Source organism: Hesperophylax consimilis, chromosome 13 (assembly GCF_061612785.1).
Source record: "Hesperophylax consimilis isolate HC1 chromosome 13, BYU_Hcon_1.0, whole genome shotgun sequence".
In the NCBI taxonomy this organism is placed as follows: Eukaryota; Metazoa; Arthropoda; class Insecta; order Trichoptera; family Limnephilidae; genus Hesperophylax; species Hesperophylax consimilis.
The window spans coordinates 18,346,086-18,490,264 of NC_142848.1; positions in this window are offsets into that span (position 1 = coordinate 18,346,086).

The window sequence follows — 144,179 nt, forward strand, 5'->3', positions numbered from 1 at the left end:
CACCAGTTCACGAACGTTTATTAAATGGCGGTTATTACGGAAAACACGTGGCCTTTAAACACAGGGGTACCTAGATGTAGGAAAAACAATTATTTACACACATATATGCACATCACGACAACAATAAAAAGTTACAACAGGAAAGCGATTCTCTCAAATAAAGCCTCACGTTTCTGGGTTCCAGTGTTAGATAATGCGTTTCCACGGAATCGAACCGCGTGTTAGATAAAGAGTTTCTACGGAATCGAACCGCGTATAGAAATGTATTATATCTTCAAGAATACCTGGCTAGCTCGAGCAGGTACCGTGTTTTCAGTTCGTTGGTATTAAGAGAGAACATACGCCTTCTAGAAGTGGGTAGAACAAAGGGTATCTTGGAAATAAAACACTATTATTGTGGTGCCTTTAAATGCCTTCAAAAAGACTATATAATTACAGCACAGGAATCTACGCGTAGGAAAAGCTTAAATCTCTTTGTGGACGGTTAAAAGAATGATGTTAAATTAGTGGGAAGAAAGCAGAGACAGAAATTAATAAAAAAATAAAGGAACGATACCGCAGTTTTTGTAGTTTGGTAGACGTCCAGGGAGCAGGCAGTAGAAAAAATGAATCGAAATATACTAGTAATGAATTGACAAACACTGTAGAAAGAATGAATCGAAATGTACTAGTAATTAATTGACAAACACTGTTTTAGCAAAGCAAGTCTCGAATTCAAAGTGGAGCACGTAACAACCTCTCGCAAACAGCGCGGGAATCCAAAGAGACCGGTGTCCCTTCCAACCGAGCTGAGGACCGCTCGTTGTCCCCGCCTCTCCCGATAATGGTCAACGCCCCCAAGGGGTTACCATATGAAAGAATTTAAAAATACAAAGTACTTGATTTTAAGAAAATATTACGGGGTTGAATGTTTTAATTTTAAGAAAGTTCGTTTCATAACACACTGCTACCGTTTTATCTTTTCAGTGGAACAGAAGAGATACTATTAGTATCGGCCTAATAATAGACCACTATTCAGAATTGAAATATTGCTTGAAATACCTTTAACGGTGTGTGTTAACCTGTTCTGGATAGCCAGATACATCCCTACCTTCCTCTCCCTTATCTGCTTCCATTATTGGGTATCCCATAGTCTCACTGACTACAGACGGTCGGGAGCAGTTAGAACTCTTCTGCGGTATTCTCCTTTAGGACTCCTGGGCTAGTTAAGATAAGTCTGAAACGATTTCAGCAGAATAGAAGTAAAACTGAGCTTACTTTGGGATACACTGACACGCCCATAACACACCTCTATAGATTTAACTCTCCAGAGACTAAAACAGCTAGCGAGGGAAACTGCAGGCATAGAACAGTGAAAACAGTTTAAAATTGTGACTACATTTTTGGCAAAGCGATAACGAAGTTTATTCAAAAAGTCTCCCAATAGGGATGAGAACGATTAATTATTTGTGTTAAGCGTGAGAACTGAGAGCACAGAATTATTAAATCACGTTCTTTGGTTTTTTGTAGCGTTTTTTCCTTATATAATAACAGAGAACAAAACGGGGGTTTAGCATCACAAAGATCTATGTACAAAATCATTTTTGAGATTTTCGAGATAAACGCAAATAAAGATTTATATGCTTATATATGCCATACTGTATGCTTAACTGTATCTCTAAAACAGATGTACGTACGAGATATAGCTTTGTATCACTAATAAATATGATTATGGCATTACCGAAACTAGGCTTAACTAAAAACACCAGTTTTTGTAGTTAAGGTTAAACGCGACGCTCGTTATAATCTACATGTTCATAGATGGCGTTAATTTAATTTTTTATTAAAATACGCTATTTCCAAGTTATGCTTTACAATATTAAAACGAATTATTTGTGTGCGCCTATACATACGCAAAATGAATATCGTATCGATGATTCAATCACATAATGTATTTCAATGCCTTTCTTCAAAGATTTGAGTTTTTATACAGACAAAACTATTTATTCATATTCATAATACGCGAACGAATGATTCGTCTCAAAAATTTAAAGCATACAATGAAAAAGTATATTTCAATATATTTTTTTTAAATTTGCGTCATCTACGAAAGAGCAGTTTATGAATTCTTTTATGTTTATCCTTAAGCCCCTGTGATCCTAAGACCCTGAAAATAAGTTGCGAATACTCCACAATAAAGCAATGGAAATAATACTCCAGCGAAATAAATTTTGAAAGGTAACTGAAATGTCAAAAGGACTTAATTGTCTAACAGTGAAACAAATGCTGACATCAGACGTGGTGATATTTATGCATAAAATAATAAAAAACCTGTTACAAAAATACTTTTCAAACAAATTGTGTACAACAAGGATATTCACAGACATAACACGAGAGCGCGGGATGAAATTCGGCTACTAAAAAAGAACAAAGCCAATACACAAATTGTTTACTATAAAAAGGAATGCATTATTATGATGCGCTGCCGGAAACAATAAAGTATGCACCAATTGATAGATTCAAGCTGGATTGAAGGAACCATAGTAATCAAAAAAATGTGTAATAATTATTCAAATGTATTAGTGTATGTACTCGTAAGTTATAATAAATAAAATATTTGTAAACTTGTAATTTTTTTTCGGTATGTTTTCGTAGGGATTTACCGAATTTGATGGGTTCCCAAGATTAACGCTTTTTAATTCGAAGGGTTATGGACACGGAGGATGAAATGGAGTCCTTCATAGTTATGGACTAATAGAGGTGTTTTCGGTAGGACCGTTGATTTGTGATCGGTTGTTTGCAATGATCGTCGTTTGCATGATGTGGTTGATCATTGACTTAAGAAATAACACTCGGTTCGACATCCTTTGCGCAGACTGATTATCCTGAAAGCGTTTTTTATAAATTGCATCCTCTAGCTTGAAAGGCAGCAAAACATCCTTTCAAAATGATTTAAAAAAATAAAAAGACAAAATGATTTAAAAAAAGACTCGGTGGAGTCATTGACAAAAGTAACATTAATTTTGATAATCTAAATTTACATGTATGTATCTCCAAATTTTATCAGTTACTAAATGCCACTGTTTTTTTACAGATATGATTTTATTTTTCATTGAAGAAGTAGAAGATAATACTAAAAAAACCTAAACAAAACAAGTCTCAGAAAAATTTAAAAAGATAACAGTCTCAACTGGGAATCGAACCCAGGATCTCTGTCTTCCCGGGATAACATCTTTAACCACTCAACCATTAGATCATATGTCATTTTTGTCAATCTCATATTTCAAATTCACAATTAAAAATATAATCTTGCAACTAATTTTTCCATATATTTGGCAGCTAGCATTGGTTTTAACCTAGACAGTGTATCGGATAAACATTTCCGTTTTTTCTTATTTATCCAGGATACCTATTGAACTTTTCTACAACAACAAAAAACAAAAAATTTCTTGATCGTCAAATTAGGGTTCAATTCTCAATTGGGTGTTCATGTTTTGAACTAGATGCAAGATTAAGGACGGGTTGTTTCGGAAAATTTGAACAATTCATCGAATTTCAACGTTCATTTTCGGGTTCTGTGAAAGTCCTATTCAAGTTCTGTTATTATATCATTGTAGGCTAGTTGCTTGACAAAACTGAAATAAAAACAGAACTTGAAAAAATCATTCACAGAACTTGAAAATGAACGTTGATATTTGATGAATTGTTCAAATTCTCCGAAACAACTGAAACTTAAAATTGAAACCGTTTTTGAATCATCAAAATATACGTATTTTTAAATTCTCTAAATGACCTAACCTAACCACCACAAAAAGAATTTTTATTTCACAAAAAAGAATAATAAATTAATAATAATTATGAAGAAATCGTTAGCGCGGCGTAATTAAAACGTAATCACACCCCAACGAATAAATTCATATTAATTTTTCACTGAATGGAATTTATATAAATGAATTGACAAAATTTCCCCCAAACGAACATTCAATGATCTGTAAGCCGCAAAAGCCTAGAATAAATCATTAAGCCGATATAGAATGCATCAGGTTGGCGACAGCAGTACAAAACAAGACACATAATTCATATGCAAGATAATAGTGACATTAGTCCATCACATCGTGAACAAATTCAAGTCAAAGTATTAAAAATCTTAAAGTCAATTGATCAATTGATTATCTGTTATAAAGTCTGAGCAATAAATTTTACAGTCAATCGATTATCTGCTATAGAGTCTGAGCTACAAATCTTACAGTCAATCGATTATCTGCTATAGAGTCTGAGCTATAATCTTACAGTCAATCGATTATCTGTCATAGAGTCTGAGTTATAAATCTTACAGTACCTTACATTGATATTATCTGATATAGATTCTGATATTAAACCTTACAGTCAATCGATTATCTTCTATATAGTCTGAGCTTTGATATTACAGTCAATAGATTGTCTGCTATAGAGTCTGAGCTATAATCTTACAGTCAATCGATTATCTTTTATATAGTCTGAGCTTTGATCTTACAGTAAATCGATTATCTGCTATAGAGTCTGAGCTATAATCTTACAGTCAATCGATTATCTGCTATAGAGTCAGAGCTATAAATCGTAAAAAAATCATTGATGCAATTCTGCTACTCTAAAATACGATATGCTTACAATTGACCATAACCTCAGATGGACAGTTCATTTCAATCAAATCACAAATAAACTTTTTAAAAACAATATCAATCAAATCACAAATAAACTCTTTAAAAACAATATAAATTTCCTTAAACATAAGAAACATATATAAGATTAAATATAATTCAAATGCAAAATCATTATATTTACCAAGCCATAAAAAACTAAAATAATCTCCCTTCTGAACTGCGCTGTATTGTCAACCAATCAGAACAAATAAACTAATTTTTTTTTTTTTAACTTAAATTTAATATTGAAAAATCTATTTTCTATATAAAAATATTATTACAACATAAAACCTATGTAAGAATCGTGGCTCCCTTATCAGGCACAAGAACTCCTCTTTTCTGATAAGGTATACATAACCAATGATTTAAATGTAATATTGTCAAATACTTATGTATCTATATTCCTTATATTACAATGTAAAAAAATATATAGATTTTTAAAATAAAATAAATGAAAACAATAAACTTCGCACTTCATAAATCCATAATATAACATGAAATCATTGTTTGGGGAGGAACAACAAACTCAGCTATCGTTCATACTGAAATCAAATATGTTTGTTATAAAGATATGCATAAAAATACATTTTTGACCAAAAAAACTCATTTCAACCAACACAAACTATCATTAATAGACCAGCAAGATAAGCTTACCAACAAACATAAAAACTCCGAAGGTAAACACAAGCTTTGGACAAAGTGACCACGAACACTAGACAATAAAAGCATTCAACTGAGTCAAACAGAAAACATTTCACTTACAAAATTAAAAGATAGATTCATTACCGCCTTTATTATTGTATTTTATTTCATTTTAATTTATTACTTGACATTATTATTTTATTGAATATTATTAAATTGTAAAATTAGGGCCTCAGCACTTGTACAGCACCCAGTAAGTTCCACGTATCAAATAATTTTTCAAAATACGTAAAGTTATTCTACTATCGTTATTACACGTGAATAAAAACAATTTAATTTTCAAATTTAAATTTTTTATTAATATTCGTTAAAAACAAAATATTATTAGGCAAAATGCTATTCTTATGCAACATTAAAAAAATGTGCATTACAAGGTTCATTAATTTCATAATATTTTTACTTAGTAAATTAAAACACATAAAATTTGATCATATTTTTTGGAAATAAAGTAATCTAGATTTACTATATAACTTTAAAAATAATTGATAGGTACATTAGTTATTTCAATTTATATTGAAAAAAATAATCTATGTTTTTTAAAACCACAACCGCGGTAAGGGGAAAATGTTGCTTGCCCTTAAAAATGGAGGACAGAGCCAGCCGAGGAATTGAAGACGCCTGAGTGGGATCCAGATTTGAAGCCGACTCAGCCACCGACTGTTGATGTTTGATCTATGAAAAATCTCAGCTTCTATGACTTATGGGCGAATATAAATATATCTACCGCAAATATTGGATACCCAACACCTTTGCAATAGGTCACTCCAAGTGGCTAAGTTTGGTGATTTAGCAGGGGTTCATTCGTGTATGTTCAGGATACCCCTGCCCACCAGCTAAGTGGCGTGCCAAATCGGGAGAGGCTCGTTTGGGGTACCCTTTGACCTCTTCAACTGGTCTATTGCCTTGCACCTCAGTGGATGGGATATATTCATATGTCCGTCACTCCTAGACACATTGATCCCTAGAGTCCTAGTAGACTTTAAAGTGTTTTAGTTGAGGAAACAAAGTCCAGCTTCTTCTCTGTGCCCTCCGGTGTACCTCAAGGTTCTCATTTAGGCCCATTATTATTTAATGTGTATGTATACGATATTCACAAATGTTTTTTACATGCTAATTACCTAGCATATGCAGATGATAAAAAAATAAACTTAGTTTTTAAATCAATCAACGACTGCATTAAACTTCAAGAGGACCTCAATCGTCTCTATTGCAAATTAAACAAACTGGTTATTAACATCGCAAAATACAATAAATTAACATTTGCACGCAATAAAAATAAAATATCCTTTGTATTCACACCAAACGGCACACACATCAATGAAGTAAAATACATCAGGGACCGTGGGGTAAAACTTGATGTTAAATTAAACTTTATCCAACACACTGATGACATAAAAAAATAAAATGCTGGGATTTATAATTCGCATAGCAAAACCCTTTCACAATATAAACACTCTATATTCCCTTAACACCTCATATATTCGCCCGCACCTGGAACACTGTACACCGATCTGGACGCCTTTATACCAATATCGAAAGAATAGAAAGAATTCAATTATAAACTAAACTTACACTTATCAAATTATACCGAATCCATTAAATTTCATAATTTTAACTCCCTCCAAACACGACGTCTAATTTTTGATCAAATCTTATTATTTAAAATCCTAAATAATGGTCTGGACTCACCAGAACTTGCCAATTTAATAAATCTTCATATTCCGTCTAGATCAACCCGACAATCTGATTTATTTTATCTACCCTCGTGTAGGACAAACATTCGAAAAAATTCCCCAATTCCTCGTATTTGTGCACAATATAATACAAAATTTTACAGCATTGACATTTTTGGTAATAACCTAAAGAAATATCGATATGAAGTAATGCGTACGATAGATTATTAATATGAGAGTATGGAATATAGCGGGAGCATCTCCTATCCTCCTATTCCGATTTTCCTCTTTCTCTCCCCTTTTTTTAACACCAAATTAATTTTAAGATATTAAAACTTCATTTCTAATGAACTTTAACATAAGAAACTTCTTTGGCTTGACTTCAGTTAACTTGTATATTTATATCTATCATTGTATATTATATAAAAGCTGTTTGTTTCTTACAAAATAAATAAAAAAAAATCCTACCAAACCCTCATACCTTTTACCTTCCAGCTTTTACACAGCATCCCAAAATATAACATAGGCCCTGAGGGAAATAATTTTACTCGAGGCCTCTTGTGTGGGGTTAATGCAAAAAAAAGTATTTCATATCCACAATTTGAGGACCTACCTAGTTTGTGTTGCACCAATGTTAGTTCCCATCGCTCTGATGTCCGCATACATTATTTATGACATTTTTGGTGCCTAGAGAAAATGAGTCCGAAAGCCAAGATGAATATTTATGGTCGATCTCCCATTCAAACATATTGTCACTCCCGCGTCAGGGGGAAACTTGGTGTAATAAAGCAAAATGATATAACTAAGCGAAACTTTTGATTTGCTGCGTTACAACAAAATGATTTATTTATCTGATTTTAGGGTGCAAAATATAAATACACATTTTTTTGTTCATACGTCATCATTGAACAAGAAATATTTTCCCAATCTATATTTTTTTTAATTTATTTTATTTATTTTTCGGAATGACTTTATTGAGTAAAACCTCAAATTGTAATATTTAATTATTGAAGGCAATATTAGCGATTTCTAAACGAAAATCTGAAACAGAAAAATCAGAAAAGGATAGGTCACATCTAGGACACGAACCCAGGACCCTTGTCTTGCGTCCCGTGTCCCCGTCCTTGTGTCCCGGCAAGACAAGGGTCCTGGGTTCGTGCTAATATTGCCTTCAATAATTAAAGTTATTTTATACACATAACATTTATTTTACATTCATTACATCAGTATACAAATAGGTATGTAAGTACTTACATGAAATTACGAATACCTACCTACTCAATCAAAGAATAGAAAATAGCTACATAAAATTACAACATTATGAAACTATGTACGCCGTGGTCCACGCTCATACTGCAAAACCGTTGCGGTTCCAATTTAAAAAAAATCCTAATAAAGCGATTCTTATTTGGTACCAAAAAAATTCTGTTCAAAATAATCCAGTGTTATCGTAGCTTTACTTTTGCAAGTAATGCATGACATAACATAACATGACAAAATGGCAAAAAAATTAATAAAATCATATTTGTGAAAAGTTTGTAGTATTTTTGAGTAAAAATAATATACCTCCTTCTGAGAGATTGGTGGGCTGGAACGTAAAATGAAGAATTTTATATGTCCTCTCAGAAATATATAACCTTCTCAAGGTTTTCACAAAATGTACCACCAAATCATTTAAGAAATCATATTGTCTGATAATAATAATGAATAATCTCCTCTAATACATACCTCGCAATATGAGCGTGGAAGGCGGTATATATGGGAGGAGAACAAATTCTAAATATATCCTGTAATTCGTAAAACTGGATTGTTTGTCTTTCTTTAAAAAAAGTATTTATACAAATAGGCAGTAATAGTATTGATACAATGAAAATATGAATCAGAAAAGACACGCATAAAATGATGCCACGATAGTTCTAAGTTCGAATACCTAATCCTTTATTTAATACGTCTATTTAAGTCTCGAGTTGGTTTTCTTGATTGAATAAATGAAATGAAATCTTGGATGTAGATTCTTACCCACTTCCCGACATCCGATCGAGCTGAAACTCGGCAGATAAACTCATTTTTAAAGATAAAGCATTTTTTTTTAATTGGATGACTTTATATTTAATCACGAAAAACTTACAGCAGTTAATGTACGATACAAATTTCAGTACTATCCAATTAGAATTTGGTTTAGGTGTTAGCGTTGTTGACTCCAGTCTCTGAGGAGGAAGGTTCAATCCTCAGTGAAATAAATTTTTAATTTATTTTTTTTACTTTTAAAAGACAGTTTTGAAGTTCACAGCAATTAATAGCCTGACCTTGGGGAGGAAGATTCAATCCTCAGTCAAAGCGAACTTTTTTTTAAAATTCTTTTTTATTTTATTTTTTAAGCATTAGGTGAGTATGTTAATATACCTACATTTGCGACAATAATTACTATTTACTACACCAAATAAACTGAATTCTTAATAATTAATTTCTGTTGAAGTACACAAGAAATATTTAAATATTCATCCTTTTTGTGAAAAATATTTATGAAAGTGGTTAACTGTGTCATATGTACATGTACATAAAATGAAGTCAATCGCTGAGCAAGTACACTAAGGCCCGGTGTTTTCGCATAAATTCACGAGTGACAAAGTTATCAAATGGCCATTCATCCATTTTTTTTTACTGTACCTGTAAAATGCCGATTCTGAGTCCAATAAGCTTTTAAAGAAATTGTGATTGGCAGAAGAGGACAGCTGTTGTTAAGCTTGTCAGCTTATTACCATCTTATAGAAAGCTGTAACGCACATGTAACGATTCTATAATCGGCAGCAATGCGCAGAGTTGTCACTTAATGACAATGTTACATTTGAATTTTTGCGAAACAACTGTGCCTTCTAGCTAATAATTACATAGTAATGTAAAGTCGTGTGTCTTTGGTTTGAAAATTTGATCACTTAGAAATATGTTGATGATTTAATAAAATACTGCCAGTAGTACACCTTGACTTTTGAAATAATCGAAAGCCCAGAAAAAAATAAAGTGACCGGTCTATTAAAATTGCTTTAGTTCAATATGTCTTACTTATAAAAACCTTTTCAGTTATGGTTAGTAACAGTTCTTTAGAAAATGATCGTAAAATGTTTAAATATTTGTGCCTGAATTTCGTAAATCAAAACAGGCGGTTGATGTTAAGCGGGAATTTAAACCTTATTGTCATATTTATAAGAAGTGTTATCATTAGCGGCCCGATTCTAAATATTACACGACGTGATGGATCGCCTTAATTCGCCTTAGATCGCCGACTTTTTGACGATTAAAACACATTTACAAATTTCTTCCACTTAGCTGGCATTTAATAAGTGGAAGAAAATTTTTTTTCTTAAAAAATTATATTCATCTAGTTTTAGTAATAACATTTACTCATAAATATTTTTTTCTACATCACTAACCAACAATTTCACCTCATTATGTGATTATTTCATTTCTGTCGGCAATAAAAGCCCAGAATCGATGGTATTAAATTTCTAACTAACTAACTAACCATCACGCCGTTTCTCCTCAGGGGTAGGCAGAGAGGACGGACCGCCAAACAACTCGGTCTTGGCACACACTTCTTGCCTCATTCACATTCATACATCGTCTCATACATACTGTTCTATTATTCTGACTCTTGACATGGCCCGACTCGAGTATCTGATTCACTTGATCGTGCCATGTCTTCCTCGAGCGTCCCCGACTTCTGCTATTAAATTTCAGTTGTAGAATTTATGATATACCCAACATGGGCTCTGCAAAATCACATGCAGTTTTGTTGCGGTTTCAGTTGGATGTAACTACATATTTCAAAAAGTTTAGCTGATAAATTAATTAAAGAAGAATTAATAAATTTAGGACGGGTTGTTTTGCTGGATTTGAACAATTCATCAACTGTGAAGGTTCTATTCAAGTTCTGTTCTTATATAATTACTGGCCAGTTGTTTCACAAAACTGATGATTTTTGCGTTTAAAAAGAGTAATTAATTTTAGATAGTAACTTTTGTACTGCTACAATGATAAGCACAAGAGCCTAGTATGACCATTAGTCGAGGAAATATAAATAAATTATATTATGCATAAATAATATCAAATAAAAAAAATGAAATAACATAAAGCTGAAATTATCGATTTAAGCATGAATTAGCAATGTTTTGAATTTGGTCACTGATATCTTGTTATGTGAGGTATAAGCACATTTTGGGTTTTTTAACCACTCGAGTGTTCGCGTCAACAACAGGAATATGAGTTGAGTGATTGACGTTCGGTTGGAAATTTCTGGCATCATTTAAAAAAATTATACCTCTGAATTTCAATACGGAGACATAAACTGAATATATTGTGCTATATAGCCAATGAATTCACCTATATTTTATCGCTTATCCTATATTTTTTGGATTTATTAAATATATATAAATAAAAACATAAATGAGCGAATTATACGAGTCAAATTTTTTTATTTATTTTTTTTTTTTTTTTTATTATTGTACAACAGAACATTCGTTCCAGTTACAGTACAATTTTACAAACAGTATAATTTAAAACAAATTCAATACAATTTTACAAACAATTCAATACAATTTTACAAACAGTATAATTTTACATCATATCAGCATTTGGGTAAGTGACTCTTCAAAAATTGTTTTAGGTCGTTTAAAGAACAGTCATTTACATCCAAATTCTTTGCTAATTCGTTCAACAGCACCACTCCCCTCGTCATGCTATGCTTTGCCAAGACGTCGGTTTTGCCATTTGGTACTCTAAATAAGTCATGGTATCGACTTCGGCTGTAGTGGTCTGGTACATATAAATCATAGCATCCCAAGAGGAATGGGCTATCAATAAAATTGTTCCAAATTTTGAAAGATATAGTGGCTAGGCTTGCTTTCCGCCTAGTTTCCAGACTCACAGAATTGGTTTCCTCAAGTAAGTCGATATGGTGCATGAACCTGGGATAGGTTCCATGCGTCCGCATATAGACATACCTGAGGAATTTCTTCTGGATTTGCTCTATCATTTCAATGTACTTCTGGTGGTACGGTGCCCAAACATCGCTCGCATACTCCAGCTTGCTTCTCAGTATGCCATCGAACAATGCTAACATAGCATCTTGGTTATTGAACTGCTTGCATGTCCTAATGACGAATCCAAGAAGTTTGTAGCAAGACTGAGTGAGCTGCGATATATGGCCAGAGAATTTCAGTTCGGGATCAAAGACGACACCGAGATCCTTTACAGAATTTACACGTGATAGTGTTTCGCCCTTTATCTTATAATCGTAAAGTAAAGTGTTTAAAGAGCGAGTGTAAGACATAGTGACACATTTTTTTGTATTGAAATCTAATTTGTTTATCAACGACCATTCAGATAGTGCATCCAGATCAGCTTGCATTTTAAGACAGTCTTGTTGGGAGCTTATTTCCATTAGAATTTTAAGGTCATCTGCAAACAGTAGACATTTACTATTTTTAACATAGTTTTGGATGTCATTTATTAGTATTAGAAACAACAGCGGTCCGAGGTTAGACCCTTGAGGAATTCCAGATTTCGCTGAGAATTTTTTTGAATTATGTCCATTTACCGAAACAAATTGTTTTCTGGATTTTAAATATGATGAGAAAAAGTTTAGTGTTGGTAGGTCGAAACCTAGTTTAAACATTTTCCTCAGTAAGATATCATGGTTAACACGGTCAAATGCTTTGGCAAAGTCGGTGTAAACTACATCTGTTTGGTGCCTTGAGTCTAAACCGGTGGCTACCAATCTCGAGAAAGTAAGCAGATTTGTGACTGTTGATTTCTTTGGAAGGAAACCGTGTTGATTTTCTCCAATGAATGGCATAATCTGGAGACTTAATTTGTCACAAATCATTTTTTCAAATAGTTTTGGTAGCACTGATAATACGGCTACCGGTCTGTAGTTTTTGACGTCTGTCTTGTCACCAGCCTTGAAAATGGGACTGACTCGGGTCAGTTTCCATATCTGGGGGAAAGTAGAAGTCAAAATACTGGTATTAAATATATGACAAAGAGCTTCACTTATCATTGGCGCTATGATAATGATAGTACTGGAAGGGATTCCATCCGGCCCTGTAGCCTTGTCAGTCTTCAGTTTACGGATTTAAGCTTCTACCTCTGTCGGGCTCGTTAATCTTAGGGAAATGTTACCTACGTTCCATGGGACCTCTGTTCGCGTAAAATCTGTACTAAGATTAGGGGTTTCACTATCATACACAGATTGAAAGTAGTCTGCAAATTTCTGACAGATAGATTCTGAGTCCGTTATAAATTTGTCTCCACTATTCAGGCCGTTATGTGACCTGGAGTTAGCTTTCTGTGATTTTATAAAATCCCAGAAGCATTTGACATTGTCTTTAATCCCGTCCTGAATTCTGTTTAAATATTGTCGTTTAGTTATGACAATATCTTTTTTGAGCTCGGATCGCATCGCAGAAAACAATAAGTAGTCTGATTGCTTTTTGTGTACTCTATATTTTCTGCGATGCGCTTCCTTGATTTTTATTTTGTCAATAATTGATTTTGTGAACCATACCGGGTAGGTTGCACTCACATTTATTGACTTCTTAATTGGAACACATAAATCAAAAACACTTGTTAAAACATTATAAAAATACTCTACCGCAACATCAACAGAATGTATACTTTTAAGAAATTTCCAGTCAAAATGTGACAGAATGTTTTGACACAGTTCTATATTAGCACGTTTAAAGTTATATTGCGAGTAGCAGTTGATATTGTGTGTAGACGAGGCGGGGCGGGCGCGGGCGCGGTGATGTTTGTGGCCGTTGCTATGTGATGGTGCGGCTCGCGTTAGACGCGCCGCGACGGCCAGTGTTGGATGATGATGGTCTTCCTTGACTAGCGGCTCTTCGCTTCTAGTCACTTCACACAGGGACAAGTTACTTAGGACGAGGTCCAGGATATTGTCATAACTGTTTAATACTTCACTGTGCTGAGTTAATCCATTTGAACCACAAAAATATTTAAAGTCGTTTAACACGTCCTCAGGTTTATTATGTAGGTTAAAATCACCCAGTATAATAATATTTTTATTCAATAATAAATTGGATTTAGTATCTAGATGCTCATAGAAGTTGCGTCTAATTTCAGTATCGTCTGAGCAATAAAAATACGTAACACATATGACTACGGTAAAGTTAGATTTAACTACCTTTACCCATAGATGCTCGCCGTCTGTTTTACTGACCACTTTAACACCGTAGGAATGGGCTAATAGCGTGCACGTGAAACATATGGCTCGCACATATGTTTGTCTCCTTCTAACACGGATTCGGGCATTTCGGCTGGCGGTGCCCGCATAAAATAATTACTATTGTTAATTTAATTACTTGGTTATTATAAGTGATAGAACAGTGAAATTTTCGTTCGCGATAAACTCATTACGAGTATTATTTTTCGGTACTAAAATAAATAAAATATTATCTGTAGTTTTCAAATGTGGCTGAAAAATAGATTGTATGGGAATTGTCACATCTGTTTCACCTTAAGCGCATCGATTCAATTGGTTTGCGGACATCAAGAAGTACCCCTCCCCCTCGCTGCCCGTCTCGATCCCGCCGATGTACTGTATACTGATCGGTAAACAGTTCCTTGTCAAAAACAGAGGTTTGCAACCATGTTTCTGTCAAAGCAATTACTTCTGAATTTTGTGAGATAACGTTTCTTGAAAATTCATCTATTTTCGTGTTTAGGCCACGAACATTTTGATATTTTAATTCTAGTATCGCCATTAAGTCGGCACGCTTTTTCCTAGGAATTTATATTTTGAAATTGAAATTCCTGTCGGCCAATTTGCTGCGTTTAAGAATGTGTCTTCTTTGTTATGTTATGGCGTGCGATCACTCAAGACGTTTTGCAAAACCACTCCAGTGGTTAATTACAATTTATGATATATTATAAAACCGGTATAATATAACTTTAAATTTAAAAATATAAACATCTTCGCATCAAATAAACCCATGTTTAACTTAACCTATTATCATTTATTTATATTTAAAGTAATTTGTGTTTTGTCTCCACAAGTTTAAAAAAAATATCAACGTTAGATTTGTGCAAACATGTTATAACTACACATTGATGTAATAAGACTGGTCGTATGTACGTAATGAAAAATATTGTACAATTCAGTAGAACGATAATCAAAAGTAAAATTTGCATTAAAAATACGTCGAAACCACGCAAAAGAATACTATTATGCCAATCTTAATTTTTATTACTATGAGGCATGTTATTAAAGTCTTCTTGTAATTATATTACATCTAGTAGAAAACATCTACGATTTCTGCGAAAGTATTGCCAACTGTATGCAATTTAGGTAGAAGCGAGTATCTAAATGACTCATTTGTGATATTATTGTTACAATTAAAAATAATTTTAGATCGAGTTCTTCTAGTTGGTATGTTGAAGATAATTAGGCTCAATAGTAAATCAGGGCTATCTATAATTCCATTCATAATTTTTAAAATAAAAGTCACGTCGGAAACAAGTCTTCATCTGAGAGTTTAAATAATTTTAATTCTTTCGTCAAGTTGTAATTTATGGTTTCTACGGGTAGATCGAGTTTGTATTTAATTTATCTTAGAAACTTATTTTGATTTTTTTCATTGGAATCGAGTGGATTTAAAAGTGGGGAGACCAGATGGAAGTATTATATTCGAATTCAAGATAACAAGAGTTTCAATGTTGATATGTTTTTAAATTCTCTGCTATTGCGGAGAACGAAGCCAAGCATTAAAATTCAATTATAGTTTTAAAAGTATATCATTTATTATATCTACAAAATGTCATTTTTTTGTAGATCTTAATTTTTTTATTGTAAAACAAACTACCGTTTTAGTTGCAACAGTGAAAAGACTTTTGTTGGTTTTTGATTTTGCGTAATATCTATGAATTTTTTTAAAGGTTTTTAAAAACATATATTAAAAAATTAAATTTAAAAAAAAAACATTTATTACCCCAAACTGTTACTTAAAATCATTTTGAAAAAGTTTTGTTCACAAAGCCACGTAAGGATTAAGGCATTACTCTAAGATTCTGGGCCAGCAATGGACGGGCCACTGAAGAAGTCCTGAACTGGGGATGCCTGGAAGCTTCGACCTAAATAGGAAAATGAATAGATAATGAGAAGAGGCTTATCACATAGACACGCCTATAATACAATCCAACTGTCCTATCTATCAGTCTGTTCAAACATAGAAAAGAAAACAACTTATTATAGAGAACAAATAATAATAACATGTTAGTTTAGTCTTTGAAGTGAAATTCTTCAAAGACGATAATATACCTAAGGAAATAACAGTTTTCATTTTTTGTCCTTGTCGAACGATATTTGAAGCTGATATTTGGAAATACATAGATTGATTCAAAGACTTATATCGTAACATGTTTTCTGTGAAATGTATTTTTTTGCCTTATTTTCCTTCACCCGACGAAACGTCAACCAATTTTATTTATTTAAATATAAACGGCACAACCTGTGCCATTAACCTAAATGTAAAGTTATTAAGTGTAAAAGTTATTCATTACAAAAAGTAAGAAAAAAATTAATAATAATGGTGTGTTGTTAGTACCCATAGACATATGAATATTAGTAGACCTGCCCTAAGTGATTAAAAGCGTATTATCCCCACTCCCCATACCGGTTCCATTGAGCCGGCTGGGCTCGCGTACGGCCTCAAGTGATATTTGAAAACGTGACGTCATCATTCTTGTGCGAACTATGGTCAAGGCATCATCGGTTCATTTTACGAAATAACACGGCAAAATGTTTACTTGTACTATGAAAACTGGTAAAAATAGATGCGAAAAAAGAGAATAAACCCAATTGTCGTATTACATTCCATATATAAGCATTATTTTATTTTATTTTAAGCATATTCACATCGTATAATATGAATCAGTTGTTACTATCACATCGAGAAACGTCTGGACGCGAAACACAAAGCTGGTTGGTTGCTGGGAAGTAAATTATGAACATTTATAAAAGTGTCTTAACTAAATACTCTGAAACTAACTACGATTCTGAATATAGAAGCTGCCTTACTTTGCCGAATTTGGACTTCGCAAATTTGTTCATAACGTGGCGAGTAATTTGCGCTCCCATGTAAAAATGTCTATTCATTCAAAGCAGATTTTACTTTTAAGAAGTAAATGGTGATATTATAATGCGAGATTCCTATTTACTGTCAGATTGATTTATTGACGAATCACAGTCATCTTCACTCCCTTCGTTCTTCAACAGTTGATTTTACCCCTCGCCTTTATCTTCTCGTCTATTAATTCCTATGTCTGTGTTAGTACCTAATATTATAAAAGAATAATAATATTTATTTATTAATTAATTTTATTTTACCCATTTGTATATCGAAGTTTACTATCAATTACATACAGACATTTTAAAATTTATTACAATTTCTACAATCCATCTTGAATGCATCAATTGTTGAGGTTTCCGGCAGCGTATTATATTATTGTGTTCCTTTGTAAATTTATCTATTATATAATTTCGTTGCACGTTCTTGTATTATCTTTGTGAATGTCTTTGTTGCATATAATCTTATTTGAAAAGTATTTTTGTAATAGGTTGTTTATTATTTTGTGTATAAATATCATCATAGTGTTCAAAATAAGCATCTGTTTTACTCTTAGCTAGTTTAGTCGAATCCTACTGATACCTGTATTTGAAATTACTGATTTTCGCATTTTTATGTATAAATTCTTTGACAGATCTAATACGCCTAAATTTTGAATAAGAGAGCTAGGTATAATGCCAGTAGCAGAAATAACAAATGTTAATTTTGTCTGAGAATGCCAAATTCCTTTCTCATTTCCTAAATCTGTGTATTTTCTTATTTTTTCAGAAACAGATTTTTGAATAGAAACAGGAATTTTGAATAGCGACTAATATTATTATTATTAAGTTTTAATGACATGAATTATAAAAATAAATAAATGTAAAAAATAATCTTCAAAAAAATATTTGAATACCATGCGTAGTATAAAATAAAACACTGTTAAAATGAGCAATCGGAAGTTTTGCATAATATGTCTTACTAGGCAAACCTGTATTGATGCGTTAATGTTTGTTTACTAACAAATAATTAATTATCTCTGTGGTGGCTACATGTTTCCGTGTGGGACAATAACATTATTATTGTATCCATATTTCATAGTGTTACTATGCACGAATTTGGATTACGATAGTGCACAGATAAGTATACGTTCTGTGGACAACCACAGAAGGTACATAATATTTAGTAGATATTAATAATGTTCACAATTATGGTTTGATATAAACTGTCGAATTCAATTCTGTTCATCAGAGGTATGGGGTCTTGTGCGCCAATTTAATTAATATTGAAAAGTTGTACCCAATCAGGTACAATTATGGTACAGATATAATTATGTGAAAAGTTGTTTTGTCAAGAATATTTGTGTGTCATAGATAAATTCAAAATGCATTGAAAAAGCAGCAGCTAGCTTTGTTTGTAAGAAACGACCACACTGGCAATCATCTATTTACCTAGTAATAATAAATCACTTCAGAGAGTTATTAACGCAATTAAGAATCACATTTCCATCTTTCTGAAATATGAAAGTCATTATAGTAGGGAAAAAACTATGAGGAAATATCTAAGGCTTGAACTGAATATTTAATTAATGTATAAATCATATTTAAGAAGTTGCCAGGAAAATAATGCTCAACCATCGAGCATTGAAAAAGGTTAGAAGTGCCGTGATAGTTTTACCATAATATTAATTTGGGCTGTAAACCACCAATTACAGACGCTTGTGACGACTGTGAGAAATTTTAAATTCGATTGAAAGATGAAATTCAGAAAAAGATAGACTTACATTAAATACTAAAAGACTTTTATTAGTCACATTTAAAAAGCACGTTAATGAGTCTTTCAGGCGATATAATTTGAAAAAACAGCCAAGTTAGCATAAAAAAATAAGAAATCAAAAGTAGTGGCAGATAATCTATAAAATTGTCTAGCTACACCACTTTTGACAAATTCAGTATTTTTGTCAACAGGGTAATTTGAGGTTAAATTTTAAGCTTTTTCTTTAATACTCGTATATTAAATGTGGTGAACGTTTGTCTGTCGGTATTAAAGGGACAGGCATATCTGAGTGAGACAGCATGACCGAGACGTATAAAGAGGCATGTCTCTTGTAACTCGTCATCTTTTTTTTAATATCAAGCTCTTATATTGTTCACTTGTACCAATATTTGTACTGCCTAAATAAAAAAAAACGCATTGTAACGGAGTACCCACATTCTTTCATTAAGAAGAAATCTGGATGATCGGCACCGCAAATCATCACATTAAATAACATTTTATTGTGAACAAGTTCTGCTGTATAGTTATTATTACGCGTGACAGTTATTTCACATTTATAAGAGAAAACTGTGGAGATTAAACTTTACAGTTCATGATGGTTCTAACAATAATGGCTATTACATGATGTGGGACGAATCAAAGGCTATTTCGAAATGAAATGGCTTCGAGCATTCTGAAATGGGTGAAACAGAATGCATCAATAGGGGAGTGTAAGAAATAACAATTTTGTTCGACAACTGCCCTTGTCAGAATAGAAATATGATCATTATTATATGTTACCTGTGGCTATTTGAAAAATATCCCTACATGTTATCAACCAAAAGTTTAGTAAAAAAATGAAATTCGGTCATACAGATCGTTTTTTGCTTCTCGTGACAAAACAACAAATGGCGCATAGGATTTTTCAAACATTGGAATGGATTGTACAAAATTCAACTTTGTGTAGATAATACATTACTCTTTTAGGGATTAAAGTTGTTGTGTAAATGTAATGAAAGATGGTCAGAGACCATGGATTAATTATTGTGAACATGTGTCTCTAATTCATTTTTAATAAAAAAAACATACATAAACTAGCAGTGACAGAGATCGCATTATAAAGGCAGCTTCATTGAAACTAAATATGTCGATAACCTAATTGATTCAGTTCAACTACATGGTAAACGTACGACACGAACGTATGGTTTAAAAGGTCTGTTTTTTACCGTTAGCAGTTGTATTTTAAATATAAAATCATTATTTGAACCATTATTTTACTGTATCTTCTATTTACAAAACAAATTCACTATAGATAATATTTTTTTTTAAATTGCCAATTTGTGCTGGGCTTTTATATAGATTATAAGAACATAATATAATGAGCCAAGGTAATTTAGGAGTAATGATAACCTTTCCCTTACTGTGCTAAAAAAATCCACGCGTTCCGGTGCTGTGTAGTCAATACCTACAAATTTCAAAATAAGCGATTTAATATCTGAAAAATATGAATACTCATAGTTAATCGAATATGTTTTTATTATATTTTATATCAAAAGTGATAATAATTGTAATTTAATTGCTGAAAACATGAAAAAAACCCTCGGCAGATGCTAAAGAAACGTGCGAGGGGTCCACATCTAACGACGGTTCGCGGCCAACTGGCTAGCGGCTGGCGGCTGGCACAAACACAGCTGTGCGGTTGTAGGTATTGATGGTCTAAATCAAAATACAACTGCAGACGTGTGGATGTCTCATGTTTCCGCATAGCGAATTAAAGCGGGACATCAATAGCGTTTCATTTCCGCGCACACTCTTCGCGTATTAGTATCACACGGTTGATTGTATTGGTGTATTTATTCCCGATTTTTGACAAAAATCTCTGATTTTTAATTGAATTTGAAAACGAGGTAAAATATTATTTTTTAATTCAGTGCATAAATGTATAACGGAGGAATACCTAAAATCTGAACCAAAAATTTATTATATTTATAGAGTTATAAAAGTTATTAGAAGCAATGTGTAGTAAATACACACCACAGATAAGGAAAGGTTAACAAAATAGGAATTTCAAACAATATTTAAATAATTAATATAACTAAATATAAACTAAAATAAATCACTTAAACTACATTAATCACGCTACAATAATAATCTGTAAGATTTGGCAAAGATTTATATTGTTTTATATTATATTCGCAATTTTCACAATAATTTTAGTCTTACCGGCCCCAGGCATGTAAAAATCGTGGGAAGAATGAAATGATTTGTTGTGCTAGTTTGGTATTTAGATAATGTAACTCATTGAAAATAAAATTAATATTATTTTTAATGAGTTTTCATGTTGAGATTTTCACATGTTTTTTTTAACCAATTAAACCAAAAAAATCAACTGGAATTTAAATGGCACGTCATAACGTTGATAAGAATATAAATTTGAACTGCTGAAAAATCCAAATCCGCAACATCTCAATTTAAAACGTAAGTTAATAACTACGCTACGAAGCACTCATCTTCTTCAATAATGCAAGTGGAAACTTTATTACTTTGGGTAGTTCTAGCATTTTCAATCGTGGAAGGATTTTTCCTGGAACAAACTTTTGACACTTCAACAAAGGTCATTAAAAAGTTCTTTCAGAATATTTTCAACAATGGAAAAACTCTGTTGGAAAAGTAGTTGCGCTTGATCTACTGGTATGAAAGACGAAACTACTCAAAAGAACTAGCGTCATCGATCCCCTCGTCTATGTTGCGCGTACTGTAGACTTTGAAACATTATTTCTACGCGGTTGACAATAATGCTGGATGAAAACAGGTTATTTCTACAATTATTTTAGTACTAAACAACTAGATTGTGAAATGACTTGTAAAATGATCGTCCATTTAGTAATTATCGTCATATGTAAAATAATGCAGAGTGGATACTGAATAAAAAGCCGACAGAATCGTGCTGTGGGGGTTACAGTGCACCCAAAGCATAGTGTAAATTCTTTTACTTCTATTGAAATTAATTCAGAATTCTAGGTTCTTCATTAGCAGAAAATCATTGGCGTGTAGAATCTTGGATAAATTGGTCATACCAGTTTTCTTTTAAACGCTAGTGACCACATACTTTTTAAATTTTTGTTTAATGTTTAAGAGGTAACTTTATAAGAAAAGAATATTAAAAATGCTACCAAAAATAAAGTAACGTATTCTTGTTTCAAAACAAAAACAAATTTGTGTATTTTATTTCGCACAGCTTTCTTAAAACACACAAAAATAAAAATTTCCCGAATCTATCAAAATAAAGAATGAAACAAAGCATTACGTTCTGATATTTTCTTTTCGATAGAAGGCGACATCTGTGAATTGTGAGAAAAGTGTAAACGGATCACATAAATAAAGCAGGGCACTGAAGAGCATTCGTTCCTTGTGATAAGGTCACATATGTCGTTATATTCAAGGCGGAACAATCATTTCGCGCCCTTTTATATACGAAGCGGGAAGCATTTTCACATCCCCGGCGCTTTTCCGAACAAGGACATAGGGAATCAACCCTCACGGAAAATTTTATAAGGAAATCAATATTTGATGGAACCCGTAGTAGTGTTCTGTCAATGTGATAACTCACGTTGGTATTGGTAACTACTTATGTCCATTCTTATCTTTTTATTCTTATGATATTTCTTTATCGAAATATTCCCTTTATATTGTTCCATATCGCCAAGTCTAGCAGAAATTTGATTTGTCTTACCAATAAAATGGGAGAAACGTAAAGGAGTTTAGATAAATTGCAAAAAACGATATTATTTTAATGAAAGATTTTAAGGCATGTTTCTTTTTTCATATCTGCATAATCCATTGGGATATGAATGACTATTATAGACACGAGTAAGTAGGTTCTACCGTTTTACAGTTTATTTAAAACAGTTTCTTGCTGTTTACTACAAATATACGCGATTTAAGCTTGCAACGTAATTTTTATAACGATAGTTCTCTGAAATATTCGATAACTCTTAAAACACAAGATATGAGAAGTTTTCTGGCAAAGTCGGAAAGATGAAAGTTTAGGCTGTTCAATTTACGTTTGTGAAAAAACGACCACTTCCACTAAGTAATAAGACAGACCTAATATTTTTATTCCCAATGATTATTCATGCTCTCATATATACTTGTACCTATAGTAATATCGTTAGATATCTACAAAATTTTGCATTCGATTTCCACCACGAATTTAAAGCTAAATTAAATATTTTTTTACGGTTTCTCGATCTTTTCCAAGCATATTACATACCTGTGAGGTAAATAATTAACTATGGCTACACAGCATTCTACCTTATTTTTTTAGAGTAATTTTTTTTTTTTAAATCTCAAAATTACGTAGCAAGCTGAACATATTTACGATGACCTACAGAATTGCTGATAGAAAAGCTATTGAATTTCGATTATGCGAAAGCTCATAGCTTGAAACTTGTTGCTGCTTCATACATTTTGTGAATGTTGTGCAACTTAATCAAGACTGTAATTATTTTTTAATGACATTAATAAAATCTTGTGTGCTTGCTTCATATGTTGACCTAAAATTCATAAATTTGGGATAATTCATATTTCGAAGTAATGTTTTTTTTTATAAATTGGCCGCATGCTCGAAATAGTTTAATATCCCTGAAATAGATCGGAATTCAAATGGTGCATCGGGAAACCTCACAGGATGCGCTGCGGTCACAGAGAGATTTGTTGAATTAAACAAGAACGGAGAGTTCTAAAGTGAGGGTTATAAATAAAGCAGGGGTGGCAAAACAGGGGAAGGAGAAGAATGCACGAAGGAGGAGGGGCGTGTTAGGAATGTAGGAAAGGAATTAAAGTCAGCAAGAAGGGTGATGCTATAGCTGAAAATTTATAAAAATATGTGACAATAAGTTGTATTTTATGCATATTTTTCCTTTAATAAAATGAAACGTTGCAGAGATCTAAAAAAAAGAAAAGTCCACATAAACGACTTTTTAGTAATAATACATTTTTGTCAATTATCAATTGATGTGAATTGAATATTTTAATAGTTGCTGGATACTATAGAATGAAAAAAAAAACCAACTCCATGCTTTCAAAACACAAATACTGTGGATCATTACTTCTGCGATACATTTCACTGGTAATATGCATACACTCTACAAATACAAATACTGTGGATCCTTACGTCTGCGATACATTTCACTTGTAATATTCATATACTCTACAAACAGAAATACTGTGGATCCTTATGTCTGCGATACATTTCACTCGTAATATTCATACACTCTACAAACAAAAATACAGTGGATCATTACGTCTGCAATACATTCACTCCGTAATATCCATACATTCTAAACTCTACAAATACCCTTCATCCATGTCCCAATTTAATTTACTTAATTAAATAAAGTAAAAATATTTTCACGCCCACAGTGTAAAAATCACACTGAATTATAATATAATATTTTTAATGATACGATGAATAAATTAAATATTTAAACATCACCCACCCTAACACCAGGACATCGATAACATGAAGGGTGAAATAATACTAAAAAAATTATTTACCGTTTATTTTTTTAATGCATGAAAAATTTTTTTTTTAATAGATTGTCATAGTTCAAATACAAAAATGATATATTTCAAACGGTTTTCTTGACGTTTTTATTTTATTTGCATAAAGATGTTTTACGCATATTATGCAATTGTTATAAGTACACATTAATCTTCTTCTTTCACCTACTAAACTTTGTTCACAAAATGATAATGAAGAGTTGGATGGAAATAAGCTCAAACTGGCATCAAATTAGAATTCAATATGAATGTTACGTCATTTTTAAAATAAACGTTAAAAGCCCGCCATACACTTTCAAGTAAACTTTAAGATGCATAGCGGACTTAACATCGTGTTTTGGGAGAATTTTCAATGGAAAGGAAAAATGTATTGCTCGTTTTGTGTCACTGTATAAATATATTTTTTGTCACTGTACACTATATATATAGTTTGTTTTGTGTCACTTTATGTTAGTTTTGTATTTATTTATTAATAAACGCCCTTTTTCGGGGCTTTTACATATGAATATTAAGAAATATACATTTTTTATTGTACATAACTGAATTGCTTCACTAACAAAATTTAACATTTGTTTAAAGATAAATTGAAGATGTCCACTGACTTGGTATAATTTTTTCCCTCCATTAGTATTCTGGGCAAAGAGGAATACAAATGGTAGTTAGTTCAAAAATGTTTGCACTGAAATAAATCCTGAATTCTAGTATTACGTTGTGGAATCCGGACGCTTATCAATTCTAGCAATACCGAACTATCGAATAAAACATTTTATATAGAAATACCAAGTCAGTGAAAATTCCTTTGTCTGACAATTTGAGCATATTCATATAATTTAACAGAGTGTTGTAGTTAAACATAATTGCTGGAATACCATTTTTTAATTTATAAAACGTAAGAATTTGTTTTGAATTCTTTCAACAGCTTGTACATGTATATTATAATGAGGGTTTCAGACAGGAGAATTGTCCTCAAGTTGACTTCTTACCTGGGCAAAATATTAAAATTTAATAAACTTTATATTTTTAAAATTTCTGGCTAAGCCCTTATTAGAAATTTCTGTTATGTGGTTAACAAATGAAAGATTTGATTGAAAAGTGATGCCTAAGTCTTTGATTTGTGTTAATGTCTCAAGAGCATTGTTATCAATTTTGTAATAAAAAAATACTGGATTTTTTATTTATAAAATAAAAATCTTATTATTTGACACTGTACATTAAATAAAATGTTGGTTTTAGTCACTGTGTACTAAATATAATGTTGGTTTTGTGTCACTGTACACTAAATATAATATTGTTTTTTTTGTCACTGTACACTGAATGTAATATTGGTTTAGTGTCACTGTACACTAAATGTAATATTGGATTTTTGTGTCACTGTACACTGAATGTAATATTGGTTTTGTGTCACTGTATACTGAATGTAATATTGGTTTTATGTCACGGTATACTAAATGACATTATTTATAATCAAAAAATTGATTATATTAGATCGCATATTTACTATTTTACTAAAAATTCTTCTCTCCCAATTACATCTTCTCTCTGTACATTATCGATTCAGAATTCGATTACATTTATTATGTTTAAATGCTTTTTTATTAAGGTTTTTCCAATGCTTTTTTTTAACAACTTTATGCTTTCCACTATCAAAAGGAAGGGGCTGCTTTGAGGCTGATTTGAGGCCAAAAATATCAGACCAACTGAGTAATTTTTTAAATAAAAATATACAGCAAATATGCAGTATAGATGTGTGCTACTTTATTTATATGTGTTCCAAATTATAAATTATAGAGCATTAAAGAATTAAATTTTAATAATTTTAAAGGCAACTTTCGCATTTGCTATACATTTTGATTTTTTTTGTTTTTATTCAGTTTGGTTGTGTAATCGGCCTCAAATTCATTTTTAATATTTGTTTGAAAATGGCCGCGCTACAGGCCTACAACGGCCTACATTAGTGCGAATCCGTCTCTCTCGCTTAGTGTCTACCTTCCCTGTTATACACAAACAATTAAATTACATTGTTGTAAAATATATTTATAAAATGTGATGTAAAATTACCAACCCTGTATAAAGATGTCGGAATAGAGAGAAGGTCATGGTTGTATCTTTCAGAGTTCATTAATTCAGCTCTTTTCCACTTTTAAAGTCAGCAATTTGTCAGAATCCTGTGCCAACAAGGTGTCCAATTATTTTTTAATGGAAATGGCACACCGTTGTTAAATGAGGTCATGTGGTTGTAAAATTACTTTGATAAGCATTAAAACATTTCATATTATAAAATATTTATAGATTAGTAGTCTTCCTCGTGTTTACTACAATGCTATTATTATAATTATCATTGAATAAAGATTACCCTCAAATATGCAAAAAATTAAAAATATGTATATCTACGTGTTATGATAAGGTGTTATGACCAATGTACCAGCGTGTCGCAACGAATGGACCACTTAGTTATTTCAGAAATTAATAATTTTTTGAAATCCAATGTCACGCCAAAAAGCAAGCAATACCCCGACCAACTTGCCCTCTTTTTCAAATACTTAATTATTATTATTATTGATATTTGAACCTCTGAACCTCTAAGTACATTATAAAAGAATACGTAGCTCAATTTTGTAACTCTCTCCACTCGTCGATAGCTGTTGCGCTGGTTTTACCTCCATATCTTACATTTGCTTATTGTTTAAGCTTGTAGTGTTATAGCTTATATTTTCAAATCTGGGGAGCTTTTTTCGAAAAAACTGGAGAGATATTATTTCGGCATAAAGCATCATCTGTCTATCAGTGTCTTAGCAACTTCTATCGGAGTGTGACACATATCAGTCTGTCACCGGAGCTCTAAATACAAAATTTACACTGTGGACTTTTACTAAATCTAATCTAAATTCAATCGAAAAAGCAGTTCTGCCACTCCAACAAAATATGTTTTTCTTTAGATTTTCATGTTTTATTATTAATATTCGCTAAATAACTTATTATGAACAACAAAGGGTTGAAGACACTCAGTATCGTTACGATGAAAGACCCCCATTGAAAATGGAAATCGTTGCTTGAAATGGCTTTAGCCAAGTTTGGTGATCTTAAGAGCCTTCCCAAACTTTCTCTTTCACTTATCCTTCCACAACTATCTTCAGTATCACAACATAAACCAATAATTGGGGATTCCATATTTTGGCTTGGAATAGCTGGGAGCGCTTGGGACTCTTGTGGTATTCACGTAACAGACAAAAAATGAACTGGTTTAGGTTATTGTTATGATGTTAATTTTATAATACGCTGATTGGTATATTTACAGAAAACGCGGCAACCGGATAAAACAGAACAGTATGAAAACCGAACATGTTTAAAGTATATGTTGGGTTAGGAGAGTTAGTTATTTTTCTTCACTATTTTGTTCTTACATGCATGATAGTTTTAACAGCTTAAGTACAATATAGAAATAAGAAAAAGATGAGGTAAAGATTATTTGATTATATGTTTGCCCAAAATAACAAAAGAAAAAAAAACAAGTTTGCCAAGTTAATGAAAACAATAAAGAAGAAATTTAAAAAAAAAACTATTATGCAGTGACCTCGTTAAAATATGCACTGCTAGAGTATTAAGTACCGTTTTGTACTTTAATAGAGGCATAATAAAACATCAGCACCGTTGGCGTGGGAGTTTTTTTCAATGTACGCCTCACAAGAGAGCCCTTGTGTGTACAGTGTATATTATAGGTCTTCAAGAGGCCGGATTACATGAAGGAGGAAAAAACAGAAGCCGGTAAATCGTTCAACACACAAGCCGTCTTACGCAACAACGAGTCAAAGAAGCAGTCCGTTCTCATGAAGCCAACGATAACTGAATCTATCAATTCAATTCAATCCAATATTGTGTGCCTTTTTCTACATAATCGTGTTTTTATACGGACTGATGACGCAACTATCAATCTTTCTTTAACATTGTCCTTTCAATTTTTCCCATCCTATTTTACCTACAAGTACCTGTCATTATCTGAATATACCCACGTGTGTGTTACATTTTACAACAATAAAAGCGACTGTCAAACCAGTTTTATTGATGGAGCCTGTTTGATGAATATATCGTTGAGATCAGTGCTGTTATTGATATCAACTCAGGGTAGAAGGCCTGTGCAGTGAACACATTCGGTTCCCTCATTGTCTTTCGTATCTAACCTGGATGTTATGGAAGCTTGTGCGTGAAATAAATCATATCTCCTGTAAGTGAAACCAACCATCAACATCTTTGAAGAACATCAAAGGGGTAAGTCGGATTCCTTCCTTACTCCATGTTCACCATCTCCAACCATAGTTGTATCAACTTCGAAGTTCACTATTAATATTTTACAGTCAACTCTTGATTCACCTATTGCGATCACACGGACAAAACTATTTATTCACATTCGACATTGTACGACCGAGGACAAATAATTCGTCTTAATATTTAAAAACACAACTTGGAAATGTTTATTTTTAATAAAATAATTAAATAAACGCCATCTATGAACGCTTAGACTATAACGATCGTCACGTTTACCCTTAATACATTTTTTCCCATCCCATTTAGCACATGTTGTCTTTACTGCCTGAAATCGTAAGCTACCATCTGATTTGAATTTTATGATGATGATAAACACAGTTTTGTATTGGATATGTATGGTACCCAATTTGAAAGACTTTTGGATCACGAAACACGCAACATCTCCTTTTTTATCGTATGATTGATATCAATAATCTAAAAGGCTAGCATTCCGCCTGACCAAGGGTGGTGTGCAAGCCTACCCCAACAGCACGACAAAGTATACCCCACTAGGTAAATAATATAATCGCTGAACAGTGCATTACGTATTCCCGGCGTGCCCACGTGAACGTGAATCCCAATAAATATTGACAGAGCTCTCTCGGCACGCTGACTGATTGAGCCCACAGATAATGCTACCTGTATTATACCCGTGCTAGGCCGGGAGCTACGGTCATAGCATTTCAATCGAATAGCCGATACATACTACATTAGGTGCTGTTACGTGGGCGGCTTAGCACGTGATCTGGATTTAATAATTTCGCATGACAAGTAGGTGCATACCTACCTCAGATTTGAATCATTATTAATATAAACAAAAAAATTTAAAAAGAGAATTAAAATAAGTTTCTTTTAAAAATGATATATTGTTGATAGATACTTTGTTATCTGTATGAATTCTTGACACATTTAGATCCGTTGTTGAAAACGACACTTAAATTCAAACCGAATTTCAGTTCATTGAGCCAGAGGTACACGGACAGACTTATAAACTGAAATTGTAATCAAACAAATCAATTAATTTTTTTCATCCTTTTCATATTCAACAGTGGTCATTTCGAATAAAAAAACAACATATTGGTGACCTTTTTTGTTGTTTGTTTTTGGGGTGTTATGCCGTGTTGCGCTAACTCCTTCTTTAGCCGACGTTTCGGACAGCGTTGCAGTGTCCATCATCAGGGCAGATGTCATGTATTGGTGACCTGTATTATTTTTTTTATGCTTTATTCTCTTAAATATTTGTTTTTTCTAATGTATTCCCATGTTCATTTTACCTATATAAGCAAATATCTTCATTATTAACCTGAACTATAAATTTGACTAATCATATACAAATGAATATTTGAATATTTATAAGAGCGCAAATACATATGTTCATATTTTTATTCAATATCATTAAATAAATATCATTTGATAAAAATAAAAACAAAGTTCAATAAAATAATAAAATTTCACATATTTTCTAATGAGATTTTTCGTTTAAATAAATTTTAGTTAAACCTTGATCACTGGTTATTCGTTATGATTAATTATAGATTTGAGTAATCATTCCATAAGAAAAAAAAACATTTTAAAATCGTATTAGATGATTTGAATAAAAAACTTCAATTAAAATAACCTTACACAAATTTTCCTTGTAATTAATCTTGATACCATATCAAAATTGCTCGTAAAAATAACACGAATAAGCACAAAACAGGGTAAGTTTAAGTAGTATAAGATTAGAAAAATATCACAGTCATTATGTATTAATTAGAAAATTTATGAATAATTCACTGATTTGATCCACAGAAACAATATTAGAATTAAATATTTTAAGAATTAATAAGTAGTTGGGGGTTATTCGTCGAAAAAGTATCAAATATTGTTTTACCGTTTCAATAAATTATAATAAAATGGTACGTCAAATTAAACAATGAAACAAAATGTAAATTACGTATTGACTGGCAGCGCCCATCTACACCATCATGTATCGACTGAAAGAGCCCATGCACACCGTCATGTATCGACTGGCAGCGCCCATGCACACCGTCATGTATCGACTGGCAGATTCCATGTACACCGTCATGTATTGACTGGCAGCGCACATCTACACCATCATGTATCGACTGAAAGAGCCCATGTACACCGTCATCTATCGACTGGCAGCGCCCATGCACGACGTCATGTATCGACTGGCAGATTCCATGTACACCGTCATGTATTGACTGGCAGCGCCCATCTACACCATCATGTATCGACTGGAAAATCCCATGCACACCGTCATGTATTGACTGGCAGCGCCCATCTACACCATCATGTATAGACTGGAAGAGCCCATGTAAACCGTCATGTATCGACTGGCAGCGCCCATGCACACCGTCATGTATCGACTGGCAGATTCCATGTACACCGTCATGTGTTGACTGGCAGCGCCCATCTACACCATCATGTATCGACTGGAAGAGCCCATGCACACCGTCATGTATTAACTGGCAGCGCCCATCTACACCATCATGTATCGACCGAAAGAGCCCATGCACACCGTCCTGTATCGACTGGCAGCGCCCATGCACACCGTCATGTATCGACTGGCAGATTCCATGTACACCGTCATGTATTGACTGGCAGCGCCCATCTACACCATCATGTATCGACTGGAAAAGCCCATGTAAACCGTCATGTGTTGACTGGCAGCGCCCATCTACACCATCATGTATCGACTGGAAGAGCCCATGTACACCGTCATGTATTGACTGGCAGCGCCCATCTACACCGTCATGTATCGACGGGCAGCGCCTTTGCACACCGTCATGTATCGACTGGCAGATTCCATGTACACCGTCATGTATTGACTGGCAGCGCCCATCTACACCATCATGTATCGACTGGAAGCGCCCATGTAAACTTTCATCTATCAACTGGCAGCGCCCATGCCCAATGTCATGTATCGACTGGCAGATTCCATGTACACCGTCATGTTTTGACTGGCAGCGCCCATCTACACCATCATGTATCGACTGGAAGAGCCCATGCACACCGTCATGTATTGACTGGCAGCGCCCATCTACACCATCATGTATCGACTGGAAGAGCCTATGTACACCGTCATCTATCGACTGGCAGCGCCCATGCCCTTCGTCATGTATCGACTGGCAGATTCCATCTACACCATCATGTATCGACTGAAAGAGCCCATGCACACCGTCATGTATCGACTGGCAGCGCCCATGCACACCGTCATATATCTACTGGCAGATTCCATGTACACCGTCATGTATTGACTGGCAGCGCCCATCTACACCATCATGTATCGACTGGAAAAGCTCATGTACACCGTCATGTATCGACTGGCAGATTCCATGTACACCGTCATGTATTGACTGGCAGCGCCCATCTTCACCATCATGTATCGACTGGAAGAGCCCATGCACACCGTCATGTATTGACTAGCATCGCCCATCTACACCATCGTGTATCGACTGGAAGAGCCCATGTAAACCGTCATGTACTGACTGGCAGCGCCCATGCACACCGTCATGTATCGACTGGCAGATTCCACGTACACCGTCATGTATTGACTGGCAGCGCCCATCTACACCATCATGTAAAGACTGGAAGAGCCCATGTACACCGTCATGTATCGACTGGCAGATTCCATGTACACCGTCATATAATTGACTGGCAGCGCCCATCCACACCATCATGTATCGACTGGAAGAGCCCATGTACACCGTCATGTATCGACTGGCAGCACCCACGTACACTATCATGTATAGACTGGCAGCGCCCATGCACACCGTCATGTATCGACTGGCAGATTCCATGTACACCGTCATGTATCGACTGGCAGCGCCCATCTACACCATCATGTATCGACTGGCAGCACCCATGTACACTATCATGTATCGACTGGCAGCGCCCATGCACACCGTCATGTATCGACTGGCAGAGGCTATGTACACCATCATCTATCGACTGGCAGAGCCCATGTTTACCGTTATGTATCGACTGGCAGTGCCCATGTACACCGTAAATGAATTTTAAAACAAAAATATTTCAAATAACATTATTTTGACCTTTTTTAAACCAAAATTTAAGTTTTTTTTAAATAACAAGTATCCATACGCACGTGTCATCGTCAGGGCAAAAAAGAAAACAAAAAACGTTAACACAACAGTTTCAAAGGAAGCACGAAGTTAGAAATCAGGTAATTATTGAATCTGGCATGCACTTAAATTATCTTAAAGAAATCACTAATGTCCTTCAGTATTTATAGTTAGTAAATTAAATGCTGTGTTCTGCACAAAGTCGTTCAATAAAGGCATTATCCTCTCTCTTTAAGGGATAATTCCTGTTGAAGATAATGAAAGCGTCTATTTATAAAGCTGTCGAGAATAATAGAAGCAGGTTTCTTGCACTCTCAAGGCGTGTATTGATTTTTTTCCTTCCCTTTGTACTCGAAATCCACTGAAGAAACCTGGAAAGCTGAACGCTGTTCCAGTTTGGAAAATGCATTGGCGTTTCCCACTATGGGTCATACAAAAAGTTTTAAAAAAAATGGTACATGCGCCCGAGCAAATTTATCTCTTTGATTTATTAAATTTACAGCTTTTTTGCAATAACTCCATAAAGGAGGCCTTGAGGAAAATATTCCCTCTGGGCCACGTCAAATTTTTGGGATGCTGTTAAAATGGTATTTTGTAGTTCTTGAAGAGACCCAGCTGGAAAGAGGGAGGAAAAAAGAGGACAAGCTTGACAAGTGCTCATAAGAGGAAGAAAAGACACCATGATTTTTATTCGGCTGTCAAAATATTCTCAATTGTTAAGTTTTTTCAACTTGAATTCTATTTTTTTAGTGATATGTGTCGATACAAAATAAAAAATCTCATGGAAAGTGATGCATGTAATATTATGTTAAAAAAAATGTGTTTAAAAACCTGTAAATAGTAATAATTTTACATGTTGCGTTCCGGTTGGCCGAATCGATAAATCCAGGAGATATTTATAAAAATCAATCCATACCTGGATTTATTCTCCTAACATGGCGCATGTTAAGAGAATAAATGACGGGAGCTCTTACAATAAGTGACGCCATTTATGTAAAAAAAATTGATGAACTTGAACAAAAATGACTCCAACATGTCGTTGAATCAAAACTCAAAATCGCCTAACCAAATCTTGAATACGGATACTATTTTTTAGAATCAGAACATTAAAAAATCTTCAATAATGCGCAGGATTATTTAATTCCATGTGCCGACTGGGAATACAAGACAAAATATAACATTCTTCTGCAATACATACATGACCAACTATCGGACACACTCACTGACCAATAGGATGCATGATCTGGGCAACAAGTATGGGGGTGCTATTGATTTATTTATTGACTCCATTTATGGAGTTAAGCATAATCTATACCAACACTTTGTCGAATCCTACAAATTAGAGTAGCGTTGGCAAATAAGTTTTAATGTTTTGTCTTATATGTAGTGTAGTTGTAATTTCTTTTTTTACTTTATGTTACTATAACGTTTTAATAATATTGATTCATATTTAGTTTTTTTAATTTTTTTTTTCTCAATATTTTCTCATTATACTTGTAATCACAATTTTACAATCGTGTATTTTGTACATACTTTACAATGGATTACATCTATTTAGTGTCAGAATCCCCTGTATAAAACAGATATTTTCCTATGTACACTGCATCTTGTATCACTTTTATGTAAAAGCCTTTTTAGGCGTATATATATATATAAATAAATAATATTACGTTGAATTTGAATGTTGAAAATATTTTCGTTTCTTTAGATTTTCCAAAAACTTTGAAAACGTTCAGAATGGTCAGAAAGGCTTTACTGGGTACTTCGTAAAGATGGTGGAATTAAAACCCCGCAAAATTTAAATGATAATTTGGGACCCAATGCATCCTTCTGACAAAATCCAGTAGTTCTACGACTCCCCTAAATATCTAATGATAATGAATAGGGGAAGGGATGAAAAAGGAAACAAAGGGTTGCCAGTTACCTACCTATGATTGATGCATTCTGCTAAATGACAAACTGGAAGATGACGGATGAGGTAATATATTGCACTCAGGAGTGATCGATCCGTACCTAGCTTTCACTGTCAGACCACGATATAATTCAACTTCTTCGACAATTTTAGAGGTTATTAGCGCAGTAGTGGTCTAACCCTAAATATGTATAAAGGATATAAATGGTTTTAAGAATTGGAAGTTTTTTTGTTTATGGCCCTTTTGTTAATAATTGATTATAGGCTTATTTTGTGGTCAATCTTGTTAGTTTTGTATATATATTCATAAAAATATGAAATTACTTGTAGGTGCGAGATAAACCTACTTGAAACTGTGGAAAGATGTGCGGTCAGACAGATTGCCATCTATAATGCAATAGTAGAAATGCTGAGTATGTTCTGCACGCATTTCAATGGAGCCTGCTTGGAGGAACTGGCAGCATTGCTCCCCTGGGCACATACGTGAAACTCGACGGACACGAATGGAACACCCGTTCAAAGTTGATGTTGGCTTCAGCGAATAGCTCGTTCCATATACAAGCCGATTTACACAGCAAAGAGTCGAAGGAAAGACCTGGGTAGCCAGCACGGTCGATCGATAATGTCTATAACTTGTGATCGTTCCCGAGCACGACTGCAGGTCGCCAATAAACAAACAACACTTCACAACGAAAATTTTGTATACCTAGCCATGGAGTTGGATTATTTAAAGTAAGAATTTAGGGATCTTTTATGTTCACAAGAGAACTCTTCCGATATTTTCATTTTCATTTGCTGTCCATTTAACGATTTTTGTGAGTTGGCTTTAAAAGTATCGCACAAGTGAAGTCATTATTAATTAAATTTATTCAAGACACCGCGACCTTCGCAAAAGTTGGGAATACCGCACATCTGTCAAATACCCTCAATAGAATATATCGTGAATACCACACATCTGCCTAATGCCCGGCGCCAGTGGGAATAGGATATGTTTTGAATTTCACACGTCTGCCAAATGCCCGGCGCCAGTGGGACTCAAATATTCTCAATAGGATATGTTGGGAGGTAAAAAAGAGTGGGAGGAAAAGGTGATGCGGTTGAGAAAGGTTGGGAATTTCCTGGCTTTTTATATCTAGTCACTAAACACAATAATTAAGTGTATTATTTTAAACATCAAGAAAATTTAAAGATTCTTTTATGACGGTCTATTAGTTAATCTACTTGATATAAGAATGGAATATTTGCTGACATAATCAGCACTCAAAAAAATATTTCTGTATGACTCACAAATAAAAAATTATTTCAATATAAAAATTTGTTGCACTTGAGGAAAATAAATTGTGCCTAGTCTGGTATTAGTGTGTAATATTTTCGTACAAAAAATATTCTATGTTTTTGAAAGTAGAAATTTAGAATATAGAAAATGTTCATAAGACTATATTGAATTTAAAAACAATTGCTTTTGATAATTCTATCATTTGCTACAGGTGTACTGTCCAGTAAATTACCATCGTAAGGTGAAATCACGTTTCCTGCTCTGCAGTGTATATTGAATAAGCGCCATGTGACAAAGTCAGATTTCGATAGATAATATTATAAATTATTTGAAGTTGAGTTGTATACTGATTGCATAAATTTGAAATCAATGAAAAAGTGAAAATCAAAACTATCGCAGGTAAAATACCTTTGTTATGATATAAAATAAAGATTTTATTTTGTCTTGTATCAAATAATATATTATAAAAAACAAAATGTAAGTTTACGAAGCAACTCCTTGCAGAAGACAAATCTTTAAAAAAAATTAAGTGTCTTTTTAAATGCATTCATTTTAATTTCGATTTTGTCTTCAGGAATAAATAAATAAATAAATACATGAATGACAGAAATTTAATCTTGGAAGTGGCAATTAACCCTTGTTCTCAATGTCGGATCGAGTTGAAAGTCGACGTACAGACTTGTTGTCGATGACGATGCTTTCTATCAACTATTGGTTGGCACTCGCGCACACTACGCATTTCTCTAAACTTGGATGACATTATAAAAATTTACAGCAGTTAATAAACTAAATAAATCTCAAATATGATTTAAGATTTTCACGGCCAAAAGTATTTTTGTTATTTGTTTTTGGGGTGTTATGCCGTGTTGCGCTAACTCCTTCTTTAGCCAATGTTTCGGACAGCATTGCAGTGTCCATTATCAGGGCAGATGTGTTATTTTAAATAACACTGCAATGCTGTCCGAAACGTTGGCTAAAGAAGGAGTTAGCGCAACACGGCATAACACGCCAAAAACAAATAACAAAAATAAATAAATCTCGGTACTATTCAATGAAGATTTCGCTTAAGTGATATCGAAGTTTACACATTAGTCTCTGGGAAGTATTACAAAACATTAAAATGAAAGCTTCATACCAAATAATATGTTGCGATAATTTACCTATCTACCAAAAGTTTTAATTAAAACAAATAATAAAAGTTAAAGCGACTGATGAGTTACCTACTTTCTAAATATGTTTATTAATTTATATCAAAGGTTGTGACTTGTGTAATGTTTGTAAATATTATTAATTCAATTACTCAACTCTCAACAATGTGTCTCGGATGAGTAAATGTAAAAACCTAACGTATACATGAAAACAATAATGAAAAACATTTTAATGTAACGTAAATGTGGCAAGATTCCGAATGTATTAGCGATAGCCCCAGAACTTCACAAAATTTCTGTAATCATCATCATCGTTGTTGTCGTCGTTGTAGTCGTCGTTGTAGTCGTTATTGTTGTTGTTATTGATGTTGTTGTTGTAGTTTTTTTTTTTTTTTTTAATTTTTTTTTTTTAATTTTTTTTTTTTATTATTTAAGTACATAAAACAGGCATGGTGCCCAGGAATTTACATACATGGATGTTTAAATACATAATAACAACAAAAATAGTAACAAAATGAATAAGCTAAATATGCAGAAGTAAATAACAAATAAGAATGGGTAAAAGGTAAATACAAATATGTTCATAAACGATTTGTTATTGTCACACCTGTACTGGTGAGACACTGATTAGGTAGGTACAATGTTGCTTCTCATTAAATAAAGGGTTTCATCACAATATCAGCTTAATATGATTAAAGGTAATACATTTTTTTTGAAGTGTTTAAATTGGTCATTAAAAATGTGTATTACATTATTAGAGCCATGTATATTGTATAATGTTATAATTTCTTAATGTTCGCGGTACAGGGGTTGTTGTTGATGATGATGATGATGATAATGTTGTTGTTATTGTCGTCGTCGTTATTGTTGTTGTTGTTATTGTATTAGTGGTTTTTGTTTTACAACACTAATTATTGTTTTATATTTTCGTATTGTTATTGTGGAAATTGGTATTTATTCTGCGCTATTTTTATTTTTGGATCCATTCTGAATGATTTGATTATCAAAAATATAAAGACTTGCTAACTTACATTTTCACATCCTTCAAAAAAATAATGTGGATGCCAGGCGTCCCGTGACGGCTATTTTTTATGCTAATCCTTTTTCTGTTGTGTATCTACGTATCTATATACATTAATAACTAAAATTAAATAAAAATATGTTCAAGTAACTAAAAATTCATTTTAACATGAACCGCCATAAATTAGATATAAACATGGAAATCGACCGAAATTTAATTTATGTTGGCACAGCAGCATTTTCGGTTTATGGATTAGATATTAAAAAACAACGAAATTTCGAAAAAAAATTATATTTTCTACTTCCATCATGTTGAATCACCTACCGAAATTTGTATACATTCCCCCGAACATCCTTTATATACCTTCAGCTTCGCAAATCGTACAATAAATAGTATTGGTTTATAGTAAAATTTCATTAATTTCAACTTTGAATTTCCTTGTTATGGTTATCACAGTACAATATTTGTAATTACCAAGCATATAATGTCTCTGTACGGACGACGAGACCAACTGGTTTGAAATATTAATTCCTAAGTTGTATTATTTTATAATGCAAACAGAGTAAGTCGCTAACAATTTATTCTTTCATCGATTTTTTTTTGCAATTTAATAACACTTTAAAGAAAATCATACTTTGACAAACATTTAGTTCTGTAGTTCGACGACCTCCGTGGCGGAGCGGTAAGGCTTTCGACTAGTTAAAACTCGTAATTTAAATCCTATTATCATAATTACATCCGCGAGTAAATTTGTATTATTTCCCAATGGTACCATAAAGACCACCATTCAGAATTGTAAAGTTGCTTGAAATGTCACCAGATCTGAGTAGCCAGGTACTTTCCCACCTTCTTCGTCCTCATCTCCTTCCCCTCTCCATTTCCTTCAGCATCACGACATGCCCCGATCGGAGTTTCCACTGGCACCAGATGCGGTAATCACATGAAAACTAAACAAAATAAACAGTTGTTAAGGCGATGCACTACGTCGTGTAATATTTTAAATTGAGCCGCTATCAATAATAACCCTTACGTAGATGGCGATAAGGTTTAAATTCCCGCTTAACACCATCCGCATGTTTTGATTTATGCAAGATAAAAACATGGCCAAAAAGTGACATTTATTTTATTTTGTGGATGTTCAGGCATAAATATTAAATTTTTTTTCGATCAGTTTATAAATAACTTAATTTTTCACATTATACAATAAAATCATAACCGAAAATGGGTTTGTAAGTAGGAGATTTTGAACATTAAAGCAGTTTTCATAGTCCTTATACATTATTTTTTTCTGGGCTTATAAAAAGACTAATCTAAAAAATAGTCGATGATTTCAAAGGCCAAGATGTATTCTACTCGCAGTATTTAATTAAAGCATCTGAAACATTTCTAGGCGACGAAATTTTCAAACCAAAAACACATGATTTTGCATTACTACGTATGGCATCGCCTTAATTGAAAACATATGCTTCTATTATTCACCCTAATTTTTCCTTCCTGTCATATTTTCCGTTCAATCACTTTTCTTCCTTTATCAAACAACGCAACGGTAGAAATAACGCAAAGCTCATCGGATGAACAAACGAGTGGTATTCTCTTAGGATTTCGGCAAACGAATGTAAGCTGGGATTTGGGTGCCGATTCATTATGAAATATTCAATATCGAATTCGAAAGCTCCGGATTGAATAGAATAAGCTCCTTAGAGACGTATCGGTTTTGATGAGAGCTCTTTTTCGATTCTTGCTTAGTATTTTAAATAAAATCAAATCTTTTAGTTGAACTGCGTCTTCACAAAAAGTATTATTATAAAGCTACTTGATTTTTTGTCAGCTTATTATTTAATTAATCCACTGAACAAAATCTCAAAATTTCATTTTATTACGTAACTATTTGAATTATCCATTTTCAAGGATATATTCCAATAAGTGGATGTTTAACTTTTTCGTTTTGGTTAGTTGACTGTCTAGGGATCTCGCAAAAGGAAATACTAAGTTTTTTTTTATAAAAGGCGATCGATTCGTAGCTAAAATGCATTAAAAATATATATATACATATATGATACAATAATATTATGTATTTCCAAACATTGTATGATAATCTGAGCTCACTTTGTAGTTTGCCCGTACTGAGGCCCTCATTTTACAATTTAATGAAATTTAAGAAACATACTGTGAATAATTAATTGAAATAAAATAAAACTGAGATGTTATAAAATAAAATATAATAATAAAGCATTGAGTTATACATAAATCGAGTCTACATTTCCTTGCAAAATCAGTGTGAAATATTGTTCCCGTGCAGGAAGTAAGAAGGGGAGTGTGGCGGCTGTCGATGTCGTCCGAATCCTTCCAACCGAGAACAAACTCAAAGAACAAGTCTAAGGTAAGGACACTAATAAGTCAATTTAAACGACAACTGATAATGGTAAAACCTTACTTACCGCTGAAAGGTTATACCATTGCTTAGCCAATATTTTCCAGTACGACTTGTACAATATACCAGCGTGCATGTCGGCATTTTGAAGTTGTCGCAGGAGACCAGTTCCCATGCGAGCGCTTATAACCGACTAAAGCCCGTGATATCTGACATCGGACAATGATCCGATGTGCTTGGCTTATACTTCTAACGCCGAAGCATGCTCTTTCTGTACTGGTGTACATAATGAAGTATGTATTTTAATGGTGTTGTGTATCTCATTATTGACGATAATTTGAATAAAGTTTTTGGTTATAATATTTAGCCCTGTTTTTTTAATCTAGGCGTTCTTTACAGTTACTTACAAAACCTTTATTTTGATTTTTAATTTTGCTTGAGTTAAAACCAGGAAAACGATTTGAGAAGATGATTCTTTAAATGGAATTAAATTGTGCTGATAGTTTAATATATGAAACTATACAAGAATCGCCTTCTACAATAGTTTTCTCGGTTAAAACACCTGAGAAGCAGGAGCCCATTCGTCAATCTTCCGGCCGACATGTCGGACCTATTAATCACTGGCAACTCCGGGAACACCTCACGAAGAAAGGAACACGACACTTCGACTGTATGAAGGAGACAACTGAGATTTATTAAGAGTGATTGCGAAAATTTACGTAATATTTGATTTGATCGTTTTTCTTCGTCCCGGTTTTCATCTTTTTTGTTACAATAAACATTTTTACGGTATAACAAAACACAATACACCTATACTTCTATTATTTATTTATTTATTTATTTATTTATTTATTATAAGAACTTGTTGAACATTTATACATATTTTTGATAATTCATCCGCCATGCTAGGGATGTCCCTGTGTTATGGCGGGTGATATTTACAGATTGGATTTATAAAATAAGTTATAAAGTTATGCAATTTAGATTTCAATATAAGTTAATTAGTTTATACAATTAGATTATACAATTAAATAATAAGTAAGTAATAAAACTATACAAATTAAATTAAATTAAAAGTTATTAAATTATACAAATTTAATTGCATTACAAATATTAAAATCATGGTTTCTAAATGTATTTATAGTAATAAAAATGGTATTAAATATTAATAATAATTGATAATTAGTTGATAAAATTATAATATAAGTTAATTTATGTACCAATTTTTATATATTGTGGTCTCCAAGTGAACTTATCCATTTTAATATTAGTTTTTTAAATTTATGGGGTTGGGTTTCGGTTTTTAAGTTTTCAGGGAGAAGGTCAAATATTTTGGGAGCTAGGTACATGAAATGTCTTCGAGCTGACGTGGTATGTAGTGTAGGTACGTTGTAGTGTCGGTTGGTTATTGTTCTGGTGGTGTAATTGTGGTGTACGAGGGTTTTTTTCTTATATTTGTACAAAAAATGCATTAGAGTAAATTTTATGTGGAGTTGCCGTATGTTTAAGACATTGTATTCAGTGAAGAGTCGAGTGGAGGAGTATCTTGTCGGTCGCTTGTTGATAATACGTATTATCGTTTTTTGGGCTTTTTGTATTGGATCAATAAGATAATGTGCACAACCGCCCCAAATTATGATGCCATATGCTAATTGGGATTGGCAGAGAGCATAGTAGACTGTTTTCATTATTGTAGGAGTAAGGATATTTCTTAATGTTCGAAAAACATAACAGAGCTTGCGAATTCGGGGAGTTAGGCTGGCTAAGTGCTGATCCCAACGAAGATGATGATCAATTAGGACCCCTAGGTATTTTATATGGGATACTTTTTCTAAGTTTGGGCAAGTACAGGAAGAATAAGGTCTTGGACAAGAGTGAATTGTTATTTTCTGATTGTTAGTAGGTTGGGTTGCAACAGATAGACTGAAGGTTAGGAATTTTGTTTTACCAGCGTTGAGTGTCAGGAGATTGTCATCTAGCCAATTCTTTACAAGGCCTATGTCGTGTTGAGCTATGTCAAATGCTCCTTTCCAGTTTTTATGACGAGCTATGAGCACAGTGTCATCTGCAAAGGATATTAGTTTTCCGGTTATGGGTAGGTTACAGAGTTTGTTAATGTAAATGAGGAACAAAATAGGGCCTAGGACACTCCCTTGTGGGACTCCGAATTGAATTGGTAGAGGGTTACTTTCAGCTGTGTTGTTAATTTTTACAGTTTGTGATCTACCAGTTAGGTATGAGGAGAACCAGTTAAGAGTTGAGTCCCGGATGCCTATTTGAGATAGCCTTTCTAGGAGTATGGGATGAGAAACCGTGTCGAATGCTTTGGCTAAGTCTAAGAATATGGCTAGACAGGAATCGCCTTCATCCTTCATTATGACTTGAATAGGCCTTCCCACAAGTGACCGAATTCCTAAAAAAACTTAAGATTTGTAACAAAATTAGTAAAATAAGCAGTAGTACACCAATAAAAATATTTTTTTCTATCAATTAAAAAAAATAATTTTAAAAATTGTGTTCGCTTAATACGGGTATTCGTTATAATGTTCACGGTCAAGGTTTTTGGGGAATAAAAAAGAGATGTTAAAACATGGAAATCGATAGAAAAAAATAATATTTTATGTTGGTTTACTTTTTTTTAGATTTTTTCGTTATTTTAGTTCTTCTGATACTCTTAGATCCATTACTCGATCTAAATCTTGATAATGGTTATCTGATAGTATTAATACGCTTGCGTCTGGACGATGTAGGCCCTCTGATTGGTCAAATTTAAATTGTTTGTTTCGGTTAAATTCCGCTAACTTGAAAATTAAGACCCGATTTCATACTAAAATAGGATCACCAGATTTCTTCAAAAGCATCTTTTCTGATCATATAATTTTTGGATAATACCGAAGAAAATATGTTTTAGAAAGTTCACAATCCATTGGATTAATTAAATTACAGTAAAAATTATCCACAATTACGTATTGAAATTTGACGTTTATCATTATTCACGCGAAAGACACATTGTTCAGTGTTGCCAGCATATATCGATTTCCAATCAATGTAAAAAGCTTCTATAGCCAGTTAGTGTCAAGCAATGTACAATGTCAGTGTGATTTTTTAAAGTGAGATATAAATATACAAATATATAATTATAAATAATAAATATAATATATAATTATAAATCCACCATTATAAAGCCGGCTGCAAAAATAACCAGCTTCACTCGATACTTAAATACGTAATTAATTATTTTTTGATATTACAACACCGACCCCATGCGCTGTCATGTTTAATATGTGTCATTTGTGATAATTACAGAATTATTGACGTGATAACCAAGAAATTTGTTTACAAACTACCTGTGAATCGCTAAAAAGAAATATTTTGTTTTCAGATTATTATTTCAATTTGATTACTGAGGCTAAAAGGAATGTGGACAATATTTTACCAGAATTGGTTGAATTTCGGAATGTTCGAATGAGAGGGAAATTTCCCAAGCGATCGAACTGCCATAGTAGTGTATTCTTGAAGTGTGCTTTAAATCAATAATCCTAATTATGTGCTTCCAGAACAGAATTATTTCGGCGTCATATCAAAAGAGTGTCATATAAAAAGGTAAACTGTTACATTCTTGCTGTCATACTGGAAAAATAATACCACAAATTTTAGCTTATCCTCCAGCACTTAACGAATTATTGACAGGAGATTGTAGTCAATCTAAAAACTTTAGGAATTTTATTTGTCAATACAAGAGTGCTAATAGATTTGCCTCATTTGGAGCACAAATAGCTAATATCCCAGGTAATGGTCCATATTGTTTAAAAATTTCTGGTTAGGTTTATCATCTTACTTCCAGAAGTATACAAGTTGCAGGTAAAATACCTTCCTATGCTCAGCTTTATCTATATGATCCTGATGAGGCTGTTAGAGTGCGTATGAGTCATCCATCTAATGCCGATTGCTATAAAAATATAATGCAAATAATTTATAGTGAAATACGCCAAATAAGCCCTCATCAGTATAAGAAACTAAAAGAATCTGTCGAGGAAGAAGAAATACGTATTGCGGCTGAGGGTGGGCAGGTGAGAGATATACGTCTATTATTTACACATTCATCAGAGGTAAAATGCTCCAACCAGTTCTCACGATATCGCCATGGTATACGTAGCAGACAGACGGGAATTTGCCATCGGGTATAGATATCGCTGTTTAACCTAAAAATGTTGAGGACTTCAAAGGATGCCAACTTTATCAAAGCATTTAGATTCTATGGTTTTCCCACTACTATTTTTATCAGGTGAATGTGGTTGGACCCCAGGCTTTAAGCATCATGCTGATTTCTGTACTGCTCAATGTCATACTGTAACTGCTATGTAGTTTTATGCAAGTAAATTAGCAGTGCGAAGAAACAAATTTAATCCAATCCATTATGCGGGTAAACTTTTTCAACAGTATTTAATTCATGCTTACATTATTTATCTATTATCATGATTTATGAATCTGGTCGCTTAGATTACATTAGGAAAAACCAACGACACCTCAGAGTGGAATGCTATCAAGGTTTGCAAAACCATGTAAGAAATTTAGCCACTGATAGAGGAGTATGTGCAGGTAATACAGTCATTCTTCCATCTTCATTTACTGGTGGACCACGCCGTGTGAATAAACTTTATCAAGTTTCAATGGCAATGGTACGTAAATTTGGTCGTTCTGATCTATTCATAACTTTTACATGCAATCCAAAATGGCCAGAAATACCAACCGAATCGGAACATTATCAATAGGCCGCGGACAGGCCTGATATAGTAGCCAATGTTTTCCATCTAAAAGTCAAGGAATTTATTCATGATATGACTGAGAAACATGTTTTTGGAAAGGTAATTTGTTGAGTGTATACAATTGAACAGCAAAAAAGAGGACTCCCTCATCTACATGGTGTGTTTACACTTTGCAGCCAAGATAAGTTGTATACAGCTTCTGATATTGATAATGCCGTATCTGCAGAACTACCCCATCCGAAGAATTCGGCTTTGTACCGTATTATTTAAAAAAATAACATTCATGGACCATGTGGCGTACTTAATCCAAGATCAGTCTGCATGGTAGACGGTAAGTGCTCTAAAAAAGTCCCCAAATCATTTAAAGATGCTACTGATAATAATTCCGCAGGCTACCCAGAGTACAGGAGACGTGATAATTTTTCTGAAAATCACGTTGTTCGGGATAAACGTATCAACAATCGATTTGTTGTTCCATATAATGCATTCCTTAGCAAAAAATATGATGCTCATATTAATGTTAAAATTTGTTCCTCTTTGGATAGTATTTATTTATTTATACTGGGTTTTTAGACATGTTCTCACTTATCTATACATGATCAATCTCACTCAATTTTACTTCTGGCTTTTCATTTACCCGACAGCCAATCTGTTTATTTTGTTTATACAAAATAATCCTGTTCCTCCCGCCCCTCTGGGCGGGAGGAACAGGCTCTCAGGGAAGCATCTACAGGGAACACCTCTTTAACAGCGTGGTTCCAATTGAATCTTCAAGATATTGAGGGACGCTCTATTCTATATCAAGATGTACCAAATAACTCTGTCTTTTCAGCTGGTAAAAAGTGGACGAGGCGAAAGCGGGGAGGCGGCAAAATCATTGGATGAATACCTTCAATTTCTCCTAGAAATATAGAACTGTATCATTTACGGCTGATTCTTATAAAGGTGGCTGGAGCTACATCCTTTGAATCTTTGCGAACTGTTGATGGCAATTTACTATGTAGCTACTTTTCATGATGCGGCGCGTGAACTGAAGCTCATTGATGACATACGAGAATGGTCGCAGTGCATGACGGAGGCTTCATTTTATTTGACGCCTAAAATTCTTAGACATCTATTTTAATACAATGTATCCCTTCGATCTTCGGCTGAAGATTTTTTTTCATCATGGTGTTGCTGAAGAAACAGCTATTAATCTTTGTCTTTTAAACATACAGGATATTCTTATGAAGGAGAATTCATTTTGCTGAATGCAGGGCTTACCTAAACCTGATGAAAGTTGCAGTTTTGGACAAGTATCTGATTTTAATGTAATTTCTGAAAACACTTTAGGTGAATTGATGGCTGCCAAACTCAATGACGTACAACTTCAAGCATATAATTCTATTTTGAATAAGTTTTTTTCACATGAAAATGATGACAATAAATTTTTCTTCATTGATGGCTCAGGCGAAACAGGGAAAACATACCTTTACTAAACTTTAATTCACACTCTAAGACGAAAAGGTAAAAGAGTTTTATCAGTCGCTTGGACAGGCATTGCAGCACTCTTGCTTCCAGGTAGGGTAACGTGTCATACTGCTTTTAATTTACCCCTCAATTTACATGACAATACAACATGTAAGGTCACATCAAAGAATGGGAAAATTATAACGGAAGCAGATATTATAATATGGGATGAAGCACCGATGGCCCCATGTGTAGCTTTAGAAGTAATTGAGCGTACTATACGTGATATCATGGGAAGTGATTCTGTCTTTGGTAACAAAGTTATTATTTTGGGCGGAGACTTTCGTCAGATCCTTCCAGTGTGTCGACGTGCTTCACGAGGACAATTAATTGCGGCTTGCATAAAAAGCAGCACACTTTGGTACCATTTGAAAACTTTTCAATTAAAAACAAATGTCAGAGCTTTAGAAAGTGAAAATATATTTTCTAAATGGCTTTTGGACTTGGAAGATGGCAAACTTCCTTCGGTAGAAGGAACATTGGAGTCATCTGTGCTTATTCCCAATGTAAATATTTGTCAAGATATTATTCACTATATATACAGTGAGACACATACAACTGCTGATGCCTTAGTAATGAGTCAACGTACCATATTGTGCCTTAAAAATAGACATGTTTATGCAATCAATGAGGATGTACTTCAACGGAAAGCGCCCCTGAGGTGATATCTCACAAAAGCGGTGCTATAAAAATTTCAGCTGTAACTTAATTCAAGCCAAAATCATTACGGGGAACAGAAAAGGTACAGTACATTTCATTCCTAGAATTGAAAACACTTTGTCGGATGTTACAATATAATTCAATATGTGCAGGAAACAGTTTCCAGTCAAATTAGCTTATGCTATGACCATCAATAAATCTCAAGGACAAACTTTTGAACGGGGTGAACTGTTACTTCCTGAACCAGTATTTTCTCATGGACAGTTTGAGCGCAGTCATCGTTATTTATACAAATTCTGACTGATTGGTATACGGATAATATTGTTTATAAAGAGATTTTTTCCTAATGAAAGTGAATAATATTATGTTATAGATTGTAAAAAATAAAAGTAAAATAAATTGTACTTGCTTAAAAAGTTTTGTTTTTTGTGTCCTTTGAAATGAAAATGACTCAATTTATCCCACCTGTAAGGTTTTCCCGCCTAAGAATTAAGAAAGTTTTGGTGTATTTACTTTGACAATCGTTAGGTAAGAGCGTAATATTATTTCACCCAAATATGTAGATTTTTAGGACTTATCCCAATAAAATAATTCTTAATATATTTAAAAAAAAATGTAATTAATTTGACAGTCTTTTGGTAAGAGTATATTATTTTACCAAAGTTATATGTAATATTGTAAAATGTTGATATTTTTTTTTATTTTCGAACTACATATAAATATTTTGCAATTTAATTTCGATTTAAAAATTAAATCATTTCGGTGATATGGAAGAGGAATCATTTTTCTCATTGACGAGATTTATGTTGGGGTGAGGGGTATTTAATGGTTCAGAATGTCTTTCTATTATATATCTACCCATTGATCTACGATCTACCTATTAAATGTAACTGTTAGTATCACTCAAATTGGGCGAAGCCCAACGAAGTGCCGCCCGCAGGGCCTAGCAGCAAAAACCTGCGGAGCGGGTTTTTAACTGCTAGTTATTTTTGATTGTGTGACTATTCATGGCAGAGATCTTCGTGAATGTTCAATATTTTCTATTGCATTGCAATTCATAGGTTAGATCTTAGTGAATTGCCAATTCACTTATTTTCTATTGCATCGCTATTCATAGCTTAGATCTTGCTGAATGGGCATTATTTTATATTGTGTTGCTATTAATTGCATAGATCTTGGTGAATGTATATTATTTAGATTGTATTTGCTATTCATGACATAGATCTTGGTTGATGGGCATTATTTCCTATTGTGTTGCTATTAATTGCATAGATCTTGGTGAATGTATATTATTTAGATTGTATTTGCTATTCATGACATAGATCTTGGTTGATGGGCATTATTTCCTATTGTGTTGCTATTAATTGCATAGATCTTGGTGAATGTATATTATTTAGATTGTATTTGCTATTCATGACATAGATTTTGGTTGATGGGCATTATTTCCTATTGTGTTGCTATTAATTGCAAAGATCTTGATGAATGGGTATTATTTAGATTGTATTTGCTATTCATGACATAGATCTTGCTGAATGGGCATTCTTTTCTATTGTGTTGTTATTCATAACTTAGATTTTGGCGAATCGAAATATCCATTCGCCAAAATCTAAATTAAACAAAATTGCTTAATTAATAATAAAATAATAATTTTGATTGTATTTGCTATTCATAACAGATAAACCGTATCTGAACTACTTTCTAAAACACAAATAAATAAATAGATAAACTTTCACCTGTGCCTGGTCTGGTAAAAACATTTATATTAATAAAGTAGAAATAAAATATAATAATTCGATGTTGAGAATTGATATGAGAAATAACAAAAATTATTTACTTAAATTATGTACGTTACAAGCGTATGGGGTGTATTGCTTCTCTTACAGTTTAATCATTTATCGGTATCCGGTTACCAAAAGCTTTACTCAGGTTTGAAGAGGAGTGGATTTGGATTGTATCAGTTATGTAGCTCTTAAAGCTTTTGTAGAAAATTCTATGATTTAAAAAAAAAACGGAATTACAAAATTCACCCTTTTTGTTAAAGCTGATATAAAAATATTCATAAACAAATTTTTCACTTACGAGTATACAACTACTTAAAAAAGTACAAAAAAAATTCACGAAGAAACTACCTTTCACCATAGGTAAATAAAGACTTTTGTGGTATATTTAATTATCAACAAAGTGTTGAAATCTAATAGTTTTCAACTTTTTAAACTGGGAAATGACGACAATATTAGACTTAATTAGTCCAAATGCTGTCTCCATAACAATCCTCTGGAGATAGGAGGCGATCAGACAGCTAACTGCATATATTTTTTTTGTATTAAATATTTATAACTTTTTTTTCCATGTTTTTATTCACTTCTATGTTCGTATTTTTATAGTTTTTCGAAATGTGAATTGTATTGCATTGCTCTACTTCTGCGCACATTCTGGAATAAGCCATTATTGTATCTAATGGACCATGTATGTATTTAATGGTCTAATATTATAATTCTATTGACTATGGACGACGGATTGCATGAGTTGAATAAATGGGTGCTTTTAAATAAATGCAAATTTTGATGACTACCAGGATAAGCTGTACAATAATAAAAGCACACTATAAGTCGAATAGTACAAAACTGTATAATTGTGCATGGAAATTGGTGGAAATATGTGTTGGTACGGTAGAGCTTCATTTTAAATTTTTATCATTGCGTCTCTGTATGAGGGAAGCGTTGCATGTGTTAGGGTGAACGGTGGTTTTACGGGTTGGTTTGATATCACAAAAGGTGTTTAACAAGGCTGCGTAATGTCAACGTGGTTATTTAATCTATACATGAATTGAAAGAAGTGGGATTCGGCGCGAAATTGAGTAATCTGAAAGTATGTTGCCTGTTGTATGCTGATGATGCGGTGCTGATTGCTAATAGTATGGATGATCTGCAGTCTCTCGTGTCTAGGATGAACGAAGTATGCATGGAGAATGAGTTAATGATGAATGTAAGTAAGTCTAAAGTAATGCTGTTTGAAAGATAGAGTACGAAAACAGTGTTCAAAATAGCTGTGAATGAGGAATACTTGGAGCAGGTGGATAAGTTTGTGTATTTAGGAAGTATGTTTACGAGAGATGGGAAGGCTGACAGAGATATTGAAAGAAGGGTAAATGCAGGTAACTCCATTAATAGAGGACTGAACGCAGTTGGCGCTAGTAAAACGTTGTCCAAAGAAGCGAAGTTGGCAATCCACAATGGAGTCCTGGTACCTACTCTGATGTATGGAAGTGAGGCATGGAACTGGCAAATAAAGGATGAAAGTAGATTGAATGCTGTTGAAATGGGATCACTGAGGCGTATGTGTGGTCCAACCATGTATGATCATGTGAGGAATGTGGAGATCTGTAATGAGTAAGATAGAGAAAGGGACGATTAGATGGTTTGGGCATGTAGAGCGAATGAGCGAAGAAAGGGGTGTAAGGAGAATATACGATGCAAATGTGAATGGTGGCAGAAGTTGGGGACGCCCGAGGAAGACAAGGCACGACCAAGTGAATCAAATATTTGAGTCGGGCCATGTCAAGAGTCAGAATAATAGAAGAGTATGTATGAGACGATGTAAGAATGTGAATGAGGCAAGGAGTGTGTGCCAAAACCCAGTTGTTTGGCGGTCCGTCCTCTCAGCCTACCCCTGCGGGGAAACGGTGTGATGGTTAGTTAGTTGTCAAATAAAAAAATGACATCAGCTATTTTACATTTTTCTTAATATATTTAGGCATGCCAAATTTTATTCGCTATGAATAAATAGTAGTGGACTGTTAGTCAAGTGTTTAAAATTTGGTGTTTTAATTACATAAGACATTTATGAATGTATTTTAACGTATAACGTTTTACGTATTTTAATTGCTTGATGAATATGCCATCTAAGCTATCCATATAGAACTACTGCAGTCTTTAAAATATCAAAGCTCACACTTGAAATAATAAAAAGCGCAATAGCCACTAATAGCAGTTTCAGTAACTGTCATTTTTACGGCCCGTTCGCCGGAGGAGCGGGCTCAGGTGAATTGTAGCAGCGGACGATAAACCACCAGCGGTTCAAGTGCCACCTGCGCCGGTATTTGCATATTCGCTGTGCAGTCACTGCAAGCTACCCATACTAGCTGCTACCTACCTGGTACCTGCTTCAGGTACAGGGTGCGGCAGATAAGTTGGAAAGTGGCTTCCTTGTGTGAAGCGAATATCAAGAATTCGGAACAGTTTATTTTTAATTTTTTAATTTTATATTATAGAAACAAACAGTACACGATTTACGGAGATGAAACAATATACAGGAATAAGATATTTCATGTTGGTTACCTATGATAGGTATTTTTATTTTTATAGTGAATACCTCACAAGAGTCCCAACTGCTCCCGTCTGGAGCCAGTGAGACTATGGCATCCCCAATTGGGGGATGTTGTGAGGCTGAAGGTAAGTGGGGAAGGGAAAGAGGAAGGTAGGGAAGTACCTGGCTATTCAGATCTAGTCACTAAACACGGCTAAAGCCATTTGGAGCAACGTTTCAATTCTGAATGGTGGTCTTACACCAGGGCGATACTGGTAGTATCTTCCACTCTGGAACGTGCCGCAAATATACTATATATTATTTTAATTAATTAATTGTGAAATAACACAAATTAATCAAATAAAATTTATTTGCGCACGCCGGGTTCGAACCCGCGATCTTCGGAATGGCAATCCAATGCGTTACCACTGGACTATGCCGTCCTGTATATGTTTGGTATGTAAAGGTATGTTTCCTAGTAATGTCTGCTAAGTGGTATGTTTATTCCTTAATTACCAGCTGACGTGTGTAGTTTATGGATGTGTGTGTGACGTGTGTAATGTATGTGTGAGTGTATGTGTGTCTGTATGTATGCGCATTGGACAGTTTAAACTATTGACATGATGCCACGTTTGAATTTAGGCAGTGAATCCGAAAAGGACAAATATTATTTAGAGTATGAAGAGCTCGGTTAATTGGCGAATTAGATCCTGCATTTGTTTAAAAATTAAGCGTGTGTGTTCAATTTCTACCACCTACCGATACGGGTCTCGGGTCATACATTTCATGGACATTTCTTTCGTGGTCGATATCTAGTGACGGAACTAGATAAATACAGTGTGAGTTTGGTGCTACCACGGAGGCTGTAAGGAGATACCAGTACAAGGTAGGACTTTCCCTTAATTCTGGTGGCATCCTCAAATTCCTATCCCGTTCCCGTATATCGATCAATTTGCACCCGACAAAGACGCTAAAGTTTTTCAAGAGCTATCGAAACAGTGTGGAATAGCACTGTATGTCGTGTACGTCTCAAAGGTAAGTTACAGTTAATAAGGGACAGAAGTTCGGTATAGTCTTTGTACATGTCATTGTTTAAAATTCTGTTTATAAATATTGAGTCAACTACTGCTCTTCTTCGTTGCAAAGTTTCAAATCAATAGATATTATACAAGTTACTGGGTATTATGTTAGTTAGTAAATAAACCGTTTCCAACTATCAGCTAACTTAATAAATACTTAAACATTGATGAAAAGACCAGATTGCAATTTTTTTTTTATAGTCGCATTTTATATAATGCACTCTGACGGCCTCCGTGGTCGTGGGGTAAGGCTTTCGTCCAGCAAGCTGGAGGTCGCGGGTTCAAATCCCAGCGTGCGCAAGTAAATTTAATTTATTAATTTGTATTATTTCACACAAAAGTCGTTTAAAATAATATAAAGTATATTTGCAGTATGTTGAAGACTTGTAGATACTATCAGTGTCAATTGAAATGTTGCTTGAAATGGCTTTGGCTGTGTTTGGAGACTAGATCTGTATATACAGGTAATTTTCCACCTTACTTTACCCCATCTCCCTCCCCTCCTCACTATATTCAGCCTAACAACATATCCCAATTAGTGCTGCCATAGTCTCATTGGCTTCAGACGGGACAAACAGTTGTGACTTTTGTGCGATATTCACATAAAAAGAATATTATTTTTGTTATTCTGACTGCTTAATTATTTATTTACTGGTTGAGAACGGCTCACGTGCGTTGTGTGGAGTGTCTGGACAAAGCGCGTTGCATTCAGATCTGTTGATTTTTTAATAATTTTGTCTGATTGCACAGTACCTAATCATAAAAAAACATAGGTACCTATACCATAAAAGTTATATATTTGGAATTAAATTTTTTTTCAAATTCAGAAAACTCAATTGTGGTCCTTTCAACGAAAACTAAACCCGTTTAATTGTTAGTTCATATTTTTAATCGTTCTTCTGTATTGTCGCATCCGGTACCAGCTACTTGCATAAGTCGCGGCCAGCGCTTCTCGCGAGCTGGCCATTAAATTATCTCTTGTAAGCCCTCACCCGGCTGCTGGCTACAGTGTGGCGCATGACGGTGGCACAGGTATTGTGGAAGCTGGAAAACGGCTACCACCATCCCACCTTACGTGCTCGCTCAACCTGCAAAGTTATTTTAATGATATTTTTTCTGGTCTGTCGCTACAGCATTCGCGTAAAATTGTACTGTTTTACTCGTAGATATTAGAAAAAAATTGAAACATGGCATCGGTCCGGATCAAAACAGTGGAGTAAATGAAAACTGTTTGAAAACTGATCGTGAATATTATCTTCATAATTTTATGAATTGTTGAATTTCATCGGAGTATTTTTTTATTTTATTTTTTTTTAAATAAAGACCAACATTCCCGGGTTACAAGTAACTTGACGATATTTGAAAATCTCCTTGTACCTTCACAGTAAGAGGAAAATTTTGCTTGTGTTGTGATGGAGAAATAAGCAAGCTGTGGAATCAAACACACTACGACCCGTCGAAAAATTGAAAAACGTGAGATATATTGGAACACGTGTTCATGCACCTGCGTTTGATTTGCTAATATATAATGACGAAATGTGAAAATATATGATAATATGAACTCGTGTTCCTACGTCGCGTTTATATATTTCTTTATTATCAAAAGTTTAACATGACATCTATCAATTTATTCGGTAAGGGCCTGCAGTCCCTTTTTTAACAGGAATACGAATATTAGATTTTTTTTTAAATAAACTTGCAATATTTTATATCAGTAGGTTATTTCTGTGTGAAATAACCCGTCCAAAAATTACGACGGAGTGTTAAGTTATGGAAAGTACTTTTTATAAAATAGACAATTTGCATAATTACATGTCTATCCTGACGAAGAAACCACTGGTTTTGAAACATGTCGATCGTTTTTGATTAAATAGCGTTGCTTACAAAAATATTTATTTTATTTTTATTAAATTGATTTTGCAATTATTGAAGAAGAAATAATTTGTGTTTTCGTATTTCGAACAAATCACTTTACGATATTTTTTTTCCTAATTAACCAACTTAGCCGTTCTCAAACCTCAAATGTATTACCCAACTTATTAATTAATTTTGTTTTAAACTCGATAATGGATTGACTCACGGTTATAAAACTGATAAAATGGGGGGTGGGGGGGGAATAAATTAAGTTAGCCAATATAAAAGCTATTATAAGTCATACCATCGTTATACAAACGTCGTGTTAAATGGATTGTGAAAACCCATAAATTATTTCGAGTAAACCTTACTTAGCGAAGCCCGGTTAAAACACCAATAGCATTCACATAGGGCACATAAGATATGACTCCGTTTTACTAAAAACAAGATATTACTTTGTAATGATCTCTGGTTGATTATTTTCAAAATGCAGCTAGTTTCATCAACTAAAACTGAGCGGTCGTTGAATTCATTTCCGACATGTTAGTCTTAACTGAATGAATGAAGCATGTTTTTTTTTAAATTCTTTCCATACCAAAATGAATTGTATGGCTTATTCAATGTAGCAAGACATAAAAAGTATATATGTTAAATGTTAAAAATGGTTCAGAGAATTTTAAAATATTTAGCATTATTTTAATAACCTTTTTATAATATCAAAATTCAAAAAAATATTTATTGCACAAAAATACAGAGTACAAAGGGTATAGCTTATAGGTTACATCCTATGTCTTCCAGCTAACCCAACAAATACACATTATATTACATAACCCAACAATTACATGTTAACAAATGTATGTAAGTAAAAAATAAAAAAAACAGAGGTATTTATTTTATGTAAGGTATTCATTTAAGGTGTAGTGACATTTGTTTAAAAGAAATGTTTTTAGTGATGATTTAAATTTAAGTATGTCGGTTATTTGTTTGATGCTAAGTGAAAGGTTGTTGTATACTTTAATGGCCATGTAGTGTGGTCTTTTTTGAAGTATATGTTTGTTTGCTTTTGGGATTAATAAGATTTCTGTGAACCTTGTAGCGTGTTTATTTGTTGAGTTTTTTTGTGGAAACTTTTCTGGAGATGATCGAACTAACAGGCATAACTCCATTATATATATGCCCGTCACTGTCAGAAGTTTGAGATTTTTTAAAATTGGTCCACATGAATCCCGGTGATCAGAGTTTGTAATTTTTCGTAGGCAACTCTTTTGGATGATAAAAACATTTTGGCGTTTAATGAGTTTCCCCAAAAAACTATTCCGTATTTTATCATTGAAAATACGTATCCATAGTATGCGGTGATTACTGACTCGATGTTTAAGATATTTTTAAGGGTGCCTTTAACAAAAGAAAAGCCACTGATTTTTGCAACAACTTTAGATACATGCTCTTTCTAGTTTATATTTGCATCTAGTTGTATTCCCAGCAGTGAACAAGTGTTTCGATATGATTGTTATTAAAGTGAACATTTATGTTTATAGGTGTAGCTTGTACTGGACAAAATTTTAGAAGTTCATTTTTGTTTGTGTTAAGCGAAAAATTTTGTGATAACAGCCAGTTTGCCATTGATTGACAAGTCTCGTTTACATGTTTATTTAACTCGTCAACGTCTCCTGTACATTCAAATAACAGAGCAGTGTCATCAGCAAATATTGAACATTCTGTGCCAGCAATTATTGGAAGTTCGTTTATGCACACATGGAAGAGGAGAGGCCCAAGAATACTTCCTTGTGGCACGCCCTTGTTTATGGTTCTCCATTGTGATTCTACCATGTGTTGCATCATTTTTTCGTTAATATTTGAAATTTGAACTTTCTGCTTACGATTGTTTAGGTATGAATCAAACCATTTTAAGGCTAGGCCCTTTATACTAATGTGTTTAAGTTTAATAATAAGAAGCTTATGGTCAACATTATCAAATGCTTTTGAAAGGTCGAGAAAAATGCCTATGGTATTTTTTTGCTAACATTTATACTATCCAAAATTTTGTTTATGAAGTTTAAGAATGCCTGTGTTGTTGAACGACCTTTACGAAATCCAAATTGTTGTGGACAAATTATCTCGAATATTTCAAGTAAATTATAAATGCGATTGTACATGGCTCTTTCAAATATTTTAGAAAATTTTTGTAATATGGATATTGGCCTATAGTTTGAGATTTCTTGTTTAGGGCCTTTTTTATAAAGCAGCACAATAACTGGATTGTTTTAAGTGTTCTGGGAAAGTTCCAGATTCAAATGATTTATTTATAAGTATTTATAATGAGTAACTTAAAGCTTCTTCACATGTTTTTTTGCAATTTTTATAGGGATTTTGTTAGTGCCGACACTGCTTTTATTTTTCAAATTTACGAAAATTCTGACAATTTCCTCTGTTAAATATCTATCTTTTAAAGGGTATATCTATAAATGTAATAAATCATTGAAGTAGAAGCTAATATTTAAATATCAAAACGAAACATGAAACAGAAAAATACACAAAAATGTTTCGTTTAGATCGGTATAACGTCCATGTCAGTAAAAAAAGTTATTTCAATAAAGTTGATAATTTATTTAGCCGTTTAGCAAAAGTCAAAAGATTTTTCGTATAAATAAAAATCGAATATGTTTATTCAAGACAGTATCTAGGTAACAAATAAAATCGTTACGACTTTGTGATCGTTCAAAAAAGATAGCAGCTAAAAATATGAGAAAAAATAATTGAAGATAAGTATTGTTAAATCTGAATTTGATATATGAGATCGACAAAAATGACGTAACATAATTAGGTCGCAATGGCTGAGTTGGTAGAAGCGTTGTCCTTTGTAATCATAAGAGATCCTGGTTTCGATTCCCAGTTGAGACCGTTACCTTTTATTTTTCTGCGTCTTTTTTCTGTATCATGTTTCGTATAGGTTGATTACTATTATTTTCTTCTTAAACGAAATATAAAACTTTGACTTGTGGGAATGTAATAGTGCTTTGAAATCTATTCTTTTTAAATAATATGTGTTAACAGATATTATTTTTCATTTCGTTGATTCGTTAATAATAATTTAATTTGTATGTAAGTATATGATACATTTAATTTTTTTTAGGCTGCGCCGTCAAAAAGGTTTTTTATAAGATTAAAAAAAACTTATGGATTTTACTACCACACAACGATAATATTCTATTGCAAATGTTTTTTAGAATAATAATTTTATTTTATAGACGATATTTGATCAATAGCGTAATAATATGTGAAAGTTATTAAAATATTGTTAATATATGGAATCTATAGGTGTTGTTTTTTACTGATTCCCGCTTGGATAGAGTTAAAATATAATTTTGTTTGTATTGAAAAAAACTATAAAAAAACGTCCAGGTCAGTTGTGTAAAATTCGTCAAAGAGGCAATTGCGTCAATTTAAGTTCTTAATGTTTTTTTTTTAATTTTTGAAGTATCATATATTAATTGATGGAAGAAGATTTTTAACATTGAAGATGGAAATCTGTACACAGATGTTAAAGATAAATGAAGAATTTTGGATAAACTATTTATCATTTTGTATGTTTTCCAAGCATATTCCCAACTTGCCATAACTTACCATACATACCATTTATCATTATGTATGTTTTCCCAACCTATTTGCCAACTTGCTATAACCTACCATACATACTATTTATAATTTAGAATTTTTTCCCAACATATTCCCAACTTGCTATAACTTACCATACTTACTATTTATCATTTTGTATGTTTTTCCGACATATTCTCAACTTGGTATAACTTACCATACATATTATTTATCATTTTGAATGTTTTACCAACATATTCCCAACTTGCTATAACTTACCATAATTACTATTTATCATTTTGTATGTTTTCCAACATATTCTCAACTTTCTATAACATACCATACATACTAATCATAATTGTGTACGTTTTTTTGTTGGTAAAAATAGTATTTTAAAGTAAGTATATGAAAATGATATTGCTGACAACGTCAGTTCTCTGTTTAAAAATTCATGCTACGTCAGAGATTTGATTTAAGTTAAGAATACAAAATCTTGCATCTAAAATCGAATCATGAACAATCGAAATACTGAAATTTCTGGTAAAGGTTCTACCTTGTGTATTTCACGTCAATGGTCAAAGGCTCATGAATAATGATTTAAGGTGGACTTAATTAAACTATAATATACAAGAATATTCAGGACAAAGGATTTTGTAAATTGATCGTTTAAAACGTAATGTCATAAGCCAGTAAATCTGTCGGGAGACCCTCGACCATATGTGGGCTTATATTTCATGTCATTATCCCTTGGAGGGCAAGAATCAGAAATATTATCTTATTATAATGAGACGGAAAATTTAATGGAACATTCAGAATTACATTATATTGTCTTTGTGTTTGACACACTGATCGACTTATATGCGGAGAAAAATGAGTATTTCTAGTTTATTAGGAATCTCTTCAAATTATCGATAATCCGGTAAAAAACGAGATTACTGGATTTTAACAAATGATTTAACAGGTTTGCTGATAAAATTTTAGTAAATTTATAAAACATTATCACGATGTCTGGCGGTAAAATGCACAAACTTCGTAAGGTGATACCCTCGATAAAAAAAACAATACTTTTCAAATACCTCTCCGTACGAGTATTTTTCATCTTAAATCGAAGATACGAAATCAAAAAATTCAAAAATAAAAAATGGAAGAATAATGGCAATAATATCATTCTGGAAAAAATTGCTCTGTCGCTCTGTCAAAAAAACATAAATAAATTTCAATTTGCCGCCATAAATGATTGAGTATTAAAAAAATTCGCTAACTTCCTGTTATATTATCAAATTTACGCCTGTCTAAATTAGGGTCTCATTTTAATGTCTTTACTTTCAGAGACAAAATCGAGAGAAATCTGCCATATAACTAGGTAAGTGTTCCACCGCTGGGAACATGATTTTTCTAATAATAGAGGTGCGATATAAATCAAGTGAACAAATGAAATGAATGGAAGGGAAAACCCTCCATTTCTCACGGCTTTCCTCGCGAATTTGTTCCTTTCATCGACATTATTCAATTCCGTTCTCATTAATTCCAACAGAATCCACAGAATCCGAGGATCGCTCTCATCTGTTCATCTGGAAAATACATCTCACCCCTTCTGCAGCGGCGAGTGCAGAGCGACTCGGGGGAGTAATATTGTTGTTCTGATTATTTTATTCGCTTAATTGAAATGGAAATATTGAAGAAACTAGAAGGTTACTTTATCTTCTCAACCAAACCACCTTTTATTTTAATCTTAAAATTTCAATGGGATAGTTGCCGAAAAAATAATAAATATATAACCGTATAATCGAATTATGGGTAAGTAACGTGAGTATTCTGTTTTGCTACACATCCGACCCACGGGGCTTTACAGTATTTTTGAAGGGCTTACAATTTTTTTTGGAATGCATGCAATTTATGCATGATGCAATAGGACCAGCTCCAAATGTTCAGCCCTGAGGTTTCTAGATCCTAAATACGGCCCTGGTTTTGATCGGTAGGTGTGACTAACGAGGGTTCTTCGAACGCATCTGTTAGGGAACTATTCATCGTAATGAAGATGAAGAAATCTGGCCACACGGAGAAAACTTACTGATAATTGCTAATTTATTAAGAACACTTCAAATTATCCTCTCAAAAACGGGCTTGCAGACATTTTACAAATATATTGATAGGTTTCCTAATAACTTTCAGTAAAACACGAATGCGGAATGTGTTCACAAAGATTCCAATATCTTCGCATTTCGTCATTGTATTTTATAAAGACAAACACAGGTGCATGAACTAGTGTTCCGATATCTTATAAAGGTACTAAAAATTTATCAGGAAACGGCCTGCAATCCCGTTTTTTATAGAATTTTAATGAATGAGTAATACTCATTTTTATCCATGCAGAATGTTAAAAATGTGGAAGAAATCACCTCAAGAAAATTTTTAAAAAATCATAGATAACTAGGAATTTATTTAAGAACATAAGAAAGCTGAAGGCAACAGAGTACCTAATATACGAAACCGATTACTAAATAACAGGGGTAAGTCCATGTTTATCCATTCAAAATGATGCGTGGCACGTAGGCAGGTACTTTTTGAAGAGTCCCAATCACCCCCCTCTTCTGGCTACCCACTCTTACCCCGACCTACGTTGGGTATGACAGAGGCTCAATTGATTCAAAATATTGTTCGTATTTTTTAAAATCTCTTCGCTTTTGCTTGTTAAAATTAATCGCATCTATTTTTTTACAAGATTGCGTAAACACATTCTTTCTAATATTAGAACACTTTTGCTTTATAGATTTATTTACTGACGTCAAAATTTATAAATATTACTGACGCAGACCTGTAAAAATCACGGGATATTATAATTTTAGGCTATGCGAAGCAAAAATTTGCAATTAACTTTTATATTATTGAAAAAAAAAGTGTAATTACTATGTTTTTTCTAAGAATCGTTGCATTTCAAAAGAAGAAATTTACCTTCCTAATGTCGGGCTGTTTCACAGAATTTGAACAATTCATCAAAGTTTATTTTTTTAAGATCTGTAAAAGTTCTCTACAAGTTTTGTTATTATGTCAGATCTGTGAAACAACTGTTATATAATTATTAAATAACAGAATTTGAATATGATTTTTACAGAACTTGAAAATTAAGGTCGAAATTTGATGATTTATTCAAATTCTGTGAAACAACCAAACAACAAGACTCATTTTATGCATAGAATTGTGAATTAATATACTTTATCGATTGTGTGATACAATTTATACTTATCGGTTCCAATTTTGAAATTTAAATGTTCATTGAACTTCAATAATAAAACTAACTAAGGGAAGCGTCCGTAAATGTACAAGATTTGACAGAAAAAATATAATATACAGAACATTAGTAAAACGAAAGAGACTATTTTATTTTAGAACTTTAATACTGAAAACAAGAAGAAATTTAATAATTATCAAATTTAAAAATAATTTGAAGAAACTGATTTGTAACGGTGTTTTGTTATCAAAGTCACCTTGCTCGTTTAGGGACGTAAACACATAATTTTAAATTTGAACATATTAATGAAGTTGAATATTTTATTTTCCACAAAACGCTACGTTGTTAATAAATATTTTTATATTTTCTTCGCAAGAAATAATTATTTTTCAGAGAAAGATATTTTAACAGAGCGGATTAATACCACGAATAAAAACTTTGTTTAACATAACATACCTCTTTTTTCCACATGTACACACTTATATTCGCTTTTGCAGCAAGATAACATAAAAAGATATGAAGCTCTACAAACAAACAATATGTACGTAATTCCACAGAAGCTACGAGAACGGGCAAAAGAAAACACATTCGTGAAATAAACAATGCGTTTATACGTTTTCCTTAGACCAGGGGCGGAGAACCTGCGGCCCGCAAAGTCTTTTGGTACAACCCGCGAGCACTTTCGGTGCGGAATGCCAACCACAAAAAACAAGTAAAAAAAAATCAGAATACGCCTTACTTTGTTTCAGATACAGTTTTAAGACATTATTACGAAACCCAGAGAAATGTGTAACATAGCTAGCAGGTACCTATGCGCCTCCGTTACTAGAAAGCAGTTTAGATTTAGATAAATAGGCGATCCAACATCCCTTTTAACTTAAATTTAATTTTATTGTTATTTTCTAGTAAAAAAAATGAAATGTGTATTATGAAAATATGAGTGTAATGAAAATAAAATTACGGAGGTGCATTCATCTGCAGGTGCATCTAAGAAATAATCCATTCTCATGTTTGTAGCGCAGTTATAATACTCTAGTTCAGTCTATGTGCCACAAAAATCGGACGAAACCATTTTCGAGTTCTGGATATAGTTTTCATTAAAGTTGTGAACTTGCACAAGGATGAACTCTCAAGTTAAAACCAGTTTTTTGTTTAGAATGTAACGATAAAATTCCGGTTTGTATTCATCTGCTGACGCAATTTTAATGAAGACATTATTGTCCATTTATAAAATCCAAGATGTAAACTATATGTTTTAAAAATCGTATGAAACCATTTTTATGTGCTGAGCGTAGTTTTAATCAACTCTTCCGACTCTCACAAAGGTTCAATCTTGAGTTTAAAGTTAAAATTCACTTGCTGACGCATTTTGAAAGAAACCGCATCATGTTCCGAGTGTAGATTAAATTCTAGTTTTACACCGTATGCTGGAAAATTCCGTAAAAAACCATTTGCTTGTTCTGTGTGTAACACTTATTTAAGCTCGTGGACCCATATTTAGTATTACTCATAATTTTAAACGAGTCTTTTATTTTGAAAGCTATTTATAATTTGATTTGCGGCCTCATCTGTAGACGCAAAACGAAGATTTTTTTTTAAAGGCAGGTATGATATAAAAATAAAATCAAATAATAATATTTTTTACATTTAACATTAACATCCAAATGTACCATAAGAGCGAAAAGGTTCCCTACATCTGCTTTAGACAAACACCATAACAGTGTGCACATATTATTATAAAGCATATTATAATTGTTTTCAGTGCTTCGTCGCCAGATTTAAAATACAGAAAAACAGGTTCAAGTCAAGTAATATTTCGAAAGCTTTTCCCATGCACCATGTTCGGTAAGAGGAACGGTATGCTTTTATGCTTTATAAGCTAATTTAATGAACAGAAATGTTAATATATTCATGTTTCATAATACAATACTTAAGTACATAAATGTTGCATATTTTTTGTTGAATTTCAACTATTCGTTAATTGTCATCGTGATTATAGATGAATACAAAGCTTAACTTTAAGTTTTAATGCATTATTTTAAAGATGTTTGAGACAATTTAACTAAAAGTATATTTTGTGTTAGTATTGCACAACAATTCCAATAGCCTAGAACCAGTTGTCTGTGGCTTACCTACTAAGCTTGGGGTTCGTCGTGAGGTTTAAGTTCGTTGGAGGGGGGTAGGGTAGATGATAGTTAGCTAAAACCATAGACATATGAATATTAGTAGACCTGCCCTAAGTGATTAAAAGCGTATTATCCCCACTCCCCATACCGGTTCCATTGAGCCGGCTGGGCTCGCGTACGGCCTCAAGTGATATTTGAAAACGTGACGTCATCATTCTTGTGCGAACTATGGTCGAGGCATCATCGGTTCATTTTACGAAATAACACGGCAAAATGTTTACTTGTACTATGAAAACTGGTAAAAATAGATGCGAAAAAAGAGAATAAACCCAATTGTCGTATTACATTCCATATATAAGCATTATTTTATTTTATTTTAAGCATATTCACATCGTATAATATGAATCAGTTGTTACTATTACATCGAGAAACGTCTGGACGCGAAACACAAAGCTGGTTGGTTGCTGGGAAGTAAATTATGAACATTTATAAAAGTGTCTTAACTAAATACTCTGAACTAACTATGACTCTGAATATAGAAGCTGCCTTACTTTGCCGAATTTGGACTTCGCAAATTTGTTCATAACGTGGCGAGTAATTTGCGCTCCCATGTAAAAATGTCTATTCATTCAAAGCAGATTTTACTTTTAAGAAGTAAATGGTGATATTATAATGCGAGATGCCTATTTACTGTCAGATTGATTTATTGACGAATCACAGTCATCTTCACTCCCTTCGTTCTTCAACAGTTGATTTTACCCCTCGCCTTTATCTTCTCGTCTATTAATTCCTATGTCTGTGGCTAAAACGGTTTCATGACATCTCAGGACAGTTGAAAGTCAACACTTTTTTGAAAAGTGATATGAAGTCAGATATGATTTGAGATTTTGATGGCAAAGAGTATTGTAGTGATTTATTTTTGGGATACTTTACCGTGTTAAGCTACCTCCTTCTTTAGCCAACATTTTGGACACCATTACAGTGTCCATCATCACCAACACCTGCCCTGATGATGGACATTGTAATGTTGTCCAAAACGTCGGCTTAGTAAAAAAGAGGTAGCGTGACATTAACGTTATACCCAAAAACAAATCACTATGATATTAAGTCACTTAAAGAGATGAAAAAATGACCGAACCTAACCTAACGTGACCTATTTTTTTTCTTCACTTATCATGACTTGATATTACTTTTCGAAAATGTGTTGTAGTATATTGAATTGCCACTGATCTGAGTTGATACCTGAGTATTTTCAAAATCATAAGAAACTTTTATTAAACAGCTTCGACGATTATTCCGATTCTTGTACTTTTATACTTTACCATACTTCCTAATAGTAAAAATCATCTGCCAATTGTTTCACGGAATTTTAACAATTTATTAAATTTTGAATTTATTTTTCAAGTTCTGTTATAATTTCATTATTTTTTTTTCACTAAACTGAAATGATAACAGAACTAGAACTTGAAAATTAAATTTGAAATTTGATGAATTGTTCAAATTCTTTGAAATAACTGGCAAAAGGAGTATTTTACACCTCCAAGAAAGAAAAACACAAAACAAATTTAATCATCACGTTCTAAACATACACATTTCTGTTCTGTCAACAATATATATTTTTTAAACTGAGCATAATAAGAAAATATATTTTTATCAGTTAAATATTTTTTAAGGGAATTTTCACCTCTTGATGATTTGGCTGTCTCAGCTACCATACAATTTTCAGTTTGATGTTTAATATTTGATCAAAGAAACGAAAGTTCCAATGATTATTTTTTTTATTTCTTCTCCTTTTATTTCAAGTTATTTATACCACAAACAGTTTATAGAAAAAAATATCATGATAAACGTAGAACTTATTTAATAAAATACACGCAGAAAGCTATTCAGTGTTCTCGATGTGGGTCCTTTGAAACATTTAATAATGTTACACTCCTGATGCCACCATTACAGTACCTACTATACAGAATAGTCTGTACATAACCATATTGCCAACCTTATATGAAAAGATACCTACTCCTAGTTTGTACACCTCCATATTGGCAACAAAGGACTTAAAAGCTGGCTTTAAATTTCCCTGCAGTCAGATTTTCTGAGGGCTTTTCAGGACTAAAGCCCCCCGTTTCAAGACTGAAAGCTGAATTAATTGAATTCAATGTCGTATTATTTCCAACACCTTGCGCCATCACTTTGTTTGTGATCTGTAACACTTTAACCTTTCCTTTCTGGTGTTGTTAACCGAGTTAATATATACTCTTATTATTATACAATATAATAATTACTGTTGACATGCGTAGTGAGTAAGTAACATTCTGAAATTCAAAAATGCTTCATTTTTTAATGCTCCCAACCATCTGCAGCCAGTGAGGTTATGGTGATTGGGGTATATTGTGAGGCTGAAAGTATTGGTGAAGGGAATGGAATAGGGAAGAAGTAGGTGGCAATTCAGATCTGGTCACCAAGATCTGGACAAAGCCATTTCAAGCAACGTTTCAATTCTGAATGGTAATCTTACCACCAGGGCGATATTGATAGTTTATTCCACTCACATGTCGCTAATATAGGCACAATAAATTTTTTTAAATGTGAAGTTTGTGAAATAACCCAAATTAATCAAATAAAAATTATTTGCGCACGCCGGGATTTGAACCTGTGACTTCCAGCTTTCTAATCGAGCGCCTTGCCATTCGACCACGGAGGCCGTCAGCTCCGTCAGTAACATTATATAATGAATTTACAGAACTTGCGAGCGCCCTTAGGGAAAAGGTTAATAAGAAAGGATTAATTATATCGTGTATCCCGCAACTACGCTATAACACAGGTAACGCTGAAACACCTGTTGAGTGAGAACTCGGGAGAATTCACCTTTATCTTCAAATATTCAGCGGGATCACTTATTTAATCCACTATCCAAATGGATAGCGATACAAGATGAGTATTATTGACTGTTCGCTTCCAATCATGACGATGGGATTAATTGTTGATCAGACTTATACAAAACAAACACAGTTACTTCAATCGTGTTTTCAAATCTTCATTTTACCTATTATTTGCACTTCAAAAGAAGCATATATAAAAACATAATAGCCACGGACTCCTGGCAGATGTTAAACAACGATATTGATTATTATTTAAGGAAGAGTGTATATAACTAACGCATCTTCTATGCTGTGTTCCATAATCCGTTCCTGTAAACAATTCAAAGATATTACTACTTTCAAAACACTGTATTTCTCATACGATCGTAGTATCCTTGAATACGCATCACAATTGTGGAACCCAGGCTATGCAATACATAAAAATAGAATTGAAAGTGTTCAAAATAGATTTTTAAGGTACCTTAATTTCCGCTCTTTTCGATCTCATATTAGTAATGAAGACTCTGCAAAGTTCTTCAATATACAGACGTTAACTTTCCGAAGAAATATAGCAGATTCGGTAATGTTATTTAAAATTACACACAATTTAATCGATAGTCCTGATCTTCTTCAACGCCTATTATTCCATGTTCCCAATCGCAACAGCAGACAGTCGCTTACTTTTAATCTCCCTCATTGTAAGACCAATTCCAAACAAAACTCATTTATCTACAGATCCACACATTCATTTAACTTAAATTATTACCATATTGACATTTTTAACTCGACCTTACGCGACATAAAACAAAAACTCAATAATCAACAAAACTCAAACTAGAAGTTCAATTCCTATATATTCCCGTCCTTTGCATCTTCCTTATCCTATATTTCCCCCTCCTCACCCCCAACCATCCTTTATTTTAATATTTTCTAACTAAACAAGAAATTAATTTAAGAGAACATCTCTATGACATTGTACACCTTACCATTATCTATTCATCACTGGAAAGTTCATAATTGGCATAATTAACTATATTTTTATTGTATCATTGTATAATTAAAGATTTGCTGTCAACTTTTCCTAAAATTTATAAATAAATAAAAAAAAGAGAAAATGTAAGTTAACAAGTCTTTATATTTAATGACGATACAACAATTATTGTATTATTATTTAAAAATATGCTAAGAAATATATGAAAGATAATAAATTCATCATCAATTAGAATAGATCCGTTGCCAATTTCAGTGAGAATAGAATAAAACTCATTCCAGTGACTAGTCTTCCTTGGGCGTCCCTGACTTTTGTTACCATTCACAAGTATATTCCACATTGTTACATATATAAAACTACATTGTATCAATTTTTTTCTACTCCGTATCTCATACCAGTACAGAGATTATGCGTTAAGCCTTCTTCGGGTATTCCCGACTTATTCTACTATTCCAACTACTCTCTGCTGAAACTAATAAGAATTGAAATTTTCATCAAAATCGGTCTAGTAGTTTTTTAGTCGACGGAGAACACACAAACGAACATTGCCTTTTATTTATATAAGATATATTTTACAGTTTTTTGTCTGAAATGGCTCTTGATACTTTACTAAAATCTCAAATGTTTCTAAAGGGATCCCCACGGATGTAAGTTATTTATATTTAAGATTAATAAAAACATGACCCTACCATTAAAATATTTTAAATAAAACGGTTTAAAAATTTAAAAAACGTTTTTAAACTTTAAAATTTCAATAAGCACGAGGTTTTATTTTTTAGACGACGAATTAATAACTTCCTAAAGGATCCCTTTAGAAACATTTGAGATTTTAGTAAAACGTTCATCAGAAATAATTAAAATAAACACCACGGAAAGATCGATTTTCTAGGCCTACTAGGGCAAAGTCGACCGTAGGTACGTCCATTATTCCGAGTCACGCGCCGAATATTGTTTTTTTGCCACTTCATTACTTACGTCGTTAAGATTCCCAATTTATTTTTAAAATTTTGTAGCGCAAATTCAACCGCAGGTCTGTTCAATACACAAAGGCCCTGCGTCGCATATTTTTGTGCACGGCTGCTTCACTTACGTCGTTAAGAATCTAGCTATATATTAGGGTATTGTTTTGTCTTAAGATATTATCAGATATTATCATTTAGCAGCACCATGTCTTGGTATGCTATATACTGGGCCAGCAAGTCCGTTCTGCCATGTGGAATATATAGCGGGGTCGTTGTGCCTAACCTGGCGGTAGTTGTTCCGTACGATCAAATTATGGAATTCCAGAAGGTTGTTACTGAAAGAGACCCTTCGTCCTAAATTGGAGACTTCCGTAGCATGTTCCAGAAAGAAAATCCATGTGATGTATGGATCGTGAATGCATTTTAATATAAAGATAATTTTTAATTATATTGTTTACCTTGAAAAAATTATGATCATCATAATCATCATCACTTTCTTTATCTTGAGATAAATTTAACATATTTATAAATTTTACTTCTTGATAATATGAGCACTTGGAGAAAAATGAATATTGCTAATTTATTAGAAATCTCTCCAAATTATTCGGTTAACAACAAGATTGCAGACCGTTTCCTGATAAACTTTTAGTAGACTCCTAACATATTGGAACACGTATTCATGCACCTGCATGCATTGATAATACACATTGACGAAATGCTGAAATATTAAGATTTTTATGAACATGTGTTCCAACATCGTGATTATATATTTGTATTTTACTAAAGTTTTTAGGAAACCTATTAATTCATTCGTTAAGAGCCTGCAAATTCGAAGAGATTCTTAAAAAAATAGCAATAACTACTCATTTTTCTCTGTGTACTATTTTATTAAAACGCCTTTAGACGATCAAAAGTTCTTCATAAAAACAACATATTTGCACAAAACTCATTAGTTTTAGGACCTCTTTCAACAATGATTATACACATTAGCACGTAATCAATTGATTTTATTTCGTAATGCGTAATTCCTTGAGCACCCTCCGTAGCGAATGAAATGCGCGTTTGATAGCTTGAACCCTTACGGAGTTGGGATTTAATTTCCGTCGCAGCACACACAATAAATATTAAAAGGAATTTTCATTCAATGCACACTTACCATGTACATCATGGGAGGGTGATTAATAGAGGTCCTTAAAAAAATAGAATAACTTTTTAAAATGTATTTTTAAATTGTCACCCATATTAACAACTTACTGATATATATTTTTTTAAATTTAATTAAAATCAAATTTAATAATATAATTATTAAGTTCTGCAAGTATTTTTTGGTTTTTGTTATTGTAACAGCTGTTTCGGCTTTCAAGGCCATTTTTAAACTGTGGTTTAGCCACGTTTTGACGACTTATTAATATGATTCTATTTTTAATTTTATTGGGAGGGGGTATCTACGAATTAAACACAAAAACAATAAATAAATAACTTACTGTTAATTAGGAACTATATATTATTTTTCTACTGTTTATTCATGCTGTAATACCATTTGAGCCCCCATATACCCGATTTATAATAAGTTTCTCGTTAACTGTTTAAGTTTTAAAGTCCCAAAAAAAAAGTTATTTTTGAAGATAATATCTATACATTTGTTATGCCGAAACGTTAATTACATGAAATTTCCTCGATAGAAAAAAATCGCAATATAAGCTCCGGAAATTATTACAAAATGATTTTTTCTCTAATTTAATATGTTTTGAGCATAAAAAAGCAGAGTGTATCTTTAAATGTAACTAAATCATTTGTCAAGAGAGTTTTGCTCTTTTTCAAACGAGTCGTTTTTTTATCAAATATTTTCACCATTTCCGCTATATTACGAAGCGTATCCAGAAAGTAAGTGAACTATGAGGGTCTCACGACCAAATGAATTTTATTTTCGACATGTTGGCTGCACTTACGTGTAGCCTGACTCTTCCCCTCCGCAACGAGGACGGTTCAAGGTCAGTACGTTGAGAAGTGTCGGAGCGACAACAAGTGGTATCGCGAGTTTTAAAACGGTTCTCACCTCTTCACCCTCCGCCAAAAAGTTCAAAACCACAATTTCAGCCAAGAAAATCATGGCATCCGTGTTTTGGGACAGTCAAGGCATAATTTTGATTGAATATCTGCCTCAAGGGGAGACCATCAACTCTGCAAGATACTGTGAGACCCTAAAAAAATTGCGGAAGGCGATTCAAAACAAGAGGAGAGGTATGCTGACAAAAGGAGTCAGCCTGCTGCACGACAATGCCAGACCACATACGGCCAACGCCACGAAGGAACTGCTTGCCTCGTTTAAATGGGATGTCCTGAACCACTTCGCGCATTCCCCTGACCTAGCACCTTCAGATTATTATCTCTTTACCTCCTTGAAGCTGTACATGTGTGGAAAAAGGTTTTCAACCCACGAGGAGGTAAAGGAAGAGGTGGAGAAGTGGACGAAGGGGTTGGCGGGAAACTTCTTCGAGGAAGGCATCAAAAAGTTTATACCCCGCTTCACCACCTGGATTGAGAGGAATGGCGACTATGTCAATTATATCAATTATATACTCGTATTTCAATACAAACAGTCACTTTTTTCATCTATGGACAAGTGAAAACAACAGCTGATTCTGACAGATCCATATTTAATGACAAAAGTAGTGAAATTTAAGCAAATTTAACAAATAATCAAAGTTGAAACATATAAACTAGTGAAAAATTTATCAAAATAATAGTGTATTTCGTGGTGACAGTGCGAAACAACTTTACATATTGCCCTGAAAAATTACGCATAACGAATTCACTGTCATTGTAAACCACAACCACAGACAATTTATGTTTTTGAATTTTTGAATTTGTGAAAAGGTTTTTTTTTTTTTGTCATAGACAAATAAGTTAAATTATTTTAAACTCAATAAGGGGTATTTCTGAACAACTGTAAGAAACCTACCTACAAACTAAGAAATAAATAAACCAAAATGTCTAAAACTCGCAAGGTTTGCAGTGCAAAGAAAGATACATCTTCACCTTTAGCAACCACGTCTGGCCCTATTGATTCACCGTCGGCGCATCAGTCAATGATTAACATTGACACTGACTCATTAATCAATTTTTTTGAGTCGAAACTTGAAATCATGCGCAATGAAAACAAGAAAGCAATTGACGCTGTTCAGTTAAAATTAGATGCGCTGTCTAACGAGTGGAAGGATCAATACACAAAAATTCTGGGATGTGTGAGCGTTCTCCAAGAAGAAAACTCAAACCTCCGGCAAGAAGTCCAGTCAATCCGAGATGCACAAGATGAGATGGAGCAGCGCAGCAGAATATGCAATGTAGACATCCATGGGATTCCCGAAGCAAAGGGCGAAAATTTGATGACATTAATAGAAAAAATAGGATCCAACATTAACGTCCCGCTTCCAAGTAGCTGTGTGGTTTCTGCGCATCGCGTCGCTCGCGGCCACTCCTTGCCCTCCAACCGTCCACGCAATATAGTCGTCCAGCTCTCCACAAAGCGACTTCGTGATGATGTCATCGCTGCAGCAAGGACTCGCCGCGGCTTTACCACGGAACAATTAGGATTTGGTGCTCCCACCACCAATTTTTATATAAATGAGCACCTTACATTGAAAAATAAAATCCTATTTGCCAAAACACGAGCCGCCGGAAAAGCTAACGGCTTTAAATACATATGGGTGCGGAACGGCAGTATTCTGGCGAAGAGGAACGATCTCTCTCGGGTTTTCACCATTCGCCGTGAAGGAGACCTTCAAAAGATAATCACACATGAAAACATGTGACTACAAACATGTTACTGCTGTCTTCGGTATCCGCTTTCTCACAGTATTCTGTATCCTGTAATTTGTTTCTTTCAAAGCTACTTTATATTTTTGTTTACCGCGCAATATCCCTATAACTTTAAACCAATACCATGTTTCTCACATATTCATTCACATTCTAAAATGTCAACATATTTTACATTCCTTGATCTAATAAGTAGTCTATGTTTTTTATGTAATTTTTATGCCCTGCATAATGTATCACTTGTGCGATTGTGGAATATGTCAAACGGCACTCCTACTCTGGTAAAATGATCTCATCATCATCTATATCCGTTTATTACCAGAACTGTGGTGGTATTAGGACCAAAACCCAGGAGCTACTAATTAATGTATTATCGAATAACTACGACGTTATAGTTCTAGTTGAAACATGGCTTGTAGCAAGTATAAATACGGCTGAATTCATAGATTCGCGTTACACGGTGTTCCGACGTGATAGGGACCGTACACTCACTGGTAAAATGGACGGAGGCGGTGTGTTGGTAGCAGTGCGCAAGGAGCTTGCATCTTCCCGGCTCGATGACTGGGAAAATGGTCAAATCGAACAAATCTTCATTTCTATTCCGGTAAGGTCTTTCAATCTCATCATATGTGCAGTATACATACCTCCTGCCTCACAACCTACGGTCTATGATACGTTCTCCGAAAACCTGGAATCTGTATATTCATCACAACCAAATAATACTTTTTGTGTACTAGGAGATATGAATCTACCAACTCTGTCTTGGTCATTTTCCGAAGACAGCAGTCAAGGTCTCGCCTCCTCAAATACGGCTGCATCGAAAACTTTGCTTCAAGCAATGTCATTGATGGACTTACTCCAATATAACTGCATACCAAACCATAATGAAAAATACTTAGACCTCGTATTCTACAGTCGCGAAACAAATGTTAAACGTAGCAACAACCCTCTCCTCTCAGAGGATAGACACCACCCAGCCCTTGAATTTGATATATCCTTCGTAATTCAACCAAAAATCAAAAACAAAATACAGCGTAGGCGCAATTTCAGGAAAGCTAATTATGCTCAGATTAATGAGGACATTAATTGTATTGATTGGTTATCTGAAATCGCAAATTTACCAGCCGAAAAAGCAGTAGATCGATTCTATTTAAAAATAAACAGTGTAATTGATAAGCTTATTCCAGTATTGGCACGACGAAATGACAAATTCCCCATATGGTTTACTCCAGAACTTATTAGGTTATCAAGGAAAAAAGATAAAGTCTGGCTCAAATGGAAGACATATAAAGGTCTTTCTGACTATCGTGAATTTTCCTTCTTACGTGCTACATACAAAAAATTGACTTATGAAACCCGAAGGTTATTTTTTGACAACATCGAAAGTTCATTGCAAAATAATATCAAAAGCTTTTGGTCATACATATCCTCATTAAAATCGTTTGATGGATACCCTGCTGCAATGTCCTTCGAAGGGCGCAAATCTAACGATGCCCAGGAAATTTGTGATATGTTCTCTGAATTCTTTAAGTCAACATTTGAACCTTCCTCTAGCAATGACCCAATTATTAACATTGACCAACTCGAGGAAGTTCAGGACTCTGGACTTGCGCACATTCACACAATTAAACTAACGGAAAAAGAAGTGCAATCGAGTTTAAAATCGATAGACATAAACAAGGGTGCGGGTCACGATGGAATACCGGCGTTTTTCCTTAGATCTGCTGCGTCGTCACTGTGTGTGCCGCTTACCATAATATTTAATAAATGCCTGAGTGATGGGGTTTTCCCTGATAGGTGGAAGTTGGCCTATATTATACCGGTCCACAAGGGTGACTCGCGTCAAAGAGTGGAAAACTATAGGCCAATATCCATTCTCTCGGCGATCCCTAAACTATTGGAAAGACTTGTCCATGACAATATATATCCCCAGCTTGCTGCCAAAATTACTGAACAACAACACGGGTTTGTAAAAGGCAAATCTACCACGAGTAATTTACTTATTTACTCAAATTTCTTATTTACTAGCATGGATCGAGGCCACCAGGTAGATGCAATATATTGCGACTTCAAAAAAGCTTTCGACAAGGTTGACCACCTTATTCTTATTAAAAAAATTATGTACAACGGAATTAGAGGAAATTTATTACGTTGGTTTATCTCATATTTAACAAAAAGACAACAAGCCGTATCATTACGAGGACAGACTTCTACATGGGAACCAGTTACTTCTGGCGTGCCACAGGGGTCAATCCTGGGTCCGCTGTTGTTTATTCTTTTTATTAACACTGTTACTTAATGTTTCATGCATTGTTTATATCTTTTGTACGCTGACGACATAAAAATATTTGCCATTGTTCGAAATTTAAACGATTGTATTCTCATACAAAGCGACTTAGTAAGGTTCGAAACGTTTTGCAATGAAAACAAAATTTAAAGTCTGTAAATAACCAAGTCTGTAAATAACAGTCTAACAAAACTGTTAGACTGTTATTTACAGACTTGGTGGGAACACAATAATAGAACGCGTGTTCCAATATAATGATTTATTAACAATTAAGTGCGGATTGTCTACGTCTTATCTCTGAGCTGTCGGTTTGGTAAAGAGAGCGAGCAGATGCATCCGTCATCTTTTATACCCCTATCAGTCATCTCGCTCTTACGCATTCAACAAGCAGGCGTACCACCAAAAACCTTTCTTACATCCTCCCCTACTAAAATTGAATGCCCCTATCTATATATATCATACCCTATTACTACATATTTCATTTACAATTTTATTTTATATATTTCATTTACTAAACAATTAACACAACATATTTTTTTTTATAAAATTAACTATCATATGCCGCGTTTCTTTCTGCTTCCCTTCTCTTGTCTCGTCGCCCGTCCACTCCTCCTCCTGGACTGCGAGGTCCTCATCTTGGCCGAAGTCTTCCCTGCCATGGGTTAGACCTGAAACATGGAGAAACAGTATTAGAGTCACTTCTATTACGTAACATACCTGAGAGATTAACTTCATCCGTCGACAGTTCCCTAGTGTCAGACGTACCGACTTCCGGCTTATCTCCCTCCTGCCATGAAACATGTAATTTCTTTATCTGGTCTAAATGTCTTTTCCACACCATATTAGACTTGTTAATTTTTATGATATATATTTTTCTACCTTTTTTTTCAACAATAACCCCAGGGACCCATAACCTATTACCCTGAGCTCTGAAATCTCTAGTCATCACTTTCTGACCTATATTCAAATCTGACTTATTTCTACACTTATATTGTCTTTTCTGATTGACTTGACTCTGAATAACCTTTCTTATTACTTTTTGTTGACGAGTAGAACTTGAAGTATTCGTTCTTTCCTCAACCTTCCTAGGAATCAGAGAGTCAAATACTGTTCTAATTTTTCTTCCCATTAATAATACAGATGGTTCACACCCTGTTGTTGCATGAACGGTATTTCTATAGTCAGTTAAAAAGTTACCTAACTTTTCTTTATAATCTGAAAGAAATCTATTATTTTTACAAATTTTTTTAAGAAAATTTTTACAGGTTTTAACAGCATTCTCAGCTTGCCCATTGCTACTCGGGTGGTTAACTGGACTAGTAATATGTTTCATACCATTTTTCTTACAAAAATTTTCAAAATCCTCAGAACAAAAACACGTACCATTATCACTAACTAAAGTTGCTGGAAAACCAAATTGTGAAAATAATCTATGAAGTACTTCAACATTTTCTTTTGAAGACAGACTGTTCACTTCCAGACACTCGATCCACTTCGAAGAAGAGTCTATCACAATTAAAAAGTTTTTATTATGTAAGCTACCATGATCAATATGCACCCTGAACCATACTTCAGGTTCATAAGGCCATACTGCTAATGAACTCTTTTGTGATTCTGGTTTAATTTCTAAACAATCTCTACAATTTTCTGTTATTTTCTCCAAATCTAGATTAATTTTTGGCCACCAGACAAAGCTTTTCGCAATGCCTTTAGTCTTAAAAACCCCTAAATGAGATCTGTGTAACATCTTTAAAACTTCTTGTCTTAAAGACTCAGGAATAACAACTCTATGTTGATATAAAATACACCCATTTATCAATGACAATTCCAACCTTTTTTTCCCAAAAAACTCGAATAAAATTAACATTTTGTGCCTTTTTTACTGATGCTGGCCAACCCTCGATAAGAAATTGTTTTACTTGACTTAAAATTTCGTCCTTTTCGGTCTCACTTCTTATCACGTCTAAAGACAAATTAAACCCGTTATTTTCAAAATAATTAATGTAACCAGACTCTATATTATCTTCACAGCTAACCTTTTTAATTGGACACCTGCTCAGAAAGTCTGAACAATTATTTTTCGACTTTACGTATTCAATCGTAAAATTGAACGATCCTAACATAACTGCATAACGCTGTAATCTTGACGCCGCAATCTTAGGAATTTCTCTATTCTGACCAAAGGCTGGTTATCTACAGCTAAAATAAATTCTCTGCCATACAAATATTGATAAAACTTCTTAATCCCAAAAATTATAGCTGTTGCTTCAATATCCAAAATCGAATAATTTTTTTCCGCTTTATTTAAAGTTCTGCTTGCGAACCCTATTGGTCTTTCTACGCCGTTTTTAAATACATGGATTAACGTTGCTCCGATCCCATTCAAACTTCCATCCGTGACAAGTTTCACAGGAATATTCTCGTCGAAATGCGTTAAAATCCTATCCGAAGTTAATATTTTTTTTATTATCGCAAAACTGTTTTCTTGTTCTGTATCCCATTGAATCTTAACATCTTTTTTAAGTAAATCGTATAATGGTGACAATATATCTGCCATGTTTGGAATAAAATTACGATAATAACTAACCATACCTAACAAACTTCTCAATTTATTTAAATCACTAGGCGCTGACGCGTTTAAAATGGCTTCTTTATTCCGCTGACACGGTTGAATTCCTTGCTCACTTATTTTATAACCTAAAAATTCAATAACTTTTAAATTGAATTCACACTTTTCACTATTCACCGTTAAATTACAACTTTTTAACCTATCTAAAACGAGACACACGTTTTTTTCTAAGTCGACTTCATCTTTTCCTATAACAATAATATCATCCAAGTAGAACGTCATGTTCCGTAATCCTGATAAACAATTTGCCATTGCTTTAGCAAAAACTGCTGGCGCTGGTGCTAACCCAAACACTAAACGTTTATATTGAAACAATCCCAAGTGGGTATTTATTGTTGTGAAACGTCTACACTCCTTTTTCAAAACAAACTGATTATATGCGGATTTTAAATCAATTTTAGCAAAAACCTTGCCTCCATTCACTTTGGTTAATAATTCCTCAATTCTAGGTAACGGATACTTGTCAATTAATAACTGATTATTCACTGTAGATTTATAATCACCACATAATCTAATGCTACCATCTTTCTTAATCACAGGTACGATTGGACTCGCGAAATCACTATACTGAACTTGTTCTATAATACCGTTAGAAAGTAAATTACTTAATTCTTTTTCAACTTTATCCTTCAAAGCAAACGGCATTATTCTGTGATTACGAAATATCGGTACAGCACAATCTTTTAAGGTTAAATTCACTTCGTACTTGTTAAACTTTCCTATTTTATCCGTAAAAACTTCTGGAAATTTTTTCACTAATCGCTCTTTTAATGTATTTTGTTTTACACAATTAACGATCCCCGTTATTTCCACGTTAAAGAGATTCATGAAATCACGTCCTAAAATCGAAAGTGACGAACTACGCACGACAATAATTTTTAGTCGGTGTTGTAGACCATTATACTCTAGTATCGGTGTGAAAGTACCTACCACACCAATGAGCGTATTGTCAAAACTCCGTAAGCTCACGTTTTCGTGCAATAACTCAATACTGCTGAATTTATTGAGATAACATTCTTCCGGAATTACGCTACAAGATGCTCCAGAATCTACCATGAATTTATTATTTATTCCGTCGAGTGAAACTTCTATATAATATGGCTCAATACTTAGTACATCACCAACCATTCCATCCGATAACAAAATATTTACGTTTTTACGTGTTGTCACCTGTTTACACCGTTTTGCTAAATGACCTTTAGTACCACAAATTTTACATACATAATTTTTGAATCTACATTTTACCGCCGTGTGATTATTATAACCACAAACCGTACAATTACGCTTTGTAACATGATGAATCGGCGAACGAGCCCGATTACAGCTACTGCTTCGCTTGAAACTATATTCATCTCTCTTTTTCACATGCGTATTAGGTGAGACACGACCTCCGCCGACTGTTAAATTAGCTAAAACTCTGTTATCAGCTGATTGAGATTGGGTTGATGCTACAAGTTCAATACACACTGCTACTTGCACACATTTTTCGAAAGTATATGATTCACTATCGAGAAATAATTTTTCTCTAATCTTACCGGGTTTACAACCTAATACAAAGAAATCTCTTAATTTCTCTGATAAACTATTCCCGAATTTGCAATTGCTAGAAAGAGATTTTAAACGAACAGCAAAATCGCGAACTGATTCGTCATTCCTTTGTTTAGCTGAATAGAACTGTGACCTTTCTTCAAAGAAACATTTTGTCGTACAACAATATTCATTGAGCTTAGATATTAAATCTTTTAAATCAACCTCTGTTACTTTTTTTGGAATACACAAATTTACCAGTAAAGAAAAACAATCATCTTGCAAAGCATTTAGGAAAATAGCTCTTTTTTTAACATCCGATGCGTACTTTTCATCATTCACAAGGAGGTACTGCTCGAGACGGACCTTGAAGTTCTCCCAGTTACCGTCACGCAAACTGAAGGACCCCAATCCTGACTCCATGCTTCCTCTACCCAGAAGGTACCCACAAGACAAGAAAAGAAAAACAGAAAAAAACTTCCCAAAGATTTCTCCGCTCTCCAATCTGCTCCTTGGACCCTCTCAGGAAACCGCTCCTTGACCCTTGTTGCTGGATGGCTCTTCCCAGACCGCTCTGAGACCTGGCAACACCGATCCTTGACCCTGGTGCTGCTGATGGCTGCCCCCAGACCACTCTTGTGGCCCGGACCCCTCCGATCCTTTGACCCTTGGAGATGCTGCCGCTTGACGCCCTGGACCCTTCCGTGCTTCCCCCTTTCGAGAAGCTCGTTGGCTCCAGTGGCTTCTTCTTCTTCTTCACTCCTTTCAGTGAAGAAAACAATATTTTCGGTCCGGCCTTTTTTTACCGACCCGAACAATATGTTGCAATCCGAACTTTTTGAAAATATCGCGTATTTTTTTTGAGCGAAATCTCGCGCGTTGATTCTTTTAATCACTGTTTTAATGATTTCCGTAGGCTGCGCCACTGTTAAATAACTGTTAGACTGTTATTTACAGACTTGGTGGGAACACAATAATAGAACGCGTGTTCCAATATAATGATTTATTAACAATTAAGTGCGGATTGTCTACGTCTTATCTCTGAGCTGTCGGTTTGGTAAAGAGAGCGAGCAGATGCATCCGTCATCTTTTATACCCCTATCAGTCATCTCGCTCTTACGCATTCAACAAGCAGGCGTACCACCAAAAACCTTTCTTACACCTAAGTTACAATAAATGTAAACAAATAAGTTTTACTAAAAATCACAACGCTATCAAACACAATTATTGTATTGGTAATTATTTACTCGAGCGCGTTTACTGTATAAGAGATCTAGGCGTACTTTTTGATTCCAAACTCCACTTCGATGCGCACATAGATAATATTGTGAATAAAGCTTACAGCATGCTAGGATTTGTCATCAGAAACAGCCGTGAATTTCGAAAACCTGAAACATATCTTCTTCTTTACCACACTCTGGTCCGTTCTCAACTTGAATACTGCACCTCCATATGGAATCCACTTTACGATATCTATAAAGAAAATATTGAAAATATTCAAAATAAATTTTTGCGATGCCTCAATTACAGAATGAGCGCACCCAAACGTGGGTACATAAATATGCTCTCGAGTTATAACGTCTCCACTCTATCTAACCGGCGAACATACCTTGATCTCATGACTCTGTATAAAATCTGTAACAACGTTATTGACTGTCCCGACTTACTGAAATTGATAAACTTCAAAGTACCACCCAGAGTAACAAGGCTTAACGACTTATTCCACATTAGCAGGACGCGTACAAATGCTGGTGTCAGGGATCCAATCAGAAGAATGTGCGAATCACTTAATCAGAATCAAAACCTCAAGGACTCTGACTTATTTTTTGATACACGCACTACTTTTAGTAGAAAAATGAAGACTGTTTTCCTACAAAGTTCAAAGTAAACAACATAGACATACTTCGTTTAAATATATTTATATATTTTTTACTTTCTGTTTAACATTGTTTATCTATTTATATATAAATATATATTTTTTTTTGTTTTACCCTCTAAATTTTTTCAAAAATAATTTGCAAATTCTTAAAAGGATATTGCGCATTTCTTTCATATCTCTATTTGTAAAATAATATTCTTATGTATATATTTTTCCCCTATTTATAAGTGAAAATATTTGTAAATGTTTTCTGCTGTTTAAGTTAATTCGTGAGAAATAGTTTGGATGCAGGTGAATTTTCTACTTGATGTTTCGTATATGTTTCTGTCAATTGATATCTGTATCTGTTTTTTCTCCTTAATAAAAAAAAAAAAAAAAAAAAAAAAAAAATGTCTAAAAATAGCTTACATATGTACTACGGTAACCATGTAATTTTTTAGTTTCAATAAAAAAAAATTGTAACCTACAAAAATTCAGTACACTTACTTTCTGGATACGCCTCGTATTACCGTTTTTTAATATTAGCGCGCTCCCTCTAACATTCGTATTTACATATCTTCCTTTCAAACCATCCTAGCACTAGAGGAGATGAGGATATTTTCTGTTCCTAACAGTTGCATGTTAGGTACTTTAATGATCAAAGGTGTGTTAATAATTCGCGTTATAAAAATAAACGACTCACCGAAGATTAAGAGTAGTGGCAGGGCCGACCCTGTGGAGCTGCAATAGGAGCAGTCCACCCCGGGCGCCGACTTACCTAGGAGCCAAAGAACTGATCTTTTTTTTTAATATGAAACAAAAAAATGTCTGCAGCCAGCGAGACTATGGCACCCCCAATTGGAATATGTTGTTAGGCTGAAGCTAGTAGGGAGGGGAATGAGACGAGGAAGAGGAAGGTAGGGAGTACTTGGCTATACAACAAACACGGCCGAAATCATTTCAAGCAACGTTTCAATTCTGAATGGTGGTGTCGAACCAGGGCGATAATGAAAGTATCTTCAACTCTGAAACGTGCCGCAAATATACCATATATTATTTTAAGTGAGTAATTTGTGAAATAATACAAATTTATCGTACAAAATTTACTTGTGCACTCCGGGATTTGATCCCGCAACTTCGAGTTTGCTTATTTTTAATGATAAACTAATGCTTACAACACAAGGTTTTATGCACAGCATAAAGGATAACAAATAATTATCAGCAATAACAATATTTTTTTTATTATTTATACCCGCTAAACTGCTAAAGCAGTTTGTCAGTAGGTCAGTTTAACAATATTAATATATTACTAAAGCATACAAATAACGAGAAATCACAATATTTAAAATAGATACAGAAGAATTTAAACAAGAACTTAAATAACTACAAAACAGAGTCATATATAAATAATAAACAATCAATAGATTAACTTTTAACTAACCATAATACAAAAGAATAAAATACAAAGACAGTCAGTTATAACACAGGCAAATTACTTTTATTCATATATATATATATTCATGCATAAGATTATAAACAATATCAGTATAAAAAAGCTTGATCTATTAACCATTTTTTAATTTTATTTTTTAATTCGGTGGTGCAATTTGATTGAAATTTTATATCCATTGGAATCTTATTAAATATGGTAGGCACAAGATAAGAGAAAGTCCGTTGTCCGTATTTATTTATAAATTTTATTGCTTATAATTATTTGTCTCCAGTTTGCTAGTAGAGAACTTTACCCCTAGCCGATAATACATAACAAAGCGTCGTTGAGGTTTTTTTTCGGTAGTGTAATAATTTATTAAGAACATTATTTTAGGAACCTTATACCGTCCAATTTTATGATCGCCCATACCAACGCTGAATGTTTAGACACTATTCTACATACAATCATCTGTATACTGTCTTACTGTCTACTGTCATTTTCTGTATTTGTTTGTAAGTTTGTCTATTTCATGTAAGTGTAGTTTTGTTTAAAATTTATAAAACAAATTTGTTTGAAAAAAAGTGTAATCTTTATATAGCCAAGATCACATTTAATGGGTGAGAGACAAAACAAATAAAAACAATAAAAAACAGAACTTTAGGAATAGAATTATAATAATATATTAAATTAAATTAATTGAACAAAATTAGATGAATTTTTATTTTTATATTTTTTACATAAACCCCACACAGGAAGCCCAGAGGAAAATTGTTTCCCATGGGGCCTATGTAATCTGTCATCTTTGGGGATGCTGTCTGGAGGTGTTTTTAAGGAGATGAAGTTATGGGAAGGAAAAGAGTATGAGGGTTGGGTAGGAATCTAAGGATCAGTGTGTCCAGGAGTAACAATTAAATACATCCCTCCTGTTGCGGTCCAAGGCAATGGGTCGAGAGACTTCTTGGAGAGGTCAAAGGGTCTCCTCAAACCAGCTTCTCTCGACTGTCACGCCATGCAGGTAGTGAACAGAAGCATCCTGAACCCCTGCTAACTCACCAAACGTAGCGAACCACTTGGTGTGACCTATGGCAAGGGTGTTGGTTCTCCAATAAATGGTTCCCAAGGCGGCGGTACCCAAACCCGCCTTAAAAATTTAGCAATTATATAAAGATTTGTTGATTGTCTTATGTTTCCTGATTTTCTTGTGATTTCTGACGTGTTGAGAATCTTTTGAATTATTCGTTAGCAGTAGCCACTAGCCAGTTCGGTGATATGTACCTAACGCTAGCAGGCAGCCACTAAACTAGTATACATGTGTACATTATTATTCAATATATTTATAATATGGAATGTTTTGTAACAACTAGGAAAAAGAATTTTTTTTTTTCATAATTGTGATTATTTCTTCATTTACTTCTGGGAATCGAACTAAGTAAGACAGACTTAAATAAAGGGAATATTTAACTAAATTTTAATAAGCGCTATTCATAGAAAAACATATATTTTCACAAACGAAAATAATTATGTTCTACGAAGAGCTGTCAATAAAGCTTTGTGAGAGATAGTGAAATCACTGACAATAGACTTATAGACATAAACTTATCTGAATATGTGACATTATTAAAACGAATAATTAAATTATATCAATTTTCTGAAATTATTATTTTTGTGTAAGTACTTACTAAACCAATCGGGTGTTTCCACAGATCCAAAAAGTCCTAGAGTGACCTATACGAAGTGGAATTAACATAACAATAGATTTATGTCAGTGTGACAGATAATCATTTTCTGTTTAAAGTGGTTTAGAGCTTAAGCTCTAAATATTTAAATATTCAATTTAATAAGCTCTGAATATTTAAGTATTCAACGGCATCATGCAGAAAGCTACACTTTCATCTGCATTTTGGTCGTTAGTGTGGAGGGCCGTAGTTTGTGCCGTGTGCCGTTATAGCCGTGGAAACTCGGCCAAAATTCATGTCTCAGATCTGTGGATGATACTGACAAAATTACTAACTAAACAAGTTCAATCAATGTTCTCTTTGTAACACAATCACCACAAATTAAACGAATACATATTTTGATCAAATCAGTTACTGGAATCTATTGATAATCACATGAAAGCATATTTAGTATCCCAGTCTTCATTATTTAATCACGGATAGCCTGACTTTTTGACAAATCACTTCCAATTTAGTATTGCAGCCTTTATTATTTAATCAAGGATAGCCTGAATCCTCGACAAATCACTTCCAATTTAGTATCACAGCCTTCAATTTTTAATCACGGATAGACTGAATTCTCTTCAAATCAATTCCAATTTAGTATCACAGACTTCATTATTTAATCACGGATAGTCTGATTTCTCGACAAATCAATTCCAATTTACTATCACAGCCTTCATTATTTAATCATGGATAGACTGAATTATCTTCAAATCAATTCCAATTTAGTATCACAGCCTTCAATTTTTAATCACAGATAGCCTAAATTCTCGACAAATTACTTCCAATTCAGTATCACAGCCTTCATTATTTAATCACGGATAGACTTAATTTTCTTAAAATAAATTCCAATTTAGTATCATAGACTTCATTATTTAATCACAGATAGCCTAAATTCTCGACAAATCACTTCCAATTCAGTATCACAGACTTCATTATTTAATCACGGATAGACTAAATTCTCTTCAAATCAATTCCAATTAAGTATCACAGACTTCATTATTTAGTCACGGATAGTCTGATTTCTCGACAAATCAATTCCAATTTACTATCACAGCCTTCATTATTTAATCATGGATAGACTGAATTATCTTCAAATCAATTCCAATTTAGTATCACAGACTTCATTATTTAATCACAGATAGCCTAAATTCTTGACAAATCACTTCCAATTCAGTATCACAGCCTTCATTATTTAATCACGGATAGACTGAATTCTCTTCAAATCAATTCCAATTTAGTATCACAGCCTTCATTATTTAATCACGGATAGACTTAATTCTCTTAAAATAAATTCCAATTTAGTATCACAGACTTCATTATTCAATCACGGATGGCCTAAATTCTCGAAAAATCACTTGCAATTCAGTATTACAGCCTTCATTATTTAATCACGGATAGTCTGAATTCTCGACAATCCACTTCCAATTTTGAAAATGGCAGTTGAAATAATTTTCTATTTCTAATATAATATTTTAGGATATAGGTAGGTAATTTATCTTTTGCTTGAATTCACCAAACATGCCTTACATTTATCAAAAGGATGCCACTTAAATTCAAAGCTAATCCGATTTCTAACGTTTATTGAATTAGAGTTAAAAAATTACACACAAAATTACTATTCTCGTAATAATTTCGTCAAATATGATTTAAAACTCTATCCAGCGAAACCATCAAATCCCTAGTTATATATCTTTTTAAGTGTGATTTTGTTATAAAAAATCGCTAATACGTTGAGTATTGTCACAAACCTTAAAAAAATCATCGTACGATTCGAAGAGTATATACGTTAAATTTAATATCTGCTATTCAACATTGGTATGCATTCCATAGGGAAGCCTAAATAAAACGAACAATTAAAATAATATTGTAAAAATTACATTGTTATTTTATACATTATGAGGTGCTTCGCTTTAACTGTTAATAACCTAACATACCCACAATAACACTTGATTGCGAACACCTCACCAAAAGTTATCCTAGTGAGGTGATAACGAAACATTTTATGTATTTGTTACTAATAAATATTATATCAAAATAACTCAAACTAAATAAATTAAAACTAAACGCTAATGAGACAAAATACATGAACTGAGCATAGGCAAAAACATCACGCACGAGGACCCGAATGTTCGTATTGATGAAGAAATTATAAAAAATTAGAATAGATTAAATTTGAACTAAATAGTTAAGATCAATAATTAAATAATATTGTTTTTCGTGCTTGGAGTTCACGTGTATTGTAGTACTTTTTTAATGATGTTAAAAAAGTAATTTATTTTACTTTTTCAATTTTTTTCTACTCAGCAGGAGGATTGTCGCTGATCAGATGCTCTTGTATAAAATTATTAACTCTAAAGTTGACTGCCCGGAGTTGCTGAACAAAATAAATTTCCATGCGCCAATTCGATACAGCAGACAAAATACCCTTTTCTACATTGATATATGCAATACCAATTCCAATCAAAATGAATTTATGCAAAGGACATGTAACTACTATAATAATAAATTTGCAAATATAGACACTCATGCTGACATATTCACTGCTAGTTACTATCACTAAAGAATTTCATTGTGTCACATTCTAACTCATATTCACGACTGTTAAATTGATTGTACCTAATATTTTAATATTACTTACGTGGCAACTTTTCCTTATCCCTCTCCTCCACTTTCCCGTTCCAACCTAAGTATATTTAAGTATAGTTATAATCACTTTTATTTATTGCTGTTTATGGTAGGCATATTATAGGTTTATCGTTTGTTGAATTTACATTATTATTATTATTTTTCTTATTTGCTGCTTTATTCTGTTTTTTTTTTCTATTTTATTAAATATTTTAGTTTACAGGTTATTTTTATGTTTCTGAATATCTATCTGTGAAAATTAATAATTGGTCTGTTTTTTTGTTATCCTCTTATGTATATTGTATTACTAAGACTGTTTATGTTCCTCAAATAAATAAATAAATAAATGAATATTTATATATTCACTGTTATCAGTGGACCTAGTTAAAGTATATATTTCTGTTTTATTTGTGTAAATCTATTTGATCACGGTATTTTTATTTTTATTTGTTGTGTTTTAATTTTTATCATTTCTTCTTATATTTCAAAATAGCTGTCCTTTTAAAGTTGTACTGCCTACATTTAAAGCCCTCTAGGCATTAAATAAACCAAAAAGGTGGACTGAAAGGTGTAAATAAAATCGACATCAACATAGTTTTAACAACTGACGCGCTCCGTGGTCAAGGAGTAAAGCTCTCTACTAGCAAGCCGAAAGACGCGGATTCAAATCCCGGAGTGCGCAAGTAAATGTTATTTGATTAATTTGTGTTATTTTACAAATTACTCACTTAATATAATATAAAGTATATTTGAGTCATATTCCAGAGTGGAAAATACTCAGGGTCTTGCCCTAGTGTAAGATCACCATTGAAATGTTGAATTGAAATGTTGCTTGAAATGGTTTTGGTCGTGTTTGGTGACCAGGTCTGAATAGCCAAGTACTCCCCCACTCCCATCTCCTTCTCCTCTCCACTACCTTCAGCCTCACAACATACTCCAATTGGGAATGTCATAGTCTCACTCATTCCAGGGGCAGGGGCACTACTATTGGACTCACGCAATGTCTCCAAAAAATTTCTGAAAGATTCGCAGACTATATCCAATTGGTATACAACCAAGTATACCTAAACCTAGATATCGAGAGTCTCCGGCAGTTGAAGTAAGTGTTTATGTCTTGTTCTAGTATTGTAAGGATGATGGAATAATTGCTGATTTCAAACAGTCAATGCACATTAAATTCTCAGCCGAACTTAAGAACTGCACTCGGACTACCTTTACATAGTCATAGGGGAAAGCACGCTACTGCCGAACAATATACCTAAGTACATATTTTATTGCCTTATGATTACCTCGAATAAAAATAATGAAGAAACAAATAAAAAACTTCAAAAACGAATCCAGGAAAAAATTAAAAACGGAAAATTAAGGATTAATATCGACAGCATTAATAAAATTTCTCAACATAGATTAATCATAAAATGCTTCAAAAACAAAGATGCACTGATGCTGCAAAAATAAATCTCCAAAGAATTACAGGATGTAGAAGCAAAAGAACATATGAAAAAAAACCTACACTTTATATTCAAATGCATCTTCAATGACTACAACACTGAAGATTTTACTGATGACCTATTTGAACAAAATAAATATCTTTAATTTTGCACACACACTACAGATATCAAATCACTAATATATGTGAAAAAATTTTAACCGTTAAATGCATGATTTATTAAATTTTCTGGAAAAAAATATATTTTGTAGATATTTACATGCATATGCAAGGAAATAACAATTTATAATAATAATAATAATATGAACAATTTACGTATAAAAAAAAATAAAAAACCTAAAAAAAATTCTCAAAACTAATAAGTGTACCGGAAAAATACAAGTTATTACATATAACTATTGTATTATTGTATCTACTTACCTAAGAAAATCAAAATAATAACAGCAAAACCAAACTGTAATTCTAACCTCCAACCAATTTTCGAGAATCTTCACTTTGTTGAAGAAAAAGTGACATTTGACATTCGCGAAAGAAAAAAAGGTGATGCCACTCGATAAAATATATTACCGTGAACTTGATAATTCTAAAACGACATGCATTAAGTATACACCAAAGAGTTAAAGGTGGTTTGAACGGTATGTTGCAGTTTTACAACAGTATGCATTTAAGGGTTAAAAATAAATACAAGAACAGGGTGAACTTAATTGTTGAGGCAGAGAAGGACATCCGAAGAACTATAATACAAAAAGAAAAAATAAATATCGGATATCAAAGAATTTACGCCGAAGATGCCAACCCGCTGGTACAATGTTTCCATTGTTTACTCTTTGGACACACATCAAGTAGCCTTGGGAAAGAAAAGGACGCAGCTATCTGCAGCTATTGTGGAGGCCCTCACACATACGGATTGTATTAATACAAGCAAAGCACCTAACTGTTTGAACTGTGCACAACATAACCTAAAAAAAAATTGAAATTTCTATCAAATTACCGAGCAAATGACAAGATTAATTGTGAGTTTTATAAAAAAATGCTTGAAATTGCACACAAAAAAATTGATTATCGAAAATAGTTATGTTGTCATCCTCGGGATGTCATAAAATTGAGATTTCTAACTACGTTTTACAAAACCATATTCTTAAAGTTTATTTTGTACTCTATAATAGTATTTAGAACATAACTCTACAGCAAGAGTTTTCTCTCGTATTATTTTTAAAAAATATATCTATTTTTATACATTCTATTTACACGCTCACATTCTTCAAGTTTGTTTTGTATTACTCAATACTATTTTGTACAAAGCTTCACAGAGATATTCTCTGGAAATAGTATCAAATACTATTAATAATAGTATCATACTAAACCCAAAAACCATAATATTAAAACAACAGATAATACTATTATTAAAAAAAGTTAGATAGTTTTCTTTACAAGATGCACAAAATTAAAATATATTTTTTACATGCCTACAATATTGAAGTATATTTCATACACCTGCTCCATTTATATAATTTATGTACATTGCCTTGCAACGACATCGACATTATTAATAAATGCTATATTTCTACTTCTAACCATCATACTGAATGTTACGAGTTTAATATTATATTATATTTTTATATGGCTTTCAACTACATTGACAATGATACTGATGGAGAATTTACCCGTGCAAGCTATTTATAAAGTTGGATTCACGCGCAAAATATTAATAAATGCAATGTTAACCTAAGAGCGGGAGCACACAGAGAGCGGTCAGGAGTTCCGAGTTCCGCGTTCGGCGTTCATTAGAATCTACTGATACCAACAACGCACACAGCGGGCAGTCAGACCGCGGCGGTCAAAACGGAACGTCGCGTTCTAAGAGTTCTTTTCCCGCCGAGGCAGAGAACGCCAGAACGCCGCGATGTCTGAGGTTACAAACACGGAAAAGTTAATTGAATTGGTTAGGGAAAGGAGTTTATTATACGATTTAAGTGATGTAAATTATTTATTCGTATATTTTGTTATTATTTCTAAATATTCTAATGTCTTTTCTTATCCTTAATACATAAATACAGCCAGCCTTTCTTTTGATGAAACACAGTTCCTCCAGTTACTATTTTGTTTTTCGATATCGGGTTTTATGATGTTATACAATTCATTAAAACTATTAATCGACATTCGAAAATAAATATAGAATCGTTGTTCATCTTTGAGTAAATCCTGAAAAATACTAGTAAATTCGCCTTGTTCTTCTCGCGTTGTGTTGATTGGGTGCACCCAATACTTCCTTTTCTTTTTAGAAGCTGCTAAGCTTCACAAGAGCAATAATTCTTCATCGGATGATGAACTTTCTAGTGACATGTTGCATTATGCAAAGTCCCAAACGAAACTAGAACGCGAGAATTTGAACGCCGCTTGTGTGCTTTGGAACTCTTGAGCGGTCAACGGTCACTAGAACGCAGAACTCTGACTGCTCTCTGTGTGCTCCCGCTCTAATATGTGTCCAAATAAATATAAGATCACTAAACAAGTATTGGGATATTCTTCATGCCTATTTGAAAAACTGTTTGAAAGAAATAGATGTAATTATGCTTTGCGAAACTGCAATTAATGAGGAACTTATTAAATTATATGATATTCCAGGATATGAATCGTATTATTATTGCAGAAGCAATACACAAGGAGGCGGTATATGGCTGTATATAAGGGAACATTTACATTTAAACAAGAAATAGTTGAAACCTTTCATTTTGAAAATGTGTTTGGAAATTGACATTACCTAATAAATGTAATTTTTATATTTTAGCAATTTATAGACCACCTAACATCAATAAAAAGGGATTCTTAAATTAAAGTTCTTGTTTTTTTTTTTGTAATAATGTAAATTCTAATTATACTGTTATACATTTTTTTAAACTGTTATAAATCAGTTTTACGGGACTTAATAATGTTTTTTTTTTTTTTTTTAATTTAAAAAACTAATCATTACGCCATTTCTCCCGATGGGTAGCCTTGGCATACGCTTCTTGCTCCATTCAGATTCATATCATCACATTTATTTTAATAATACATTTAACGATATCCTGTTTATTTTAAATCAAATTTGATTGCCAATGCTGAATTTCGTAACTGTGATGTTTGGATCTGGAACTTGCCGCTCTGCCATCGATTTAGGAGCATAAACTATTGTAAAGATTCTGATAGTTGACTCTTATGAAGTTTAACATTTCCCTTAGCACAGGAATGGAGCAAACAAAATAATTACATTTTGCTTTGGACGCCAGCCAGCATTCACAAAACTAATATTGACTTTGAAATTAGTGAAAGTATGACATACTAATATGATGTCAATAAAATTTTCACACGAATTTTACACAAATTTTACGACATAATCCATATGTGATCCATATTACGCACTTCAAACAGGGTAATTTTATAACAAGGATCACCAACAAATACGGAACGACCGCGAAGTTCAGAAAAAACTAGCGTAAAATATTACTTCAGTGCGTTTATGAAGAAAGGAAAAACTTAGGTGAAAATATTACTTCAGTGCGTTTATGGACAAAGGAAAAACTTAGGTGAAAATATTACTTCAGTGCGTTTATGAACAAAGGAAAAACTTAGGGGAAAATATTACTTCAGTGCGTTTATGATCAAAGGAAAGATTTTGGGGGAAAATATTACTTCAGTGCGTTTATGGACAAAGGGAAGATTTTAAGAATGACGATATTATTATATATGGTGCAATATTATGTATGGATGGTGATCTGTATAGGGCAAGAATACAAAAATACTTTACAAATATATAATAAAATTCTAGAAATAAACATATGTTTTTATTCTTACTTCTTTATATTTGGTACAGGCAGATAATATACAATTATATAATTACCTGGTAGGTCACTTTAGATTTTATTGTTTATGGATATTGAGCGACAGAGAAGATCACTGTGCATCAGAGCAAATATAATTTCTCGACGATTTAACAAGTGTAGCTTAAAAGTGTAAATGTAACCCAAAAGAAAAAAGACTTTTTAATACATACTGCACGAGCCTATATACCTCGGAGATGTGGACCAACTTCAACATATATTGATATATAATTTTTTTTAATATTTTTTCTTTTTAAAAAACTTTAATCTCATTATGTTTTTTGTATTATTATTATCTTAATCTCATTATTTTTTTGTAATATAATTGGACTTTCAGGTATTTTATTTTAATAATATGTATTTATGTTATTTAATAAGCGTGTTTAGGTAAGGAAAATCAAATTTTATGTTGGGCGGTACTACAGTACAATGTTTTAATCAGAAATCATCTTTCTAAGTGTGTTTTGCCCCTCGGTATAAGACAGATTTCGAAAAATTTAAATCCAATAAGAAAAGTGTGATTGGGATGTATTATAAGCAAAACGAGAATACTACTCTAAGGTAGGTATATTAAATTTGAGGGAATGAGAGTTTAAAAAGATAAGTTTTTTAATTAGACTTGAATTCTGTTGTACTTGTTACGCATCTTAATTCCAGGGGGAGTCAATTCCAGGCCTTCGGTCAAAATGCTCCAAAAGCGCGATCAATAAATTTCGTACTTGGCTTGCGCTTAGGTTCCATCAATATGCCTAAAGCTGATGATGTTGCTTATCTAAGAGTTGACTGCCTCAGGCTAGTGTTTTCTGGGACGCATATTTCAGAGATGTAGGGTGGAGCCATTTTTCATTGATTGATTTAAACACCACCCAGAACACTTTGTAATCGATTCTTTCAGGAAACTTGAGCCAATAAAGATAAATAAAGTGTTCTGAAATGTGCCAATGGTTATAGACCCCGGCTGTGAGCAGTACTGCTGCATTAAATACTCATTGAAGTTTGTCAATTTGATATTTTGGAAGGTTGGCATAAATGCCGTTGCAGCAATCAAAACTTAACACTACGTAAGAGTTGATAAGTAGTTGACATCTTAGTTGTCTCAGTTAAAAAAAAAACGGTGCTTACAGTCCTATTTATTTGATTTTTAAACGAAAAGTCCACATCTAAATTGACACGGAGAAGTTTGACAGTTGTTTTTGGGATGATATCGCCGCAGGAAATAGAAATAGGTGAATCGTCTATGAAATGTTATTTTTTGTTTGTGACCTCCCAGAGAAACTCAGTCTTAGTCTCAGTCTCAATCGACGAGTTATTGCTTCTAGATATTCAGCCATATGGATCTTTAGACTATTGACTTCGTTTGGAGCGCAGAATAAATAAACTTGCTGATCGTCAGCGTAGCAGTGAAATAAGATATCAAATGACTCGATTATTTTGACGACATCATTTGTAAAAATGATGAAGAGAAGTGGACCCAAAACGGATCCTTGGGGTACCCCTGGAGAAAGTGTTGCGAAGTTAGACATTTTATTTCAAACCTTCACGGCCTGTAAGCGAGTGGATAGATATGATGCCAGCCACTTTCTTATGTCGGAATTTAAACCAAATGTTTCGTCTAATCTCTTAATGAGGAGCTAGTATTTTAGTATTATTTAAAATGTTTGTTTAGCGTTTCGTGTAATTTAGCCATCAATTAACGGACACCAAAAACTATGAAGCTTTTGCCCCGTCACCTTTATTAATATTATTGGGATTTTTATAAATTTCTTTGCCTCCGTAATTAGGCGTGATCTTTTCTTCCCAGGACTGGCCAATTTCAATTAAATGCTCGGCAATTGCCGATTTGTCAGGATGGCCAAGTTTACATGCTCGAAAGTCTTTTGATTTTTTTTGTCCGTTCTGTTCAGCTGAATTTATAAATCCATCTGTTTTCAGAGGAAACTTTGTTTCTGCAGGCCCTAGTAAGTCTTCTATTTTAGTCGTGGTTCTGAAGATAGTCTTGATGCTTTCTTTTCGTAACATTATGAATATAAATCAAAAAAGCGCAGCCTTTTGGCTCTTGTTCAATTTTGTCTTCGTTTTGGATTTTTTTTGGCTGTTAAGATTTTCCTTATCTTTCTTGCATTGATTGTGCATGCATTGATTGTGATTGACACTGTAATGCTGTCAAAAAGTTGGCTAAAGAAGGAGGTAGCGCAACATGGCATGATATCCAAAAAAGTCATTTTAATATTTTCACTGCGAAAATCTGAAATCATATTTAATTCTTTGTCTTTTGCAATTATTGCATTAAATTAATTGTATCCAAAGTCTAAAACACTAATATTACTGCAGACCTTTTGTTGGATCGGAGCTTTAAGCTCGTTGATTACTTATAAGCTGGCTGAAATATCGTGAAGGCAATTTAAGGAAAAAAAAAATTTAAGGCCCAAATATTTTTTCCGTAAATTAAGGTTATATTGATTTTTCGAAACCGTAATTTTTTGAGAAACATTATTCCGCTCAAAACGCGTATTCTGTTTGACCGACCGTAATACAATGTCTAAAAGGCTATGCACATTAATTGCACGTTGGGGCGGAGTACATTTTTTTTTATTTTTAGAATTTAAAAATTCCTATATATTAAAGGTGTCAAGGACCAGGGTATCGATTCTCCAATCCGTCGAAAGTATATATATATTGGCCGACCATCTTATTCTTGAGTCTCGTCGACGATACATACTTACATACGCCGAACGTCAAAAGTCATTCTTAGCAATCAACGAGTGGGTCGAACCACTCACTGTTCAAGTGGATTGACTTCGTCGAGAATCGAGGCTCTGATACTATACGAAAGAAAACACCAAATTGTATTTATCTTCGATTAGCCAGGTTGTAACGTGGCGCCGTTAACCTTTAAAGTACCAAAAAGTATTTTTTTATTTGTTGCTAGAGTTCATAAAGCGCAAATCAATTCATTTTGATTAGTATTGTTTTTGTAACATGTTTGACTATTGTTTCTCGCTCTTGCAACTCTTTCTAGTGACTGCTGTTAGAACAAACGGCCGCAAATTGTCTTAGACGCGAATCGTATGAAACGCATAATCAACCGGCGTTTAAATTTCTTGATGCCGAACTTATTTACATAAAAATATCCAACACAAGAATAGTTGTCGTATCCTGTGTTTGGTGAACCCAAACGTTTTAAACACAACATGTTATCGACTTATATAAAATGCTATTTGTGGATAAAAACGATTTATTATTCTCAATTAGTGGAAAAAATGTTTCAATTAGAGAAGTTTGTGGAATATTAGCAAAGTAGGTAGAAAAAGTGTGCCAAAAAGCTTATATTCCTATCGTGTTCCAACAACAAATAGTTAAGAGCAATAACATTAATGTGAATGCATAAAAATCGAAACAAAAGCAAAAAATTGGAATTTTATAAAAAGGCCGTTAGGAATGTTCAAAATTAATTCTCACATTAAAGTTATTATTATTAAAACTAATAAGCCGCGTCGCTTGGGCTCGAACCCGACGCTTTGGATCAATTTTCCCTATAATCAATGAAACACATTCAATGTTGTTTCCTGAATACGAGAGTTGAAATTTCAAGAGATCACATAATATATTATAACTTGTTGACCCATTTAATTACAAAAGTATGATTAATGATTATAAACAAAGGTTAATTTATTAGTAACCTTTCGGTGATAAATCAAATAATGCGTGTTTGACGTGAATTAATTCAGGCAATTTGTCATTCAAAATTTCAAATCTCGGAGTTATATTTTACTTGTCGTTATTGGATCTTTGGAGGGGGAATCTTTTCGGGGTTAGCGTGGACATTCTTAGCAGGATACTGATTAAACTAGAAAGGTTGCAATATTTAGCCTTCTAAAATGGCGGATGATTTTAAGACTTTCTTATTAATCCTATTGTTCTGCTAAAATGTCGGCTTATTTACAGATATTCTTAGTGATACTGATCAGTTATCGGTCAGTTTATTAAAAAGTTTATGATGTATCAACAACTGTCATGTCAAAGTCGGTTTATTAGAATTTAATGATGCACCAACCATCATGTCTCATTCAGTTTATTAGAGTTCATGATATATCTACCAATAACTGTCATGTCAAAGTCGGTTTTTTAGAATTTTATGATGTACCACCAACTCTCATGTCGAAGTCAGTTTATTAGAAGTTTATGATATATCCACCATCAACTGTCACATCAAAGTTGGTTTGAAGTTTATGATGTAGTATCATCTGTCTCGTTAAAGTCAGTTTTTAAAAATATTTTACTATCTTAGAGTCTTTGTCAGAGCACAATCTAAAAGTTATAGCCCGTAAAGTGTTATTACATTAGTTTATAAAAATAACTTTTTCGATATTATAAATACCATGAGCCTACTGTACATACTGTTTTGAAACTATTATCAATCTTAAGTAGGTTAATAGCCAGTAGAAAGTGTCACTTGACAAACATACATAGTTCGTCGGATTGTACGTTAAACTATCAAGATCTTTTCAAATTGAAAGAAACAAAAAGAAAAATATGGTCTTAAATTATTTTTTGAGAACAATAAACCATGGGTACGTAAAACAAAATATTTTAAATGCAAGCTAAACTTTTATCGGTTTTCACATCGCTGAAGTTTAATTTTCCCCACTGCGATTTTATTTCGACGCTGATCTGAAGGTTAATATAAAAATCGACGCCAGTTTTCGAGTAAGCCAGGGACGTGGCCAGTCTAATTATTCCAAAAGTCTATGGAGAAGGGTGGAAGCGTAGATTAATTTCAGGAAACATCAAAATATTAATTTGCCGAGAATATAAGACGGGAAATGATTGGCTTTTCTTCGAGGAAAGTTGAATTTTCTCAAATGTATTTAATAAACAAGGATCAGCGTTCTTAGCTATGGTACTGAAAACTAAAGATTGCCATTGAACCACACACAACCAGCTTGGTAAAAGTAAAACCTAGAATGAAACTAGATTCGCGTACCTACCTATTATGTAGCCTCTGAAAAGATAAGAAAATATCATATTGTTCTGGTTTTATCTTTAAGCCCGAATAAATATCTATTATAAAATGTCACTTCGGATAAAATTAGTAGTTATGTACCTATTCTAGCGCAAGCCCGTGTATAATATAATGTAGGATTTGTGAAGCTGAATGTGTTTATGAAATATTTTCCTTAGAATTGTTGCCTATGAAAAACAATTATTGTCAATTTTCTGTATAATATAATCTATTTAATGTTTTGATCACATAATAATTACAGAGGTGACCAGAATTACCTATCGAATAAACACCGTTGTTGTATAAATTAAAAGTGATAAGTGATTTAGATTTAGATTAACATCTGTCAATTTTTGAATGATTTATGATCTGTCAAATATTTTAACAAAAGAAACACACATATTAAAAAAATATTATATTATCAATTAATAAAATAATTTCGATGCCAACTTTTGCGCTTGAAATTAAAATATTGTTGAAATGAATAATTTTAATAATTTTACGCACTACACTGGAATACAATTTAAAATTATGCATGCAACCATGATATTAGGAATCAGTTAGATTATTTCTAGGTTATTTTATGTATAGTGCAGCATTGCGTATCAAAAATCAAGGTCAAAAACACATTTACCCTTCAGTCTTATGGCATATTGACAGTTGTACACGATGTCAGGGTGCGCCAATATCAGGAGGCGATTCTACATACATTTTTTATAAACAACAATATATTTTCCAAAGAAGAATATTATTTTCAAAGTCTACTTTTTTAATTATTTTTTTGGTAAACTAATGTTTAAGACAAGATTTTTTATGCATAGCACAAAGGGTAACAATTATTTTTATAAGCAATAATTATAGCCTGAAACACTCATCCACATTGAAAAATCTCCTGATAAAAGATACATGACGCCAACGGGACGTTTCAGGCTAATAATTATTGCTTGTAAAAATAATTGTTACCCTTTGTGCTATGCATAAAAAATCTTGTCTTAAACATTAGTTTACCAAAAAAAAAAAAATTAATATTTGGCAAGTTCTAGTATCTTCACCAAAAAATGTAGACAATTCGTCTCGACGCCATCTAGTGAGAGAGTTAGCACTTACAATGCCTTTCTCATATAAAATAAAGTTGGTTGTGTTCAGGTGAAAAAATGTAATAAGCAGTAATTGTTGAATGAAACACTAGTATATATTGAACTATTTCGCGGATAAGAGATAAGCCGCCATAGCTCAGTGGTCAGAGCTGTCGACCGGAAATCGAAAGGACACGGGTTCATGTCCCGTTGGCGTCATGTATCTTTTATCAGGAGATTTTTCAATGTGGATGAGTGTTTCAGGCTAATAATTATTGCTTATAAAAATAATTGTTACTACTTTTTTTACCTAAGAACTACATATGTTGTCAGGAAGTTTTCTAATATGTGTGTATTTCAGCTTTTTAATTAAGTCCAAATAAATGGAATATTTTTAAACGTATCCGAAAACTAAAAACTGTTTTTGAAAGGTGACGAACTACACATTCAAATTTTATTATTGAAAAAGAACGTTGAATTTTTTAAATATTATGAAATCAAATATGAACACATTACTAAAATTGCTGATGAAGGAAAAAACACGTATTTTATTAGACAAATGTATTATAAACATTATTGTCACCACACTTTTTTTCTTTTTTTATAAAAATATTTATTCAAAGTACACTTGACAAATGTCATTTTTTCTCAAATTGTGGTCGGAACCATTTACATTTTGATAATTCTGTGATTAACTGTGGTACTGCAATATAAACTTGCTGTTTTTTTTCTTCAAAACACCGTTTAGTTCATATTTCTTATTATAATGGTAAGGGAGACAAAAATATTATTATTTTTATAGTGTGATGCAGTAATGCGAAAACTCAAAACGCATTGGGTGCACTTTAAAAAAAAACATTATTATAAATAATATTTGGCTATTTCATATAGTGCCGTTTTCGCGAAAAGGGTGTGATTAAGTATGTAAGAGATGACACTTTGGTGCTAAGTTATCGGTATCCGGCATTTAACCCGCCATCACTCGCGCGGGGTGCTGTCAGCACCCCACGCATTTTTGAACGTAAAAATGAATAATAATTGGTCTAGTTACGAGTCCGCGCGTCTCAGTACCTTCAAGTTACCTTTAAACCCGTCGACACGGGGAGCGAGATGCAGTGTGGCGCGAGCGCTCGCAACGTGAGGATATGTCGAAGTTTGCGTGGGGAGGTCACAACACCCCGCGAGTGCTATGTTATACTTTTACGGAGGTTTCTTTATCAGCAAGGTTACGATAAATAAGAAAATTTTGTTGATTAACCCTTATATTTATGATTTTCAATGAGAAAGTTTATGTTAAAAACTAAGAAGTCGTTTTTTTTTTGGTTCCTTGAGGAAAGATCTCAATATTATGACTAAAAAGGCTGATTATTATAATTTTTTGTAGAACAGTTATAAATTTGATGTATAAAATTTACGTTTTTTATTTTCATACATCATACAACACTAAATAATAAAATGCTGGTATAATTCGATTAACTGATACTATATGTATAAAAATGTACTCTAAGTATGTGGGGTGGCCACATAACCCGAGAGTGCTCACGAGGCTAATAAGCGCGCGAGTGATCGAGGGTTAACGGCTCCACTGAAACTAAGCGCCGAAAACTAATAATAATACTGAAGCACCGACTCGCGCAAACCGTTATCATTTCTGCAAACATAATCACACTCTTCACCACAATCTACCCTGATGATGGACATTCTTACGCTGTCCGAAACGTTTGCTAAATAAGTAAAAGCGCAACACGGCATAGTACCCCAAAAATAAATCAGGTTAAAACTTTTCGCTAGTCTTATATCAAATAAATTCTGTTCCTTTTATTTTCCCTAATAAATTCGTTTATTTTATCTGATATTTTTCTCGTGCCTCTTAAATTTGTTCGAGATAAAACCAACCAAATTACGGCCAGACTCGAAATTTGAGAACAAAGGAGTCGTTCAACGGGTTGGGAAAGTTGGGATTAAAATTTCCCAATTAACATTTATACATAGCGCGGTATGTTCAAAATAAAAATAAATGATATTCGAGTCTAGGACATCGCAAAAGTTTTCTGACCGACCAAAAAAATTTGGCTTTTCCAATATTATTCATGGGTTGAGCATTGAGAACGAAAATAGTAGATTGACATTTATATTAAATATTAAATTTATATACAGGGTTTTCCAATAAGAGGTGTTATTTTGAATAGCCCGTTATTTCGGAAGATGTTACTTTCGAAGCTATCATTTTTTGACATTTGACAAGTAAAAAATACATAATTAATAAAAATGGAACGATACACGCTTCAACAATGCATTTAAATTATTAAAATTCACTTGAGTTAATCAAATGCAAATCATCTTGAGTGATGAGGACCATTTCTACCTCGGTGGTTTCGTCAACAAGCAAAAGTGCCGCATCTGGGGCTCGGAAAAGCCTCTTTATTCTTGTTGAAAAGCTTCTTTATTCTTAACGTGTGAATTTTTGGTGCGGTTTATGGTCCGGCTGAGTCATTGGACCTTATTTTTTCGAAAATGAGGCTGGAGCAACAGTTACGGTGAATGGATTGCGCTATCGAGAGATGATTTTTTTTTTATGTGACACCTCACAAGAGCGTCCCTGCCTGTGCAGCTTACAGACAGGGGAACTATGTCACCACCCGGTTGGGCGGCGTTGTGAGGCGGAATAAGGTAGGGGCTGTAGGAAGGGATTTGTTAATGCGGGCCTTGAAGAGGCTCGGATTAAAGGAGGGAAGAAAAACAGATGCTGGTAGCTCGTTCCACATACGAGCCGACTTACACAAAAACGAGTCGTAAAAACGGCCCGTTCTCATGAAGCCAACGTCAACCGTGAACGGGTGTTCAGTTCGTGTCCGTCGAGTTTTGCGCACGTGCACCGGTGCATCAGGAATCAATGCTGCTAGCTCCTTGGAGCAGGCTCCATTGAAATACCTGTAGAACAGACACATCATGCCTACATTGCGTCTATGCATTAGAGAAGGCAATCGGTCTGTTAACAACGGATTGTCAATCAGACGGATTTTTTGCATTTTTGCACAGATTCAAGCAGGTTTATTAAGTATTTTGGGGCACCAGCCCATTAATTAAAGTTTAAAGATTTTTTTAAAAAGGAATTGGATGGTATTGATCTGGACAACGTTTACTTTCAACAAAGCCGCGCTACGTGCCACACAAGCAATGAAACCATTGATCTTTTACGGTTGAATATCAAAATAACACCTCTTATTGGAAAATCCTGTAGTTATCGAAATTGAAATATTTGCAAATTGTTTTAATTTGTATTTTTTTAAATTATTTGTACTGGGTTTTATAGATGTTCTCACTTACACGAGAACAATTCCATTGTGCAATAATTCAATAGGTAATATTAATCTTCTCTCCGAAAAATTATGCCAGGCATATTTTTGCATGTCCGTTGTGTCAACAAATCCAGGATATTTACAAAAAAATATTTCGTTGAATCAACCAGCTATTCTGGGGAAATTACGTATACTTTTTTTGAATATATAATATATAAACACATTATCTGGTAAGAGGTTACAAATTACAAAAATATCAGTTCGCAAAAAACAAGTAAATTATTACGAAAATAGAATCCGCTGACACTCGGCGAAAATTTGGTACTTCATTGAATTATTCACAATCCAATCTCCTCAGAAACTAACTAATAAACAATTAAATATAATATATATCAAAGATTATAAGCTCATTGGCTACATAAAAACTGATCCGCACAATGCACAAAGCCGCCCCCAACTAGAAAAACAGTTTTTTTTAGTAAAAAAATATTATAAAATTTGAGATTACAAAGCAAACAAAAACATAAATTTAAAAACATAAATTTCTAAGCAAAGTAATTTATTTACCAAGAAAGTAGAGAAATAGTCTCGGGTCCTACTGGAGTCTATTTGTAAATGCTTATAATATTGAAAATGGAAGGTTTAAAAGAAATGTAATCAATTTATTATTGTGCCTGTAAATGTGTACTCGGGCTGTCCTATTCTGAGATTGGCTCTTTTTACAGTGTCATTCAGTTTTCTTTATTGACAGTGATTAGTTATCCCAAATTATTGCTGGCCCATATATAATTAAAAGCATAAAAAGGCATTGTATAAAGGTGATACACGATGCAGTGCACATCAGAGAATATCTGTATTATGTAGGAAATAATAATAGTATTTAGATGTAATCCATAATAAGTAGGTACAAAATAGATCTATGAATATACAAATATAAAACCGCTATTACAAGTATAATGAGAATATAATGAAAATAATTTTTAAAAAACTAAATAAGAAACAATATTAGTAAAACGTAACAGGAACGTAAAATAAAATAGAAACTAGAAAAATACTAAATATAAGCCAAATCACAAAAACTACATTAACAACGCTTTTATAATTTTGAAGATTTAACAAAGTGCTTGTATGGATTACCCTTAATTTTATAAATGAGAGAAGGAGATGAGCAAAGTGGAAGGTAAGGTTAAGTGGTAAGATGATTTTAGGATTTAATTTTTTTTAACATTGGATTGTTATATTTGTACCACTAGGACCAATCTGATATTTTTTATATCGAAATTTATAATATTAAATATTGTACATTTTTTCTCGATATGTCCAGTTCTTTTTGGGCAAGGCGAGTTGGGAAACTATTTAAAAAGGGTAGGTGTTAGATTTTGTGTTTAGTTTGTAAAACTCCATTTTGAATATGACACATTGAGTAACATTCTGAAAATTGCCAACCCCCTTTCTAAGTTATGAAAAGGTTATTTTTATGTGGCCATAGTTTGTTTCCGAAGACTGTGTTCTTGAAGTTGGAACAAAAAATCTTCTGTGTTTCTTTGAAAGAATTTTCTCACACCAACGATATAGTTTTTCATGACGCCAGTTTTTTAATTATTAAATTCTTTATGGCTGGGATTTGTGATCAACGTGAATAGGGAAAAAAACTAATTTGAAACATTAAAAATTTAAATTTCTTTAAAGACAATTCAAATTTTGAAAATTTATATTAATAAAATTAAATAAAATTTTAAAATTCTGTCGGTATGGTCTAATAATTATTGTGATAAATTTGTAAATAACAATTTGTATGGGGCCAATGTCTCGCCTCAATGGGAAACTTTTCATTTTCTTGTCATTTGTATGAGGTTTTTTATCCAGCTATGTATGGTTCCCCTTTAAAACTTATTGATATAGCATAAAATCAGTCAAGTAAATACAACCATTACATGGTAATAGTAATAAGGCTAAATGAGTCGCAATACTAGTTAGTTGGACACGTGAAAGGGCATTGTTATAAGCCCTAGCTAGTTAGAGGGTTACAAAAGAATCCATAAAATTAAATCAAAAAGTTGTGAGACCAGGTTAATAAAAACCTCGTTATTTTTTTTTAATAAAGATATTCGCCAGTGTTCGCATTTTTCATTTTTTACCGTGTTGGTAAGGCGGTTTTGAGTATGGTCAGATTATTCATAAAATTCTAAAAATATGTTTCTCTTACCACCAATAACGGAGAACTGGTCTAAAGAATTGAACCAGCGACGTCTGGTAATAACCCGATGCTTGGACCGCTCGACCATCTAGATATAGATCCAACCGATCTCTTTATTATTGTAAAATGATATTATTTGAAAAGAAAGACAAACATTCCCCTGATAAAACTGATAATATTTGAAAATCTAATAAAATCTCCATCACACTAAGCGGAAAACATGTTGGAGGACTTAGCTACACAAGGAACTGAACTCAAGACGCCTGGGTGGGAACCAAACCCAATGTCAACTGCTACTGACCGGTAAAGCTTATACATGGTATTAAAGGGAATGGGTTTACTGAAAGAGGATAAAGTAACGCGGGACACAGCACGCAGCAGTTTTTGTCTATGAGACGAACGGTTACGGGGGCCTTATTCTACTCAGATCACCTCATTAAACACACTAATTTCAGTTTTCGGAGCGTGAATAAGTAAGTAATGCGAAATATTCAGCGTAATGCGTAACATTATTTAAGTTTATACATGCTAATTAAAATTATATTATGAATTTATAATTATTTATCCGAAATGCGTATTTTTTCGTTCAGTAATAATAATAATAAGTGTTTTTTCCGGAATGTTCGGAGGTTTGTGCAATTCCACACACCCCATAAAGCAGACAATAATTTCACAATAATTTACAATAATCTCACAATAATTTACAATAATTTCACAATGATTTACAAAATTTCACAATAATTTACAATAATTTCACAATAATTTACAATAATTTCACAATATTTTCATAATAATGTACAATAATTAAAGCAACAAAAAAATAAGCAATAGATTGACGGCAGAAACAACTTTCCCCAATGTGCTGCAATGCTTGAGTCTGGACTCAAGTCATCGCAGCACATTTTTGGAATTAAGGACATTTTTGGAGTTGTTTGTCCTGTCCCTTAAACCTTCTACCCGAACTCTTATGAGGGCTCCAAAACCTGGTATTCGCCCTTCCGTGAGCATGTTGGAAGCACTGCAGTATCTGGGAAGGCCAAATATCACGCAGTAGGCGTTGTTATACTCCACGCGCAGCCTTTCCGTACTGCTCTTCTTAAAGTTGGCCCAAAGCTCGCACGTTTTAAAATATCTACAAAACATAAGGAATAGCATTATTTTTTCACTTGGGCTGCAAAGCTAGAACCTTCTACTGAGCATATTTGACTTTATGCTGAGCGTTTGTCTATGCCGGTCGACTGTCAGCTTACTATTGTGCCTTGGATACTTTTTCTTCTACTACTTTAAGAAGCTCACCATTCAGGAAAGCTTTTGGAATGCTTTTTGGACCCTGTCCAGTGTACGTATCCGTACAGCATGTTTGTTTTTAATATCGCCCATCTTTTCTGTATCCATTTTCTACATTGTGGCTTCTAATTATATGTGTGCTTTAGTGCAATAATTTAATGTGTGAAATTGACCTACAAATAAACTGCTTTGAAAGTTTAGTGGGTGCGGATAATGAAGAATAAATAATAAAGTGCAAATTCTTAGCCCATTAACGTTGAAGTCATCAAAACGATGTCATCTGAGTTAATTCACACTGTTAGCACACTGTCCTCAATGCTAGACAGATGCTTAGATGAATAAATTAATAGATTGAAGATACGTCATATACAAGGCGCTTTGTTTCACTGAACTAGATCCAGGGACATACTGTAACGGCGCGTTTATATACATATTCTCTGAATGACATTTTCAAAAGCGGTGCTACATTTTGTTGGATTAGTTTGAGTATAACTAGTCTCGATTTTTTATAATATCATTTGATACATGTCATAGTTTTTTAAGGATTACAAACATTCAAAGGATAAATTTCTTCTTTTAAAAAGTAATGATCCGGAGGCAAATATATTTATATATTTCTGTAAATACATTCAGCATCACAAATCTTACAATTATAATATCTCGTGATTTTTCACAGGTCTGTGCTAGCACCTAATCATAGTGTTTATGTATTTTGCAAGAAAATATACGGAGAAAAATAATGCTGTTAAAAAAGTGATAGCATGCCAATTTCCTGATAAAATATTATTCATTCAGTATATATCGAGAACACGTGTTCTTTTCACAATAAATAAATATCGTGACGGAATGCGACAATGTCAGTATGTCAACATCAATATCAATATTTGTATCAACACGTTTTCCTATGTCCTCATGAAACATTCACTAAGATACTTTGTTGGGAACTCGGTCAAATCATTTGTGAAAGACCTGCAGTCACGTTTTTAACAGTAAAACGAATAATTTAACCAGATTTTTAATAAATTAACTGTATTTTATATCAGTAAGTTTTCTCCGGATACATGGTTACTTTTCCATTCCAGATGAGCAGTCCAACAACTACTGCAAAGTGCAACGCGGAATAACCTGAATACAACAACTGATCTTCCATGGCATGTAAATGATCCCACTAAATCATCCCCGTTTCAGCGCCTCTCCGGGCGCGAGGCATTGCCAGCTCCAGCGCCGTGGCAGTGCGAATCACTGCTTTGAATGGAGTGACAGTGACTGGATTCAGAGAGAAATAAATCATCGCAGCGTCACGTGCATATAACTGGATCACCACGTGCGCGACGAACTACAAGTCTGAATACTAATTTATAATTTATTAATTAAAAATTAGGTTCGCTTCACAGATTTTTTAAAAGTATAAGTGGACCTCATTGCCACAGATGGGATTTGAGTAGTTAAGCTAATGGATGGCTTAAACATAATTCACCTGCCTTTATGCGAATTTTTTAACGTAAGGAGCATTTATGTCTTGAAGAGACACCATTCCCACCTGTCGCCTGTGCTCCATAGATTGCAATCCGTTTATTAATAATAATAAAAAATACAGTGTGTGGCAAGCCTACGCACGACGGAAGTGAAACTTTTAGTATTCTTCTCTCTCTCTTTTCATATCATTCTCTCTTTTTTTCTGTCTATTGACATATTATACGTAGCATGTGATAAAAAATTTAAAAGTTATAAAAATATGGGATTCGAACCCGGTTTCTACATAACGAGTGTCGAACACTCTGCCTCTAGACCGCGAGAAGAGGTATCTCGCGCGACGAGAACCGCGTATACAACGTGTACTCCTCAATTGACTTGTCCCGCGCAAATTTTCGTTTTCAAACACGAAAAACTTTGAAAAACTCACTTACGGCTGTGTTTTTTACTAAAAAAAAATTGTCACGCACGTCTGCGAGGGTAATTAGTCGCGTTATCGGCCTTGATTAGTAATTTTAATGATTCAAAATAAAAATAATTAATCAAAATACCGAGCGACTCTACCGGCTCGATTTGTAAGCTATATTTCGACCAAAATATCATATAGTCAAAATATCTGAAAGTCGCAGCACGAGAGCATTTTATCACTTTTCCTCGTATTTAAAAAATCACAAAAAGAAAAAAAAAATAGTTAAAGCGGGGATCGAACCTCGGTTCTTCACGACGACAGTCGGGTGTTCTGCCTCTAGACCGCGAAGCTGAGTTTGAAGAGTGACCTAAACTAGGTATATAATATTAGCTAGGCTCCTATAGCGAAATGATCACGGTTTTTCGTGACGGTCATGAGTCGGTTCTCCGGTCCTCTAAAATGCATAACGCGCGTAAAGAAGTTTCACTTCAAAAATGTTTTCTTATCTTTCTTTTTGTAACAAATAGAGATAATGATACATACCCGTTTCACCCGTACACATATTCTTTTAATGTCTATCTCTTTCTAATGCGTTACCTTCATTGAGCTATGTATAATGTTATTTGTAGCCATTTCATTCATTCACACAAATTCGTTGTGGCTATTATTTTCTGGTGCGTTTCGTTATTCGATTTCAATCTAGAAACAAGAACGTACTATACTTTTGTTCGATTAGTATAACATAAACCGTATTTGTATTTATGTCAATGTTTTGTGCTCCGAAAGCGAGAATTTTTACCTATTAGATCTTGCCAATCAACCGAGCGACTCAACTGCTTATGTGTCCTTAATCGTGTAGAGTAATATATACTTAATATAAATAGGTATATCTTAATATAAATTCAACCTGGTCGAATCTTTATAAAATCAATTTTGCCTTTTGACTCTTGCTACCTACAACCCCCTGAAATAATTCACATTCTCGCCAGTACCTACCAACATTAGTACGAGCGGGGATAGTTTAGACAGGAGTTCATGACTCACTCGCTCGCGATTATTCCATTATTCCAAGCCATTTGTAAGATAAGCACTCGGGCAAAACGAGATGCATCCCACCCTGTGGTATTGAACTAGTCAGTCAGTAGCTGGATGCTGGATCAACACACCTGATTAGTAGACCAACGCAATGCTAATACCTCTTTGATCTTACAATGATGTAAACCGCGCTAATGAGATTATATAAGATATAATCCTGGTGAGGAAAACGCGAGAAAAACAACTTGAATTCACCCGATCATCAGGTTGGCCCAAGGATCGTAAATCCTAGGTTTCCTGCCGAACTGAATGTATTGACGCAGGTGACCGGATAAATCATCAAAATGATAATTCATCACATCTTTTATATAAAGTCATGGAAAGTGATGAAATAAAAACTTTATTAACTGGGTTAAGTAGGTTAAATTTTTTTTTTTCATCGTTTCTATAGACATTATATCACTTTTTAAAAGTGTGTTGAATTGTCACTGTGTTTAGTTATCATGCAACCATTTACGCAAATGATGATGATAAGGTTATGATTTTAAGACTTCCATTCCGAATTTCTACAGAATTGCAATCTATTTCTTTTGAACACGAAGTTTTAAAAAATAGTAGGGGAGACCTAGGAGAGTTGTGACAATTTTCAATTTAAGGGATATATCTCGCTCAATAAACGTTCCACAGTTATGACCTTTGTGAATTAATGTAGCACCATTCTTTCCCTTTCCAAAACAATTATCAAAATTAATAAAAATATTACAGTTTCCGAGAAAATCAACAAAAAGAAAAACTACTCCCTCTGTCACAACTCCCCTATCACCGAGGTAAGTTGTGACAGGTACCGAGGTAAGTTGTGACAGCTTTGTATTTAGACTATTTAAGTTATAAAAAATACCATTACACATATTATAAATAAATAAAAAATGTTTTTTTTTTGCAAAAAGTAATGTAATCATATTTTAGTACATTCAGTACCAACAAAAACAACACATAGCATTCCCATAACAAGTAATTATATCTTATAAGTAATTATGGCATGGCTTTGAGATCAATCATATTATAAACAGTCAAAAATCTTAATTTAAACTGATAGGCAATTATGGCAAATGTATTGCAGCTCGCCTCCAGTACAATCTACGTGTGACCAGCCTTTGCATTCTAGGCATTGCACCCACTCCTCATTCGATCTGCTGTTTGCATAGGCTTCAAGGCAAACCAAGCAAACACAATTATTTTCTTCGGCATTTCTTTCGTCATCACCTGTTCTCTTCTTCTTATTAGTCTTCATGGCTTTTTTAGGATTCTCCTTATCGTCGCTTAAGACACGCTTTTTCACATTCTTTGACTTCCTTTTGGCTTCTATAGCAGCTATTTCATCCTTATTAGGTGTGTCAGTAAGCACAGCAGATTTGACTTTGCGTCTGTTTGGTTGGCAGTTTTTTCGTGGCGGAGCTTTTGGCAACGGCCTAACTTATTCTGGCGAGAACACATTAGAAACAGTGGCAAGAGGACTATGGACTGTAAACGCGGAGGCAACAGGTTCATTAGCATCATTGTTCAGGACTGGGCTATGTGCTGAAGAAGTGGAGGCAACAGATTCATGAGCATTATTGTTCACAATTGTGCTATAGACTGTAGACGTGGATGTAATAGGTTCAATGGCATTATTATTCAGAACTGGGGTATGGGCTATAGACGTGGAGGCAACAGGTTCATTGGCATTATTGTTAACAACTGATGAATTGCTAGATGGCATGGTCTGATCTATAGATGCACCTGGAGTAATGGATCTTGCTTCAACGTTATCAACTGTGCCGGTGTTGAGATTTGGAGTTATGGTTCTTTCTGCTGGATTGTCCAAAATTTCTGAAATGGATTGCTCTAGTTCTGAGTTGGGACGATCAGTGACTTGACTTGGCAGGAAATCGGCTTCTCTAAATATGTTTGTGTTAACCGGCCATGTTCCAGTTGCAGCAAAACCAGCACTGATATTCCTTGCAGTGATTGCTACATCAAATGCAGACTTTGTTATAGATGGGATGTCATAAATTGTCATGACTTTCCCGGCATTGCTTCGCATCCAATTGTCACAAGTTGTATTAATTGTTTTTTTAAGGGGTCCAAAAATGGCACGATCCAGTGGCTGTAGCTTCTGCGTACAGTGTGGGGGAAATGTGAGCAAAATTATGCCATTTTCTCTGCAGAATTCAATGTTTTTTAGAGCTGTATGCGAGGCATGATTATCTAGGAGCAACAGAGCTCTTTGCTCTTTTGATGGTCTAACATGATTTTTAAAATGCTCAAGGAAAACTTGAAAATCATCCTCTTGCATCCAGCCTGATCCGTTAGCTGTTCCGACTGAACCAATTTGGCCGTCCCGAATGAAATGCTCGTGGAATCGTTTACGAGGAAATATAAACATAGGTGGTATGTAATTACCTATTGCATTTCCAGCTAAAGCCAGTGTGACCAAGATCCCTCTTTCTGCTGATGTCATGGCACTGACCTGTTTTTCTCCGCGTTGCGCAATTATCCTATCAGGTTTTTGGACGGTAGTTATTCCAGTCTCATCGACATTCCAAATATCTTTTGCATCAAGTTTATATTTGCTTAAGACGCCTGTGTAGTTGTCAAAAAAAGGGGCCACATTTATTTTATTGAAGCTGGTAGCGCGAGTTATGCTAGTAGATTGAGGCAATCTTAAAGATAAATTGGGATGTCGTTGCATAAATAGCTTAAGCCACACTTCTCCTGCCTTTTTATATTCCTCCCATGACTTTGGAATTTTTTATTATATTTTTTGGCTAACTTATATGCAATGACTCTAGTTTCTTTTGTTGTCAGTCCATAATTAGCTGCTGCACATGTTAGCAAATAGTTGCTTAATATATTCTCCTCCTCTTGTGTAAATATCGTCGGACTGGTATAACCCATAGATGAAGCCTCACCTACTGGGTTTGCTTGATAATCAACTTTCTTCTTAATATATCTTGATAAAGACATGTAGTTCAGATTGTAAGAGGACGCGGCATCTCTTAGACTTTTACCTCTTAACGTAACCTCTTCAAAGGCAAATTCGTATATTTCGACACTAGCAGTGCCTTAATCAGTCTTTCGTGTGTAGTTATTAGGCATTCTGTAACAAAAAAGTAGTCATTTAGCATGCAATATCACACCACAAGACGAAATATTTTTTTATCGAAAATGAATTTTTAGAGACATGATTTTATTGCGGACTGTACTTGCGAGATTTGACCTAATGCACAAACACATATACAGACATCGAAAATTAATTAAAAAGTGTCGAAATAACCCAGCAGAAAAATTAAGTCAAATAGGAGAGTTGTGACATGCTGTCACAACCCTCCTAGGTGCTCAAAATTCCGACTTGGTCCGAATAATGATTCATATTTTCTAAACACGATGCAAACACAAAATATCAATGTAACGCTTTGAGACTTAAATAACCATACAACTTAAGAAAAGATAACACAACAACGCACATGTAATAAGACATGCTATAAATACAATCAAAATTTTGAATAAAAACTTACTTTTCGCTTTTTTTTACACGCAGACGTCGTAACTACGCGACCGCTTCTCGTGCGCCACCGGCGTGTACTGAGTGAAGTAGCGCTTCTCTAGAGCGACAAACGAGCGTTGTTGCCATCTCGCTAACTATTATAGGTGGGGAGAAATCGTCATTGTCACAACTCTCGTCTGTCACAACTCTCCTAGGTCTCCCCTACGTTGTATTGATTAGAAAAATATTTTAAATTAATCTCTGTATATTTGCCGAGCTGAAAAGTAATTACTCGAAATTCCCTCGATAGAAAAAAAACGGAACTTATGCTAAGAAAACGGCAACAGGGATACTCAGGATAATGACAATTCAACACACTTTTGAAAATTGATGTAAAGTTATAAAAAGTGATTAAAAAAACTAAGTTAAACAGGTTACTTTAGCAAATTACACTGGTCAACACATTTTTTGTCCCTTTAACGAAAGTAGCCAAATCTGACAGGAAATTTCACGCTGATTTCAGATATGTGATTAGTTTTTTTTATATCACGTCAGGTTTTTATGGGTTTTAAGTTTTACTAAAATGTGTATTAATTCATTTTTATTCGTGAGTTATCATTGATTTTTTGATTTTTGACCATCCATTTCCATTTGGTCATGCTGCAAAAATGAAAGAGAACTATGACAACTATGAAGCTGCTGTTAACAAAAAATAAATTTGTAAAATACGAATGGAAAATATGTGGTGATCTAAAAATAATAAGGCTCCTACTAGGACTGCAAGCGGGATACACAAAGTGTTGTTGTTTTCTGTGCGAGTGGGACAGCAGAGACAGGAAAGACCAAGGACTGGTCTACTAGAAAGCACCTTAAACCTGGCACGAAGAATGTTCAACATGCTCCCTTAGTAAAATCTAAAGATATCTTACTTACACCCTTACACGTTAAATTGGGTTTGATGAATTTTTTTCAAAAGGCTTCTCTAAGGATGGAAATGGCATGATTTACTTAAAGCAAAAGTTTCCTAAGGTCAGCGACGCAAAAATTAAAGAAGGAATATTTGTGGGACCACAAATAAGGGAGGTCTTGACTGATCCGAATTTTTTTAACAGTGTTGAGACCAGTCGAGCTAGCCGCTTGGTCAGCCTTCAAGAATGTTGTCGACAACTTTATTGGAAGTCATTAAAGTGAAGAATATATCAGCATTGTGTCTGAAATGCTCATAGTCTATAAAAATATGGGATGTAACATGTCACTAAAAATACACTTCCTTCAATCTCATTTGAATTTTTTCCCCGAAAATATGGGAGATGTCAGTGACGAGCACGGCGAACGATTTTACCAGGACATTGCGGATATGAAAAAGTGATACCAAGGAAAGTGGAGTCCATCTATGATAGCAGACTATTGCTGGACCCTGCAGAGAGACTCTCAAAATACTCACAAGCGCAAATCAGGAGCAAAAAAAATTAAATTGAATTAGTTTTGAAATTTTGTTAAGTAAGTACCCGTCATACTATGGAAGAATTATGTAAAAAAACTTTGTTAAATAAAAAAAAAAACTGACCTATTAAAATTTTTTTTTGTTTCATTTCGTGTTTATGGATACTAAATACATATAAAAAAATTAGCTATGCTTAAGGGACAGCACTTAAAAAAATAAATGTCGACCAGTGTTATTATAAGCCGCTTGAAATATCCATACAAATTGAAAATATCTCCCGAGTAAAAATAAATGACGCCGACGGGAATTGAACCCGCGCCTTCTGATGTCCGGTCAGGTGCTCTGAGACCACTGAGCTACGTCGGCTTATTTCCAACATGTCAAATAATTCAATATGTACTTCAATCAACAATTACTGCTTATTATATTTTTTCACCTGTAAACAACCAACATTATTATCAAGCGACTAATTATTGCTTATAATAATTTGCTATCCTTTATGCTATGCATAAAAAACCTTGCCTTATAAACATTAGTTTAACAATAAAAAATAGGTTACGTTAGGTTAGGTTTATTGGCTATTGTTGAGTTGCAACTGTCGTGAGTTGTAATAAAACCATAAAACACACCTGGCTTTGTATTTAACACGTCGTAGTTTTTCATACAAAGCTTTAATTTGGATTTGAGGCCAAAATACCCAACCAAACTAAAAAATATTTTTTTAATGAAAAAGTATAGCAAACATCTAGTATAGATATGTGCCAAGAATTTAATTTCAATTTGATTTTTGAAGCAATTTTGAGATGTGTGTGAGTTAATTGGAATTATTAAAAAATACTAATCCCCTACCTACCGTTCAAATATTAAAAAAATAGAACATTGCATTTTTTGGCTGAAAATTTAAATTTATAAAGGACAATTTTCGCTATTTGTTTTTGGGGTATTATGCCGTGTTGCGCTAACTCCTTCTTTAGCCACGCAACACGGCATAATACCCCAAAAACAAATAGCAAAAATACTTTTGGCCGTGAAAATCTTAAATTTTATGAAGGATAAATTTAAGTTCCAACGTAAATCAGTCTTTTGGAATTTAACTTTTCGAACATCATAATGTTTTTTTAACGATACATATATTTTTTAATTTCATTATATTCGTATAGTAAATAAAAAAATATATATACGTTTTTAATATAATTATCATTAACCTACAAATTTTTGCCAAATTTGCCTCTAAATTATGAAAAATTGAATTCTCTGATGGTCCATAATTTATAATTTAAAATACTAATATTTTATAATTTATAAATACTACTAATAAATGAAGATTCACAGTGCCTTCCTCGTGTCTTCCTCGGGCGTCCCCGACTTCTTTAAACATTCATATACGCGTCATATATTTTCCCCAAACTCATTTTTTTGTTCATTTGCTTCACATGACCAAACCATCAACAATCTTCAATTTGCAGTAAGGTTTTCAATTCTATAAATATTAGTTTTGGGGATGATTTCAAAAAATATTAGCTCTTGTGGCAGTTTATTCCGAGTTTCAGGTAAAATTCTGTGGACTTACTCATGATATGTAATATTTGGTTAAACATGGACTATTTAAAATTATATTTACTTTACCAAAGCAAAAGATTTAAGCTGTTGAAATCGTATTAAAGTGCACCAAAAGTAAATATCTTCCAACCATTCGTCGCATTTGGCCGCAGTGGGGATTAAATAGTGTGTCATGAATCTCAGGTCAAAGCAACGAGGTTCCTCGTTTAGTTTCTATGTGATATTATACGTAAGCCGCAACGTGCTGTAAATCATATAATAATATGTACGTCAGAAAGGCAAAAGGGCATAAGCGACTATTTAGTCAAAAATAGTTAAGCATTCAGTTTTGATTTGAAAAAATTCTAATCAAAAGTGTATGTTTAACTCATTTTTTAATAAATTGTCGCTTACGCCCTTTTGTTTTTCCGGCGTTGATATGCCAACATCACAATGGCGCCATAAACCAGTAATTGTGATACGTATCTATGCGTGTGTGCTACCCATCAAAATACTTGCATGAAAATGGCTTGAAAACGTGAACAAAATATTATAATGAAATGAAAATAACAAACCTTGCATACACCACTGTTATAAAAACTATCTACGTATTTCATAACTAAAGATTTCTTTATCAGAATAAAAATTATACAATATAATAGTGTAATCTAAAACAAAGGTAGATAAAATAATGTAGACAGTGTATTCATTAAGACAGGACAGGACGCTTTGTGAAAAATTGCTGATAATCCAAAATCACAGATATTGAAAGAATGGTCACTGATCTATTCTTTTTTAACAAAATACGGAAAAGTTATCAACTTTACTTTCTCTCACAGCAGAGTAGAATAAGTGGACTCGCAAAGTGCCCGCAAGAGTCCTAAATTTTCCCCGTTACTTAGGATTTACCCCTTATTTCTAATTGTAATATAAAAGCACACATTCCTAGGAAAGTTATTAGATTTTTTTATAGATGCCTAACACACAGTATAAAGGGCATTTCTATACAGAATATATAAGCGCATACTCGAAAAACTTTAGCCAGCGATTACGGAGCATATTTGGAGTAAAAAATTAAAATGTCGTTTGCTGTCCGAAGACATTTTTTTTTTCAATAAAAAAATAATAGAATTCCGTCACATGCCGCCACTGGGTATAACCTAATGTATCACGTGATATGCATCTGTTCCGTTCCAGCCGCACCATAAAGATAGACAACACAGTGTGCGTTGCGACCTGCAGTAGTGTCATCAGTGGCGACGTGTAGTATAAATATTTTTACTTTAAATATTATCAGGAATCGCCGGTCTCTCGATATTATGTATAGGTTAAACGACGACGGTGGTTATAGGTCGACTAGCGTTCGATTATTAGGTTGATATACTAACCAAAAACAAACTAAAAACCTAAAATTTTTAAACCTCACTATAAATGGCACGGAGCAGCCAAAAAACAACACAAACACCATAAAAATTCAGGAATGTTTAAACACCAACATCTGCGATTGCCCTCCTCTAGAAGAAACAGAACAAATAAAGTATCTAGGAATCGTAACCTCACATCAAACAAATCAGAAATAAAACTCCTCAAAACAATACACATTTTTCTAAACATAAGAAACATATATAAAATAAAACAATTGAAAACAATATTTTTTTGCACTTTGCCAATTAATAATATAAATTACATAGAAATCGCACAGAAAACGATATTAAAGGAAATACTAAAAAAACATAGACTGACTGATACATACCAAATATTCAACAGCTGTGACATACTAGATTTACGCCAATTTTACGTTAAAACACTCCTAAACCACATTTTTGAAAAAAAAAAACAAATTTCAATGTACGCAAAATATCACTAATAGACCAGTTAGAGAAGCGTACAAAGAAAACAACAAAACTCCGACTGTAAATACAAGCTTTGGACAAAGACACTACCAATACCATGCTATAAAAGCAGTCAACAGTTGAAAATAAAATTGTGTAAAACAAAAATAAATTCAGACACAAAATTACAAAATGGATTAAAGAACAAAAAAGACAATTTTCATAAAATTAAAAAAACCTACACGTAACACACAAAACCAATATAAAAAAACACATCACTCACAAACACAAAGATTATATTTTAAATGTATTATTTTCTGTTTAAATATATTGTGTAGATTATATTTTTTTATCAGCACGGGTAAGCCACCCAGTGAGGCCAACATTACTGGGTAACTCTGAAACGTAAAAAAATATTGTATCAAAATAAAAAAAGGATAGCCCTATTATAAGAATACCTGCATAAAGTCTTGTGCGGGTACTAATATAATGAAATAAATGAATATCTAGAGGCATTACAATGAGCCTTTACCTCACGTAGCCTTTGAATGGTTACAAATTATTTTAAAAGTGGACAAAATATGGCTGGCACGCTTCCAAAAGGCCAGAATAAACTAGATTTCAAATATTTATTTTAGCTCGGCAATCATTTTAAATGAAGTGTGAAAATTTCCACCCCAGCTACACTTCGTTACTAGTGATTTGGCCGAAAAATTTTAAGTCTACGAAATTTAATCTTACAGGATACAGATGATCGGGTTGATAGCGCTTAAATAATGTAAGGGATTGTTGTGTCGAGAAACATTAATCGAATTTTCGTCAAAAGTCACGCGTTTTCGTGTAAAAACGTTCTCGAAGGAAACGCTCAAAGGAAAGTACTTATCCAATACACATATGAGTATAAGCTATATTTTTTCACAACAATAAATATAGGTGAATATTGCATTAAATTTTCAGACTGTTCAATGCGCTGGTTAGATCATTGCTAGAAGTGTGATAAAAGCCGATTTGAAAATTTACATTTATAAGCCAATAAAAAATGTTTACATGTTCAAGAAAAAAAATTATTAATCATGTTTGTAAGGAATATTAATGGTTAATTTGTACACATGGATATACGACACTTCAATCGGTTAATCTTTTCAGCGATACTTGTTAATATTTTTTTATAAACTGTGACAATTTCTCTATAACCAAACGATAATAGGACCTATTGAAAAGTTAAAAAACCAAATCACACATGTACACATATTTTTAAATCAGGAAACTCGCATTTTTAAAACTACATAATAGAATTTTGCTTAAAAGTAAGTAATTCGATGCTGTCAAAATCAAAGAATGCTTAAGCTTAAGTTCATACTGAAAATGACGCCTAAGGTTGGCTTACGAAAGTTTTATTTCCTACCAAACTTAAAAGTTGCAATAAACTGGTATTGTCTTCTGTATAGGGCATTCCACTAAACTCGGCCAAACCACTGTCAGCATTTTAAGCGAACATCGTTCTTGTCCCGATGTTTTTGCTGATCGGCCACAAGATGACCGTGTCACCCTATCGATTATTAAACCTCCACAGGACAACGATAAACTAACATTGATTTATGTAATCGAACCTAGAAATTTTATCGATTGAATAGAATACAGTGATCTACAAATCAAAGTTATAAAATTACGTATAATTAAGTCAGGTACTTGTGTTACTACTGCATGTAGATAAATAATTAAAATTTATTATTTTTAATGATGAACTAATGTTTGAGAGACAAGATTTTTTATGCATAGAACAAAGGATAAAATATTATTTTTACGTTGTAATTTTTAGCTTGAAACACCTATATAAACTTTAAACTCTTTTGAGAAAAAATACATGCCAGAAATAATTTTCCGTCGGCGGCATGTATTTCATGCTAATAATTATTGCTTGAAAATAAAATTAAAATCAGTTTTAATAATTTTATTATTAAAATGCTCGTAAAGATACTCACATAGGCTACTATTTTGCTTGAATTTCAGTATTGTAAATACAAATCAACAAGCAAGCTACTTGATAAAGTAATTCACACAACAATTTACCAAATACTATTCGGGGTGTTAAATATTGAAACAGTTTTATTATTATTCCACATTCCAGTTCCTACTCACAATGCCTTATCCCTTATTTTTTGTTCCTTTCCTAAAAGTTTTGCTTTAGAAGAAAGAAGATTTGAAAAAAGAAGAACAACGCCAGTATCATTTGTTTTATGTTCGAATTTTTGTCGTCGTTGAAAGTGGTAATTAATGAAAGTGTAAGAATTAATCTCGCGAAAGTCCGTAAATTATCATCCCCAAGTTAAATATATTAAATATTGTCGTGTGGTGATTGTAAAAGAGTTAGTATTATGAAATCTCTAACGTTGCTGAGAAGATGTACATCTATAATAATAAGTAACTTACAGAATCTTATCTTTTTCTCACTCCTAATATTCCTTGTGATAAAGAAACACGATCACATGATATTTTCTTCTCGTAAAAATACAGTCCATTCCATATACCAATCATCGGTACGAAACAGTTAGAATCTCTTTGGGGACATCATCAAATAGAAAAGAATATTTTATGTTAATTATTCCACGGTGTTTTAAAATAAGTATAAATTTTGATAACAAGAAAGCTGCGTGCGAACAATTTTAATATTATTTGTACTAGCGGACCTCCAAGATGAAAGGCCGATTATAAAATATAAATGACTCACTTAAAAAGTTGGTAAAGAACCATTTAATTTACCCCTTAGAGAATATTCACTGAACACGACATTTGTATCAATCGATTTTACACATTTTGAACACGAACCTTTTTGTCAATAATTTCGTCACAAAGGAACCAAATATTTTCCCCAAACTCTCTCTTGGGGTGCTTTTATTACCTAACTGTGAATGTTCTATTAAATTATTTTAATAGAGTACATACATAATTGACTGATAGTGAAGTCGTGTTTAAATTCGCTCTTTTGACTTTCATCTGTCTGTAAATTTGTTTGTGCGTTCCGTTTCCGTTTTTGAAATCCTGCTGCATCCACTTTACTATTCAAGCAAACCGTACATCAACTAGATGGATAATTTTGACTAGGTGGCTTACTTTGACTGTAGTTTAGTAAAAATGTTTTTTTATTGGATTGTTTAATCGATTTTTTGTCAATATTATGGCACTTACCTGCCAGAAGAGTTAAAAAATAATCGCGCGAAAAATTCAGCGACGTTTCTTTGGACAAATAATGTAATTCGCTATTTGAAAATTAAAAAAATACATGGATTTAATACATCACGCCGGGATTTTAACCTGTGAGCCAGTGTATCGAGGAGTGTTGTATGTATCCATCGCTCCTACTCCGGTGCAAGACTTTGGGGCGAGAGAGTCTGGCGGATAGGTCACAGGTTTCCCTCCACCGGCCTATCCTGACCCGGCCTGCCATGTAAGCGGTGTGAAGACGTATGCGCCGCCAAGATCTGAACAAACCTTACCCTATGTGACTACCTCCCGGGCTTATTGCCCATGAACCCAGAAACCCCTGCTAAATTACCAAACATGGCGAACCACTTTGTGCGTCTTACGGCAAATGTGTTCGTTATCCAATGAATAGTTCCAGGGGCGGCAGTACCCATACCAGCCTCTCAAATTTAAATTATTAATTATGGTATCATTTATTGAATAATATTACAAAGTTTCAAGCAATGAAATAGCAAAGAGGACTGACAAGTTAAAATTATTTCAAGCATTGAAAAATATTTTCCGCTTGCAGGATAATTGTGCCACTATTCTCACATTGGGACTCCTTGTCAAAATCTTTCTCTGTCTGATGATCACACTATAAAAGGCTTGCGAGATGACCGTGCCACCAATCTCACATTGGGATGCTTTGTCCAAATCTTTCTCTGTCTGATAATCACATTATTTAAAAGGATTTTCCGCTTGCGAGATGACCGTGCCACCAATCTCACATTGGGATGCCTTGTCCGAATCTTTCTCTGTCTGATAATCACACTATTTAAAAGGATTTTCCGCTTGCGAGATGACCGTGCCACCAATCTCACATTGGGATGCCTTGTACTAATCTTTCTCTGTCTGATAATCACACTATTTAAAAGGATTTTCCGCTTGCGAGATGACCGTGCCACCAATCTCACATTGGGATGCCTTGTCCGAATCTTTCTCTGTCTGATAATCACACTATTTAAAAGGATTTTCCGCTTGCGAGATGACCGAGCCACCAATCTCACATTGGGATGCCTTGTCCGAATCTTTCTCTGTCTGATAATCACACTATTTAAAAGGATTTTCCGCTTGCGAGATTACCGTGCCACCAATCACACTTTGAGATGCCTTATACAAAACTTTTTTATTTCTGCTAATCACATTATTACCAATTTTTTTTAATATAATTAACACAGCTAAGTTTTAAATATTCGGTCTTAAATTCCAGTGGCATCTAAAGACTTTAAATTTATTTATTTCGTTGTTTGAATGTTAAATAATATTTTAGTAAGTAAAACATATTAATTGGGCATAAATCTGGTGTTAAGGTCACAATGTGAATACATAATAGCATCAACACTTTAATATTTTAATTGCTTTATATATTATCACCTATCACCAACCTCCCTATTACGTTGTACCGTTATATAATTTATGGCCATATTTAGGTTACGGTTTTACCTTCGTTCTAAATTTATTATACTAATAAATTAAGTGTTTCATTTTACGTCGTAATTCGCACAACCGCAAGCTCTTCCCTGTGGACCTTTGAGAATACTGATCCGACTCCTTGTTTCTATTTTTATGATCTGTTTAACTTAATTTAAGTATATTAAGAGATGAAAATAATTTTAACATATTAAAAAAAAGATTTTTTGTTCCAACATCAACCCTTGGAACGCCAAGGGTAAAATGCCGATCCCCTGCCAAACGCCGGCTAAAATTATTTTCGTAATAAATTACTTGTTTTTTTTTCAAAATGATGTTTCGGTAAATTGCACCGTCTTAAATATCAAAATACAGTTTAAAATAACATCAGTTTGTTTTGAATACCATTGCTTTTGCTCAAAAATAACACCGTTTTTCCCAACGTGAATTTCGCCAAAAAAATAGAGGGAATTTTTCAAATTCCTGCACATATTCGTTTACATCACCCACCATTCCAAATTTTTAAATTTAAAAAAGTAAATTCTAAGCGATGCTATTTGTATTATTCTTATTTATTTTATCTGTAAAGTAAATAAAACAACAAAAAACGTTGTACGACGTTTTCATCCTTATTTTAGGGTTTAACACTTATATTTACACCCTTTAAACGTGTTTAAAATTTATTTATTAAACGGAACAGTTTATGTGTAAATTTAACACATGTTTATTAATAAGGCCCTAAATTTATGAAGTAGGACATTCTTTAATTATTATTTAAACTTTTTATGAAATTTTTTTACAGCAATAGTTATAAATATTACTGTAACGCTGGCATACCATATTGGATTCCAAAGGAAGTTTATGAGCTAGGTAATACGAAGGTTGTTTCGTTGTTTGATCTCTGTTGCTGTTGATGTTGTTTGATATGTAAATATACCAGTTTGGGTATGCTTGATTGCATTTTAACCTCGATAATGATCAAAAGGTAGGCACACGATATTTTGTCTGCTTATTGATATTTTCGGAATCTGTTTACAAGACACGTCGCATAAAACAAGAGGAGAAAATAACTTTTCAAGAATCTATAAAACCTACATGAATCTACATGTATCTAAAGAAAATAATTAAGCTTTACAAGGTTTTAGAAAATTTATTAACATATTTTTTTTGCGTTGCGTCTATTCCGAAAAAAAACACTTACGAACACCTTGCTTCACAGAACTTGAATAATACATCAAATTTCAAATTTAATATTCAAATTCTGTGAAAGTTCTATTCAAGTTATGTAATTATTTCGACGTGGGTCGGTTGTTTCACAGTACTTTGATGATAGCAGAACTTTCACAGAATTTGAATATTACACTAGTAACCCGTCCTAAGGCCAGATTGTTTCGCAGAAAATCATGTGCAAAAAGTGACAAAATAAAATAAGACAAAGCGTAAAAAATCATAAGCTTTATGTCCGTCAACCCAATTTTATAAGAATAGGATTGTTTGATCGTCCGTAAAGATAAAATTCAACAACAACAAAACACAAAAAATTATCACAATAATGTTTCACAAAAAATCAACAAAGTAAATATTCAAGTTAAATATATTGAAAAATTGTATTATTAACACATTCTATGCCAGTTGTTTCACAGAACTTGAAAATAACTTTTACAGGACTTGAAACGTGTTGTGTATAATAACTTTACTTAATAATCTAACCATCGCATCTTTCCCATAAACTCTTCTGTTCTGAAACAGTGCTAACTAAACCCACAATACATTTAAAAAATGTGAATACAGCGTAAGAGTCCCAACCCTAATTGTTTCCAACTGTCAGGAGACACTTGTATGTTACGAAGCTGATTGAAGTGTGGAAGGGAAGCATATGGGAAAGATGGAAGCACCTGGCTATTCATTTTTTGTTATCAAATACGGCTAAAGCATAAAATTCCCATTTGCTCTGTCCGGATACCAGGTCTATGGCATTTCGAAAAGGGGTACATCGTGAAGATAAAGAGAAATTAATGAAAACAAATGTACTTGTGCACACTGTTATTCGAACCCGCTACCTTCGGATTCGTAGCCGAGTATCTTAACCGCTTGGCCACGGAGCTCGTCAAACTCATCATGACATATTATTTTTGTTCAAGAAAAACTTTGCAAACTTGACTCTGTATATGTACTTGTCTCTTCTAGGATGTTTCCGACTTTTTCTTCCATCCACTTGTGTTGATATATACATATATATACTTCTAACAATAACAACTTCTGTCTATATTATAGTACGTTCTGCTTGTCTAGCTTTTTCTTTTTATTCACATTGAAAGGAATTAATTAAAAACCTTATAAAATTATAAAAATTTTTGATCAAATCTGGAAAAAAAATTTATCAGAAATTTCGCAGAAAATTTGAGCACCTAACAAACTTTCGTGTCATTGAGTGGAGTCGTGCGTGTTAGTTACACATTGTAAAGTTTTAATTTACTATGACAAAGTAATATAAAATAACAATAAACATGAAAAACACATTATTTTATACATAATGATGTGATTTTCAACGATTAACGCTGTGAAAAAGTGTTCTGCGATGTGTTTACCCCATTTGCGTTATTCGTAGTGACAAACCATTAGTCATTTCACATGATAATATATTTTTTATTATTATATTGCCTTTCAAATAAAACTGACAACTAGCATTACGTTATTTTTCACAATATACTCTGTATGTCAATGATTCGGTTGATATATTATTTGTTTGTAGGCGATTTGAGAGACATTAAATTTGCTATTATTTTAAACAATACAAATAAAAATAAATGATTAACTGTTTAAAGAGCCGTCAATAATAGATCCTAGTAAACTCGAACGTTTGTGCTTGACAGGACAAAAAGAAGTAAAATTTTATAATCTAATTATAAATGATCTAACCAACGAAGAGGTTTTCTGGTAAATAAAACTCCCATTGGAGGGAGTGTTGGTAGGCCTAAGGACTTTTTCAAGCGTCCACCACTTCTTCTTCAACTCGTTTTCGCGTCAAATATTATCCTGATATTTTTTCCTTCATCATGCTACGCCAGAGTGACGACACAAGAGTGACGAAGTGAGCGAACCATGGAACTGTGCCATACTCTTAGCTCCGAACTTGCGTACACTCACGCGTTGCAAAACGCGCTGCATTTTGGCCGATCTCGTATCCAAACCATCTACTGAGAAAAATTACTAATCTTAAATATTGAAAATTTATTGAGAATCTCTTCAAATTAATTGTAATCTGGTAAAAAACGGGATTGAAGACCGTTAACGAAAGAATTTTCAGGTTTCCTGGTAAATTTTTACTAAAATACGAATGTATTATCACGAAATAATAATATTTCTACAATTCGTCATTTTATTTAGGTGAATATGTGTTCCGATATATTGGGAATTTAACAAAAGCTTATCAGGAAACGGCTTGCAATCCCGTTTTTAAAAAGATTACTAATAATTGGAAGAGATTTTTAATAAATCAGCGAAATCCATTTTTCTCCGGCTCCGCAGTATGCACTCAAAGACGGTTTGTAAAAGGAGATATGTAAATACGGATGTTAGAGGGAGCGCGCTAATATTAAAAAAAAATTATAATAATCAAGCGAAAATTGTGAAAATATTTTATGAAATATGACTCATTTAAAATAACTTGGCGATTTTTTTTCGTAGAGGGAATTTCATATAATTACCGTTTCGGCATTTTTTTAAGTTAAAAGAAATATACACATTTCACTTTCTTAACTTAAAAGTACACATTACAAATAAAAAATTAAATACTATTGTTTACTACATAACTTAAGTAGATTTTAATTTTGCTCGCTGATCAAGAGCAAACAGTTTTTTCAGATCAAGAAAGGGACGCTTAGATGGTTTGGGCATGTAGAGCGAATGAGCGAAGAAAGGAGTGTAAGGAGAATATACGATGCAAATGTGAATGGTAGCAGAAGTCGGGGACGCCCGAGGAAGACATGGCACGACCAAGTGAATCAGATACTTGAGTCGGGCCATGTCAAGAGTCAGAACAATAGAAGAGTATGTATGAGACGATGTATGAATGTGAATGAGGCAAGGAGTGTGTGCCAAGACCGAGTTGTTTGGCGGTCCGTCCTCTCTGCCTACCCCTGCGGGGAAACGGCGTGATGGTTAGTTAGTTAGTTAGTTAGTTATTCATTCTATTTACTGATGTCAGGTTATTGGGAAGGAGGTTGTATATTATGTGTACACCCTCGTGGCCTATGTTTTTTTATCACTTTCAGTCTTTGCTGAATGTGTGTATAGTTCATTATGTTGTCTTGTGTAGTGTTCATGTACTTGTGATTTTTTTATGGATATTGTGTTCGTGTGCAAAAATCCATTTTGTATTTTGTGGATTAATAAGCAAATGTAATATAATTTCATTTCTTCGTATAATTTTTGGTGAGTTTATCTGGGTTATAACCCAGATACACCACTCATTATAATGAAAAACTCTTTTTGTTACATTATTCTGTATTATGTGTATGTCGTTTAAATATGTAATGTATGTGTTTCCCCATATTGTCTGGATTAAACTAAACTATAATCCCTTCTTTATTTGTGTTGGTGGAAGATGGGCTATTCTACCAAATACACCAATCAGTGGGATATGTTTTGCTTAAATGATAAGTGTTTATTGAAATGTAGTCCCAGATATTATTCAACATCTGAAATTTGTAGGTTTTTTCCCTTTATTTGCAATGGTTTATGAGATGGCATTTTTCTTTTTGTTGAGCTTAAGATCATGTTACTCATTTTTGTTAATATTAATTGTTAATTTATTTTTAATTGGCCAGTTATTTAATGTTAAGAACCAGTTGTGATTTTTCGAAGTTTTTGCCGAAGTAAAATATAGCAGTATCATTTGCGTGTAAGAAAATTTTGCCATTTATGTTTCATTGACATTTATCATTTATGCTGCTTTTTTATATTTATAAATGACCTTGGCTCAAAATTAAACTGTGATTATGCTTTTGTCGCCGATGATCTTAAATTTTTTCGTAAAATTAAATCGGTTACCGATCAATTAGTGCTTCAAAAGGATCTCGATACACTAAATAACTGGTGTAATGTCAATGATATGCACTTAAATGTTGATAACTGTTACATTCTAAACTTTACTCGAAATAAGGTTATAAAGAATTTTCCCTATTTGATTAATAAGAATATTCTTAAAAAAGTGTCTTTTACAAGAAATCTAGGAATTACACTTGATTCCAAATTCATATTTGATTTACACATTAATGACATTAAGTCCAGATCACTAAAAATGATGGGATTTATTCACAGAATAACTAAACCTTTCAAAGATCCTCAATCAATTCTAACCCTTCACCATGCCTTAATTAGAAGTAAACTTGAATATGGAAGCATTATTTGGAATCCACATTATTGCAAGTATGAAAAATGTATAGAATCGGTTAAAAAAAATGCTTAGACTATTATCTTTCAAATTTGGACTACATGACCATCTTAGATCATACGACGCATGTCGTGAATACTTTAAGATTAATACACTTAAAATAAGAAGACAATTGACTGACCTAATGTTTGCATAAAATTATCCACGGCCATCTCGATACCTCATTATTAGTCATTATGCCTTAGCAATATTGAAATAAATGTCCCCAATTCTCATTGTTTAAGACACCATAGCATTTTTTACCTGAATATTTTCAAAAATAATATCGCCTATTTTAGCTCTCTGACCCAAATGTGTCGACTGTATAATAAGATTGAGTGTGCTGAAGTAGATATTTTTGTTGATAATTTATATGGATTCAGGAAAAAAAATTTGCTATTGTTAAATAATATCTTGCACTGATTATATTGTGTATTACTTGCGTCTCTTACTTTTCTATGATATTTGTATTTCATATACATTTTTAATTTTGAATTTTTATTTTTATTTGTTTTATATTTTAATCTTTATTTAGGTATATGAAAACTAATGTGTCTTTGTATTTGTATTTGTATGTTAACTGATTTTTTATAACTGGATTGTTCTCACGTAAGTGAGATTGTCTGTAAAAACCCAGTATAAATAAATAAATGTATATTTGAAAAAGGAGTGGCCCTTATATGGACCCTTGAGGAACTCCATAGTTTATGTTATTAATAAGAATAATAAAATTTGGATGATTTATATAGCGCAGTTTTTTATGCAAAATCACCTCAAGGGCGCTAGTGTTGACAACGAACGTTAAAACGATCAGAAATCAGAAATAATTAAAATGTGAGCGTCGAGCAAACCCCGTTTCCGACCCTTATCCGGCCGTTATCCTTATCCTTATCGGGCCCTGAGGCTTGAAACAAACTTTTTATGGAATTGAGATGCATAACCAGCCCAAAAAAATTTAGATCCAAAGTAAAAACTCACTTTTTCAGACACTTATTTCCATTAATTCGTCATTCTATTAAAATTTTGCTATTTTTTTCCTTGTTACTATTGATGCCCACAAATGAATTCTCTAACAATTCTTTTCAACTATTCACAATAAAGTCAAAGTTCTATTGATTCACCCAACAATGAACGATATCAGTGGGAACATAACATAGTTTAATTGCTGGGAAGTGAATCATCTTAAAGCTGTGATCGACGTTTCATTTCATTCATTTGATATTTATGTATATTTTTTGATAAATCCAGCTAACCCATTGGGCGCATTTTGCACGCTAAAAGTATTCATGAAAACACCACTTTCTTCTTCTTCTGGCGCTATCAAAATTAGAAAGAGTATTAATTTATATGTACATAAAACATCCTCAAACTAATGGGACTAAAAAAACCTCATTTATTTGTTACATGTTCGCACCTATACCAATAGAGGGTAGTTTTTCTATTTATTTTTTATTATTATTGGCTTATCGCTGACAACACGGGAAAAACCCCAAAAATGTACTTTTAAATGTAAGTTGAACGTCTCTAACATTGAGCCACATATGTAAACATATATGTCATTAGATCAGTAGTTATAGCTATTAGTTGTAAGTCACTAGAAATAAGTCTTAGATGTAAGTTACTAGTTATTATGAATCCTAGTTGTAAGCTAGTTATGTTTATTATTCAATACATATATTTGTACAGCGCCATTGAAGTGATTCCAAAAAACGGTGCTAAATAAATCAGTAATATTTTTATGGTCTGAGAATACCAAATTCTTTTTATCTCATTTTCTAAATCTGTGTATTTTCTTATTTTTTAATTAACAGATTTTTTAATATTACAGGAATTTGGAATAGTGACATCAATGATATAGGTTATTTTTTTAATTTCGTCATGTAAAACTATATCGGGTCTATTATGACTAATCGTTCGGTCTGTTAGCATAGTTTTATCATAATATATTTTATAAAAATGAACTTGGTTCGTAATCATAATATGATATTATATTGCGACAGTCAATCAAGTTATGTTTAATTACAAAACTTTGGTGAATTATTTTTAAAACTTGATTGTGCCTAAATGACTCAGACGGTGCTAATATAGAACATCCCGATATGATATGTTCCATAGTTTCCGAAAAAGCCAAACATTTTCCACAAAAATCATCAATTTGATTTGATGATTATGATGATGAGAGTCTTATATCGCCTTAATATTTAGTTTTCTATGTTTGTTTTTGTAATCCTTTTTATTGTAAAAAAAGTTTTATTTCGTATTTAAAGGTACTTGTAGCGTTAATAAATAAATGTTATGTGTAGCAAAACAGTTTATTGCAAATAAAATTGTATTCCTGATATTGCACTCCCCATGAAAGAATTGGCCTTTTTGACGACATCACTGTTTCCTACAATGGTATTGTTATTATTGTAACGCCTTTGGATGCTGGAGTGAAAAAAAAACGTTTACGAAAAAACGCTTGTCATAATGTGTGTTTGAATGTATATACGCCTAACACACTTCTCGCAAAAGCACACTCAAGAAGTAGGTGTTTATATATGTTTGAATAATGATTTCTGTCGATATCTACCAAAAAGTAATCTGAAAGATTAAAAAAATCCATAGGAATTTTGCAGATGTGTGAACGCGTCTTTGGCACGCTAGACCTTGAAAAAGTTCACCAATCGTGGCCAAGTTATGATAATGGTATACTAACTAAAAAAAACATTATGAAATTTTTGCCTGGTAAATACACCTTTAAAACGCGCATTCGAATTTAAAATTTGAAATTTTCTTACCAGTTTTTTGTTGTTGTAAAAACCATTGTATTCTTCTTAGCAGCGAATGTGTACAAAAAATGGCATTAAAATAACATTGACATTCTAAACAAAAACAAAAACACTCTGTTGTCTTTGAAACCAAAATTCATACTCAATATAATATTACCAAATAAATATTCAAATATCTATTCGTTGTTTCTATTCGGATTTAACCTTTATCACAGATAACCCCAAATACCAATAATGTTGCATATAAACATAACTTCTTGCTGTCGGAATAATCAACGATGTGCACCCACGAGTAAAAAGGATCAAAACTACTCTACTATATAATATTAAACTCATCGGTTTTAAAATGTTTTTTTAATCAGTGGTTTAATTTATCTAACATAATTATTGTTTTCATGGAGACCTAAGATTAACAGCGTCTGGTGAACTTTACCCACTAAATTAACCGTTGAGTAAATTTAGTCTAGGAGTAATCTGGCATTACCATCAGTATGTATGTTTAGAACATAAGGGGTTATTACATAGTTTAAGGTTGCTTTGATAAACAATTTGCAAGATTGACCTTATTAGTTGCAAAGAAGACTCTAAATATATTTATAAATTCTTCCAAGAACAACTAGCGACCGATTTTTTTGTAAAAGTGTTGCAAAATCTACGAATGGAAATTTATAAATTTACATTAAAATTGAAAATGCAACTCTGTTACCCTAATATAAATACATGCGTATATCGTTTGTCAAATTTGCCTCTAAAATCTTGAAATATTTAATTCTTCAATGACCAATATTTTATAATACTAGATATTTGATATACTCGTACCTGTTGGATAAAAACATTAAGCGTCAATTTTGTTGGGTTAGGTTAGGTTAGGTTGGGTTAATTTTGGCCTCAAATATTTTTTTTTAGTTTTGTATGAAAAAGGCCGCGCAGCCGTTCCTATTAAAGTCAGGCCCACACGAATGACTTGTCTCATGACGACAATTAGGTGACTATTTGAAATTCCACTCAAATTCAAAAAAGTCGTCCTAATGTCGCGTCACCAGTGTCCCATGTAAGGCAATGGATTTTGAGCTGTCTATAAGTTTTATTTAAAAAAAAATTATAATAATTTTGGGATCAAATCCAAAATTAAGTTATTTGATTTGAAAAAATTTTTATTTTAAGTTTTCTCACAATCGGCCCTATCCAATAAATAACTAGCACATAAAAGTGTGTGGGCACCTACTTTTAGACTACTCACGTCTTTATATAAGTATTTATTATATTTTTCAAATCACAAAAAATTATGAATATATATTTTCAAGAAATTTTCAAGAAATTTTCTTACAGGAAAAGAGTTTTTTTTGTTATTTCAGTTTAAAAGATGACATTGAAAAATTTTGGCTCTCGGTAATTTTTTTTTGTAACGTCATAATCAATGTTTTCATCGGAAAAACATCAATCCATAAATACGTTAGTTTGTAAAGAAAAACTATATTTTTATATAATAATGTTTCATAGTAGGTGCCGAAAGGTCACCTGGTGTTTTCGATCTCAAAGGTTTGTTTATTCCTATTCAAACATTATTATTGATGCCTGATTATTAAACCAATATTGGTAATAAACATAAATCTGTGGACCCTTCCAACATAAGGTTAGGTTCCTATTAAAGTATCCATTCGTGAAACTATTCCAAATCTACTGCCCTTCTCAAAGTAGGTCAATACTGCCAATATTAAACTATTGGAAGTCCACTGTTCTGTGAACAGTGGACTTCCACTGGACTTTGCGTTCAAAAAAGTGTGTTTCTAATATTCTCTTATTTAATGAATCAAAACCAAAATTTCTTCTGAAATCACGAAATTCTTACACCTAACAAATTTAACATTTGAATAACCTTTACTTTTCATGAAATTAAGTCGTGCGTAAGAATGGATGCAACAAAACTAAACACATGCACATTAAACGAGAACTTCGAATTTCACTGGAGGACAATTCAGCGACCCTCTATGTTTTCGACATCTCATTTTATATTGACTGTGCACAACATCGACATATAAAAACAATTGATAGATTAGCCCTCTCATACATAATTTCAATCTAAAAATAACACCACCTAAGAGTAATTTCATAATACAACTCCCCATCGAACTTGGATGCCTTGCTTCGAAAGTCTAGAGATAAATGCAAGTTCCCTACAATGTTAAATATGGCACCAAATTATTGTTTAGTTACCGTGTTGTAATTTGTTAATTTTACGGCCAATAGCGAGCCTGAAAGGCATCGTGTCATAAGATATGAAGATGAACCAAACAAACCAACTTGATGTAAAATTGTTATTCAAGCTTCTAAATACGTAAGCGAAACCTGTGACGATCGTTCTATTGTAAAAGCGTTGTCGTGATTTGTTGCGTGACGTTGTTGTTTTGCTACAAAGAAATGTTACGTTTTTCGAAACCTCGCCTTGAAGCTATATTTATATATTTTGTTGTTATATATATTCATATAGCTGATTAACTAGTTAATGATAAGCGAGAGCTCTTACCTAAAATATTGCTTACTTCGTGTTTGAAAAATGATCTTCACAAAGCTAGTATAATGAGCGTTGGGGCGAACTTGCTGGAAGACAAAGTTGCTCCATGCCGACCAACAAAAGATAAAAAGCAATTCCACTTCCGATCTTTCGACTGTGAAGCAATGCACTTTCTTTTTGATAAATGTTTTATTAAAACCAATACTTTTGGTTTCGGTGTAAGTTTTAAAGGTCACACGCCGTCTGGATAGTATTTGATATACGAGAATCAAACTGTGGATTCCCTTCGGTATAAAGTTTTATGTTCTTATTCTATCTGAATGTAATTTTGCTTATTCAGACGGTACTATATTATTATAAAGCGAATGTCTAAGAATGGAATGTTCACATAAAAAGTAACGCGTTACTATTTTACAAGTTGTAATAAACTTGCACCAAAATTTACCACTATTTTTAAAACAATATCCATATCAGATATTATAAGTTTACAAATTAGTGCAGTGCACGATCAAATAGGGAGAACGTTCACTACACAAAATCAATTTTAAAAAATCAAAACCAACTCATAACATGTGTAGTGTACTTAACACCTAGGTGCATCACCTATAGGGAACCTGGGACGTAAGACGCTGTGCGCTCGCAACGAGAACTTAGCAACCAACGTTCAGTTCTCTGTGCTATGTTATTCGAATTGGTCGCTGTTATTGTGAGAGTGAGCTTAGTTTTTAGCGAAGAACCGGAGAAAAGTTTGCTAATTCTATTTTTGCTCTGCTTCACCAAGGTAATTAAACAATTATGCACGGAGAAAAATGAGATGGACTTCAATCAAAATACTTTTAAAAATTTGACTGCAGGCCCATTTCCTGATAAAATATTAGTCATTCAGAATAAATATAAACGCGTGTTCACGCAAATGGCCTTGTCAAAATATTATAATTTTTAAGAGCTTGTGTTCCGATTTCCTCATACCATGTTCGTGCTTTATTGATGGTTATGAAATTTATCAATTCATTCTTTTTAGACCCACATTTCTTAACATGAAAACGAATAATTTGAACAGATTTTTAGTAAAAAAACAATATTTTATATACGTAAGTTTTTTCCGTTTACTATTATACACTATTATTCATTAGAAAATTAACATTACAGGTTGGTTTCAACATACTTTCGTATGGTATCACTAAAGTTCAAAAACGTATAACGGTCATAATTTCGTGTTTTAAAGAATATAATGTCGGTCACATATACCCCGTTTTGGAATGAATCAAAAGAATCAAAAAATATAATAAAAGAAAAAAAATATCAAGGGATACAAGTGGAATAAAATCAAATAAAAAACTGACTTTTAATAGTAAAGAAAACAAACCCATAGGAATGAAAACTAAGCCAAAGAAACAAAAAAAATCATCGTATCTGAATCTGAAGAAGAAGACGGGGCCTGTTTTTATTACCATGATTTATACTAGGCCAGTAAGTCCAGTGGAGGCTGGTGTTCTTGTGGCATTTGTTAAAAATAAACACAAATGACCTGTGCTGGACAGTGATGACGTTGACAGTGTTCTTATCATAAAATAAATAAACTTACAAATTAACAAATAATGTTGTTATTACTTTTAAACTCTTTCAAATTGTAATCAAATCTTAGGCGTTCCGCCTCGTTTTCCTAAACTTCAAGTCGAGCTTCCCAATGTAGGAAACTGGTACTCATTTTTGTTGTATTTACTAGACGTAATGCGTCTCGTTGGAAACAACCATTACGCACTGCATAATTATTTGACGGTTTGTATATAAATATCGGTTTAAGAAATCAAGAAAATGACATTTCAACACACCTTTACAAAATGATATAATGTTAATGATTAATAAAAACCTATGAACAAACTAACATATAAACCTAACCTAGTTTGTTTCATTACTTTTATTGATTTTATAACACTTTTTAAGGGTGTGTTAAATTGTCATTTTGATGAGTTATCCGGTCACCATTAATATCTTTTTTATCGAGAATCTATTTTTTCAGCTATTTACTCGTTATCCTGAATGTTTCTCTATAGAATGCAAATATTTTCAAGTGATGCAATTTATTCTGAAATCCGTAGCATTCGATTTAAATGCTTAATGCATACGGCGCATTCTAGAAAATGCAGTTAGTGAATCGATCACCTTGACAAATCTTAGTGAAGAACATTGCAACTGTGCAACCAAAAGTAAAAATTTTACGAATGCATTGCATTTGAGGACCAAAAATTTAAATCGGTTTCGAAAAAGCTTGACGATTTTTGACCCATTTCACGCAATCATTTAAATTGCTTTTAATGGCAACAAGGTTTTCATTCCAGAATGAATGCGACAATACCTATTGTAAATAATTTAGACATTTCATAGACAGATTCTTTTTCCACAACAACATAACATATTCCCCACATCTGCAAACAAGTAAAATCCCAAATAAAATGTATCTAAAAGCCTGGTATTTTAAAAACCCAACGTCTTTCAACGATGTCTCGAATTCTACGATTAAAAATTATTTATCATTGTAAAATGTATGTTTAAGTGTAGGTTCATTTGCATTGACCAATACTCTACCTACTTTTATTATTTATTTATTTATTTTTTCATGTTCTCCATAAAACGGTTATAACACAATATATCATGGAGAAGATTAAAAATTAAAAAGTTTACAGAGGCAGATTTACTATTTTGTGACATATGTTAAAAGATAGTTACTGAATTGTCTGTAGGTGACATTGAAAAAGTCGATGGCTAATGCAGAATCGTTAAGCAGTTGAGTCGCTCTGTTTATTGGCGCGTTCTGATAGGCAGAAGTCCTCGCTTTCGGAGCATATAAGAGTGCATGGGATCTTCCTCGAGTATAATTGTTAAGGACATAAAAGTTAACCTCTTTCAACATAGGCGGATTGTGTATTGTACAAGAGATTAACTTAAAAAAGTGTTTGCCTAAGAATATTTTTCCGCGGGCTTCTAATGTATTTAAATCGAGCATTCCTGTTAAGAACAAGGATGGATACAGGAATGTTATTTGTTTCGTTTAAAATCTCCCAAAAATTTTATTGTATTCAGCTCTAAAGAAAGAGACCAACTTAATGGTCCACTGGGAGGTAATAATTGCAAGGATGCCTTTGACCATGGCAATGCTTATATTAAAAACCCATAGTAAATTTGCAAATTTCAAATTCATTCCTAGGATACACGGCAAATATATTTCTATTGTTCATGTCACGTCCTTTTAAAATTAACGTCAGTTTCAGAAAAATGTATTTCACACGCTAACCAAGGCGTAAGAGAAAATAGCATCAGTAAGGTAAACTTTTTGAATGTGTTTTTTTTTATTTTTAGTTTAAAAATGCAGATATCCCGAGTATCGACGGTGAGTGTGTGAGAGTCAGTCTCTGAGAGTAGACTGTGACAGTAGTCTGTCAGAAGTGGTATAATGGAATATCTACTATTTTTATTTATTGTTATTAAGTTTAATTTGTAGAACTCCATTTTATTTTTTTATTTTTTTATATATACAATAATATTATTATTGGGTTTATAAAAACAGTTTATATTTAAACAAGTTCTGCTGTGTAATTATTATTACGCGTGACAGCTGTTTCGCCCTCTAAAGGCATTAAAGACAGTTTGATAATGCCTTTAGAGGGCATTATCAAACTGAAAAAAAAAAAAAAAAAAAAAAAAAAAAAAAGGAATATCTACTGATTATGGGAAAATAGACCCTTAATCTGAATAATGTAGAACTAATAGGTATATAAACTCCTTCAGCTGCAGCTGATAGTTAGTACCCTTTGTATGTCTATTTTATTAAAATAAACTCATATGAAGTGTTTTCCTACCTAGATTGGGTGTTTTCGTACCACGATAGTAGAAATAATGCATATCTTTAAAAAAAATCAAGTTAAGGTGAATATTTTTCGCATTATAGAGCTATGGAATACGGTTTTCAGAAATGAATTGAACTTCCTAGAAGGTGATTCTACGTCAAACTCAAGGGTTATTTAATATTCGAAGTGTTTTTTTAAGTTAGCGATAATTATTCAATTTTTTTAAATTATGACGAAATTGTTCATTTAAGCTATTTTTAATATACAGGATAAAAAAGTCAGTGTGCTGTCGGTAACGGAGATAACCACCGGGAAAAAAGAAATAAATGCCCTCTATGATACTCGAGTTTTCAAACCATCCACAAATGAATCTGAAGAAATGTGTAACTATGTACACACTGCACATACACATACCTTCTGAACGTTTGATCCTTAGATGGTTCATTGCAAGTATACCCAAGATAAAGTCAGTAAGATCAAGCCACGACTACTGGATATTCTCTCTCACGAAGATAAATCTCAAAAATTGGAATTAATGGAATGTAAATGCATTGCACTGCCCCTGCAAACCTTCTGATTCCATGACGCTTGATCCCCGACAGTTGACCCCCCGTACAGTTAATCCCTTGGCTAGTTGATCTTTTGGACACTTTATCCCACAAAGGATTATTCCTAAAATCTTCTTCATAAGTAAAGTAAGTAATTTGGGAGGCGGGTATTGGTACCGCCGTCCCAGGAACCATTTATTGGATAACCAACACCTCTTCCATAAATCGCCCAAAATTCTTATTTCTTCTACGGCTATGAGGGAAAATATTTTATTCAGGGTCTCGTGTGTGGGTTTAAAAAAAAAATTAAAGTATGCAGAGAAAACGTACGGCCGTATAACAAAAGTTGACATGCTTATATCTGCAGTCGTCTTGAATAGAAATAATGCCGTGTCTTCGAAGGACTACGCAGTGAGGATATAAACAAAAGACGACGTACACAGTCAGCTAAGGAAAATTACACTTTACCTACTTAAATATAACTAAATGTCCCCGGAGGAGTATTGTTGGGAAATAAGAGCTTTATAGATGCACGCACAGATGGCAGTGCATAGAGCTTGCGTGGAAGTCCGAAAGATGAAGCCAGTGGCCAGTTGTCGCCAGGGCCAGTGGGAAGGCTCTCAGAGAAACTCACTGTTACAGATTCCAATTAGCAAGCTTCTAGTTAGGTTGACTATCGAGTCACCATTATAATACGTGGAGTATCAATAAATACCTGATTAATATAAAAGAACCATTTTATTATTAAACTCCTTCCAAGACGAGTTAGAGAACTGTTTGTACGAACACAACAGGTATGCAGAGAGAATATACGACCTAATAACAAAAAAGTTTATATACTTTTCAAACATTTTGCTAACAATAATGCCGTGTTTCCTAAGGAGCGCGCAGTGAGGATATACGGCCGTAAAAAAAGGCGAAAACTGTCAACTTTTGTTACGGCCACTGCCAACTGTCCAGAAAGTCAACTATCCGGGAGGTGAACTGTCTGGGGGATCATCTGTCGGGGGAATAACTGTCGGGGTCCAACTGTCGGGAATCATCAGTCGGGTCACCATATATACCTCCTGGAATAAATAATAATAATGATTATTTTATTTCAGTTTTGTAAGGGAGGTAGATGAATTTTATTGCGAGATACATTTTATTGTCAGACTGCACATTTTATTCTAGAAGGTACGTATTTGCGATAGACTAAAGGGGAGATACAATAAATTAAGATTGGATAGTAATTTATCCAGTGGAGCAGCAAATTGAACCAAGCCGTGGGCACGGGACGAGCGGGAGATATTTTCATTAAAGTTTCATTAGCGGGCAGCGCAGCAAGAGAGCTGTTCCCGAGTGCTCCAGAGTACCCATTGCTTACTGTTATTAGCTGTGTCTTATTCATTAAAAGTCTTAGTAAGCAACTAGTGCCACTGGTGCATTGCAATATTTTCTGTATTGCTTTTTGAGCAATTTTGCAGGATTATTAAATGATATTGAATAATGTAGGTATGTATGTTTGCAATTTTATCTTATTTTTGTAAGTAAGTAACTACCTTCTTATTTAAATAATATGTACTTTATTATAAACCATAGATATTTTAGTTTTTTTAATTTCAAATAAGAAATTATGCAAATTTGTCCAAAGATACGTCACCTCTCAATGACAATTCTATTTCTAAATTTTCTTCCTGTAAGTATGTATCATAATTTTGATTATTATGACTTGATAGCTCGTTGTGCGATACACGCATCATTCGTACTCATATATTACACATAAAGTGTAATATCCAACAAGGCCACCATCTGAAACCAGAACCGGAACGTAACAGATCGATAAATAGGAGACGAATAGGCTTAAGTAAGTTGGTGGCATCAGTTTTCATTTCTGAAGGTTTCTGAGTAGTAGTTTTTCACCACGGAATATATGTCACGAAAAGTTTATTCTTGCTAGAAAATGATTTCATGTGTGCAAATCCAATGTCTTGGAGTTGATTTTGTCTATGTGCTTGCATGATATGGTTTTACATTTATTTGGCGTTTTTTTTCATAATGTTGGAATTAAATTAGTAAAATTGTTTGGCAAAATTGAAATTATTCTTTAGCTCCCTTTATGTGATATTCTTTACTTAACGGCGTTAAAAGTATTGGGCAATATCCTCAAACAAAAGGCATTTTTGTATGTGTGAGCCTTATACTCGTACATTATACACTTCCAAGCAACTGTGTGCTTAAAGGTTGGTTTGAATGGTTAAATAATTCGGACACCCGAGGAAGACTTAACGCATTATCTTTGCACGGAATTGACATACGTAGTCGAAAAAAAGTCGATTTAATGTAGTTTTTTAAACAGTAATAGCGAATAACATTAGCGAATGGTGTGAAAAGTCGATGACGCCCAAGGAATGATTGAACATTACCTTTTTGGTGTTTTGACCACCATACCAGGTATATACTAGGCCCGTACTGTGGCGGTCGGACTATTTTGCCATTTGATTGGGTCACCGATTATTCACCGTCAAGATTGTCGCGCTGATTTTATCTTCCATTAAATTGGTGTGTTGGTATATATATAACCCCACAAACCGAAATTGGCTACAGTGGGCTTCTTTTAAAATGACGGGGAAGGCACTTCTTGCTTGTATTATCTGTTCGGTGGTTCCAATACTACAAGGTGTGTGTTGTGGCCTTCTAGACTACTATTGCATATTAAGGTTTAATCAACAGTTCATGCCATATTGTCACTTTGAATAACGAGGGCTTACTATTTATTGTATCGATCACGATGGCGAGATTAGATCGTTTTATCCAGTTAACTGACAGAGCTTATTATAAATGCATTAGTCTGTATGAAATGAAAATATATTTCGTGTTTTTTTTAAATGCTTCAAATTATTTATTTTTATTTGTTTACATCTCTATGAATTTCATGTTTGTTTACTTGAATGAATGTTTGAAGTCGAATCTCGGAAGTGGAAGTTAACCCCCTTCCGTAATCCGAACGAGCTAAAACCCTTATTGGCAGATGATAGACTCTTTGTAAATGACAATGCATTCTGTCAACTTTTGGTCGTAATCACATATACACACACGGACATAATTATACGCATTGTTCTGAAATTGTATGATATAACAGCTGATGAGATTGTACATGCAATTGATGTCGGTCCTACCCAATTGGGATTTGGCTCAGTTATTGACTCTAAGGAGGAAGGTTCAATCCTCTACAATCCACAAAAAATTGTGTAGGTATTTTTAAAAACAAATTAATATAAATAGATACGGTTAAAAACTTTTGTGTATAACAATGGACAGATTTTAATTTGGGAGGCGGATGTGGGTACCGCCCTACCATAGGTTACATCATACCATACGTTTACTACCATAAGTTTCGCTACGTTTGGTGACGTAGCAGAGGTGCCCGGGTTCATGTTCACCTACTGGGTGGCGGGTCGGTTCAGGAAAGGCCGGTTGATTGAAACCTTTTGACCTCTCCAGCCGGACTCTCTTTCGACCCATCGCCTTGCACAGATTCATACGTCCATCACTACTATACACATTAACCATCATATTCTTACCCACTCCTCATACGTTTTTTCATTCCCTCAACTTCCTCTCCATTTCCCCAAAAAGACCCTCCACACAGCATCCCCAAAGATGACATAGGCCCTCGAGGCATTTTTTTCCTAAGGGCCTCCTAAGTATCGTTTATTAATGAAAAAACACAGAATAAAAATCAAGGATTTTATTATAAAAGCAATATTAAGAATGTATTCTGCTATGAATCTCGTTGAGGAATTCTACTGATAAATATTATGATATTTTTATTAAAGTTAAACTCATGTTTACAAGAAAGGGTTTTTATAAAAGCACAAAGGATAAAAAATATTTTAAACACTAATTACTAGCCTGAAAAAAAAATATATTGAAAAATACTTCCGAGAAAAAATAAAATGAAAATCAAAATTATTTACGGAGGCATTTATTTTTTCTCGGAAGACTTTTTCAATTTTGTGTTTGTGTTTCAGGCTAATAATAATAAATATTTTATTTATTTATTTATTACACGCCCCAGTGGGCTTTTCTTTAAAAAAATACAAGCATTTTGTATCCATAAAAATAAAGATACAATAAAGAGGAATGTAAACATAATGGCAAAAATGAATTATCACGCATATAATTGAATTTAAAATATTCAACAAAACAAAATAGTAGAAGCGGAGAAGTTATATGGGTACATAGGTCTATTTGTGTCTAGAAGAATAAAAGTGATAGAATATACAACATTTATACTGATTAGTTTTCAAATGAAATATATCACCCAGATCAGAATATTTGTTTCCGAGATTGTGAAGTCTCGGAATCAGAGAATTTTGGTAGGCTAGTGTCCTGGTGTTATTGAAGTAAAAAGGTAAGAAATGTCGGCATAATTTTTTTGGAAAATGGATATTGATACATTGAAGTAATTCGGGACAGTCAATTTTAAAATGTAGTATTCTTTGTAACAGTATTAAATCTGTGTTTATTCTTCTTTCTTAAAGTTTCAATAGAGAAATTTTATCCAAGAGGTAATTGTACTTTATGTTTTGTATAGGAATATGCAATTTATAATTTATAAAGCTTAGAAACTTCCGTTGAATCTTTTCAATGTTATCTGAATGAATATTGAAAAATGGAGACCATAACGTATAGTTATACTCAAGTTGGATTTTGATTTTGACTTATAATAAATATTTACGATATTAGCCGTGTTTAGAAACAAGATCAACCTTTCTATTCATTTTTCCTTTCCCTTCTGCAACCATTTCAGCATCACGAAATATGATGACAATAAATAATAAATAACACTGGGGATGACCCAGTCCCACTTACTCCGGGCAGTTTGGACTCTTTCGCAGTATTCGTGGTTATTAAAAATATATTCCTATGGTATAAAAAAAAAAATTTTCATAGAGGAATATATTTTTCCTGCAAAAAAATTCATCTTTTAACCTGAAAACTATCTTGAAACCTAGTGTAGAATCACCTCCCGACGTTAGTGCACTTTACCTGCCTATAAGTGCCTTTATTAGTACCTACCTTTTTGAAAATTGATTTGAGATTTTCATGTCCATCATCAGGGCAGATCATCAGATTAACCAAAACAAAATTTTGAAAATTTCAAACAAAAAAATTTTAATTTGTAAAATATGCAGATAAAAACGATATAGCCTGGCTTTGACGTGAGCCAGTGGAGAGAGATTGACAACTTTGTGACGTTAAATGACCGTGATCTACTCTTCAACAAGTAAATATATATGTTTATAAATTTCCCTTTAAAAATATAAATAATGCTTATTATACTAGCGCAGACGCGCGAAAATCGTGGATATTATGAATTCTCGAAAAACCTTGCAATAATGCATAAAGATAGCAGCCAATAAAAATATACGTTGAGAAAATGAAGATAATGTTGGTAGTTTTTAGTCGAAGTATGATAGAGTTAAATCACAAAGCGATAGGGTCGAATTAACTCAGTTTTAGAGCAAATCAGGTCCCGAGTTCAATTCCTATATTCAACCGAATCATTTTCGGTTACAATTTTCATTTGATAGTCGCAAATATTGTCTTCAATTATTTTTATTATACGTATACATAGGTACTTTACATCTCGTCTGAATTCTCCAAACAAACACTTCTAACTTTGAAAACGACACTTAATTTTGAAAACAAATCAGACTTCTACAGCAAAAATCAAATTCTATAGATTGATAACTTCTGGCTTTTTGTATGAAAAAAAATTGTCTTAAAAAAACCATAGATATTCCAATATATAGACAGTTAAATTTTCATTCGGAGCCTACTTACTTTACTGTACACCAATGAAAAACTCTGAAAGTTATTCCATAGATTTTCAGAGTTTTTCATTGGTGGATATTGTTAGGCAAACACATGACGTCACAATATTTCGGTTCAAATTTTCGATCGGAGTTATCTCTGTTCTACAGTTCATTGAATCGGGATTACATACACACAACCGAAATTAGTAGTTTTAATATCTGACATATGTGTTAGACGTTTAATATTGTGAAAGAAATGATTTTAAATACGCTGAAATTGATCATCATCATTTCACTGTTATTAATAAATGTCGACATTAAGTATTTCACTTAATCCTGGATATCAAAACAGGTATTACGATTCGATGCCAATATTATAATCGACCGAATGATCAATGAAATATTAACGCGTCAAACCCTGTGACCCTAATACCTAACCCTAACAAAGGCCAATTATTTTGAATTAATAACTCAACGGGCGCGTTGTTGTATTAATGTTTGCTCGTTAGCTTCGTATCAGCAGTAGTTAATAGCGGACATCAGGACAAAGGACTCCAAAGGTTGGGCGTATAACGATCAAAACACGGTAGTATCACGACTGTAAAATAAATAATAATGTTTTTTTTAAATTGAGATTTACAAGAATTAGAGTATTTATTTTAATAGACAGTATCTGTCCAAAGCGTAGTGATACCTGTCCAAAAGGAATGCTTTCAGTGATGATTCAAATTGGAGCACACCATGCATCTGTTATGGATCAGCGTGCCATACGATACATCAGATGGCCAATAGGCGGCTAGTAGGTGGCTAGCAGCGTTGGCCAGCAGTCAGTAGCCAGTAGTAATTGGCCAGCTTTAGGTGGCCAGGAGCGGTGGCCAGCAGTAATTGGATAGTCTTAGTTGGTCAGCCAGTTGTTAGTCCCAGGATATCAGCGACAGAATGTTCATTTGATTATAAGTAATGACTTGATAGAGATGCATCTCGCTGAGCTATTCAAGACATCGGCGGTGGATGTGGGAGGTGACGCAGCTTTCCATAAGGATCGGCACACGGAGACGATCGACTATTGTAATGTCTTGATCGAGATGCTTTCGCTTTATCAGCTGGTATAGTGCCGGTAGTGGCTCGTAGGAAGTAGTCAAGCAGCGGGTAGTCCGCTTCAGTTGTCCAGGAAATCAGCTGGGCAGTGGAATATGATGCAGCTTTTAGTTGAGAATCAGAGATGGTAAGACAAGTTTTAGTAAATTATCGCGTTTGTAGGGTGTTGTCTCGACCAGCTCTAAATTTTGAATAGCATAAATATTTTGGGTTTGGGTTAATATATGCTCTGTAGGTATCTGTGTAACGTCAACGTCAGCTTGCTAAAACATGTGGTTTTCTCAGTTTTATGCAGATGTTCAGGTTTGCGATGTCAACAATCTTACTTCCGGGTTTAACAAAATAAATTTTCAAATTTTATCGCTTAGGACGTATTTTTCGGAGAATTTTAACAATTCATCAAATTTCAACGTTCATTTTCGAATTCTGTGAAAATTCTATTCAAGTTCTGTTATTGTATCATTATAAGTTAGTTGTTTGAAAGAACTAAAATAAAAATAGAAATCTTTCACAGAGCCCGAAAATGAACGTTGAAATTCGAAGAATTGTTCAAATTCTCCGAAACAACCCGTCCTTAACACTTGTTTTGATGCATCAAATAACTCGACTGTCGTCGGTTCTTTCAACTTTCAGTATTATGATCTTGTTTTCATAGACAATTCATATGTCTGTGGTTGTTTTAGAAAAAGGGGTCATCGATCCCTGCGTGTGTTATATTAAGGTAGCCGTAGGCGGTAGCATGAAATGATGTTCGATACAATAAACCATTATTTCATGTGACTTTTTTTATTTCTAATAAGGAATTACAATCTGTCCAAAGAAACGTTCACTCTCTCAATTAAAATTAGTTTTTCAAAGATTCAGGCAGGTAGGAACCATAATACATATATCGCATTGTAAAAAAAATATTATATAGTGCCAGGGAACATTTCTCCCTCTTTCTGCGTCAACTGGGGGTGTAGGTAGATGCATAATTGAGGACATAATCTTTTCTACCCGGTGACCGGGCTGGCTTTTTTGTACATATAATATTTATATGAAAATGTTTATTGTGAAATATACTTTTTTTGCGTTTGGAAATTTTGAAAAATGAAAGTGAAAAATTAAAAAATAATATTGGTTGTGCACCGATTGACGACTTACTTGAGATCAAATGCGCCCACGATAGATGCAATTGTACGGTCGGCTATACTAACCGCTATTATTTCAAGCTAACATTCACTTACAGAGCCGGTAAGCTCTCGACAAAGGACCCTCAGGACTCAGGATCGAGTTCAAAATCCAACAGAGGCAATTTGAATTGTATTGTAACGCTGAAGAGATGGTCCGATGGAATTATAACTAAGCGCCCTTGAGGTGATATCTCACAAAAGCGGCGCTATACAAATTGTCCAATATTATTATTATTGTTATAACTATGTTTTATTAATGTTCGACAACAGCATGTATTTATTTCTTCTGGTAAAAAGCGATCATAAGTTTTACATTTTTTTTTCTTAAATATATACTCAATCTCTTTGCCTAGAAGTCGAAAAGTCGTAAGTACATAGGCGACTGCCGATTTAAAAAAATCAGTACGATGGATTACACTACTTACAGGTTCTAGAGATCAACCTAACTCTTAAGTAGAAAATTGTTTACCTAGAAGTAGGTAAGGAAAAATCGATCGAT